The sequence below is a fragment of the Furipterus horrens genome, unplaced genomic scaffold, assembly GCF_987537825.1.
Source record: "Furipterus horrens unplaced genomic scaffold, mFurHor1.1.pri manual_scaffold_2, whole genome shotgun sequence".
Taxonomy (NCBI): Eukaryota; Metazoa; Chordata; class Mammalia; order Chiroptera; family Furipteridae; genus Furipterus; species Furipterus horrens.
The window spans coordinates 135,344,562-135,488,740 of record NW_028327172.1 but is presented as its reverse complement, the minus strand read 5'-3'; the positions used below and the strand labels follow the sequence as shown (position 1 = coordinate 135,488,740).

General features: G+C 37.0%; 1 long non-coding RNA gene and 1 pseudogene across 1 annotated transcript; one reads left to right on the top strand and one right to left on the bottom strand.

Annotated features, from left to right (window-relative positions):
- Nucleotides 1–21,856: 21,856 nt before the first annotated feature.
- LOC150019555 (large ribosomal subunit protein eL39 pseudogene) lies at nt 21,857–21,988 on the bottom strand (annotated as a pseudogene).
- A 29,345-nt stretch (nt 21,989–51,333) lies between these two features.
- LOC150019554 (uncharacterized) lies at nt 51,334–126,938 on the top strand. The gene is made up of 4 exons (XR_016509261.1): nt 51,334–51,466; nt 111,583–111,656; nt 125,616–125,720; nt 126,657–126,938. It is a non-coding gene; the product is annotated as an uncharacterized LOC150019554 (long non-coding RNA).
- The last annotated feature ends 17,241 nt before the right edge of the window (nt 126,939–144,179 follow it).

The following is a 144,179-nucleotide window of genomic DNA, read 5'->3' as shown; positions in this document are numbered from 1 at the left end:
TGTAGATTATAACAAAAGAAAAAGAATGAGTTGCCTTTTTGACTTACATACCTGATTTTTCTTTCCTTGTTTCTCTCCTCAAAACTCATTCAATTCCTGAGACTCTGTATCTTTGTAATAACAATAAACATTGAATTAGGGAATTTTAGGGATAGAAGGAAACTGCAATTAACATTTATTTATTCAGTACCTATTCTGGGCAAGGCACTAGTGCAGCCCCATTTTTACAAACATATGAAGTCAGTAGTAGACTAATGATTGTTCTGAGGTCACTCAGCCAATCAGTATCAGAGCCAGGCTTCCAGACATCCCGTACTTTTGAATCCAAGGTCATCTTTTTTTCTCTGGGCCACACTGATTCCTCTCCCACAGTCGCCTACCTATATTACACCCATACATAATGTGCCAACAAGATCAAAAATTGTCCTCATTTAATACACCATTAGATATTTATTTGGGGGAAGTTTGTAAATAAATGAACAAATTGCCTAATTGCTAACATGGACAAGGAACTGGACTAAGTTTTGGTTTTTTTTTTAAGTTATGAATCACAAATAATAAAACATTATTAAAATTTAAACCAAGAAATGTGACCCATTGAACTATTAATCAAAAAAATTATCAAATCAAATGACCAGATCTTTGTTTGCAGGCCAGGATGGGGAAAAGGCTGAGAGAAGAACTCTGATAAGTGTGTGGTCTTCATAAGGCAACTGATAACTAGGCCCTCAAGTGATGAAAATTCTCAAAACCTTTTTAAGGAAAATAAACTGCCCTTATACAAACCCTCTTTTACAGTCACAATGACCAATGCCTTCTGATGAAGAATTATATCACCAGTAATATATCAAATGCATATCCTCAAAATGAATGTGTTGGTAACTGTATTCTATCTTTTTAGGAAGAATATGAATTTTTATTAAACATTGTAAGCATTTCATATATTTTCTAATTATAAATTACTTTCCCAAATAATATATCTTTTCCTTATTACTTTTCAAAATTAAGCATAATCTTTTTTTATCATTTTCAGAAACTAAAGTTAAGAAAAGTTAATCAGCATTTTATGGCAACCCACACAGCAGTCAGCTAGCTAAAATGAACTGCTTCCTTTTAATCCTGGTGAGCAAGGCAAGAAAAATAGATTAAACGCCCACTTCCTAGCTTAAATAATTTATCAATTACCTAAAAACTAATTTTCAACCCTAACCTTATTTCCTAACATGCCAATATTTCTTCTATCTGCTATATCTATTCAGAAATGCAAGCTTATTTTTTTCTCTGCAGTAGATTTTTAATTTTTATTTATTTTTTTATTGTTCTATTACAGTTGTTCCAACAGAAATGCAAACCCATTTTTATATGTGCCTAATTATGAAAGGTAAATGAGTTACTAAAGTTGTCATAATACACTTAAAATCTAATTAGAAAGTCTTTTTTCAATTATCCACAAAGATATTTTATCAATAAGCAAAGCTATTGAAGAATTTATTGAAACATCAGAATACTCAGAAAAAGATCATTGAGCATACCACAAATTACAGCAGTTTGGGAAAAAACAGAGGGTCATAGCCAGATTTTGCCACTGTGGATTTATCATAGGTTCCACACCTTACATTCAGACAGGGAAATGTTTCATAGATAGGTTTGAGGCATTAAAATGGTGAGAGAGAGGGCGATAGTAATTAAATTATTTTTGTGACTCCTTTCAGTCTGACTGTCTTTAACTGATCTTCAAACCAAATTGGTGACCGGCACATCCAATCTGGACCCCAGGAACACTACTATTGATGATCCCTACAACCACGTCATGAATTATGCCACCTAGCCTCCCAGTTGTGTAGCATGATCCTTCCATCAGGCATAATAAAAATGTTATTCTACCTTTAACTTCAGTAAAGTTAATTAATTTATTTTAACAAAAATGCCTTGGCAAATCCAAATGAAAACTCTCTCATATTGATGCAATCAGCTACTTTTCTCCAGATAATTGCCACTTGGGCTGAGAAATTGAAAGTATGCCAACCCAAAATCCTTTTAAAGACTTTAATCAACGTCCTCTCCAAAAACTGAAGAAATAAAAAGCCAGAGGGCAAGTTCACGAATCTCACACTTCATTCTTAACATTGCCCAGCAACAGATATTTATACTACCGGAGCTTGTCCTCCAAATTTGACCTGGGGGTGGCCTCTGAATTTGTACAGAGAAGGGAAAGGACAGGGGCTATATAGTCCAGAAAAACTAGAAACAAACTGTCTTATTAAATTACCTGTATTTGCAACCACGCTTAAAATAACACAGATCTGCCACCCTTCAGACTTAAGGTCTGCAGCTTACTTTCAGATGTAATAAAACAACACAGTAGTTTTTGTCTCATTTATTTCTTTGACTCTTAATGAACTTCCAGAGAAACTGATAAAGGGTTTTAAAATATTGTTTTAAAGCAAATGTATACTTCCCAGAAAACAGATTTTCTTTTTAGAAGCAGTATTTTAATAGGTTCACCAATTCATAAAAATGTTTTGATTTTTAAAAAAGCCGAACATAATTTATTTAGGAAATTTTGAGTCATTAGCATTTTAAAATACAGAAGATATATGGAGAGGTGAAGATACTTGAAATGAGATTTAAGGATTCTCTACTTTCACCCTAAATAGCTTTAGTCTCTGTTTATATTACTGTATCACTCAAAACCTAACTATACCAGTAGTGTAGCTGAATTGGATCATTCAGTTAATCAACATAGAGAATAAACACAGCTTGGCTAATTTGGTCATTTCATATAAATATATCTTTAATATGACTATTTTGTTGAATCCATTGTATTGGGCTAGTTAATACCTCTTATTACAAGGAGAGGGAGTTTAAAGATACATACACAAGAGCTTTTATATTTATTTTTCTAGGGTGCAGAGCACCCTTCGGTAGTGAATAGTAAATTTAATGACATCATTTTTGTAGTCAAGAACTAAATTCCCTTGACTGAGATCCAAGGGAGATGAACCTTAAGACAAGTTCCACATATAAAAAGTATAATAAAAATATATTAGGAAAAAACTGGAGCTAAAATTGTTCTTAATAGATTCCATCTAATAAAATCTGTTTGAGTCACTTAATAGAAATCACAAATTATCTTAATTATCTTAATAATTGAATACTTAATAGAACTAAATATTTCAAATTGCGATTATGCTATTTAATTCATATGTATGAAGTTACCATTAAATTAAAAAATATCACCCTAAAACCATGTTATAACAAATTTTATGAAGGATTTTTTGGTTTCTAAAAGCATGATATCTTCATAAAAAGCCTATGAGGCAAAGATTTTTCCTGTTTTAAATGATTAAGATTAACTTTTTATCTTAAACATTTCTCATTTTCATCTTTACATACCCATACACTTTGGTGATAGACAGTCATTAGAAGCTTCATTAGCCCCCAGTTCCCCAGCTTGCTTCCTTGGAGAAATTACCTGATCTAACTGTATTTCAGATTCTTCTTCTGTAAATTGAAGATAATAAAACCTACCTTCTATGGTTGATGTGAAAATTAAATAAGATTATATGTCAAGAACACAGTAAATCAATAAGGATTTTCTCCATTAGCAATGAAGAAAAGAGCAAACCATAGTAGAAAGTTACTCTTAAATTCTTCAACTTATTCCATTTTTATTCTCAAGCTAGGTAGATTCCTCGCAGAATCTGCTATGCTTGCAGCACCTGCTGAGAAAAGTAACTCTAAATTGTCCTTGAACAAGGTGTGGCCATGAATTGATCTAGAAATAATAAACCATCCTCAATCCTAGAGTTTGGTTGGTATCCACTGAGATAGTTTTTCATAATCATAATGATGTAATCTTTAGAACAATTGATTTTGCAATTTTAATGATGAAATGGGAGTTGAATAAGACAGTTATAGAAGAAAAGGACCCCTGTGGACAAAAGCATGGATTTTCAAGTTGAAGAGACCTGATATCAAACCTGGTTCTGCCTAGTGTCCTTTGGGAAGTGCCTTCATCCAGCTGAGCCTCAGTTTCCTCTTGCATTTTCATGTCCCTTGCCCTAGTTCAAACCATTCATTGTCTACCCAAGTGGTTTCCATGCCTCCTGCCCCAAACCCATCATCCACTCTGTCACCAGAATGGGGTTACCAGATAAAATGGGAAGCCCAGTTAAATTTGAATTCCAGATAGATAACAAATAACGATTGAGAATAGGTATGTCCTATACCAAAACATCATTCTTTATTTAAAATTCAAATTTAACTGGGTTCCCTGTTCTTTTGTTTTATTCTAAATCTTGTGATCATAAACTGGTTACCTACCAAAAGCATAATCACATATATGTATATATGTATCTAAGGATAATAGAAATTTTCCAGGAAATATTTTAGCAACATTCAATGATTGGTCTCCCTGTATTAATGCACAAACTTCCTTCTGAACTTAGAGATCTCTGTGTTATTCATTTATTCATTCAAGAATCATTTATTCAGTGACTAGTAAAGTAATGCATTGTATAAAATGTGTAGGGAGACAAAGGGTAAATGCTATAGCAGCAAAGAATCCATTTCCATGGTCAACAGGGCCAATAGTTCGAGTAACCAATTACCCTTCTTCACCCAATTTCTTTTTCTTCCAGGACATAAGGTACTTTGGAGGAATTTCTCCTAGAAATACCACAGTGGTACACTGGTAGAAGATTGTGAGAGAACTGAATTTTATTATACCAACTTCTTATAGTTCATCATCAGAGAGTTATCAAAAAGAAGAACCATGAAGAAAGTTTTTATTGAATAGGAATTTATACTGTGGGAAAGACTGATGGAAAACCATCAGTAAAGAATTCTTCAAACTTTCAATCACATAAAGAACTGAGACCAAGATAAAAGATATACACAGACCTACATTGAAAAGGGTGGAGGCAGCAAGAATTATTGGTGGGCTCTTGATTCTGACTCTAGAAAGATTCCTGCATGTTCAAAGAAATAAGAGTTAAAGTCAATGATCCCCATCCTTGAGACATAATGCACTGGAAGAATTCATTACCCTCAGTACCCAGCGCCATTTGTTTTCAGAAAAATAAAGTAGTCTGTGCTTAAAGAGGGTCCCCTTTTTCAATCCCATTCTAAAGTACACTTGCCCACAGTGGTCTATTATGAAATTTCATAATAATGTCCCTAGACACTTTGCAAATTGACTGGAAGAGATTTCTCTTCCATGGAGGTTTGCATGATGACCTGGACATTTTGTGCAAATCAAGAGGACTGGTAATGGGACTGTTTGTATTTCTCAGTGAGTTTATAGTTAATAAACAGTATTTTTCAAATAGTTAACTGCCCATCTATGCCCCAGCCCATTTATGATATAATTAAAAATTCACTAAAGTCATTCATTCCACATGATTTCATTTTTGCTACCTCATCTTTCACTGCTGCTGCCTTTCTGCTGTCTTCACAGACACTCCTGTCACTAGACCAATTACCAACTTCTTTTTAGCTTTGCCTTCTGATCGAATGGACTCCTTGTTCTCCCACCGATGACAGTCTTAGAAAGCTACAGTCAAACTGGCCGTTAGCTTCTGACCTCTCTGGAGTCTATCTTATTATGGTAATTGCAAGCCTGGAAGGAGCAGACACTAGGCCAATTACACCTGTCCCTGTCCCAATTCAGCCTGGGCTTAAATTACTCCATGGGGTAGAAACCAGGATTTGACTCCATTGAACAACAACTTTTTTTCTATTCTTGTGAAATTTGGAGACAGACATTCCTAATTATGCTTGTCATGAGGACATAATGGCCCAGTATTCCTTTAAATGGCATCATTCTTTATTGAGAAAACCAATGCACTATATTAATAGATAATTTTACTGAGGTATTTTAAAGCAAACAGATCTTTAAAATGTACTACCTCAAAAAATAAATAAAATAAAATAAAATGCGCTGTCTCAAGTTATAACAAAGCACAAATTGAAAATATTCAATGTTAGTCTTCACATTTTAATATTAATGCTATACATAAAAGTATGTGAGTGTTTAATATTGTCATAATAAATATTATATTTGTATATGCATAAATCTGTAAAACTATGCATACTTAATTCTATAAATGAATAGCTGTGTGGTATATATGCATAATCATTTTAAAGAATATATATGGGCACATTATAGCTAAGTGAACTATTTTTTAATTATATTTTATAAAAAATTAGGAAAGGGAAGCTCTTACATTCATTTAAAAATTAAATGTTAGTCTTGTTCAGCATCTTAGAACACTAGTGTATAATATGCCCCTATTAATCTAAATTGACATTAGCTACACTCATTCTCTTCTTAGTTAATTCTTTTATTTTAAGTATATTTTATTGATTATGTTTTTATAGTAGTTCCATTTTTTTTTCCTTTGCTCCTGCCTGCCCAGTATCCCACTTCCTTCCAGCAATCTCACCCCCCTTAGTTCATGTCCATGAGTCATGCATATAAGTTCTTTGGCTTCATCTTTTCCTATATTATTCTTAACTTCCCCCTGCCTATTTTGTACCAATCAATTATGTGTCTTAATCCCTGAGCCATATCCCCATTTCTCCCCCTCCCCACTCCCAGCTGATAACCCTCCAAATGATCCCCATACCTATGATTCTGTTCCTATTCTGGTTTGCTTAGTTGGGTTTTGTTTTTATTTTTTATGTTCAGTTATTGATAGTTGTGAGTTTGTTGTTATTTTAGGGTTCATAGTTTTGATCTTCTTTTCCTTAAGTAAATGCCTTTGACATTTCTTATAATAATGGCTTGGTGATGATGAACTCCCTTAGCTTTACCTTGTCTGGGAAGCACTGCATCTGCCCTTCCATTCCAAATGATAGCCTTGCTGGATAGAGTAGTCCTGGTTGCAGGCTGCCTTTCATCACATTGAATACTTCTTGCCAGTCCCTTCCTGCCTACAAATTGTCCTCTAAGAAATCAGCTGATAGTCCAATAGACACCCCCTGGTAGGCAACTCTCTGCCTCTCTCTTGCTGCCCCCAGGACTCTCTCTTTACCTTTCACCTTTGGTATCTCAATCATGAAGGGTCCTGGTTTGGTCCTGTCTGGGTCCAGCTTGCCCGTGACCCTCCGTGCTTCCCAGACCTGTATGTCCATCTCCTTCACAAAATTTGGGAAGTTTTCCTCATTTTTTTCAATTCTTGCTTCCTCATTCTGCACTGGTTGACTGTTTTTTTCTTCCTTATTTTCCAAATAATTTATTTGAACCCTGGTTTTTTTTCCCTTGACCACTGGTTTTGTGTGAATTTTCCTTCGTTTCACTTAGCATAGCCTTCACTTCTTCTCTTATGCATCTGCCATACTCAAGCACATCTGTCAAGCCTGTGAGCATCTTTATCACCAGTGTTTTGAATTCTGCATCTGTTATGTTGTCTGTCTCCTCGTCTGTTAGGTTGGCTATCTCCTCGTCACTTAATTCTCCCACTGGAACCTTGATCCATTCCTCCTTTTGGGCCATACTTCTCTGTCTCCTCATCTTGACAGGCTCCTGCGTTTGTTTGCCTCTGTGTCTTAAGTAGACCTGTCACTCCTGTTACATTGTAAGGGGCAGAGCCTTAGGTATTCATCAGTACATCAGTACAAGGTGACTCGTTTCACCATGTTGTGCCACAGTATGTGGGAGAGGGGTCCAAGAGGGAACAATGCCGCCTGCTCAGCACTCACCCCTTTTCCAGGCACCTCTCCCACTTCCGCACCAGACTGGCGCCCCTCTAGCTGTTGCCCTGGCCATTCCCAGAGTGGGTGGGTCTGCAGGTATTCTAGGACCGTGGGGGCCCTTTAAACAAGCAGACTCTGCTGAGAGACTGGCAGTTTCTGCCTCCACCCCAACCCCCACTGGTCTGCACAGCCAGAAACAATGAGGCTTGATTTTCCTGGTGCTGGGACTGTGAACTGGTAGGTCTGGTGAGGAGCTGGGAATGCTCCCCTGGTGTCCCTCCTGACTTTAAAATGTATGACTGCACTTTCTGCCAGCCTGCCACTGTTGCTGCCGCTGCTGCTGCCACCACACCACGCCCTCTTTGCCCTGACTCTGCCCCTCTTACCTGTCTGGATGAGTATTTCTTCTTTACATCTTTGTTTGTTGGACTTCCATGCAGTTTGATTTTCTGGAACTTCTGGTTGTTTCTAGTTTTAAGGTAGTTGTATTCCCTCTTAATTGTGGAGGGAGATGCAGTGTGTCTGTCTACGCCTCCATCTTGGCCGGAAGTCTAGTTAATTCTTAATAGAATGTCCTGTTTATTTTCAAGACCTGTATTTCCAGTGCTTATCTATTCCTAAGAAATAACTCCTGAAAAATAATTTGAGAAGCAAAAATATCAGAACTCCCAGTTGTCTCTGTACTTTTTGAGTTCTTACAGAGGTCTCTGGGGATACTTCTTGTTTGAAGCAAGTCCTTCTAGGAATAGAAATTCTTGAGACACTAAATCATGAAGCCTATTCATCCTCAGTCCTAGTGTCATTGTCATGTCTCCCACCACTTTTTTCTTTAATGAAAGTAGCCACTTAAATGATTCTGGAGGGAGCAGGACCTGGCTCTGTAAATGCAAGAGCTTACTCTAGTTATTCTTTTCTCTATCATCCCCATGAGACATTCAAGGCAATGTCCTTCTCTAGATTCAGAAACCTAATCAGAATAATGTAAGATCTATCCCCACAAAGAAATTAGAGCACAGCCTGATACTTTTACCATAAAGTATCTTCTCTCACATCCTTGTGGTTCTCCTTTACTGAAATCCATGATTGCTTTACATCTACTGAGGTCTTGCTCCCCTAACAAGTCATAATTTAAGATATTAGCTACAGGGCTCTGTTTCAGTAACCACATTACTGCTAACAAAACTACTTCCTCTCTCCCAGCCTGTTTCCTACACTGGGGTTGAAAAACACTAACAAAAAGCAGGTCGTTGTGAGATTTAGTGAAATAAGCATTTATAATTCTCAGCTCCGTGCTTCTGGTATAGTAGAATACATGTTCAGATTTTACAAGACACACAGGTCCTGGCTCCCACGTTTACAAACTATAGGAACCTTGAACCAGTTGCTTAACTTCTCTAAGTGCAGGAAGATTAAATGAAATAATGTATGTAATAAGATAATGTATATAATGTTATTAGCACTTTCTTGACCTGGCCTCCAAATATCTAATTGACCCTTATACTTTTCTATCTTCCCTCTTCCCTTTCATTCTTTTCTTAGATAACCAAGTCATAAACCAATACATTATCTCATAGTCACATAATTATATTTTCATTTTTCTGGTGGAATATTAAGTTCTTCCTATTCCTCCTGATTGGTCTTGCTTATGTGCTTGCCTTCGTAGTTTCTTCTTTTTTTTTTTTCCCCTCTAAGGCTAGACTTCCAAGTTTGCAATCCCTGGCATCAGGTACTGGCAGGCAATCCTCTGCTCCATTTGAGATCATATTCCTCACAATGTCTTCACCGATGAATCAAAATGGTCAGTCATTGGGGATACTACTACTATGCCTTATGAAGTCCCTGATAGAACACAAAAAGACACTGAAGTAACAAATCAAGGCATTTGTCCCTATGTTTACTCTCAGACTTTTCAAAAGCAAATTGGAGCCCATCTAAAGAACAAGTACCTTCAGAAAGTCTGCTGGGCCTCCCTCTCCCTACCCCAATTTTTCCTGTCTTTCCTTATTGAAGGCTTAAGTTCATTTATCTAGAAATTATAGAGATGTCTTTTCATATCAAACAATAATCTAGGGGTGCCTCTGCTTTGGGGTTTTTATACCAGTTGGCAACAAATGTAGGTAACAAACAGAGTTGTCTCAAACCACTGTGATTGTTTGAACATGTATAGCAGAGATTCCACAACCATGTACGGCCTTAGTTACGTACAGGGCTAGTTACAGCCCAGGCTGTTGCATCCCACTGGAGGTCTGGGGTGATGATGATGTTGGTCAAGGAAGCCCCTTGGAGAACAATTGCTATAAAACATCAGGGTATTTGTTAATTCCTTTTCATCATTCTGTTTCTCAGCTGACCCTCCATACCATCTTGGTGACTCAAAGCATATGGAAGGCCTTGATCTTTATAGCCTTTAAAGAGGCTATTTGTTTGAAACAAATTGTTCCTGCTTTAAATGGAATTGATACCTGAGATCCGGGGTGTATAGAAAAAAAGGAGGGAGAAGACAAGAAAAAATATGAAGTGTGCCTCCCATGTTATCGTCCCTGGATAAGACTTCATTTCCTCATTGATAACAACATTAACCCAAATCAAAGTTATTTTCCTAAACTTAAATTGAGATAAACACAAAGAAGAGTTGGGGGCTATAATTTTTTTAAACCAATAAAGTGCACTCTTTTTTATCTCTTTCTCTTAGATGAACAATATGTGGTTGCCTGGCCAGAGCTTGTCATCTGTGTTGATCTCATCTGGTTGTCTATAATTAGATTGCGAGCCCCTATGGGCAGTAGCTGTATTTGTAATCCAATTTTGTACAGTGCCTGGCACAGTCTCTTAACCATAAAAAGAGTCCTCAATAGATATTTATTGGTGATGGTTATCTTTAATTCCTCAAGAAGCTTAGGCAATTTTAGGCCACTTTACTTAGTTGAATGATAATGAAATGGATAAACTATCATGAGGGAGAAAACATGTTTGGTAGATTTTTGAAAACCAACCCACCATCAAATATTCAAAATGGAGAAGAAAGACTTGGTGCCCTAGGGGTGTTAAAGGTTTAATGCATTAAGTGGTGCCAGACCTGTAGGAGTGACCTGACCACTAAAATAGACAAAACATCATAAACTAGTGAATCTTCTGGCACTTTCCTTAAATGATGCTGAAGTTTGAAATATTAGAGGTTTTCTCTTCACCTACCAAATATTGTAATATGCCAAATAAATTGGCCTATAAAGCCAATTTTATTTTAATTATTGGCAAGCATACTTATCAACCCCCTGATGTTAAAATCATGAAATGAATGTCACTCATAACATAATACACATTTGGCTGATAATACATATTTTTTTCCATCTACAAAACATTTCTAACCTTTAAGAACGAAGCTTGACACAAAAGCAAAATAATTGGAGATTTTTTCCTGAATTAAAAAAAAAAAAACTTAAACAGCTATGGAATGCTTCCAAAGTACATGACTAATGAAAATCATACATATAGACAGTAAAAGAGCAGGTTCTGTGTCACATGGGGAAGTGGGACAAGCAATTTCAAGACCTAGGCAAAGTGGAGGAGACTTTTTTCTAGGGATGCTTAGATACAAATAGAAGGCTGTGCCTGGATGGTACACTCAGAAAATAGAATAGCTGCATTGAGCAATGCACACTCAATGAGTAGCCCAGTCTATGAGGATATTTGGCCATTCTTCTCATATTCTATTAGCTAAAATTTTGATGAACCACAGATTTGGTGGGCCTTTCCCCTACTCTTCAATGCAAATATGAGGTTAAAGAAATATATTGTGTAAGAGGTAAAAGGGTAAGAGGCAGAGACAGAGAACAAGGAGTTTAAGAAGAAAGCTCAAGATTGCTCAACATAAGCTTGTCCATTCGGAACATTCTTTGGAGAAGTCATAATCCACTGTGTCTTGAACATGAGTCCTTTGAAATTCTTTTCTTGGCTTCTAAGACTCATTCACCTTGTGACTAAATATTTGCCTTATTGCCTGGTTCCTTTACCTTTGTGCCTTTCTCTGCTCTTCTTCACAGGGAGATTCTGTTGATTGAAAAATGAATAGAAAATAGAATTCTGAATGAAAACACTTCACCCAGATCTCTCTCACCAGTGCCAAGGTTAAAGTGTCTTTTACCTTTCATCTATTTAGCTCACACACACATACACAAAACTTCCCTCTCATGGTTATGAACATGGTCCTCAGGCTCTTTTCTTTTGTTTTTATCTGCTTCTGCACATAAGCATTATATTTTCAATTAAAACTGGAGAGTCAAAAGTCCATTTTATGACTTAAGTGGGATTGGAATTTTGGCTTCCAGACACTGCCTTTAGTTTCTCAGAATTGGAGTTGAACAACCTAGTGGTTTAACTGCACTTTTCCTGCGTAAATTCCTGCCATATGAGAAAAAAATAAACGAAGTATGAGAATCTGTGTGTGTCCCAGAGGATAACCAGAGACAATGACGTAAAAAATGATGTTTAGGGACTAGTCTGAAATTATTCCCCTGAACTGCCCAGTGGCCACAAACACCACTTTTCCCAACTGGTCCTGATTATGGCCACTCTCTGATTCTATATCCTTTTGCAAATTTCTTCATGTCTCAGATTCTTACTTGTCTTCTATAAAATAAGAAATTTGGAAAAGATGACCTCTGAGATCCTTTCCAGCCTGAATAGTTCAGGAAAGCGGTAACTGTTCATCATGGTGCCCAAAAGGAAAGATTCTAGTCAAAGGGCTCATTTTAATCTCAGCTTCCTGGCACACTCACTGTGTAAACTTGGTCTTGAGAAAGTGTATCACCTCTCTAGGCCCCAGGTTCTTTATCTAAAAAATGAAGATGATAATAGTATCTCCCTGAAAGAGAGGCATTTGGGTGCCTGGCACAGAGTAAGAGCAAATAAATAAAAACCGTCATTATAACTTTGTTGTTAGCACTACAATTATTCTAGGATCCTAGAGCCCATATATCAGAGAGTATTGTTGGTAACAAGGGATTAAGAGCACAGTTATGCAGACAGACTGCCCAAGTCACTGAGATGACCATCATAATGCCTGGCATTAGGTTGACAATTTCTATTATTATTTGTCTCTTACCACTAAAAGTTCTGTTCCTCTTGGCAAGGAGGATAAGAATTTGCAAATTTTTATTTTCACCTTTGTGCTTTTCTGTGCATTCCAAATTTTCTACAAGGAGTAGAAATACCTTTTAAAAGAGAAAAAAAAAGCGTTTTTGCTTGTTTTAAACACAATGTTGACTAGATCATAGAGCAAACATTTATGAATGCATGAACTGCTATTTGCTGGACAGGAATCCTTTGTTCAGAGCAAAAGTTTGCCTTGTCCTCATTTGAGTTATGGCAATGGAGGCTGAGTTTTTATGGATCAGGGCAGCTGGCATCTCTGTCTGGTGTTTTGGAAATGTTGAGGTCTTCAGGTTCAAGCTAATGCTTTCTCCGTGTTACCTGAAATTTCTCCCCAGAGATTAATTGCTGTGGGCTAAGACCTTGCTACACCTACAATGACAAATAAATTTCTAAGGGAGTGTATGGTGGGAAACTTAAAAACTGTGAGCTCAGCTAGGGACACAAGCAAATAGATTCAGGGAAGGGACAAAGTGGCCTACAGAGACAGTGAGTGTCCTGTGTCTTCTGCCTGAGGTGATTACCAATTCTATTTTTTACTAGTGAAGCTCATATTCCTGCTAACAGGGAAGGCAAAAGGCCCCAAATAACACTTTTCATCAATCCAAATTATTAACCGCACTGAAGGCTTTTTAGACAAGAAGTGGGGAAAATCCTAGGAAAAAAATCCAGAAAGAAAATATTTTCAAGGCAATGAGGCAAGGAGTGCCAATTAGTAGGAGTGTGGAGGAATATTTAACAGCAAAGAGGAAGAAAAATAATTTCCTGCAATTAATATGAATTTATATACATATAACTTTGGAGTTTATAAAACATTTTACATATGTTAATGCTTATCAATCTTCCCACCAGTGTGTGGCCAAGGGCAGAGCCTATAGAACACTCCAGAAAGCTTGAAATTTCTTCCAAGGCTCAGGTTTTTATCTTAAAATAATAGTGATTTCTCATTACACTACAATAAAAGAATGGGACCCAACCCTAGTTGTCAGATCCTTTCCCCATGATCTTTCTAATTTATCACACTGCCTCTTTTATGGATAACTGTAACACCCTGAAGAAATACTCATTTATGTTCCTGTGAACACTTAATTCCATAGGTGCCAGCAATTATGAAACAGGATATGAGTGGATGGGGAGATGAATATGTGTAGTTCTGATGAAGCAAATGGAGGTACGCCACCTTTCTGGAGCAGAGATGCGAGCTCTGATTGAAAAGCCGCCAGGAATAACAGACAATGATCACTACCCACTTCTGCTTACTCATGTAGGAACAAATGATATAGTCATTAAGGATCTACAGTATGCCACTTGAGACTTTGAAGTTCAAGTCAGAAAACAGACCTGAGGACACAGGTAGTATTTGCATTTCTCTTTCATCATAGAGCCTGACTTCAGAAAAGATGGGGTTTTTTGACTAATTAAGTCAGTGGTAGAGTAATAACCAACATTTTGTTTTTTAAATTGAGCCCTTCTAACTTATGTGTACTGAAAAAAAAATCCAATATAGATAGTAAGAGAGTCTCCATATTAAAGTTATGATTTAATGATAACATACTGACTGGCAAGAGGAGTTTATTTTACAAAGAACAGGTGGGAAATGCTGAGCCCAAGACTCAGAGACACCATCCCAAAACAGACCTAAAGTAAATTTGAGAAGCTGACAGTAAGAAACCCAGAAAGAACAAAACTGAAAAGAGATTTTAGGACAATATGACTGATTTAAATAAAGAACAACAACATGGAGAAGATGTTTCTAAAGATGGTGATTATTATAGAAGACTTGTCAGGAACAATAGATGAATATATGTAAAATCAGGAAATAAAATAAATACTAGTTTTATGTTTTTCAAACGGAAATCAAAAGTTATTTGTTTGCTTCAGCTTTCATTCTTTACTTTTTTCACCCTCTTCCTCTTCTTCTCCTCCTCCTTTCTCTCTTCCTCCTCCTTCTACTCCTACTTTTGGGGTAGGGGGTAAAGAAATTTACAAATGAAAGCAAATGCCCCACACCCACAACTACAACCCATCTATTACCACCCTCTCTCTAGGCAGAGATAACGAGGACAAAGGGTTATCTGTTTTATTCTTTTTATTTTTATCAAGGTATAAATTCACAAATGTACTAGATAGTTTACTAGGTTAAAAAACTTAAATGAGTCTTGGCCAGTGTGGCTTAGTTAGTTGGAACATTGTCCTGTATACCAAAACTTTGAAAGTTTGATTCCCATTTAGGGCACATACCTACCTGGGTTGTGATTCAGTCCCCAGTCGGGGCACATGTGGGAGGCAACTAATCAATCTCATGCTGATGTTTTCCCTTCTCTCCATTCCTCTCTTTACAATCAATAAGCATATTTTTAAAAACTTTTATGAAAGCATGATATCATACTTTTACAAAACTTTCTTTTTTTCCACTCGATATCATGTTTTTGACAGTTATCCCTATTATTTCATTTAGACTAGTGTATTTATTTTTACCGTATATAGTATTGCAAAATAAAACTTCCACTATTAATAGATGATCAAGTGTTCCTTTTTTTTGGCTATTGCTTGTAATTCTGTAATATACAAAAATTTACTTATCTCCTTCTGTACATTTTCTAGAATTTTTTTTTTGCAAAATAACTAGCAGTAAAATGTGAGGTAAAAAGAAAAAGTATATACATCTTTCACTTAACTAGGTATTGCAGAATTAATCTCCAAAGTGGTTTTGCTAACGCACAGCCCCTTCCAGCACTAAATGAAATCTTTTTCACCATGTGTACAGCAACACTTGAAGTTCTCAGACTTCTACAGGGCTGCCAGTGTGCTGTGTGTGAAAGAGCATCATGTTACATTCTTCTGGTTATTAATAGAGATTGAGCATCATTTCATATGTTTATTGGCCATTCAGTTTTACTCTTCTTTAAATTGTTGCTGACATATTTTTAAGTTTGTAGCATGCAGAAAGATTCAAACATTTTTATATTTTAAATATTTTTTTAGTGTTTGAGTCTTGCTTGAGAATTTTTCCCTCACATATCATAAACATGTTCTTGCCTAAGCTTTTTTCAAGCTTTGTTTTTCATATTTAAATCTCTATATGTGAGGTAGTGATGTTTCTGTATTTTGATAATCTGAGATCCACTTCTTAAATAATATATCTATTATTGAATGATGTGTAATGGTCTCTGGGTCATATACTAAACACTCATTTATGTGTTATATATGTACATGTTGCATGCATGTATAATATACACATGTACATATAAACATATGGTATGTGTTACATGTATTTGTATATATGTATGATGCACACATGTACACATTATGTGTGTACACATATGTAAATAATATATACATATAATCAGTATATAATATTTTACATATACACATCTGTGCATGTAAGCAGTATACAATATATAAATATTGTATATATATTAGTATATATCTTATAACTTTTCCTTTTACATTAGTCTATTTGTCTTTTTCTTATTTTCAACCCTCTGAAATCAGTCATGATTGTTATTGCTGTTGCTACTGTTGTTATCTCATGGTGTTATTAACATTACTGGTTTTATAGTTAATGTATTAAAGTTTACCCATATGACTACCAAGTTCTTTGATTAACATTACTTAGTGAATGTCAGCCCACAAGTCTTTTCTTAGTTAAATTTCTTCTCAAAATCATTCTTAACATTTCTTTTAGTTAGGACCTGCAAGTAGTCTCTCAGTCTGAGTAGGTCGTTTACCCTCACTCTCGAATAATAGAATAGCTGGATATAGAATTTTAAACTGACAGTAATTTTTCTGAACTCAAAGAAGAGGTCATTCTGCTGTTTTCTGGACTGTTGCTTTTGAGATGTCTGCTGTCAGTATAACTGTTCCTTTTCTTTTGATAGTTTTTTTTTCTTCAAATTGCTTTTAAGATTTATTTTTTGGTGTTTTGCAGCTTAACCCTTAGATGACCAGGGACATTTTATACAGTATATCCTTCTGGGATTTAATGTATTTCTTCATTCTAAAGATTTGTACCTCTCATCGCTTTGGAAAATTACCAGCTATTATCTTTTTCAATATTTCTTCTTTTCCATTCTCTAGTCTTTCCTTTTGAACTCTTTTTCCTACCAATTATGTCAGAGTTTCTTCAATTCTCATGTCTCTTAACTTCTCCAGAGTTTCTAACTCTGTACTACATTCTGGGTAATTTACTTATAGTTTGTTCTTTTCCAGTGAATTTCTTCTGTCAGCTGCATCTATAAGTATTTTATATTTATATATAAAAAATTCTGGTTGTTTTTTCAAATCTGCTTCTTTTCTTAGTTACCTGTTCTTTATTTGTGCTTTCTTGTCTTCTTATCTCTTATCTCCCTTACTTTGTGTGTTTTTGTAAAAAAAAAATTAGACTCTCAGTTTCAGAGAATTAAATTAAGCATATGTCTCATACATTAGTAACAGCTGCCACATATTGGACTCCCTAGAAAGCAGACCTGAGGCATAGATTAGACCTAAGGGAATTTATTAGGGAGAATTCAACATCTGTAGAAGGGAAGAGAAAGAAGCAGGAGTGAGCAGGGAGGGAAGCTGAGTTATGATGCCTCCCCATGGAAAGCGGAGTGAACCTGCTCCTTCTCAGTTGTCTCCAGCAAGAACTGGAGTCAGACCTTTGCAATCCCACGAATTGGATGGAGGCCAGCCCAGGAAGGAAAGCTAATTTTGGATGAGGCTGCCATCTTCAGAGGAGGCAATTTCTGAAAAGGGCTTCCTCTGAGGACTTCCTGTCTTCACCACTCCCAGCGGTGGGAGAAGAAGTCCTCCAATTCTGAGAGGAATGAGGGGAGTGCCTCACAGCAGCCACTGCAACCGCTAAAGGTATGTGGTAAGCACTATATTTTCTCCACACTCGTATGAGGTAGGTACTATGGTCAACTGTCATTTAGAAATGGGGTAACTGAGGCACAGAGTGATTAAGTAACTTGTTTAACCTAAGTGATCCTGGTAATTAGATGGCAGCATGGAAATCTAAACAGAGGCCACCTGGTTTTAAAGCCTGTGTACAAGAGGTGACCCAAAAGCTTCCCTCACCAAGTAAGTATTCTAGAAATCCATCTATATCAGCGTACCAGCTGGCATTGTTGTGAGAGGCTGTGTTCGGCTTCAGTGAATTTTTTTTGAAGACTCAACATGTTTGCCCATTTCATGTGATGGGTGATTTATGAGCACATCTGTCCACACCGCACTGAGTGGTCAGCAATTTTTAACCAAAACAGCATGGTTCCCAAGCCCCACATTCCCTATTCACCTGCTCTCACCCTGAGCAACTTTTTTGTTTGTTTCCCTGGATGAAAACAGACCTCAAAAGGAAATGTTTTGCCGATATGGAAGAGGTGAAAGCAAAAACAATGGAAGCACTAAAAGGCATCAAAACTGACAAGCTCAAAAACTGTTTGAGCAGTGGGAAAAGATGTCTTGATAGATGTATTGCTTCAGATGGAGAGTACTTTGAAGGTGACTGAAGTTTAAACATGTAAGAATAAATACACAATATTTTATAGATAAATTCCAGGGCATTTTGGGGGTCCTCCCTTGTACTTCCTATTAGGCAATAGTGCCTTAGGTTATGGCCTGATAACATCTCAAGTCCATACAGGAGCCTGTTACTATGTTTTTTTATCCCAACTTTTACTCCTATTCTTCTCTTCCATGCATAAATGGTATTGCGCAAGAGAAGTTACATTTATATATTTTTTAATTCAACCCTCTTTTTAAGATCTATCCATGTTGAGTTGTATGCCTCTATACATTCAACCTGCCTTATATTTCTTCACTTTGAAAATGTGTCTTATGGTTTCTTTCAGATGTGATTTTACTATGTCAAATTCTAGTAGTAAAGAATATTCTTGTTTGTTGAATGTATAGACTCTTGATTGGGAGGGATTTGTTCTTTGTGCCTGTTTCAGTGCTTGATTGTGAGATCACCTTCAGTGGGATTTTTTTCTGTGGTGAGTCCCAACTGCCTAGATTGAGGAAGGACCTTCTGGAGCTATTTGGGTTTTGGACCAATTTTATGTTACTTTCTCAGTGAGAAATTTGAAATACAATCCTACTAAAGGAACAAGCTTACAAGAGAACTTGGTTCTGCCTAAAAAACAAGAATAAAACTTTGGGGGGGGGGTTCATGTTAGGAAGCAGATTTTTTTCTAGTTCTTCAGAAATCTGGCTATAACTTGGGGTTCCATTACAACCCTCACTTCACAAGATCTTACCTGCCACCTGTGAAAGGGCAGTAAAACCCATCCCCATGCTGTTACTGGAACCAGCCTCTTCCGCACCCAGATTGCTCACTTGCTTAAAGAACACTAGTAGTTCTAACACCTGGCCCCTATGGAATTCTTGTATTTTCTGTACGTTCAGTTGACATCTTTAAAATCGTTTGTTATATTTATTCAGTGTTTTTAGACAATAGCTGGAAGATTTGCCTATTAGCTGAGACTGTTGGTTTGCCAAAATCAAGGGTCCTATTGCCTGAATCATGTGTTCTTACTGCCTGAGCTAAATAGAGTGGAAAAAGAATAGTTTACCTACCTGTATAGCAATGGTCTTCTCTTTTTAACAGCTCTATTGAGTTATAATTCATACTTTAAAACTCACACTTTAAATAATACAATTTTGTGAGTTTTAGTATATTCACAGAGTTGTGAAACCATTATCACAGTCAATTTTAGAGCATTTTCATCATCACAAAAAAACTAATACCCATTAGCAGTTACTCCTCATGTTCTCCAACCTCTTAGACTTAGCAACCACTAATCTACTTTCTGTCTCTTTGGATTTGCTTATTCTGGACATTTCATATAAATGGAACCATATAATGTGTGGCCTTTTATGACTGGCTTCTTTCACTTTACATAATGTTTCCAATGTCCATCTATGTTGTAGCATATATTTATTCTTTTTTATTGCTGAGTAATATTTCATTGTATTAGGTATACCACATTGGACATTTGTTTTTTATTTTTTAACTATTATCAATTATGCTGCCATAAAACATTTGTGTACAAGATTTTGCACGGATGTATGTTTTCATTTCTCTTAGAGATATGCATAGAAGAGAGAGTTCTGGGTCTTTGGCATCTCTAGGTTTAACATTTTGAGGAACAGGCAAACTGTTCTCCAGTATGGTTGTACCATTTTACCTTCCCACTGACAGTGTGTGAGGGTTCCAGGCCTTTTTATCATGCTAAAATGCAATTAATTCTATAGATCTTGAGTTGTAGGCTACTCAGCATACTGACACCTATATCAATGCTTCTACCAAACAATTTTCCTTGGATGTTCTACAAACACCTCAAACCCAACAAGGTCCAACCAGCAATCATTATCTCTCTCTTCCTATAAACAAGCTTCTCTTGTATTCACCAACTTGTCCACAGAGAAATCTAGGCTGCATTAGGTGCTCAAATTTCACTCATGCTCCCACTTCTAACCTTTTCTCCCCTGAAAAGAGCTTGCAAAGTCATCCTCCCCTGTGTGTCACAAATGTCATTGCCCCAATTCATGTTCTCACTGAAATCATCGCAATGACCAGTTTACTGATCTCCCTGCCTTTTTCGCACCTCTCTGTCACCTGCCAGCCCACTTGCTGGGCATGTGGTCATTGTAAATGACAAAAGGCAAACCAATTATATTCTCCCCCAGCTTGATTTTTTTATGCTTTTCTGTAACTGACAGGACAATACGTGAGGTATGTGAATTCTATAGCACAATATCCAGAGCTCTAGAAGATCTGGCCCACACCCTCTTTCCAATGTCTGTCTTCCCTTTTACCATTGTGCAACCTCTGCTCCTACAACACTGAGCTCCTTTCCATTCCCCTGACTATCTCTGCCACTTCGAACCACAGCCTTCAGAGTATATTTACTTATCACCTGATTCGATCACATTTGAAGTGGGCAGAGCAGACTTTTACTTTTTTTTTTTTTTAAAACCAATGATGAACTAAGGCTTGATGAAGAGATCTGCCCGAAGTTTTACAAAGTCTCAGGACAAAAGCCTGATCTCATATCCAGGTATTCTGATTCTAAGACACTCTGTGCTCCCTCATGCCACTCCCCATACTAAACATAGAGCCCAGATCTAACTTTTTTCAGTTTCTGAATCTCATCATAGTCCCTCTTACGTTGGTCCTTAAATGCTATTCTTACTTCCTCAGCCATTACACCCTCTCCATTTTTGTATCACATCATTTGACTTTACTATGCAAGTTTGTGTTTAATCATAAGCTCTTTTGTATTTTTTAATGGTCTTATGCCATGACTCCTGTCTAGATGAGAACTGTGCAGTTTTTGTACAATGCCAGGACATGGTAAGAATTCAATTATTATTGCTTGGTTGGCAACTAGATTCTTTGCCTAGTCATCTCTCAGCCTTTATCCATGGGTTCACTTTAAAGCACAAACATTATATAGTGTCATGTCAGAACATTTTTACAGTTTCTATCATTGCCATATTTACAATATACAAATATCTTGTATTACTGGATATATTGGGATTAGGAACTTGAAACATACTACTGATCATTATTATTTATACATTTATATTTAAAAATCAAGAACTATGTATTTGTCATTAATATAATAATTTAGGGGGAAAAGAAAAGATTTTCTCAACTAATTATTGACAATTAAAATAGACTTATCTACTCTGAGTTCACTGATAGTTCTTTCAACTCCAGAAAAGATGATTTTTTTTTTTTTTTTTTGCAGTTTAAATAGCCTCACATTTATTAATGAACCAACCTACTACTGCAGGAAAAAATCAACAGAGAAAAATCATTTTTCCAATAATTTCCCAATTAAAATGCCAAACTGTCCAGAAAGCTGTGATCTTTTCAGTGATTTTAAGAGGCAGACAACATGGATAGAGCACAAATACGTGAGCCATCTCTCATGTGCCCTTCCTTATAGAACCAGTTTGATTCTTCTCCGATGTCCTGTGCCATTCCTTATAGACCCAGCTTTGTTCTTCTTCAATGTCTCCTCTTGGAGTTGTACCTGATATTATTACCAGTTTTCATGTGAATCTATTGGGAAATGGGAAGATTCTGCTTTTGTTTCTTGGCCAGAAAGCTCTTGATCCTGAAAGTGTTGTGAGAAGACATAGCAAAGAAGAATCAGCCTCACAGACCACAATGGCAGAGAAAGAGAGAGGAGGGAGGAGAAGGATGTCCGGAAGACATAATTCCTGACTCTCTTTCATAAACTCCTCTGTCCAGGATCCTCTATCTTACATCTCACTGGAGCTTAAATCGGAAGTGAAAACCTTTCATTTCTTCAGTCATTGCTTTTCTTTTGGTTTATATAGAACTTTTATTTCTGTCAAATGCTTTAGTACTTTGGGGCTTTATTACTTCTCTTTCACAAAAGCTCCAATGAATTAGATATCAAAGTTTATCAACATTTTATAGATAAGAAAAATCATGAACTATTCATCTACCATCAAACTGCCATTAGAACTCACAGCTGCCAAAGCGTGTTCATTGCTCAGCCTATTATGCTTTTGTGCCATGTATATTTCTTTTTATTTTCTTTACTATCATTGCATGCTATTAAGGTTTCAGTCTCCTCCCAAACAGTAATTAAAACTTATGTTTCAGAAATGCAGGCAGTTCATGAAAAAAGATCACTTGTTACGTCTCTAAAACAGATACAAGTTAAAAGTTATATTGGAATGTCGATTCTTAAACTTTCTAAAATACTGTGGGATGTAATTCTGTATCACAATTTACTCATGGGCTTTTCAAATGATGTGAAACATAAGGTCTTGACTAGTTCATGTAATTGCCTAAAACTGTCATCATATCTGACACATTCTTGCTCATAGCGTTGGTCAAATATCATTTGAATGACATTCCAAATCTAGGTATTACATAATAATTGCATCCATGTTAATAAGATGATCCCAATTAATTGCTGAACTTCAGCTGAACTTTGACAATCAAATGTTAATTTAAAAATGATTTCAAGATAATGCAACCTAAGTTAAGCTGCCTGATGTTTGAATCTTAACTTTCGAGTGAGTCCTTAGTTATTCCACTTTGTGTCACTGTTGAAATGCCTTTCAGCACCGGACTTAATGAATAAATTCAAGTTTTTGATCTGTGGAAGATTTACAAGAAATGTCAGACACAACTGTGTACATACACACAGATACGCACATACCCAGAGACACACACACACACACCTCAATTTATCATTGTCTGATGATTGCCTCAAAGCAGTTCTCTTACTGTGAACTAATGGCATTCATTGTGTGTTGGGTAGAACTCACATCTTCACCAAACAGAATTATGTTGCCTCCAGAATTTTAATTTTAAAAAAGCAATCTTTCTGATGGTGTGCATATTCAACAGGTGACACTTGGAAAATGTGAAGCATGTTCACCAAGGAAGTCATTTGGAGTAAGTCACTTTGTTCCTTTCCAGGTGCAAGAATGCAGATGATGTTCTGACTTGTATTCATGTTGAAGTGTTCTTTGGTGCGTGTTCCAGCTAAGATTGTTAACTTGGAACTTTGAACCGCTGAATTAGATGATTTGATCTAGAGTACTGCTGTCCAATAGAAATATAATGCAAGTTACAAATGTGAATCACATGTGTAATTTTAAATATTTAGGTAATCACATTTAAGCAGTAAAAAAGAAATATGACTTTAGTTTTAAGAGTAAATTTTATTTAACATAATATATCCAAAATATTATCATTTTAACATGCTATATATGAAAAATAATTGAGATATATTTCATATTATGTCTATGAAAGTTTGTGTGTAATAAACACTTACAACATATGTCAATTCAGACTAGCCACATTTCAGTGCTCATTAGCCACCTGTACTCTATTAGAGAGTTCAGGTATAGAGCTTCTCATCATTCTTATGAATAGCAGCCACCAAAAGCATTCTCATATCAAGACTGGTCTTATATTTAACATGCCAACAATTCTCATCCCAAAAAGATGCACAACTATGAATCAATCAGTTAACAACTTTATTAACAAACCAAAAAAATTTTAGTCTCTCAGTCTGGTAAAAACATTTAATCTTCCACTTTAGCAAAATATTTGGCTAAAAGGATAACCATAAAATTATTAATTTTATTTTTTTCTCTCAAGCTAGCAAAAAGCAATAACAACAACAAAAACCTGTTATTCATTGTGTGTCAGTTATATTGTAACTGCAGACTGGGTATTTCCATGTTGTCATATTATCATGAAGATACATGTCAACAATTTAAATGATAGCTACACTGAGAAATGGGAGAGTGTTAGGTGTGATTCATCAGTCTCAGTGCCCAAGGGCAGAGATAGGGAACCCATGATATGAGCTAACACAGATATCATCATTGGCAGGTTGATTGAATTCATTGTAGTTTGTGTCTTCTACTTTCCATCCTTTCCTCCCATACAGAAGCATTGCTCCCAAAATACACCTAACTGGGCAATCTAATATTCTGTGGAGGGAGAAAAACTTCCTGATTTCTCATGCTCCACAGAATTAAGATCGATAGGTCTGTAATTCTACCCAAAGTAGAGGAACCGCAAAGGCTCTTCTCTTTCACATATTAATATTTAATCCCTGTTAGAAAAATGCTATGCTATGTGCCACAGTAATACTTTAGCACTGAGAGTTTCACAGGTTAACTCGTCGTCGGCAGCCGTCCGTCTCGAGAGACGATGGTGTAGCTTCTTAAGAGTCTATCTGCACCGCCGAGAATGGCTGTGCAGTCCGACTCGGGAGTGACACGGTATCTGTCTCCTCCCGTGTTGAATCGACATCTTGCAATGAAGCTACAGAGCCTGGGCAGGGTGATATGGAGGGTCTGCTGTTGCCCATGCAGCAGACCCCCCCTCTCTTCGCAGCTGAAGGGTCCAAGGGAAAGACAGAGTCAATACAGCTTGGTTTCAGGTGCGCCGCAGGAGTTGCCGGTGTTGACTACAGCGTCAAACCGCCTTAGGGACTCCGGCTCCGGATTTTCTGTCGGGGTTTACTCCCTTAGCCTTTCCCCTGAAGAGGTATGCCGCAAGGCAGCGGAGGTTTTTTGGAGTCAGAGTTTTCCTTCTCTGATGTGCCCTGACTGGAAGATCGAACCAGCGACACTTAGCTCGCAGGCCGACGCTCAATCCACTGAGCTAAACCAGCCAGGGTTTTTTGCTAAAAAGGCAGGACTGCAGTAGCCCAATTCACTAGGTTATCGCTATAAGACACTACCAAGGCAACCTGTTTTCTGAACTCCTCAGTAAGGAGAAAATGGAAAACTTAGGCGTAGAAATATTTGAGAAGTTGTGACTAGACACAAATTTGGGGTGTGGTACAGTTTTCAGACAAGTGGATAGTTTTATCTGATTTGAGTTAAAGTGTTAGGCAAGTAACTTATTTTTCCTCATCTCATCTCTCTAAATGTATAAGAAAGACAAGGGAAAGAGGCACAGAAGGAATAAATTGGAAGAGAAACTTGTGAGTTGAGGAAATCGGTTGTACTCATGTTGAGATCTAATAGAATTTGGTTTGCTTGTTTGCTTTAGAAAAAGCCGTATTAGCTACTCACCTGATGTCAGTTTCCTTGAGTGGCAATATATCTGTTTATTGCCTATTCTGATAAAATGGAGAAGCATGACCTCAGATATTTTTGTTATATTAAGAAATTATCATACTGTGTCCATGCTTTATTGAATAATACATACATTGCATAATGTTGGGGTAAAACTTTTAGTTATTTTAGTTATATCTAAGTTTTTATAAGATCTTTTTTCTCTTAATTCAAGAGATAAAAATAAAATAAAAATCGATAAAAATGTCCTGGTAAATCTGAACTTAGTCAAGATACTTGGTTTGACAAAAAATTAGCTTCTGATTAGAAAGGTATTTTGTGACAACAGAACTGAGATTAGAATTGTTCTAGAAATACTGAGAGCAAACACTTATGAAAGTATACCCATCGTGTACCTCTTATTATTCTAAGTGCTTTGCATTCTATTAGCTTTAATTCTTACAAAAACCCATTGATGTTGGTACTCCATTTAGAAATGAGACAATTTAGGCACCAAAATGATAAATAACTTGGTTAAATTCACTCAGCTTGTCAGCTGGAGCTAGGATACAAAAACCTGGCTGACTGGAACTAAGGGCTAACCCTTAACTCTCTGTGCAAGGTGTGGTCATCATGCCTGTGAGCGGTCAGAATAGTGTTTCTCCAGAGTCCTTAGGTTGAAAGTTATATTGGTCTTTAAAATAACATTTTCAGTGTGTCCCGAATTTCTATCGGTCCAGTTTCTCCTTCCAATAAAAATAATTTGCAAAAAGCCCTAATTAAGTGCAAATATTATCAAAAAGGCATAAAAACTATCATGGTTTACATAGTAGCAGAAAACTTTTAGCAGCATTGATAACAATTTTTTAAAATTACTGAGGTATAAGGAATAGAATTCTGAAGAAATTAAATTCAGGACAAATTAAATTTCTTAACTCAGGAGAAGAGATCTAGAAAAACATGAAATCAACACCTATTTAGCCAAAAGTTTCGTCGTCGGCAGCCGTCCGTCTCGAGAGACGATGGTGTAGCTTCTTAAGAGTCTATCTGCACCGCCGAGAATGGCTGTGCAGTCCAACTCGGGAGTGACACGGTATATGTCTCCTCCCGTGTTGAATCGACATCTTGCGATGACGCTGGAGTGTCCTCTCCAGTGAAGCTGAAGCTACAGAGCCTGGGCAGGGTGATATGGAGGATCTGCTGTTGCCCATGCAGCAGACCCCCCCTCTCTTCGCAGCTGAAGGATCCAAGGGAAAGACGGAGTCAATACAGCTTGGCTTCAGGTGCGCCGCAGGAGTTGCCGGTATTGACTACAACGTCAAACCACCTTAGGGACTCCGGCTCCGGATTTTCTGTCGGGGTTTACTCCCTTAGCCTTTCCCCTGAAGAGGTATGCCGCAAGGCAGCGGAGGTTTTTTTGGAATCAGAGTTTTCCTTCTCTGTAGCCAAAAGTTTACTCTGTCCAAAATTCAGCAAAGCAGTAAAAACTCAAACATAAGACAGAGTAATCAAAAAGTGAAAGAAAACTGTTAATTCAAGTATCCCATTGTTCCATTTCTCAATTTTTTAATTCAGTAAGTATTGTAATGTAATCATAGCAAATATACAGTATTTTGAACACATAAGGATCAGGCTCACTTCTAAATATTGCAATAAGATTATTTATTGAATTCCCACATAAATCCCAGGCAAAAGATAGTATTATTATCCCTGTTTTAGAAATGAGAAAAACTGAAGTGCTTGGTTTTATTGTGATCTAAATTCTATAGGGTATTCCAGATGACTTTCTTAAGGTCAAACTTAGTAGACTCAGCTAGTAAATAATAATGAAAAAATTTTAATGGATCATTAAAATTCCCTCTTTCTATTCAACATCCATCTGAAATTTGATGTCTTTACACAAAAGCCAATAACCTGCCTACTTGTCTATAATATTATTTTTAGAATAAAGAATTCTTGTATCAGAAAGCTTTATAGTAAAGTGGGAGGGAGGGTTATGTATTACATTTTTCTACTATCCACTTTCTCTTCCTCCATCCTTAAAAACTGATCAATAGTCAGAATGCACTTAAAAAAGTGATACTTTAAAATTGAGTGTGTGAGTTAATTACAATTAAGCTTCCTGCAGTTGGTTCATGTGGATGATCACAGACCACTTCACAGAATCTAATTCAGTGATAGATGGCCCCTTAAGCTCAAGGGGTGGGAAACATCTTACAATTCCTTCTAAAATAAGAGTTCTCCTGAAGAGGAAGAACTTTCCATTTTAAGTTGAGCTTCCTGTGGAAATTAACTCTGAGTTCCCTTGAGAAACACTGCTAACACAATATTGGATTAATTTTGTATAGGACGTGTTTGTCCATCACTTCAATGGTTCTTCATCATTTGCTATCATACACTCCACAGAGAAACCCATGCCATTTAAGAACTTCTCACACGAAGACACATATACAGATACACAAATATCAGAAATTTGATAGACCCAACAGAACCTGTACATGCTATGCTTTTTGTAAGATATATACCCAGATGAAGACCAATTGAGTTAAACCAAAGGCTAGGCTAGAGATACTAAATGTCAGCAATTAGGGATGGTTCTTTGAAACATCTAAATTCGTGGAACAAGAGCATTCCTAACTTTTAGTGGTTGCTGGATTGTATCACGGGAAACATTTATTTTAAAAACCTCCTAGAACAATAGAGAGAGATTATCTTTCAAGCACCTCACCACTGGCCTTCTCTTCACTTTGCAATGACGTGTCCTTTTTCAGTGAGTCTCTCTTAGGAATATATACCAGAGAATGAATCATGTTCACCTGTAATATAAGGGGATGATGCTAATTAAGAGCAGGGCAATTCAAACTTCTTCATAGCTCTAGGGAGGAATACCCAGGTGTGCTGAGACAGATATGCTCAAAGAAAGAAAAAGAGATGCTCTATAATCAAACATACAGCACTAGCTCTTCTTTCATGAATTGATTTTCCCACTGGGTAACATCTGCTACCCACTGGGTAATTTCTGCTACCCAACCAATGATATAACTAAGTAGATGGAGCTGAAAGCTGGGTCAGATAGAAAGAGAATGTTTAATCTAACAAGAGCATCCTCAGTCTTTGCTGTGAAGGGAAGCTGATTTAACAGGCAGTAGCAGATTAAACAGGAAACTAAAACAGGAAGAAAAATCATATTAAACCATTGAAAAATGAAGATAGTAGAATGTCACAATGCCAACTATTTGAAGAAATGGTAAAACATTACTACAGAACTTTCAACAATAAGATAAATAATATCTCCTTCAGATGTGCAAAAATAGGCCTTTTGTTCTCAGTACATATTTTAAATTAAATGTTATTGTTTAATTAATAGACTGTAACTGTGTGTTAAAGAAAAGCATAGGTCATATGACTATTTTAGAACACAAAATTACTTCTGAATATCAAAGACAGAGACAGCCAATGTGTTTCAAAGTTTAGAACATAAACCAGCTGTGTTTGAATTACCTGGGGTACTTTTTAAAATTCAGATTCTTAGGTCCCACTCCCCTGTTGAATCAAAAACATAAGTGTAAAGTCTAGAAATCTGCATTTTAAGAATGTTCTAGGTAATAAACCTACTAAAACACAAGTTATTCATCCCTACCCTTACTTGAAACTCTGCAGAAAATGCCATCATAAGAATTTGACTCTCCCTAGAAACACCCCCTTTGCCCCATTGTCATAGGGCAGGATTTTCTCCTTATTCACTCACCTTCTTCCTCACCACTAAAAACCCCTTTACCACTTGGGAGCTCCCACACTCACCGCATTCTTCACCCTATTCACTGCCCTCTTCTCTTCTCCCTCTTCACTTACTCTTCTGTGGAGTAAGGGTACAAGGATGGTGCCAGTGATGGGGAAGAAGGGAGAGAGCTCTTCATTCCCTAATCTCACTATTGCTACTTCTGCTTAATTACATGCCCTGTCCTGTCACCCCATCTGGGCTCTCACACTCTCAATTAGTGCTCCCTCCCATCCACAGTATTGATACACCTGGATAAGATAAATAAGCCCTGAGAATGTACAACATGGTGACTATAGTTAACAATACTCTATTGCATATTTGCAAGTTGATAAGACAATTGATCTTAAAAGTTCTCATCACAAGAAAAGAATTAGGAACTATGTGTGGCAGTGGATTTTCATTAAAATTATACTGGTAATCATTTCATATATATATGAAATCATTATGTTGTGCACCCAAAGTTAATACAATGTTCTATGTCAATTATATCTCTATAAAAAATAGAGCTACAGGAATACCTGGTAGGAAAATCTATATTATTCTTGGAGTAAGGAATGTGCAGAGCATTAGAAAAGAGGAATGAGCTGGGGGAAGAGCTAGCCAACACAGAGAGGACCTCAAGATTGAGCAAGGCCTGAAGGCAAGCCGGGGCAGGGCAGATAGGAGAAGGGAGGGTGAGGAGTAGGTTGGTGGCAAGCAATTAAACTCCAGATGGTGGAGAGATCAGAAGTAGTCAGATCCAGGCAGGCATTTCCTGTGCCGGACTGAGTTAGGGGCATGTCCAGAAGGCATGAGAAGCCATAAAATGGTGTCACACAAATGTTCAGTTCAGGGAGATCACTCTGGTTAAAGTGACAATGAATTGTCCTGTAAAGGATCTGGCACTTAGCAGGTTTTAATAGGTGATATCTGGCATTATTTATTAAATCATTTGCATCAGTTTTTAGCTTTTTATACTTTTTAGTTTTTCAATTTTAAAAAAACATTTAATTACAATTGACAGTGATCTATTTGTTTCAGGTGTACAACATAATAATTAGACATTTATATACCTTATCAAGTGATCCCCCTGATAAGTCTAGTACACATCTGACACCACATAGAGTTATTAGGATATTGTTGACTGTATTCCCTGTGTTGTATTTTACATCCCTGTGACTATTTTTATAACTGGGTATTTATATATCTTATTCCCGTCCCCTTTTCCACACATCCCCCAACACCCCTCCCATTTGGCAACCATCAAAATGTTCTCCGTGTCTATGAGTCCATTTCTCTTTTATTTGTTCGTTTCTGTTCTTTAGATTCCATATGTAAGTAAAATTATATGGTATTTGTCATTCTCTGTCTGACTTGTCTCACTTAGCATAATATCCTCCAGGTCCATCTATGTTGTTGCAAATGGCAAGATTTCATTCTTTTTTTGTCTGAGTGATGTTCCATTGCCTATATGTACTACATCTTTATCTATCCATCTATCTTCTTCCATATCTTGGCTAAAAAATTATAAATAATTCTGCAATGAACATAGGGATACTTATATCTTTTTGAATTAATGTTTTGGATTTCTTCAGATAAATACCCAGAAGTGGAATTGTTGGGTCCTTCTTATAGCCTTTGTTTTAAGGTCAATTTTATCTAACGACGTATTGCTACCCCAGCTTTTTGTTTGTTTGCTTGCATTTGCATGAAAGTTTTTTTCCATCCCTTCACTTTCAGTTTGTGTGTGTCTTTTGATCTGAAGTGGGTCTCTTGTAGGCAACATAGATATCATTTGCATCTTATTGATTATGTTCTGCTTAGGGGGAATTTTTTAGTGGAGTTTTCCATACTGAGGCACTGTGTGTGTTGCTTAACATATCATAAACTATGTTATTGGCCATCTACTCACCAGCAGGAATAGTGGAAGCAATTCTGAACACTATAACAGTTTCTCATGGGAAAGACAGCTCCATTACTAGTGGTGGAATTCAAACACATGCAGGATTTAATGCACAGTAGCTCTGGCTCCTTGTAAGTCTATCACTGTAAGAACCCCTGCAATTCAGATTGGTATTTTAAATACTTGACTGTGTTTAGTAATAGCCAAGACAGTTGATTGATCGCCCTCATTACTCAAGATTGTAACCTAAACTTGTCACCTTCCTTGTTCCATTCACAAAACCTCCAGCATAAGCCTCAAGCAGAATAAACCCACACAGACGAACTGCAGGTGGAAGCCCAGAGCCTAGAAATTCCAAAGCCATTTTCTTGTCTTCTTGGGATGCTGGGCAGCTTTGCTTTAGTGCCAATAAAACAAAATTGCTTTGCTTGTAACTTTTTTAAATTTTGAGGCTGAAACTGAATACCATCTACTTGGGCACCACTTAGTCTACACACAGGGGCTTAGTGTGTCCTCTAAGGTCATTTATTTTCTCCAGTAATATTAATAAGAGATGGGTTAGGCTTGTTGAGCATCTTCAGTCTTTGGGAAATATTTTAGAATCACTTATGAGCTTGGAAACATCAGTCACAAACAATAATCAGTCCAAGAGATGTATGTGAGTTACTGACAAACAAACAAGTAAGAAAGTCAGCTGAGTCCCACCTGTTTCCTTGTGAATCGCTCCACAGTGAACTGTTAGTTTGAAAAGACTAAAAAGGCCCACTTGTTATTACTAAGTTTATTTGCACACGTCTGCTTAAATTTTTTAATCCATCAGTGCTTCAATTCCAATTCTAATGTTATTTTGAAAGTTCTCATTTTCTGGAGTTTTTTTTTCTTTTCCCTTTGTTTCCCTTCTTACGTTGGTTAGTGTTTGAGAATGGTCACATTTACTCATGTGCATTTTTAAAATGTGTATCAAGTGCTTTCTAAATATTTAGTACTGTTAAGAAGTAAAATGGATGTAACATAAATGTTTCCTGTGCTTATTTTTGTTAATAAGAATACTATGACTAATGATAATATTTATAGGGTGTTTTCAGTGTCTCATAAATGTACCAATGCTTGCTTTATGTTTATGATGTCATTTAATTCTCCCAACAAATCTGTGAAGTTGTTAGTATTATTAGCCACAGCTTACAGATGAGGAAACTACAATTTGAGAAATTAAATAACTTGCTCAAGGCTATAGAGTCAAAAAGTGGTGAGGCCACTGACTTCCTGCCCACAGGTTCTGTTCTCTTAACCATCACGGTATGCCACAGGACATGCAAAACTCAGTGAAACACATATACCTGGCCTCAAGACGAGAAAAGTCCAGCTGAGAAGGAAGTCCCATATGCATCACGATATGAAAACATATAAGAGCTGCAAAAAAGCAAATGCCCAGTGAATAGTAGAATCAATAAAAATTCAAAGGTAGGCACAAATCCAGCAAATTGAGGAAGTCCAGGAATTTTTATGGTTTGGGACATCTTGCATTGGCTGTACAAGTATATAAGAGCATGAAGGGCCCTGCAGGCAATGTAGGAAGAGGGCTGAGTGTAGGCATGTATGAGCTGACGCTGGGGAGCCAGGGTCACCGGGCTGACTGAAGAGGAGGAGGAATAAGGTAAGACGATTAGCTGGGGTTAGGTGGTAAAAGGCCTCTAATGTCAAGGCATTTGCCTTTGGCCAATGGGAAGAATGAACGGACACAGGAAGGGGCTTTCTGATGTTTCTAAAAGACCGTGCAAGCTTCAAAGTGAAAAGGCCTGCACTCAGTCCTGCCCACTGTGTGTGACCTTGGGCAAGTCCCTTCATCTTTCTACACTTCAGTTTCTGCAACAGGGGAATTAAAGTTAAAATATTAACATTGAAGGATTTTTTTCTGGGTTAGAGACCATTTGCATGCAAAATAGAACAATGTTCTTAGCTTATAGTAGCTTTTCAATGAACAGCAGCTATCTTTATCTCAGTTTTAATTCATTGTCACAATGACGGTTCCATTGCTTAAAGCAGTTATAATTTCTTTCAGGCAGAATTTGTGTATTCATTGCAAAAGAAAACCTCTTTCATTATTTTTTCCAAACATTAATTATGGTATTTTTTTGCTATAAATGTATAATAAAAATCTCTCATAATCTTACCATTATAAAATAACATTTTAATGTGTTTTCTTTCATTTGGTTTTCTCCGGGTGTGACATTTTTTTTTTGTCATGATCATAGTATAGATATATAATACTTGCCATTGTTTTTATCTGTTGCTTTTGCTAAATAATATTAGAGAGATTGATTATTTACCAAATTCCATTTCAATTGGGTTTAGCTGTTTCCAAAAATAAAATTTTACTCAGAAGTTAGAGACTTTCCATGTTAATGAAAAATAATTTTTTTTAATTCTAACAAAGTGCAAGTCGTTGTTCTATTCCTGAAAGGAAGGGTTTAAACTAATACAGTAAAATCCCTGCTCTCATACTCACAGAGCTCCCTAGGGCTGATAAAATGACGTCACAGGTGGTATAAAATGACACACCACAAGGTCAGTATGTTTCCAACACTGTTTATACACCATGTTGCATATTGCTGAATGTCTTGCAGACAGCATCCTCCAGGTTTTCCAAACTGAGAGACTCATACTCCATTGAATGTATAAATCCATGTGGGTGCATTAAAAATCTGTTACATTATTTTATGGCTTTTCTTCACTCATGCCTAGTGAGAAAATATGGGGGCTTTCCCACTCATCCACTTTGCCTGTCATTTCTGGCCACTCGGTGAACATTTTGTAACTGTGGAAGAAAGCAAGGCTTTGAAAACAGAATCAAGTTCTTTTTTTAGTGGTACACAACGTTGACAGAAATACACTCCAGAGGACTTGCACGCAGCTTTCTTCGGGTTCCTGGCACAGCGTCCTTAGTGCATCAGTAAGTGAAAAATGAGCACGGGAAACTCCTGACAGTAGAACAGCAGCAGGGAGAGCCTTTGCCTCAAAGCCAATGATTAGATCCTACTGTACAAACAGGGAAATGTCTATGAACTCCTCACCTCTGAAAGGTAAACACTGAGAAGGAAATACTCCTCCCACGTGCTTTGAAGCATTCACCTTGTAAAAGGAAAAAGGACTTCTTTAAAGAGTTCTTCATGCAGAGAGAAGAGGAAGTTCTTTGAAGTCTAGGATAATTTTGGGTCACCATGAAACCAACTATGCTTCTAGCTACAAGCTATCCTGACCCTTTGGACCAAAAACAGTAGAACCACAACCAGGTTATTTCTTCATTGGTGGGAACAAAAGCAGAAAATGAAAACCTCCAAGACAGATACTAACACTATAACCATCCAAAAGGCAATTCTGTTTACACCCTCTCGCAGCCCCCTCTCATTCCTTAGCTAAAAGATAAACCATCCAGTAGTGGAGAGAGTAGTAAATATATTGAGATTTTTCTCTCATATTAAAATTATAATTGTATGTTAGAAAAGATATGCTTTTGTACTTTTAAGAGCTCCAGATGATGTAACATGTCTTTGCTCTTGATTAATGTAGTACTCAAAGCCCGGATCCAAGAGGTAAGTCCCCTCTGATTTAAATTTATATAGTAAATTAAACAGCCTATTGAAGGCTCTCAAGGAAGACCTCCACAAATACAGCTGGAAAAATCCCAGGAGGACAGGCAACTAGAGCATGTCCTATTGATTTTTTTATTTGTCCTAATGGTTGGCCAGACCAAAGCCCAGTAGCCTACATAGCTAATTTGATTCCTGATGTTATCTCTCCCTCAGAGATTCTGAGCCACAATTTAGGGACACCATTCTTTCTCACAGTCCCAGAGAGGAGAAAAAAGTGTCTTAAGCTATCTTGAAGACATATGTGTGAGTTTAAGATGATTTGCACCAGAAACTCTAAAACAGAAGTTTCAGAGAAATGGAAAAAGCTGAGTATTTTTTAATTTTATTACACAGGGTTATACATCTACTGCTCTTGCTGGAAAGGATACGTTTTATTTACAAACAAGTTATGTGTGTGGCTTCCAATCCTCTTCAGCTTCTAAATACCGATGGCACTGCCAGTTGGCCTGATTGGCATGGATCTAGCAAGGACAAAGTAGAGAAACAGGTTGGCCCATGGACCAGACAGCGTTTATTCGTGTGAAATGACTGTCAGCACAGAGTGCGCCCCTTATCGTGGCTACAAGTCTCACAATGTTACAGGGATGCCAATGAGTCTGGGCAGATTGAATCAAAAATTGACCTAACTGGTTTTTTTTTATTATTATTTCATACAGGCTATAAAGTCTATGATAAGTCAGCACAGCCATTTTTATTTTTAAAAATACCAAACACTATATGTAAATAAGTCAATAGATATATGTTGCCTCATGCCTGAGGACTTCAAAGGCAAATTCTCAAAACCTCCCTTAGTGTCTGCTATGGCTTCAAATGAAGTAGGTCACCTTTTTTATATCCTAAATCTCTGGAGAATATTCTAAATCCTGTGACATCATCATAAGAGAAATAAAAGTACACAGTAGCTGGCAGATAGGACATAAATCAATCATTTCATTTCAAGATGTGGTTCACATTGTAGATATACATGGATATTTGAGAATTTTTAAACAAATTCAACAAATATTTGTGGCTGTTTATATGCCGGGCACTCTCTCTTTCCTTGTAGAAATTTCAGATCAAGAATTCAGATACAAATATGAATGATAAACACAAAGGTTTTCAAAAGTTAAGTGAGAAGTATTCCATGTGCATTTTCTGAGCCTCTGAGAATGATAAAGAGGGATTCAATTGTGAGGCAGTTGCTCAAATACTAACAGTGTGAGACAGGGAATACCAGGTAAATGAAACAATGATTTCGTTCTACGTGACATTGTTATTAGTCTGTTTTATCTCTTACATCCAATTGTCTTCTTTCTGTTGTGGATTTAAATCTTTATTTCTTACAGTTATATTGTGTTTAATATCATTTGAGCCCCGTAACATCCTTTGAGGATACGTATTTTCACCCACATTTTATATATGAGTGAACTGAGTCTATCTAATAAAGTAAAAATTTTATCACAATAAAGTAGCTAATAATTAGTAGAACCAAAGCCCAGTAAACCCAGAGCTAAATCTTATCAATTTTAGCTTATACAATGCACATCACTGTACAGGCATTACCCAAATGCCAAATAGGTCAAAGTATAATACTTTATTTTGAAATTTAAATTTCTGAATTGAATCTCTACAGAAACAATATATAAATGGCAGTGAAGTTCCTGTCTAGTTCAGAAAAGACCATTTAACCTGTAAAATGAAAATGAATCATTGTAGACTTGATAGACACAATTCTGGGACCTGGAGGCCAGAGACTGGTGACGACAGCCCTTCAACCTACCAGAGGTATCTCCATTTTTACAAAAGATAGTTAGTATTCCAGAATGAAGCTATAATTGGTGAAAATACATGTACTGTTTCAGAAAGAAGTGGCAAGCAAAAGGCCAGGGTGGAAATCAGAGTTTAAGGCTTACTTTGAATTCTGCCACCAAGGTCACTTCCATTTAATATCCTCCTGATTTTTGTAGTTTCTTTTTTTTCTTCACAACATCATCTTCATCATCATCATCATCATCATAACTGCAAAACATAATACATATATCAAAAAGTTTATAAAATATAAATATACTATTCAATGAATTACCATAAACTGATAAAATCTATGTAAACTCTTTAATGTTCAAGAAAAACGATATTGCCAGCACTTTGGGAGCTTCCTTTGAGCTTTTCCCACTCAAACACTTGCTGCCCCACCCCACTTGTAGAAACAACATTCTGACGACATACTTTTATAGCTATCACTCCCTTGTTCTTACTTATAACTTTATCACCTAACCATACATTTCTAAATTCTTTATCAAAGTTTTTCTATTTGTTAAATTTCATGTAAATGTGATCACATATAAACACTTTTTAGAGTCTAGCTCTTTCTGCTTAACATATGTTTGTGACATTTAACTATGTGTTTGAGGGGAGGTTTAATTCTTTTATTGTTGTATAAATTCCACTGGACATGTTTACCTATCATAGTGTCAAGAGTTCTGAAGTTGTTTTCAGTTTTTAACAAGCAAAAATAATTCTGAAATGAGCATACTTGCTTATGGTATTCACATTTTTCATTGGCTATATACCAAGAAGTGGAATGGCAGGTTATAGCAAATGTAAATGCTTAATTGTAATAGATAATGCCAAAATGTTTTCCAATGTGGTTGTACCAATTTTCATTCACACAAGCAATGGGTTAGAGTTCTCATGTTTCTGTCTTTGCCAGCTCTTGGAAATGTCAGTCTTTTTAACTTTAGCCTTGCTGGTGAATGAATGATGTTGTATAATTGTAATATAAGAAATATTTCCCTCATTACTAATGAAGTTAAACACATTTATAAGTTTATAAGCCAATTATACAAGTATATCTTCTTTTAACAAATGCCATTTAAAGACTTTTACCCATTTTGCTATTAGGTTATATGCCTTTCACATGCTTAATTTGTTGAAGAACATTATATTTTGGATATTTGTTAGTTATATATGCTGAAAGATATTTTCCTGCTTTGTGGCTTGCAATTTATTTTCTTGTGTCTTTTGATAAGTAAACTTTTTAAAATTTTACGTAATCTAAATTCTCAATCTTTTATTGCTAGTAATTTTTTGTATATTATATATTTTTAGTTAAGAAATCATTATATATCATGAACATTTTTCCTGTATGATCTTTCAGAAATTATAGTTCAGTACAATCCATCTGGAATGCCATTGTTTATGGTGAGAGGTCAGGTAAATGTGATTTTTCTCATATGGCTAACCAATTGATCATTTATTGAAAAGACCACTTTTTCCAAATGTCCAAATAATCATAGATCTATTTCTTTCTCTGTTTAGTTCTATTCTTACATCCTTGTGACAACACTTGATTATCTTAGTGTGTCTTATACATATGTCTTGATATTTTTAGAGCAAAACCTCTCCTCTAGCTCTTTTTCAAATAGCTCTTCTATTCTTGAGCTTACTTTGAGTTTTATTTTCCCTTCCTTTTGTCATTTCGAAATTTAGAAGCTGGGGTCATTGATTTGTGACCTTTCTTCTTTTCTAATTTGTTGCTCAATACTATACGTTTTTCTCTAAGTTATACTTTGGCTGCATCCCACAAATTTTTATATCTTGTGTTCTTATTTTAATTCAATTCAGAATATTTGTTTTAGATTTCTCATTTGCCCCATGGGTTATTTAGAAGAATATTCTTTCATTTCCAAATACTAGAGATCTTTTCTTTCATTTCCAAAGATCTTTCTGTTGGTTTCTAATATAGTGTCCTTGTAGTTAAGAGAACATTTTTATGACTTAAATTTTTTTTGCTTTTTGAAATTTATTTTATTCTCATAACATGATCTAACAGGAAAAATGTTCTATACTCCATGGAAAAGAATGTGTGGTTTTTTGTTGACATTTTCTAAAAATAACAACTAAGTTGACTGAAAGGTGCTTGGAAGTACTAATACTCCAGGAAACTTTTAATCTAATATTATGGATTGACATGGTACTAAGCTGAGCTTCTCTGGTTGTAGAACCTAGCCCGAATGCACTTGTATTCCCAGGATGAAGCCTTTAGGGTCTCAACTAGAGTAACAGTGTCCACAAGTGTCCATAGCTTGAGTGAGTCCTGCTCATCAATACGTATTCCTTAGTCCTGCAAGGCTGCTGAAAGTGCCACTTGCCCTCTCCATATTTGAGAGAGAGGGAAACACAGTAGGGTTCAAAACAGCCCCTAGTTCTGGGGTTATTACCCTAAACCTCCATCCCAGATCTTAGCTCAGTAATTCATTTTTTACTTATCATCTTTCAGTACATTTAAGCAGCCTTTTAAAACTACTTTTTCCATATAGCCTACTTTTTCTAAAAAGGGGGGTTGGTTTGAACTGTTTGAGTTATTATCAGAAGAAGAGCAACCCTGTTTCCACTTTTATCTTTTTTCCAATCTTTACTATGACAGTGGGGACTAAGTACATGGGTGAGCTAAGTTTATAGCTGGTAGTGAACAACTGTAGGCATGTAAGTATTATTTATAATTTGAATGCATGATGTTTAGAATCTCCCCCAAATAGTTGAAGCCAGAGATGCTTCTTACTTCATCCTTACTTTAAATAAAATAGATAAATTCAGTTTCAAGATTGCTCTCTGAACTCCTACTTACTCTCCTCAGAGTCTTATTTGGCCCTTACCTAAATTACTTATATTGTAATTTAATTGCTTTGTGTCTGTAAGTCCTCACTCCTTTAGTACTTTGGAAGGTACTTAAGGAGTGAGATTATATCCTAATTTTTTTTCTATCTTCTTCTGATACTTAAGATCATTCATGTTATTAAAATAATAGCTACCTATAAAAAAATAGCTGAATAAGGTTTGAATATCCTCCATGGTACTCAAGAAGAATCCCAAGTTTATTTTGTTGCCATTCAAGAGCTTCATGGTCTGCTCTCCAGCTCTCTTATAATCCTGCTTCTCCAATGCTCAGGCTCAGAAAGTCTGTGCTCTAATCCTACTGAACTGCCATGCCATGAGTTCCCAAACTCACTGTATTGTAACAGGTGTATATTTGTAAATTCTATTCCTTCTGCCTGAAATTTCTTCTTCTATGTTCTTCTCTCTCTCTCTCTCTCTCTCTCTCTCTCTCTCTCTCTCTCTCTCTCTCTCTCTCTCTCTCTCTCTCTCTCTCTCTTCCCATCACTCTAACATCGACCTACTCCTGCTGAGCCATGAGAACTCAGTTCAGATATTACCTTCTCCTGGAACTTCCTTGATTTATTTGAATAAATGCCTATTAAAAGTGTTCCATCTTACCCCTATTACAGAGTTTTCAGCCCTGTACTATAATTACTTCTTTATTTGTATGTCTGCCACATGGACTATATATTTTTCAAAAGACTTATGAATTCATTGTTTATAAATGTATTGTTCTCTCAAACCCTAAATTATCAATACATGTTAAATAAGTGACTCAATAAATTGATAGAGGGAATGAATAAATATAGGCTGAAGTAATAATCAATTGTCAAAAATTACACAAATGATAGATTGTAACAATATGTGAATGAATGTTTTAAAGTATGTTGTAAGACCTCAATTAGCTATGATAAAAAATTACACATATAACAGAAAATCCTTAAAAAAGAGAAAAAGGTAAATGAAATCTCCATCTTTAAGAGAAGGAAAAAGAAATATTGGTCAGCCTAAAACACAGTGCCAGGGAAGTTACTGAGATAAATCATCAAAATGATCAATTTGCAATCACCTAGAAGAACATAATGAACTGGGTAGCAACCAGCATGGCTTTTAGAGGAACAAATCATGCCAGACCAATTTAATTTCCTTCTATGATAGAGTGACAGGCCTTGTAGATAAAAAGGATGCAATAGATGTAATCTCTCTAGACTTCTGTAAGCCTTTGATTCTGTCCTACCTGACATTCCCATCAACAAACTGGGGAGATCTAATCTAAACCACACAACTATTCAGTGGGTGCACAGCTGACTGGACAGAGGCATCTAGAAAGCAGTCGTCAGTGGCTTAACATTAACCCAAGAGAACAGTACTGGCAATAGCCTTGTTGTGGGGCCTTAAATCATTTAAATTTTTTACAGTAAAAAGAAAGGTAAAATTGTAGACATATAGGTAATTAGGTAATAAAGCATATGTTAACACAGGAGCTGCTGCAAATATATTTGGAGTTAAAGGAGTGTTTCTGCATTAGGATTACTTGGCATAAAACAAATGGGTCAGTGAGCAAATAAACACTTTGTGAGTGACTTATCTTTACAATAAAGGGATTGCTTTGGATATGAATTACAGTCCCAGGTCTATAAGAGTAACCCAGAAGTGTTATAATTCCACCACCACCACCACTGCCTATGTTGTTTTCATGCCTGAAATCACTGTTAACCAATAATACCCTGACTTCTGCTCCTAGCATATGTTTGTTCTGTGTTGCCATGGACTGCCAGTTCCATCTTCCACTGTTTTTATCCGGCTTCCTCAGCTGTAAAATTGATCATTTCAGCCCAACCTTCCCTCTTCTTGTTCTGTCTCATGACATCTATCTTCACTTATTCATGTGAGCATCTGTTTTTGCCCATGTTTTCTTCCTTTGCTTAATATCCAGAAGGTGCAGGTGAATGATATAAGTAATGGAAACTCAAGGTAATAAAGAAGTTTGGGGGGCAACATTCAGAGATGAGGTAATTATCAGGGTCAGCTAAAAATTTTTAAGTATATTTTATTGATTAGGTTGTTACGGTAGTCCCAATTTTTTCTCCTTTGCTCCCCTCTGCCCAGTACCCCACTTCCCTCTAGCAATTCCACCCCTCTTAGTTCATGTCCATGGGTTGTGCATATAAGTTCTTTGGCTTCACCCTTTCCTGTATTATTCTTAACTTCCCCTTGTCTATTTTGTACCAACCAATTATGCTTCTTAATCCCTGCACCATTTCCCCATTTCCCCCTTCCCCCTACCAGCTGATAACCCTCCAAATGATCCCCCTACCTATGATTCTGTTCCTATTATGGTTTGCTTAGTTGGATTTTGTTTGTATTTTTTAGATTTAATTGTTGATAGCTGTGAGTTTGTTGTTATTTTAGTGTTCATAGTTTTGATCTTCTTTTTCTTAAGTAAGTCCTTTGACATTTCATATACTAATGCCTTGATGATGATGAACTCCTTTAGTTTTACCTTGTCTGGGAAGCACTTTATCTGCCCTTCTATTCTAAGTGATAACTTTGCTGAATAGAGTAATCTTGGTTGCAGGTCATTGTTTTTCATCACATTGAATACTTCTTGCCAGTCCCTTCTTGCCTGGAAAGTTTCTTTTGATAAATCAGCTGACAGTCTTATAGGCACTTCTTTGTACATAGCTCTCTGCTTTTCTCTTGCTGCTTTTAAGATTCTCCCTTTAACTTGAACCTTTGGCTTTTTAATTATGATGTCTCTTGGTGTGGTCCTCCTTGACTCTAGCTTGTCTGGGACTCTGTGCTTCCTGGACTTATATGTCTATTTCCTTCACCTAATTTGGGAAGTTTTCCTTCATCATTTTTCACTTAAGCTTTCAAATTCTTGCTCTTCCTCTTCTCTTTCTGGGACCCCCATGATTCAGATGTTAGCATGTTTAAAGTTGTCCCAGAGGTTCCTAAATTTATCCTCATTTTTTTCAATTCTTACTTCCTCATTCTGTACTGCTTGACAGTTTTTTTCTTCCTCGTGTTCCAGATCATTAATTTGAACCTTGGTTTCCTTCCCTTCATCATTGGTTTTGGGTGGATTTTCCTTTGTTTCATTTAGCATAGCCTTCACTTCTTCCTTTATGCATCTGCCATGCTTAAGCATGTCTGTCAACCCTGTGACATCTTTATCATCAGTGTTTTAAACTCTACATCTGTTAAGTTGGCTCTCTCTTCATCACTTAGTTCTCCCACTGGAACATAGATCCATTCCCTCTTTTGGGCCATACTTCTCTGTCTCCTCATCTTTACAGGCTCCTGTGTTTGTTTGCTTCTGTGTCTTAGGTAGAGGTGTTGAACATGTTACATTGTAAAGGGCAGAGCCTTGGGTATTCATCAGTACAGAACGACCCATTTCACCACGTTGTGGCGCTGGGGGGGGGTGGGGTCTGAGGGAACAATGCCACTTGCTCAGCACTCACCCCTTTTCCAGGAACTTCTCCCACTTTCGTATGGGACGAAAACCCCTCTAGTTGTTGCCCTGGCTGTTGTTCCCAGGACGGGTGGGTCTGTGGACGTTCTAGGGCCATGGGGCCATTTAAACAGGCAGACTCTGCTGAGAGCGACAGTTTCTTCTTCTGCCCCAACCCCCACTGGTTTGTACAGTCAGAAACAATGAGGCTTTATTTTCCCCAGCTCTGAAACCATGAACTGTGTGGTCCAGTCTGGGGCTGGGAGCACTCCCCAGGTGTCCCTCCCCACTTTTTAAAATGTGTTACTGTGTTTTCTGCCAGCCTGCTGCTGCTGCCACCACACCGCATCCTCTCTGCCCTGGCTCCACCCCTCCTACCTATCTGGATGAGTATTTCTTCTTTATATCTTTGTTTGTTGGACTGTCCTACAGCTTGATTTTCTGGAACTTATGGTTGTCTCTACTTTTGAGGTAGTTGTATTCCTTCTTAGTTGTGGAGGGAGACACAGTATGTCTGTCTAAGCCTCCATCTTGGCTAGAGGTAAGATTTTTTTAAAGACAGTTTCAGTGGGTTGGGAGCTGGGTCCTGGAAAGTGAAGGATGGAAACGCAGGCTTGATTGAGTCAGCAACTGCAAAAACTAAGCAGAAAATAGTTTTGGTAGACATGTTTTGAGATTAGGACAATAACTGGTCATCAACCACCATCAAAAAGACAAAAGACAACAGATGCTTGCATTGATGTGGAGAGAAGGGAACCTTCGTGTACTGTCGGTGGGGATGTAAATTGTTGCAATCACTATGAAAAACAGTATGGAAATTGCCCCCAAAGTTAAAAATAAAACTACTCTTTGACCCAGCAATTCCATTTTAGGAATATATCCAAAGGAAATAAAAACACTAACTCAAAAAGATATATGTACCCCCATATTTATAGCAACATTATTTACAATATCTAAGACATGAAAACAATTTGTATCCATCGATGGTATATGAATGAATTAATAAAGAAGTTGTAATGTAATATAATGTACAACATAATGACTATATTTAACACTACAGTATAATATAGAGAAAAATTATTAAAAGAGTAGGCCCTAAGATTTCTCATCATAAGTAGAAATATTTCTTTATTGCATTTATATTAGATGATAGATATTAATTAAATTTAATGTGGTGGTCATTTCACAATACAAGTGGGTCAAAAGTAGGTTTACAGTTGTGAGTATGTGAAACAGTTTACTCTTGTATTATTTACTAATTATTGCATTATCATTTATATAAATAACGGTAAACCTACTTTTGCCCCACCCTGTATATGAAAATCAAACCATCATGCTATACACCTCAAACTTATACAGAATGTAGATCAAATATTTGTCAATAAAACAAGAAAAATATCCCTTCTAAGAATTAGTTTTTTAAAACTTAATGGGGAACATAGTTAAGATCCTTTCTGTCTTGGTATAAGACTCTCCAGAATAGACATTTTCAAAATCTTGTATATTAACCATTTCCATTAACCTCTTGTCCTGTGGCGGTCTTCCTATCCAGATGCGAGACTCTACACAACATTCAGAAAGAGAAGACTGGTCTTTAGGGGTGCATGAAAGGCCTCCCAGAAGCTATACTACCGCTCTTTTAATGCAAGCTCATGGACTAAAGATAAGGGGAGATCTGCTCTGCTCTCTGGGGAAAGAATCTTAACTCTAAAATGGTCAATTAGATTAAATACCCCTTCTGGAAAGAATAAACTAACAACTAAATAGAATTTTATTATGTAAAGAAGAGCAAGTTAGATTTTGTTAAAGATAACTTCAGAATTCATTTATGGGCCTCTTTCTTCAGAGAAGCAATTAAACGAGACTCTAGCAATAAATAAGTATCTCAAGTAGTGATGGAATATATAAAGTGAAATAAAAAACTGAGGTTTTACCAAGAAAGTATGGACCAAAATATATTTTAAAAACACTTTGTCCTAGACATCTGATCAATATGTCAGATGATAGAGTAGCAAAAGAAGTAGGGGTCTAATTTATTCAGATCATCAATTTGCTTTGTATATATAGATTACAGTAGGTTGTCCTAAAAATACTTGTCATAGGCTTAACTGTTTTGTGGAGTTGCAAAATTTCCTCCACATACTTTATATTCTTGCATTGTCACACTCTCTCTATAAAGTTACCAGAAACATTATTCTTCTCATTTCATGGATGAAGAGACTGGGATATGCAATCAACACAAGATCACAAAATAGAATATTGGTTGAACTGTAGCTAAACCAAAACCTTCACTTCCTAAGAAAAAACTCCATTATCTTATAAATTTTTTATGGCTGTTGATATATTTTGAATATAAATTCTTAGTACAAGTTGTAAATATCACTCTCATGAAGCAGCTTGTAAATTCTAAATGTTCATTTGTAATAAATTTTATATTCATATGCTCTTAAAAATAAAAATTTGAGGGTGTGGAAAAAGTAGCTCTCTGTCATTCAATTAGGTGACTCAGCAAGCCTATGGCTGGTGAAGGCTGAGCAAAGGAGGCCTTGGGATGGTGAAGAGATGCATCAGGGTGGGAGCCTGAGCAGTTATATAAATAAAATCAGTGATCTGGAATAACTAGCTCTAAACTAACCTGCTTGGGAGGAAAAAAATTACATTTCAAGTTGTAATATATGGTGATGGTTATACTCACAGGAGCTTTTAAGTAGTCCATTTAAATTGAATTTACATTATAGACCTAAATTAATTCATTCTAATCACATTTCACAATAAAGTGTTATTGTACCACTTTTCTCCAAAGTAAACTGAGTAAAAAAAAAATGTAAGTAATCTAAAGTAGAATTTAAAGGGTTGCATTTCAAAATTTATTGATTATGAGTTATTGATCAACAAAAGTATTCAAGAGACAGAAATAAACTTAGCTCTTGGCTTCAACCTCTGTTAAATGTGCAAAGAATTTCAATCTTAAATATACCTAAAGAAACTATCTAATGAGGTTTCTTTTTCTCCACTTAATAAAATAGGAAGAAAAAACTTGAAGAAAAAAGAACTAGCAGCCATGATTAAGGAGATGGTAAACCAATGTTAGTGATCACCACTGTATTTTGTACATCCCCAAGTGAGCAGAAAAGTTCACTTCAAAGCAGGACACTTAAAACCTACCATCTATGAGTGTACTTTGATATTTTAAATGTCTTCTTTAGGGTCCAGCTTCCATCCTTTGCATTCTCCTTAATGCTTTCTTAGAGTGCTGGCCATTCCCACTGGTAAAGTTCAGAGACACCTATTAATTACTCGAGCCATTGTTTGGAACCAAACAGAAAACAGCACTTGTGTGGTGTGAGGTGTGCTATAAAAATACAAGTAGAATTTAATGATGAGAAAGGGGAGAAAACAGTGAAAGGGAAAACAGGGAACGAAAGACCTGAACAGAGCTCAGGGTCTAGAGAGAAAGAAAATAAAAGTTAAGCCTGAGACTGCATGTAGAATGCTATGGATATGTTAATGATTCAAGAAAAATAAACATTAGGGTACAAACTTACAAATTAATAGATAAATATATTCTGGAAAGCTAATGTACTATAACACAATACTGTGTTATAAACTTCAAAGTTGATAAAAGAGTATACTGCAATTATTCTCAACACAAAAAGGAATGATAGATACGTGATGTAATAGAAGTGTTAGTTAATGCTACAGTGATAATCATATTGCAATATGTAAGTGTGTCAAATCAACATTGTAAACCTTAAACTTACACAATGCTATATGGGAATTAAATTTCAATTTAAGAAAAAGAGGAAACATCATCATTTCATCAAGAATTAATGAAGTGAGAATACTCAGGAGTTTCCTTAAAAAACATTCGTAATTATAGACAAGAATTTACCCCATGTTGAGCTTTGTGCTGAACTTTTCCATCCATTACCTCAATTAATCTTCACCAGAATACCATATTTCTTTAGCTTTGGCAATGAGGAAAAAAGAGGTCCAGAGAGATTAAATTGTTAACCCAAAGGCATACAGCCACTCAACAGAAAGCCCTCACTAGAAGAAATGGAGTAACAAGATAATAAGCATAGCTAGCAGTTACTGAATGTGACTATGTGCCAACCATTCTTATAGGCATTTTACACTTATGACCTTCTTTAGTGCAACAATTCTATGAGACAGCTACTATTTCATCAATGAGAAAACTGAGGCACAGAGTAATTGAGTTGCCCACAGCCTCCCAGCTAATAGTAGCTAAACCAGTCAGAACCATTGCCCTTACAATAGTTTTAACAATAACACCAACCTCAAAAAGTTATTGGGAGTATCAACATGAGTTAACATACATAAAATGCTTAGAACTGTGTCTGGCACACAATAAGTATCTAATAACAACTAACTAACTCTAGTATCACTAATAAGATCATATTCCTCCTCCTCTCAAAATGTAGATACAAACTGATGAAAAGATAAAATTTGGGTAGTCAATATTCTAGGGAAAATTTATTAAATTCAAATAAACAACATCTATAAATATGCGGGGTTTTTCTTCAAGGATAACTCATCTTAGATTTGAGCACCAGGGAGTTTCAATGCTCAGGGGAATAGATATAGTATACCGGGGCATGAAATTAAAGAGATTTATTGATCAGGAGGAAACTGAACAAAAAGTTGCTAGGGACACAGCTTGTAGTTGAAAATCTAGCACAGCAGAAAAATCAACTTATGCAAACATGCTGCTTTTGGAGGAAAGGAAAGCAGTGTGGCATATTCCTAGAATTCCCCTCTCCACTGTTTCCCAGGCTCTTCATCTTGTCCTCTGAGTTCTCAGAAGAGAGAGAAACAACCAGAGAACACTCATTCTTTCCTTACCCTATTATTACTATCAATGAGAAAAATTTGAGCTATCCAGTGCTGAGAACCTTCAGGATGGACATGAGGTCTCCAGTTCAAGTTCACCCTAATAAATTTGGGGCAATAATTTATCCTTCCTTCTGAATAATCAGTTTGTATTTCTGGTTTGAATTTTTGCAAGATGAAGGGTGACTGATGTCTCAGTCTATGAGTCAAAGAGCATAGAATTCAGTTTGATCTTTTGACCTCACTTTTTTGTCTGGGATGAAATTGTGTTGACAACAAGGCAAGTTTCATGGGCTTGTAACCTGTGTGATCACCCCAGACTCCATGCTCAGAAGGAACCTTGTGCTTTATTTAGTGCTCTGCTGTCACTTTTCAAAATCCTTAATAATTTTAGCTTTGAACAGATGTTTTGTAAGTGACATCCAGTGAGACAATGGAGAATATGTGTGAGCAGAGGGGACACACACATTACCTCCATCCTTTGTCACCCCATTCACATATAATATTTGTGATGCCCCATGACTCACAATGTACGGAATTCAGAGAGCCTAGGAGAGCGTATGATAAGCATGTTATATTGCTAGAATGTGCATGTATCCAAAACTGACATAAAAATAGTTGAGTTAGTTATCTGCAGCATTTTTACTGCCTGGTAAGAATAAATTACAAATGCATATATGAGCAACATAATATGCATCATGTAATTTCAGAGCATACAAGTTAAATGCTCTTATATTTGCACTGAAAACTGGCACTGCATAATATAAATGGTAAAATTCATGCAAATAATTTAAATTTTAAAGTGTTCTTTACCTAGAGTGACAAATGGCAAGTAACAGCATGACCAGTTGAGAAACAGAGTTTGTAGAATAAAGAAAAAGCTTTATATTTTAGTGCTTTAATGGCACTTTTCCTCTGCTTTTTTGAACAAGAGTTCCTACATTTTTATTTTGCACTAGGTCTGAAAATTTTGTATGTAGCCAGCCCTAGTTTACAAGTTCCATGTGCCTGAGATCAAGAATGTTTCTGAGGTATCTCTTTTATGTTTGAGTTCATCCTCCCATGCTAGGTCACTACTAAACCCAGGAAGCCCCTGACGTGTTTTGGGAAAGCAAGACCATTATACTCACACTGCTTTGGACTGACTGCATCTCTTACTCCTGTTTCATTCCCTATACGTCCTTTGCCTTGGCTGGACTAAATCACATCATGTTCCCAGAGGCCCTGGTGAGCTTTACTAGATCACTTCTTACCTTATGTTCGCATGATTCTTATGTTTTTTCTTCTTCTCTGAACCATTAAATAGCTCCTGGATGATGAAGACAAGGAACCACTATAATTCATCTTGCCACATCCAGACCCTGAGCGTAGGACTGGCAGATGGCAAGTCACTCACAAACACCATTGAACTAAATTATGTCTTCTCTCCCAAAGTCCACCTTCTCATCCTCCTTCACACACCTCCCCACACATATATAACAATACCCTTTCTTCCTTGTCGCTAATTGTAGAGAGAACTGTTTTTGTTGTCATTTTATTACCATTGAATTAAATACAAGAGCAAATAGTCTGATTTTACCTAAGAAACACTCCCTAGCAACCAACAAGAAACCCCTTCTTCCATCTCATGTCACCTGTCAGTCTGTCGTGCCACTTAATGACAGTATAAAGTTTTATAGACCAAAGTTTCAGTCCCAGACTGGCTTTTAGAATATGCCTTTAGCCAAACCTCTCAAGTTTTCTGAACCTCAGTTTCTTCATTTTATTAAGTAAACATGATAGTAGTGCCCCCAGATAGTATAGGTATGATATTACATGTTGTTTTTATAATATTTTCTGTATATTTTGTAGAGACATAGTACATAACTGCTTTTATTATCCCTGTCTTCAAGAAGTTTATATTATTAAGTTATAAGCTGCTGTTACATCCTCTGAAGGTTTAGTTAAGACAAAGACCAGAGCTTTGTCTTACATGTATTGACCATCTATTCCCTGAGGTGATTAATAGGTATAAGCACTATGACTAAGTACTTGCTTCTTTTATTGAGAAAAATTTTATGGGTGAGCTGGACCCCAACATAAATAGTTCTAGTCTATGATGAGAAGTAAAAGGTTAGGAGGGACGTGTAAGCAAAGTATGGGTGTGTTTTATTCATGGTCATACCAATCTATACACATAAAGTGAATGGTGGACAAAAGAATGAGTTACCCAAGAACATTTTGTGCTGAAGTCTGGGCTAGAATGCTCTGAGTTGTATGAACTAGTCACTACTAAGCCTTGGCTAGTAAATCTTGTTAAATGTTGCATTTGTGTCAATAGAGAATTTGGCATATATTTTCTTAGACTCTGTTTTCTGAATCTGAATATAAAATACTTTCAGGTAGAAACTATACTTCACTTATTCTATGTTTACCTTCTTCTAGTAGGCCAAGAGCTGTTTACTTGGTTATATCAAGTGTGGTAAGCAGCAATGTTCAGTGGCACCCTGATGGCCAAGTGTTCACGTTCTCTTAAAATTCTGCTTCCCAGAGGAAGCATTTTCAGGAAGAATCCTTTATTCTTCAATATTGAGTGAGCACTTACTTTGAGGACAGAGGGATAATAAGGCAATGTGTCTGCCCTTAAGTAAGTTCACAGTCTTTCATAGAATATCAGAATAAAGTACCAACTTATTCCTCCAAAGAGAGAGTGGGCTTCTTACTCTCAACATTTGAACTTGTGTTGCAAACTGTGTAAAATTAATGTTTAAACTGAAGGACTGTGTGTGTGTGTGTGTTGTCTGTGTGTGTAGATGAGAAGGAGTGAGTAGAGATTAGAAGGAGATAAGGTGACAGTGGCAGTTAATGAGTCAGCAGCTTGTGGCAGCAAGGACTTCAAGAACTAGACACAGAAGCAAAAACTCTCTTTCAGTTACATCTTCTTTTATTGTCAACCCTTTTTCAGAAAAGCATAGGTTTTTCTTATATATGTGGCACTCATTTTCTGGCTTTCTCTTCCTTATCTGTAAGTAATCTTAGAAGAACAAATATTTAAGAGCTATCTCAAAATTTTTTTAAGATCCAACTTTGACATGATTGGTCAGCTCCTTACAAACACTTATTTTATTAGTCATTTATTCTGTTTTCTTTCTTTGTCCTCCCCAGGTCAGCTTTAATAGTACAGAGTATTCCTGAAGGCCCTTTTTGGCCATATGAGAAGATACTTCTCTACAGACACTGTTCTGTGTACACTCACCATTCCTATAATGGAATGCCAGCAATGTTGCCTGAAGCTACCTGACACATGCAACAATATGTGTATTCATTGGAATATTAAACAGTGAAACAGTTCTACAGCACAGGCTTTGTGATCTGTTGATCACAAGCCTTTAGATTCTAGCTTCATCTTTCACCACACATCACCCCCAGAAAATGCATTTTATTGCACATTTTGTGGCAAGATTTATGACAATTATCACCCAAATCCATAATTAGCAAGTGGTAACAGATAGGCAGATAGATCCACTTATAGTGACATCTCTGACAGATTGACACCTCCCCCTTTAAAAATACCTACAAGACTACTCATTTAAATGTGACCATGCTCAAACACAGCGTTGGCAAGCCGAGTCTCGTGTTCGTAGAGGGGGAGGGGGCTATAAAAGCAACATGTTCTCACAAGCATGGCAGAGCCCATGCATAAACCATTTGGCTTTGCAATTAAAAACAGGTTTGGCTTCCCTCTGCATCAGTAAGACAACGTCAAAGCAACATTCATCCTGAAAATTTTCCTTTGTGAATTCAAATAAACTGTGAGTCTTGGATTTCTCTTTGTTTGCATGTGCATGCCTTGAGAGAGCCTTTTTGGAAGGTTTCTGTGTGTTTCTTTGGGGGGTAATGCCTTGATATGTATGTGTTGAATCATTGCTACCAGATTGGTCTCTGTGACACTTTCCATTCTGTGTTCCTTGGATATGTGGGTAGTATTTTGGATTTGTTCCGTCAGGCTTATTACTGCACATAAATTAGCTAAGTCCGACCCTCTTGCCCTAGGAAATGATTACTCACTCATTCTAAAGATCTTCCTTAGCAATTGACTCTCACGACTGCACCCGAGTTTCAAAGATACTGAAGACATAAATATATTTACTCCTAGGACATGTCATAAACTTGACTAAAACGATGGCTAATTATATCTTTATCGTTGTCATTCTTGAACAATGTATTGAATTATTAGATCCCATATGTTGGGAGAAATCACTACTTTACAGCTAAAATCCTCCCTCTCTCTGTACAATAGTATAAAAAGGTACTATGAAAGTCAATCCTAGTTCCAGTGAAATCAATTTGCTATAAGATAGTTTACTTCCATTTTCCTTTGTCTCATTCAGTTGCACAGAAAAAGAATATTGAATGTTTACTGTTAAAAGATAAGTTTGCCATAAAAGAAATTAAAAAGTAGTCATATTTAAATGATGAGTCGAAACCTTTTCAAGCCCAGACCACTCTGCCTCTGACAAGGTTTTTATGACAGAAGAGGTCACTAGCCCACCCACTGATATACAAGGAAAGTCCTGTAAAAAGACAATAAATTAAGAATGTCAATTTTTCAATAATAATAGTGATAATCAATATTAATTAAAACAGAAGGACAATGAAAAAGAATAATTCATCATAGTGCAGAACACTTGACCTAAAAATGATCATGCAATGATTCTGCCCCTACTTAGTTTATACGAGTTTCAACAAACTTGACTTCAATTTTAGTTTATTCATGTTTTTGGGTGAAATTATCTCATCTCAAACAATTACCCCAAAATTTTTTCAATAGAATAATTACTAAAATAGATTGACTTTTTAACTGCATCATTTTGAAATCCATAATTGAGATAAATATAAAGCATTTCTATAATACGTGAAATAAAAATATTATCAGGAAAATTAAATAATAATATACTAACATATATGGTAGTATGTGTAGTTGTGCTGAAAATATTTTTAAAATTTAACCTATTTTGTTATACATTTGCCTTTATGTTAACATATATATACATGCACATAATTTTATGTGTCTCAGAAATATGTTTTGCATCCTTCTGATCTATGGACTCAGTGAATAGGAAAAGAGAAAATACATTTCTCTAAATATAAATTTTTATTTTTGCTTTAATAAAAGAAGTAAATTCTCTAAATTAAGGGGTCATTAACTATAAATACATATTTTCTATTTTCATTAGTTCTTTATATTGGAGCTTTTTGTTGTTGTTGTTAACTTGAGCTACCATTTGCTAGACTGGGTGTTTTATTACTTTATACATAAAAGGTAAGTATAAGAAGCAACTTTAAATTCAGTCCAACAAAGGCAGAAATAAATTCAACTTTTAATGTCACAAAAACCACATTACAATTTTGTAAAAATAAATAAAATAAAATAAAGTAAAAATAAGTATGTATGAAAATAATTTAACAATCCTTCTGTAACTTAAGCCTTCCCCTCCATTTTCCAAAATATTGCTTTTCATTGAAAACATTTTTTAATGAGCAGAAATTGCTACCAATTAATTTAAATGTTGATTGGAGGAGGGAAGAGTCTATGCTTTTATAAGCTTATAAATTTTACTAGCCAAGCTACTTTATATAAGTATATATTTTTATTAATTTAGTGTTAATAATTTCATTTTCTCACAGTTATATATCTGAGGTGTGGTTTAAAAAAAATAAAGGGGGTTATTAGATCTTTAACTTTAAGTTTTCAAATGCCCAGTGAGCAATTAGAGAAGGTTTTGAGCTAGAGAAGGGTTACATAAAGAAATACATGGAACTCATGTGGAATTGTGATTATCAGTTTATGAGAGAGCTCCAAGAAGCCAGATGTAAAAGCTTGCTTCTAGGAGTGGGTTGAAGAATCAGAAAGGTATTAATGAAAATTCTTAGATTTTAATCATAAGCTTTCATTTCAGTGAGTTAAATATCCTCCGTGTAAAGAAAAATATGTACACAATTCATTATATCATTATACTAATTTGTCATATGCCTGAACTGAAAACTTCCATTGCCAAATTTATTCTCAACAACTAGAATTACATAGTAGTTTTTTAAAAAAAGATTGTCGTTATTTAGTTTTAAGTCATACCTTTATTCTTAATAAGCTGGAGGAATTGCTTTCCCAAACTTACCGTAAATCATATTTATGACGAGACTTTCTTTATGGAAACACAATGAAATTAAAGCACCTGCATATTGGAACCACATCACTTATACCACTTACATAATGCTAAACATGAACAAGCAGGCAAGTCCTCTCTTTTTCTCTCCATGCTTTAGAGCCAGGGACAGAGCTTAAAAGTAAAATTCTGCCTCTCTTCTTTGTATTTTGGTCACACGTGTCCTGTGAAAACATGGCTGAAAGCACAGACTTACCACACAGGTGTGTTTTAGAAGTCGCTAGTAAAAATGATTTTAAAACTTTAAGAAATCACCAAGCTTTGAGAAAATGCTTATTAAGAACTAATAAAATTGCGAAAATTGAGGAAAAAACATGCAGTAAACTTTCTGAATGTGCTTTAAGGAAGTCAGTTTAGTCTCTGTCCACGTGGGTCTGGCTGTGGTTAACTCGGGCAAGAAAAACAAGCTTGGCCATTATTTCACAATAGAGTGCTAAGAAGAGTGCAAAACAGCAGTTCAATATTCATGAGGTCACCCAGGAAGGCAGAGTCATTTCTGCCCCTTCGCCATTATAATTCTAAATTTTCACAAGTGGTAAAAAATTCTGTAAACTAACCTCCCAGATCATGTCCATGCTCTCAATGATAAACTAAGTACGAATGGTATCAGATGAAATTGAAAATGGTCAATGAACCTGTTTCTGCCAGGTATTTGGACCATGAGGCAAGTGACAGAAAGAATTTGGTCATTTTAACAAGTCTGGGATTGTTTCATCTTCAGTGACTGTAAGGAGAATCCTCGGTGTATGATCTTAAAGTTCCTGATACAGTTGTTGGTTATTGCTCTAAAAAGTTATGGTTTTGCAAAGGCCAAAAAGAAAAGCATTTTCCCCCAATTTTATGACATGAATAGAATGTTTAACTTTTTAATTTAAAAATTATTTAAAACTACTCAATCAGCTAAATCTTGTGTGACTACCTTACTTCTGAGAATGCCGTGACTTTAGTCTTTATTCAGTAGCAGTTTTCAAACCTGCTTAAGCCTAAGAATCTCCCAGGATGCTTGTTAAAAATAAACGCTCCTGAGCACAATCCTAGACCTAAGGTATCAAAATGTCTTAAGAGTCCTGAATATATGTATGCCCTTTTTAAAATCATCGCGGGTACTGCTTATGATCAAGCAAGTTTGGGGACTCTAACTCAATTGGAATAAATTGAATTGTTGAAAAAAACAAAGTTCCAAGAGTTGTAGTGAGAGGAATCTTTACTATATTGCCCCAAGAAGCACAAGGATCTCTTTTCTTAGAGATTTCCTGAAATCTGATGTATAGATTTAGATATAGCAGAATAATCAGTAGTCGGTGTCCAGTTTGAACATACACATGTAAACATTTTTAAAAGCTATCTCAAAAGCTTTAGGGAAGTAGCAGCATAAAAAAATTGTAACTAAATAACCTCAAACATAGCAGTCAAAAAATTGTTAAATGAAAAACAATTATTCGATCATATCATGACATCTAATTATCCAGTAGCTACTTGATATTTTATTAGAATCTATCCTGGTGCAGTGAATTTATTATGTCATATACATGTAAGCTTAGGCAAAATGAGTATTTATACAGATATTCATGTAGACAGCAGAGTGTAACTTCTAAAGATAAAAAATGCTTTGAGTAAGATGAAATAGTGCAGTCATAAAATATAGTGCTTTCTTTTCTGGATTATTACTTCTGTATTGAAAATAATATTCTTTATAAAGCCAAGACATGCCAATAAATATAAGAAAGTAGTTTTTGTTTTACTTTTTTTCTAAGAAAACTATACCAAACTACACTACACATCAGAATGATTAATAACTCTGATTTTTCTGTAGAAAATGCAAAAGTGCCTAGGCTGCCTATGCATTCGTTTATATAACAAACAAGAAAAAAAATGGGTTCAGTTAGAATGATTTATACAAATTTTATGTAATACAAGCTCCTCTTACATAATACTTTTTATAGGTCAAATGTTCCTTCCCATTCCCCATATCCACCAAATCCACAAAAGGTTGACGTATTGGGGTGTAGATGAACAAACTTTTATCACAGTATGCAATTAATATTCTAGATGTTTTTCCAGAGAATTCTCTTGAGTAAATCTCTGAGACCACTAACAGTAATACTTCTTTGATATGCCAAAATGACATTAATATCTAATAAACCAACAGTTTCACATCACCTTAGTACAGAGAAGCTGTGACATAATTGCCTGAGCTGCCCATACTCACAGGAGATGGAAGAGGCTTTCATTTCAGATCAGTGAGGCTGGTCACCATCCCAGAAAAATCAGTGGCAATCAGGGAGAGAAGAGTAATTACTATAATTATTTGTTTTATCGGTATAGCCAGTTAAATAATTGTCACTTACATAAAATTTCACAAAAAAATACTAGAATGAATAATTGTATACAAAAGTAAGAAAATGAAATTTCCACCTCTGGACATTTTAGTGACTTTGACTGCAGTGGCAATCTGTGCCTCAGATCATTGCTTGCCCTTTCACTTCATTTAAATGCCTCTAGGGGATCCTAATAGCTATATGACATGTTTACTTTGGAATCAGATACCTGGAACAGTTAGCAGATGACCTGAACACTCAGTGATAAATTCAGCCTTGCCTGTTTGCTTATTTGTTACCTGTATGTTGTGATTGAACATTCCACTCAAAGATTGGCTTTAAAATTAAAAAGCAAGAGTCTGGAAAATTGTTCAAATGATATGCATAGGTTGAAGTCAAAGGTAGTACCTTAATTCTATTTTTAATTGGAGATAAAAAGAAGCTGTAGCTGCGTCTTTTTCTTTTCCCCCCTCTCAACACAGACAATACTTAGAGACCTTCAGAGCACCTCATTCACCATGAAAATAAGGTTTAACCCTTAAGCTCTGTCTGCCTCTTTCCCACTTCCCCAGATCTGGCTTCAGGAGAGTGGGAAGGAGACCAGACAGCAACCCAAGGAGCTTATTCTTCAGCCATTCTCATGTCTTTGTCCCCACCAGTATAAGCAAGGCAAAATTGTAAATCCACTGAGAGTGTAATTTCTCCTGAACTCCTGAGTGAAGCAAACTTGTAACTGCTGCAACTGTGAATAGTTCTGTGCATGGAAACATCATATCTCTAGGACAGGGGGAAGGTTAAATCAGACAGGGGACCCAGCATCTTGTTATCCTTTTGCAGACAACAGAAAAGTCCAGTAAATGGCAACCACAGCTATCCTGGAGAAGACACATCTGTCCTGCTGTTGTTAAGTATGAACCCACTCAGACATCAAATACCTATCGAGAACCGTAGGAGACCGTCACATGGATAAAATCCGTATAAGATATGCTCTGGCCTTTGAGGAGTTGATAATTTCTGTGAGTAAGCAAGATTTAAATGCACGAATGTGTTCTCCAAAGAACTGACACATGAAAGGTATACAACTTAAGTCGTCGTCGTCGTCGGCAGCCGTCCGTCTCGAGAGACGATGGTGTAGCTTCTTAAGAGTATCTGCACCGCCGAGAATGGCTGTGCAGTCCGACTCGGGAGTGACACGGTATCTGTCTCCTCCCGTGTTGAATCGACATCTTCCGATGACACTGGAGTGTCCTCTCCACTGAAGCTGAAGCTACAGAGCCTGGGCAGGGTGATATGGAGGGTCTGCTGTTGCCCATGCAGCACACCCCCCCTCTCTTCGCAGCTGAAGGGTCCAAGGGAAAGACGGAGTCAATACAGCTTGGCTTCAGGTGCGCCGCAGGAGTTGCCGGTGTTGACTACAACGTCAAACCGCCTTAGGGACTCCGGCTCCGGATTTTCTGTCGGGGTTTACTCCCTTAGCCTTTCCCCTGAAGAGGTATGCCGCAAGGCAGCGGAGGTTTTTTGGAGTCAGAGTTTTCCTTCTCTGATGTACAACTTAAGTATAACTATAGTAATAAATACATCCTACAGGATTTCTGAGAAAAATAAGATCACAGGCTCCTAAGATGAGTGGGAAAGAAATAAATCATAGATTGTGAACTGCTGAAGATCTGAAGGAGTTTGGAAGTAGGACAATAATTATTTCTGATATGAAGAATTTACCCTGACATCTCATTGTTCCCAACTCTCCCTAATTCATTTAAAATACTCTCTAACCAATGAAAAGCTGAGAGGTGAGCTCATCGTCACAAGGGATGTGGCAATAGAAACAAATGTTAAGAGGTATTTTTCTTTTTTGTTGGGTTTTTAATTTGTTTGATTTGTTTTATTCCTTCCATAAAGAAATGTTTGGGGTTGAATTTGTTGACTTCTATCATAAGGATGAGGCAGGGGTGTTTAAGAAATCCCTGAGCACACTGAATAATTATGCTTTGTTTTTCTTTGTATACCATTCCAATATTACAGTAATGGGGGTTGTAACAAGTCAGTGCAGATTCACAAAAACAAAGTTAATGAAGAAGTGAAGACTACATTCAACTTGTCATTTTTTTAGAGTTCCTTTGTTATGTCTAGCTGTGTTAGCCCAAACTTTCTCCGCAATTCTATACTTGTTACCAAGGTCGATTTAAAGTGTTCATACAATTTATCCCCCATACATTGTTCACAATTCACCGCTGACAGGAATGTCTCTTTAACCCTGTGGCAGATAGAAACAAACCTATGCTTTTGCAACTGCTTATAACACATGGCTTCTAAGTCATGTCAATGGCTATCACAGATGCAGAAGAGCTGACTCCCCACAAGTAAGAAAAAAGGGTGGGGCCGGGGAGCAGGGAAAATAAGAGGAAAGGAAGGGAAGGGGGAGAAAGAAAGAGGAAAAAAAGAACAGTAAGCATATATTGTTTTAGGGCTCTGTCTTAGCTTGTCACAGAGGTATTTTTCCTGACTGAAATAATAGTGCAATAAAGTTATAACATCAGTTACTTCAACAAGCCTCCCACCCACACAACCTTGCCATTCATATGTCTTGCTCGTTTTTCTTGTTACATTATTATGATCTGTCTCTTAGTCAAGTCTCCGTTTGACTAACTTATTGCCTTCATCTCACTTAATAAAAGCAATGAAATTGCCCTGAACACTCCTGTTGCTTCCACTACTCTCACAAGCTCAACTAGATAACCTAGCTAACCAGATGTGTATGAGATCGAAGGGCCCTCCAGGACAACAAACTCTTTTTGTGTAGTCCTCCTTTACATAATGAAGGTGCTACTTGAGCTATGTTCTCAATATAGCATTCAGTTCACTGAGACATGTATTAAATTTTTTTCTTCTTACAGTTACATTTAAAGAAGGGACATTCCACTAACTTGTAAGGAAATGAGGAACCAAAATTGTAACTAAAAATAAAAATAAAAACTGACACTAAGCCATTGCCTACAATGTGCCAAGCACAGTTCTGAGAATCTTGCCCAGATCAACTCATCCAATCCTCATCACAATTCAGTGGGGTGGATGCTGTAATTACCTCCACTTTATAGACCTTAACATTAGGGAACAGCAAAGTTAAATGACTTGCCCAAGGTCACGCAGTAAGTAAGTGGCATAGTCAGAATTAAAAACCAGGCAGCTTGACTGCCGATACACATTCATTTTATTTTTGCTATTTTTGTGAACAATTTTTTTGTTCATTTATGCTATTACAGTTATTCCAATTTTCACTCCTTTGGTCCTTCTTATATGTTCCTTGACTAATCCCTTCACCTTCTTCCAATCAGTCCCCACCTCCTCATTTTCTTCTTACATCTGTCAGTTTATTCCATGTTTCCATGCCTCTGGTTCTATTTTGATCACTAGTTTACTTTGTTCATTAGATTCTACTTGTAAGTAACATCATATGGTGTTTGTCTTTCACTGACTGGCTTATTTCACTTAGCATGATACTCTCCAGTTCCATCCATGTTGTCACAAAAGGTAGGAATTCCTTTTTCTGCTGCACAGTATTCCCTTATGTAAATGTACAACAGTTTTTAAGTCCACTCATCTACTGATGGGCACTTAGGCTGTTTCCAACACTTGGCTATTGTAAATAGTACTGCTATGAACATAGGGGTGCATAAATTCTTTTGAATCGGTGTTTCAAGATTCTTAGGGTATGTTCCCAGCAGTGGAATTGCTGGTTCAAAGGGCAGCTCCATTTTTAGTTTTTGAGGAAATTCCATACTTTTTTTCCACAGTGGCTGGACCAGCCTGAATTCCCACCAGCAGTACGCAAGGGTTCCCTTTGCTCTGTATCCTTGCCAGCACTGTGATTGTTGATTTATTAATAATAGCCATTCTGACAGGTGTGAGGTGATATCTCATTGTGGTTTCAATTTGCATCTCTCTGATGGCTAGCGATGTTGAGCATTTTTCCATATGCCTGTGGGCCATCTGTATGTCCTCCATAGAGAAGTTTCTATTCAGGTTCTTTGCCCATTTTTAAATTGTATTGATTGTCTTTGTGGTGTTGAGTAGTATGAGTTCTTTATATATTTTAGAGATTAAACCCTTGTCTGATGTATTATTGGCAAGTATGTTCTCCCATATAGTCTGTTCCCTTTTCATTTTTATGATGGTTCCTTTAGCTGTGCAGAAGCTTTTTGATTTGATGTAGTACCATTTGTTTGTTTTTTCCTTTATCTCCCTTGCCCTAGGAGATACATCACCACAATTTTGCTATTTGAGATATCTGAAATCTTACTGTGTATTTTTTCCACTTGGATTTCATGATATCATGACTTACACTTAAATCTTTTATCCATTTTGAGTTTATTCTGGTGTATGATGTAAGCTGGTGGTCTGGTTTCATTTTTTTGTATGTACTAGTCCAGATCTCCCAGCACCATTTGTTGAGGAGACCATCTTTACTCCACTGTATGCACCTGCCCCCTTTATCAATTATTACACTCAACTTCTGTTGTTCCATTGAAAATAATGCAAGACCATTGCTTAGTAAAGTTCTATTGCAGTCAGCATATTTGTGAAACCTGATTCAGATAAAAATTCTAAATATGAGTCATATAAAAAATGGCAAACAGTGGAACAACTGTAATAAAAATAAATAAATTAATGTTTTAATGGCAAATGGGTTGAGGAGTGATTCCCCAGAATCCATCATTAAATTATGAAAATTTGAATCCATGTGTCAAATTTTGTACATCTAAAACCTCATACGAATAAATATGTTTCATATTCAAGAAGCACTGAACCCTAGTTTCCTCATCCATGTAATGTAAATAACACCTTCCTGCCTTGTAGGGTTGTAGTGAGGATTAAGATAATGTATGCAAAATCCCTTGTCATAAAGGCTGATATACAAAAGGTGATCAATAAGTGGTAGCTACTATATATATATATATATATATATATATATATATATATATATATATATATATATATATATATATATATATAACTGTTATTGGATTTTCCCGTCTTCCTCACTATCAGATCTATCTTGCATTTAGGTGTCTACTCTCACTTCAGGAAGCAAATAAATGTTCCCACTCACCCATCAAAACAAACTGCAATGCTAAGAAATGATATCTTGTACAAAACTCCAATTGGGAAATAGTGAGTACATGAGCTAGTACTCCCTAGTTTTAATAATCAGCTTTGAAAGAAAGCACTTATACATGATGATGAAAGTTGTTTTAGAAAGATCTGTTAGAGCAGATAGAGAGATGGAAACTCGGATAGGCATGCTGACTGAAAGAAGAGCATTACAGTCATGTAGTTGTAATTAGATAAAGTACATCCAAATACATTATGATTCAGAAACTTAACGCCACATGTTTGGGAAACCATCAGAGTCTATTTCTACTACATAGCCTTCTCTTAAGTCTGATCATCTTTGCCTGTCTTCCCTTCAGAGCAGGAGAGCAGGCAGTCCAAACATGTAAGGGAGTGTGGCCCCTAGATTTCACAAAACGAGGTGGGGCTGAGCCAACTACACACATTTGCAGGTGTTTGTCCCCTTCCTCTGGCTATGGCATCCTTACTCTGCTTCTGAAACACAGCTGGAATCTTGCTTTCAGTGGTTGCAGAGGCAACTGGGTTCCAGGAACCATTCAAGACTATGTTTCTCATACCATGACATGTAAAAATACAGTGCAAATGGTAAAAGGTTACACCTAACCTAACTCATATCTCCTAATTTTTGGCCACAATTACCATTTCCCACACTGAGAGTAATAAAAGTTTTATTAAAGTAGCTGTGACCAACAGAGATGTAATGGGGACGGGATATGCAGGTAGGTATGTCTTTGTGTATTTCTGTGTCTCTATTTCTGTGTGTCTGTCTCTGTATATGTCTATGTGTGTCTGAGGGTATGTTTGTCTATATGTTTGTATGCATTTCTCTGTATATCTTTGTAAGTTGTGTCTGTATACGTTTGTGTATATCTGCACAATGTGGCTCTACCAGTGTCTTTATGTTTGTATGCTTGTATGCATGTGCATATCTGTGTGTCTGTATGTGTGTGCCTGTGTATGGGAGCATGCATAGGACTTAGGCAGGAATACATGCAAATTTATTCTAAAGGACACTGTTCCTGTTTAAGGACTGGCCCCTAATGTACACTTACACTGTATATGAATACAAAATGTGGCCTGAGCAAGGTAGAAAAGAGGGAAAAGGAAAAAAAGGGAAAGAAGACTGGATGAGGACTGAAATAGCCAAGGACCTGTTCTCTGATGTCTTCATGGCTATGCCTGATCTACGCTACTCTCAGCCACAATGAATTGACTGCTTTCTTGCACTTTCAAAGTAATGGATGAGAGCACATCACTGGGGCCACAGGAGTTCCCACTTAAGAAAGACAGTCCTCAAGGAAGACAGAGAAAATCTTTCTGTCATCCTCCTATAACACATAACATGTGATAGCCCATAAACTCAAGAGAATAACTGTACTCATGAATTTACTAGTTGATTACTAGAGGTTTCATTGACTTCTTTCCAAAACGAGCATTATTCCTTTAACCACACCAGCACTTTCTAATATAAACAATATACACATTTATATTTGAGATCCAAAATACCAAACACATGAATCCTGTATAAATTCTAAACTTGACAAAACAAATGTTCTACTGGAAATCTTTTCAAAAGTGTAACACTATTAATGAGGGATAAAGAGATATGCACGAAATATTGATTTGACAGATTAAGAATAAAACCTTGTAGAGTTGGTAACTTAAGTGCAATTTTCATCGAAAGCAACAATTTTCCTGTGCAGTGGATACCTTCTGGGCTATTTATAAAAGCTACTGAAGAAATGTAAACAGTGGTTAACTGCCAGTAACTTTTACAAATAAGCTTTAACTTGACACAATAATCCTGAAGATACTTAGACCAACTGCTGGCAATCTCAGAAGAGGGAGACATTTGGATACAAATACTACCTTTACTTTTTGAACTTTGACAGAAGAAATAAGGTGAAACCATGGGAGACCTCCAGTCCAAAGCTTTGGAAAAGACTGGAATGGCTTAATTAGCTGCTAATTAACTTTTGGCTAGAAATCTCTTCTTAAAAAATAGTTGAACTTACTAGCTTCATGGAAACTTTTAAATGCTGATTTGGGTCTCTCATTAGGAAACTAACACTAAGGATGGTTTCTTCAGATTTTTTTTTCCTAAAACATAAAATGATTACTATGCTCAGGATAATTCTACATAAGAGCCCAAATCCCTGCCCCAGGCCAACACGTATATTGAAAATTATTATGAAGTAGTGCAAAGATAGGATGAGGGAACAAAGAACAGGTGAATTGAAATATAACTTTAGAAACATTTATAGGCCAGAATGACTCTTGTGCACGCGTGCGTGCATGCTTGTGTGTGTGAGTGTGTGTGTGTGTGTGTGTGTGTGCGTGTGTGTAATTACACTGGACTTAAGTATCAGGGCACAATTTAGAGCACCTTGGACTGGTAATCAAAAGACCTAAATTCTAATCTCTGCCCTTCACTGATTTCCTGGCTGACCTCAGACAAATCATTTCAAGTCACACCGTGTTGGTTAAAAGGGTCCCTCTTTGCCAAGTTGTGTTTATTTGAATCCTTTCTCAACCACTTAATAGCATAACTTCGGGCAAGTTACTCAACTGTTTGTATTATACCTCTGCATTCTTATCTGTTATAAGAGGATAATAATAGTATCTGGTTCATAAGGATGTGGCAAAGGGCAAATGAATAATACGTGTAAAATATTGTTTGAACCATCAAAAATCCTCAACAAATATTAGTCATTGTGACGAGCTCTGAGTCACAGTCTCCTCGTGGAGAAGGTCAGAGTAGGTGACCTCATGAATTTCTTCAGTCTTCAGGAAAGCCGTCTTATGGATGCAACCAATAAGTAACTCAGTCTCCTAAAATCTCTGTGGCCACAAGGGGCTCTCCTCGGGTCTTACTTACCAAAGCTCATCCACCCTACTGTTGGTCAGCCCCTAGGCCTTATTGATTCCTAATTTTCCAAGCAACTCTAACAAACGTGATTATCCTGTTTCTCAGACTACAGCAAATTAGATGTTCAAATTAGAAAGGAAAAAGAATGTTGGAAGAAAATTACCTTGTAAGAAAGAGTGATTGCAAAAATCTGACATTAAGTGAGTAAAAAACTGCGATCACAGAATGCCATCCATGATACCACCATAACGCCACATCATCAAAAATCTTTGAATTACATTTAGCAAACTGCTTGAGGCAGCTTCTAATTCTAGAACTACTTCTCTTAAAAATTATTAGCATTGTATAGTCTGGGTGATTATCAATTTTCTGATGATTTTTATTATGGGCAAAATGTCATGAGCTTTTGTTTGATTTGCTGGCCTGAGCTTGTCTCACCTGGCTTGCCAGCACTAACCCCACACTTTATCCAGAACTTTTTTTGTCTCCCAGTGGAGAGGTGGGCACAGGATGAGTATCGGGCCAGGCAAGCAGCACTGACTACAGCTATGCCCCCTATGCAAGCCTGACTTCAAGCTCTTACCCCATTTGCTTTACACCTCCTCACAGTCCCTTCTTCCTTTGGTCTTCACATTTGCTCCCTCTTTTTCAACTTAGAAGGCAATGGGCTCAAGAATTAGGATTCATGCAGACCTCAAATAAGGTTTCCATCCTGCCTCTGCCACTTGCCAGCTAGGCCACTTCTGGCAAAACATTTTCACTTCTCCGTGCATTATTGTCACATTTCTAAAATGTGAATAATAATGCCTTCCCTCCTGGGGCCATTGGAGAGTGAGATTGTGGAAGTGGAGCACAGTCCCTGGTATAAAGGGCATGCTCAAGATGCATTAGTGATTCCTAATGCCCATTCTAATTGTATCTAGGGTTTTTATGGGTGTCCCTAACCATAGTTTTCAGATCATATAGAAAGCATATTGTGTGAAACATAGGTTTGGAGTCAGTCAGACTTGGATTAGGATTTCCTTTCCATTTATGCCACATACATGATCTTGGATACATTATTTAGGCTTCCTGAGGCTCAGCTTCCCCACCTAATGTTGGGGATACCACCACTTCCCTGCAAGACTTTTTGATGAGGATTTAGTTAGACAACATATTTAATTAAACAACTCTCCTCTTGGAAATGGGTGATTGGCATTTAAAATATATTGTGTCGATCATCTTCAAAGTAGTCTCCCATACATTATCCATTTTTATTTTCACAGAAACATTGCAAGGCAGGTGAGGAAGGTATTGTTATGTCCATTTAAAAACAGAAAAAAGAAAGCTGGTGCTGTTAAGCAGTTCGTCCAATGCCACACAGCCAAAAAAATACATTAGGGCCAGAACAGGCATCAAAGCTCTGCCTTCTAAAACAACGCTTTGCCAATCTAATTCTTTGTTAATGTGTTTAGGATAATTTCTGAACTGTGCATTTGAATTAAAGACATAGGAGAGAAGGGACTACAAGTGAACACACCTTTCTTGTTCATCTTCTAGCACCCACAGAATATTTGTTAGGATGTTTTCAGCAGAATGTAATAGAAAGCCCATCACAAAGTGGCTTCCATAACAAAGATATTTATTGTTTCACATAGCTAGACGTCCAGAAAGTGAAAAGGAGATTCCAGGCACAGTACGGTCAGCAGCGCAAGAATGTAAACAAAGACTTTCTTTCTCCTCCCTGCTGTCCCCAGCACCATGCTTGGTCTAAAAGATGGTTGCTGCTATGATCATCAGATGGCAGTCGGTGGAAATTGGAGCTATAAGCCGTTTTGCAGAAGCAAGAGCGAAGGCTCTCCTTCCAACCGTAGATAACTATTCTTCTCTCAGCTAGCTGAGTCAATTCCAATCAGAGCTTACCCCTAGACCAATGAGAAGAAGTAGAGAAATGGTGGAACTTATTGCCTCTGATTAAGCAGTGGATCCTGCAATGGAGAATGAAGTCAGCTGCTCCTTTGTCCCCTGAAGGAAGGGAAAGCAAAAGTTAATTAAAGTCTTTATGAAGGAATAGTGGTGAATAGGTGTTGGGTGGGTAACAAACAGTATCCCCTCCACTGAGTAATAATAAAATTCACTGTTAAATTGTTAAATTGCCATTTCCTTTTTAGTCCACCTCTACTCTCCTTATTCAAAACATTGATCTCAGGTGACCTCAGGAATAAAAATTGTGAAGATAGTGAGCAAGGAGATTTTCCCATCAATTTTTAAAATTTCTTTTATGACTCCATTATTGTAACTTAAAATCAAGTGCCAAGATATTTCAGCTTTTATACAAAACCTAAGAAAAATGATGGGGGTTTATAAAACTAAGATTTATTAAGGAAAATCAATTTGGAAGATGGACAAATTTTATCTTCCTAAAAAGAAAATAAAAATACAATGTAGTAGAGTCACTTGATAGAAATGATATATACAGAATAAAACTAAGAACGTGATAATGGTGGGAAAATATAAGGGTAGAAATTAGAGGGCCTCTGTTTTTGATCAACTTCTGCCTTAACACATTATGTGTCCATGGGTAAATCATTTAAGAACAGAACTTAATTGGAGGTTGCAAGCAGGCTTCACACAGATCTGGCCCTAGATATGAGTTTTTTCTTTCTTTCTTTATTTTTTTGGCAGCCTCTAAGTAAGGTCCAACTACTATTGGAAGCTTAGTAATAGAGCTTTTGAGGATAAATACATTTAACCACCAAAACCTTAGAATTCAGATACCAAAAATTCAGAGTCATATGCAATGAAAATATGCTTAAAAGTTATCCCCAGAGCCAATAAAGAGCCATCATATCATCAATATATCAAGAAATATGTGTATGTCTTGATACAGAATTACTGCTGCCAGTTATACTCTCAAAACCACTTATGTAACAGAAGTGAAAAATCACTTTATTACCCTATATTATATGACCTAGAACTGTTTTTTTAAGTAGTGTAATGTCTTAAGGGAACAAGCCCAAGCTGATTATTCTACAGGTTTTCATTTCACCCCATATTGGAGTAGAATGAAGTTCATCCTTCTTAAGAGTTCACATGTGTTCTGGAAATGGAAATTACCTCTTCTGTGGAATCAGAAGGATTGGCTCTTTATACATATGGATACCCCTTTGACTCAGTTCACTTGCAGAAAGCACCTGACTCAGTTTTAAGTAATAGTGAAACCTTTGTCTAGCTGGGAAGTATTCTCCCTTCACAGAAGTGCTATGAACCATAGAGGTACTACGGGCCCTTCAGACATGTCTCCCAGTGCATGTCTCAGAGCCTATGCTAGTGCCGATAATGCATTTTCCTTTTCACTGCTCAGAACTCATTCTTCAGGATTAGCAGTTTGGATACATCTTGAACATTGCATAATCATATGTCAGTACGGAAAATTTTAGCTTCCTGTCACTGGTCATACTAAGCCATCCTCAATGTTGTAATATCACTGATGTCTCCAAGAGATAACCAAAGGTGTCTACTGGTTATATAATTTATCGGACATTATTAGAGACTGGAGCTATCAGTGAACATATAATTTTTGTCATATTTTTCCTGATAGTAGTTTTGATAAGATTTATCTCTTTCTCTCTCTTTTTTTAAGAAACCATGGGTTTAGCTTCCTTAAATACTAGTGTTTGTTTGTTTGTTTGCTTGTTTGTTTACTTGAAACAGGTGACTTACAATGCCAAAGATGCTAATCTTCTGCAACTATATGCCAAAGGATTGTCGAATTTTCTCACTTTGTGTTCAACATTGACAATTGCTTTCTCTTGCTGAAAAAGATGGCTATTTTCAATGGGTTAGTCCTTGATCCCAATTAGTCTAACAAAAGCTAACCTCAAGCAAATTCTCGGGTTAAGTCCCAAGAAAAGTTTAAGGGGTATACCTCCCTTAGCAGATGAACCAGTTTACAAAGATCCTCAATAAATTCCTTCCTGAAAACTTAGAAACTTAATAGAAAATAGCATATAGATTATGCATAAAATTCTGATTACTTAAATGCAGTTGATTGCTGCCAGAACCTGAAGATTTTTCCAAACTGTGATTAGGAAAATGAACAAAATCAATCAATTTAACCAACTTAACCAATCAGTGCAGTGGAATTTCTGAAATCTTTCACTGAATTAATAACATAACTTTTAAACTAATTTTATAAAATTATTCAGTAAAAAAAACCAATAACTTTACAGACTCTCTTGATCGATATTTCAAGGTTCTCCAACATCTGGCCCACTTCATCTTTATATGACTTTCAACAAGATGGCATTGCATGAACCATCTATTCCAGCCAGCCTGGCCTCCTGACTGCCAAACATGTCTCCACCTTCCCTTCTCTTTGCCTCTTTCTGTCGTGTCTTGGCCGGAAGTGCTTTCATTTTTCTCTCTGTTCATCTCCTAAGCTAAATTGTCATACTGCCTCCATAAAATTTTTGCAAATGATTTTCTGAACCTATGTAGTACTGATTACATCCCACATATTGTAAGATGTCTTGGATTATTGCTATCATTTTGTATTGTTACTATTCTTTAATTGACAGACATTTTTATTTTATATGCCTCATGTAAATTATCGGTCCCCAAGATGTTGTATATTGTCTTATGTCTGTCCATTGCTTTACACAATCCCCTGCATATGTCTGATATTGAATATACTCACTAATCTGAATAAATTAACTGATTGAGTTCAATCATTTAATTGAAATACAAAGATAGAGCACTTGACTTTTAGGGAGTAATTATAAAAATTGTAATGATATCTGTGGCCCAGATATCTGAAATAAATTTCCAAAACTTCCATTTTCTAGAGACTTAACTTGGACAAATCCATTCACCTCCACAGCTTCAGTTTTCTCATCTATAAAAATGAAACAATAATAATGACTCTCTTACCTGTTTAACAAGATTACTGAGAGTTGAATGATGTACTGTCTTTGAAAGTATAAAAACTAAAGTATCTTTCAAATATGAATGTTCATTATGCAAAAGAAACACTATCTTTAGAGCTTCCAAATCAAATAGTGAAGAGATCCTGAAATTATCAAGATTCATGTTAGTTTTAAGATATATTTGATCAATTTTACACAGTGCTGTATATAAGGTTATTATTATTTTTCATTTACAGATGAAAGTTTCAAGTTACCTAGAAGCTAATGATTGAAGTGAAATTAATGATGGCACCACAATGAGATTCTTCATTGTTCTAGTTAATAGCTTTAAGCTTAATAAACACTCCTACTTCTTTCTAAATTTTTATTTAAACATCATTAAAGTTCTGATTCTTGGGGATTAATATAAAGCAGCACACTGAAAATATCACTCTGTCCTCTCTGTAGTTGCTTGCACCTACATTAGCATTAATTATATCCTTGAATTTATAATTTAACTCTCCAAAAATTTTCCTGTATTCTTCTAAAAGTCTTCAAATTCATGCCCCCTTTTCCTAAATCTAGATCTTTACCATTGCTTCATTACAAAATTCATTTGAGACATTTTAAATTAGATGACTCACAAGAATTTCAAAATTAAGAAAACCAAAAGTACTCCTGGCTGGTGTCCCAATGGTTAGAGCATCATCTCATACAAGTTCTATCCCCAGGTGGGGCATGTACAGGAAGCAACCAGTCGATGTCTCTCTCACATTGGTCTCTCTCTCTCTCTCTCTCTCTCTCTCTCTCTCTCTCTCTCTCTCTCTCCCACTTTCTCTCTAAAATTAATAAATACATTGGATGAAGATTTTTTTAAAAAGAAAGAAAATCAAAACTATACTTGTCATCTATTTTTCTCTCATCTCCCCACCATCCTGAAACCTGTAATTTTTCATGCATTGTCTGTCTTAGAATATGCAGGACCATCCACACAGTAGCCAAAAACAAAAATCTGGAATTCATCCTTGACCATACCCTTCCTCAAAACTTACTAATTTTTGTTAATTCTATCTATTTTCCATCTCACCAATTCATACACTCCCATAAATCTCCATGTTCAAGAGCTGGAGTTGAGCCATCCACTGTGTAAATTATTGCCATAGTCTTCTAACTATGCTCGCTATGCTCACTTCGCCTCACTCCAGTCCATGGCTTATTCTGTAACCAGAGTAATCCCTTTAAGAAGCAAAATTAATCCTACTAGTCCTTGGCATTCAACATTTCATTGGCTCCCCATTTCCATCTGCAAAGGAGATGTAACATATAAGATGAATCACGCACCCAAACTCCTTCAGAGGCAGCCAGGGCCCCTCACCCAGACCATCCCCTCTTCCCCTCTTCTTCCTTCAAACTTAAACTTAGATGTAAAGGTGTCCTGGAATATTTCCTTACTAATTCTCTTCCAAAATAGACTTGTTAGTTCTTATACTTAGCTTGATTGAGTGTTCTCCCACTCTCTTGTAATTATTTTCTGCTTGCCTATGCACCCCAGTAGCCTGAAACATCCTTCAGCACAGGACCAGTTTTTCACCAATTTGTTAGCAGCTACTCTTGCTGCCTGAGCACTGTCCATGGTGTCTGGTATATAATGTACTCTCAGTAAATAAATACCATACTCCCCTTCCTCTTCACAAAGTTCTTTTTAATTGATTATGCTATTACACTTGTCTCCATTTTTTCCCTTTGCACCCTCCACCCAATAGCCCTCCATTCCTTCAAGTGATTCCCCCTCCTCTCTTTATGTCCATGAGTCATGCATATAAGTTCCTTGGCAACTTCATTTCCTATACTCTCTTAACATCTCCCTGCCTCTTCTGTAACTACCAATTTGTACTTTTTAATCCTTTCACCTTTTTCCTCACTCCCCCAGACCCCTCTCCCCATTGACCACCATTCCAATGTTCTCCATATCTATTATTCTATTTCTGTTCTGCTTATTTGCTTAGTTTGTTTTTTAGATTCAATTGTTGATAGTTACATATCTATTGCATTTTAATGTTCATAGTTTTGATCTTCTTTTTCTTTAATAAGTCACTTTAACATTTCATATAATAAAGGCTTGATGATGATGAACTCCTTTAGCTATACCTTGTCTGGGAAGCACTTTATCTGCCCTTCCATTCTAAATGATAGCTTTTCTGGTTAGAGTACTCTGGGCTGTAAGTCCTAGTTTTTCATCACTTTCGATACTTATTGCCAGTCTCTTCTTGCCTGCAAAGTTTCTTTTGAGAAATTAGCCGACAGTCTTATGGGAACTTCTTTATAGGTAACTCTCTGCTTTTCTCATACTGCCTTTAAGATTCTCTTTATCTTTCACTTTTGGCATTTTAATTATGATGTGCCTTGGTGTGGTTCTTTTTGGGTCCATCTTGTTTGGGACTCTCTATGCTTCCTGGATTTGTTTGTCTATTTCCTTTGCCAAATTAGGGAAATTTTTTCATTATTTTTCCAAATAAGTTTCCAATTCTTGCTCTTTCTCTTCTTTTTCTAGCACCCCTATCATGTGAACTTTGGAATGTTTGAAGTTATCCCAGAGTATCTTTACACTATCCTGCACTTTTTTAATTCTTTTTTCTTCTTGATATACTGATTGGATGTTTTTTTCTTCCTTATGTTCCAAATCATTGATTTGACTCTTGGCTTCATCCACCCAACTGTTATTTTTCTCTAAATTGTTCTTTATTTCAATTAGTGTCTCTTTCATTTCTGACTGGATCATTTTTATGTTGTTGAAGTATTCACTGAGTTCCTTGAGCATCCCTATAACCAGTGTTTGGAACTCTACATCTGATAGATTGCTTATCTCCATTTTGTTTAATTCTTTTTCTGGAGTTTTGTGCTGTTCTTTAATTTAGGCCATATTTCTTTATCTCCTAATTTTGACAGCCTTCCTATGTTTGTTTCTTTATATTAGGTAAAGCTGCTTTGACCCTGTGTTTTGGTAGCATGGCCTAATATAGTAGGTGTCCTTTAGGATTCAGTGGCACAACCTCTCCTACCTCCCAAGTTGGGTACTCAAGATGCACCCTCCATGTGCACTGAGTACTCCCTCTTCTTGTAGATGAGTCTTGATTGCTATCTGCAGGTTAATGGGAGGGATTTACCTGGTCCAGACAGCTAGTAGAACTAGCTATGACCCCTGACCAGCAACCACCTCTCTCCATGGCTTGTGGAGGTGGTTAGGTGGTACTCCAGCATGGTCTGTAACTGTCCAATGGGTACACAGGCTCTCATATTTCCCAGGTGGTGCAGGCCAAGGTCAGCCACCACCTATGTTCTGTCTGGGACCCCTTGGCGTAAGCTATAAAGTGATTTGCAGATGGCTGCTGCTAGTACTGGACCTAGCACTACTCAATGAGAGGTATGGGGGCTGGGCTTAGCTGTTGCTTATTGAAGTAGATTTAGGAAGGTCTAAAGCCTGTGCCTAGCCAAGTCCTTTATATGGAAAAGCCACTGTTACTAGCTTGGGTGAGCCTGCAATATGGATTCAGAAGACTCTTCGATAACTGTCAGAGTGGGGCTTAATGTGTGAGCCAGGTTGAAGGAGATTCAGATATGGTGCCTCCGCACTGTGGCTCTGGGTGAGAGAGGGCTCAGAAAAGGTACAATGGCCATTATCTGCAATTCTGTCTGGGAGAAAGCTGTCCCCCAACTCTTGCCCTGATGCCAGATACTTCAGTTCTTCCCCATATGCTATTGGTGCCCTTCAAGGTGCTGCCCCAGTGCTGGAGCCCAGAGGGACTGAGTTTGAGTAAATTGTATGTGGTACAAGGTCCTTTAAAAGGATAGGCCTGAGAATCCCACATTTTCTTCCACTAACCCAATCTCTACTGGTTTTTACAGTCAGAAGTTATGTGGACTTACCTTCCTGGTACTGGAAGATACCCTGGGCTTGATGCTCTGGTTGAGGCTCAGATCCCTCACTCTTAATATATCTCTCCATTTCACAGCCACCACATGTGGGTTTGGGACCAGCCTGTTCTGCATCTCTGCATCTCAGCCCCTCAGTCCTTCCTACCTGCCTGGATGAATGTGGTTTCTTTCATTCCTTAGTTGTCAGACTTCCATACAGGTCGATTTTCTGATGGTTCTTAGTGATATTTGTTCTGTAGTTCAGCTACAATTTTGCCGTGGTTGTATGAGGAGGTGAGCCACATTTACCTATGCCTCCATCTGTGCACATAGTTTTCTTCATCTTGAAATATTCTGTCTTCCATTCCATTGCATATTAAAAATCATGTTTAGTTCATAAAATCTTCCCAAATTAATATGATAGTCAGTTCTTACTTTGCATTAAGGACTTCTCAATGTATTTTTTTTAACAATGTGCATCATTTTTACATTTTGGAATGTTGCCAAAAATATTGCGACATTGAGGCGTGTGTTTATGGTGTCTCCCAACGTCAGCTTTGAACTGCTTGGGAAAGCACCACTTCCCTTAATCTTCACTTACCCCTGACCTCATACATTCACTAGCAGTCAGATGAGGATCATAGAAGTCTATTTAAGATGTACCATTATCACTTTCACTGTTCACATCAAAAGCTCCTGTGAATTATGGTTCATCAGGCATCTTTCTCCCTTCACTCTCACATATCACTGACAGACTGTTCATTATATTTCCATCTAGCAAGGAGTGGTTATTAACAAGAAGGCAGAGTAGAATGTGCTCTGTGGAGAGACAACCAAGAGACTTTAAGACCAAAGATGTATTACCATAATCTAGGGCTGAGTCTTTTATGTTGAACAAGTCATGTCTAACTCTTTAGTTTTCTCATCTATTAGGAAGAGAACTTTTCAGATTCCTACTAGCTCTGTAAGAAGTATATTATGAAAACCAGAATTATCTTCTAGAAGGTTGGTCCCTTGTAGTACAGGCTTCCCCTATTAGGTAAGTGTTCTAGAAACCCATTTGTATCAGTGTATTAGCTGGCATTGTTATGAGAGGCTACATTCAGCTTCAGCGAATTTTTTTGAAGATTCTTTCAATGTGTTTGCCCATTTCATGATGGGTGATTTACGAGCACACCTGCCCACACCGCACTGAGTGTTCAGCAGTTTTTGACCAAAAACAGTATGACCCCTGTGCCCCACCTTCCCTATTTAACTGATCTCACCACGAGCAACTGTTCATTTTGTTTGTTTGTTTTCCTGGAATGAAAAAATACTCAAAAGGAAATATTTTCTCTGTGTGGAAGAGGTGAAAGAAAAAAATGGCAGAAGCACTAAAAGGCATCAAAATCGGCAAGTTCAGAAACTGTTTTGAGCAGTGGAAAAAAATCACAATAAGTGTATTGCATCACATGGAGAGTGCTTTGAAGGTGACTGAAGTTTAAACATGTAAGAATAAATATGCAATCTTTATATATAAATTCCTAGGATTTGAGGACTCTCCCCTTGTAATAACCCAAACAAATCTGACTGGCAATCCATGAGAGTCAAAATTTACTGCACCATAATAAACAAAAATCTCTAATATGTCTGAAACATGTTTAAAAAGAAAGACATTACAAAGGATAGAGCTAGCTAAAGCATCAAAGATTTTACAGTATAATGTAACTGTTTTTAAATTCATACAGCTTGAACCCTTAGCATGAATGTTCTTAGGAAATGCCATTTCATTGCTTCTTAGGTAGAAGAAACTTGAATGGCTCTTACCAAACTAGCAGTCTTCTAAGGAGGAAGGACCAAGAAGTAAATAAAAAACAAATATTCAAGCAAGCATGAAATCTTTCCAAGAAAGTATACTACACTAATCTTCATTGTCCTGTTTGTTTATTTTTGGATTAAAATACATGCTTAATCAATTTGTTTAAATTATTTTACACAAAATGTTTGGTAATGAAGGTAAACATATATATGAGTAAAGAGGTAAATAAGGAAGTTGACCCAAAAGATCTCTAAAGTTAACATCATTTTCTTTGATTTGATACAGATAGTCACTGCCAGAGCCACAGTATCAGGTGATGTGATTTGTGTTTCAAATGTTCTTTTGTTCCAACATAGCTATCTACATTAACATCAGAATTACCACTGCCACAAAGAATTTTTTTTTATTTTACTTTAGTAATAATATTTCAGTAATAATGCAGGTGATAAAAATGTATGTGCATATACATATACTATAAATATGATTTGAGGAAACAACTTTTCAAGATCTATTTTTTAAGTAACAAGCTGAAGTATTTATAAATTTTAAAAATTAGTAAACTCTTACTAATCCTAAATCACTTTGACCTTCCTTATTTTTATTTATTTTTATGTAACAATGATCATATTATTTTTAATACACACAATTTTCAGTTATGGTGTAATAATGTAGTGAACTTACATATTTTCTAATCTGGAGGTGTTTGAATAGCTTAAAATAAGCTTAAGAGCCTTGCAGATAGTTTTGCTCTGAATACCTTCACTCAAATTTCTCTTTTGTATACCTTTATACAACCAGTTTATAATTGTCACCATGGCAGTTACATATGAACATGCAGGCCCCTATAGTCCAACCTTCAATGATTTTTAAAATTTTTGACCCTTTTTTTTTTTGCTAGGTTAACTTACATATGAGGATACCTAAAATTTGTTTAATTTTCATGAGGAGACTGCATATCATTCACCATGATCCTTTACCACTTCATCCATACAATGGAAATCTACCGACCATAGCTGTGTGCCAAGTGCTGTGTCAAGACTGAAGATCAAAAAGACAAATAGGATATCATCTATACTCTCCAAGAGCACACAATTTAATGAGAGGTACAAATATAAAAATAAAGCCACGCCCTGGCCAGGTGGCTCAGTTGGGTAGAGCATCATCCCATACGCCAAAAAGGTTTGGGGTTCTATCCCCGGTCAGGACACTTACATAGGTTGTTATTGTGATTTTATCCCCAGTCAGGGCACATGCTGGAAACAACTGATTGATGTTTCTCTCTTACATAGATCTCTCTCTTTCTCTTTCTCTTCCTCTCTCTCTCTCCCTCTCCCTTTTTCTCTCTCTAAAATCAATAAACATATCATTGGGTGAGGATTAAAATAATAATAATAATAAAACCACAGCAAAACATAAATTATATCTATCCAATGGAATATGATACAGCAATAAAAAGGAATGAACTAGTGATACATTGAACAACATGGAAGAATTTCAAAAGCATGATGCTAAGAAACAGAAGGCAGATCCAAAAAGCTCTTCACTGTATAATTTATATTATATTATATTATATTATATTATATTATATTATAAAAAGGCAAAACTATATTAACAGACAATAGATCAATGATTACCAAGGAGTGGGGGAGAGGAAGAGGACTGACTACAAAGTGTTAGGTGATAAAAGTATTCTGTATCTTGACTAAGGTGACGATTGTATGACTACATATGTTGTCAAAATGCATCAAGCTTCACACCTAAAAAGAATCAATTTTATTAAATATAAATGCTATCTCAGCATGCTTGACTTTAAAAAGTGCTATGTGAAACAGGTTAGGAAATTTGATAAGACTAAAGGTTCTCAGGTCAGGCTGTTAGAATGTATGTTTATTACACGTCCCTTACTGACTGTGTCAGCATAAGCAATTATTTCACTGCTCTGTGCCTCAACTTGCTGATGTCTAAAGTGGGTGTAAGTGATAGTGCATACTTCATAAGTTTATTAGAGAATATGATCAACAAAAAGTATCTGAAATAGCATAAGATCTCAACAGATTTCCTTTTCTTGGTTGAGTGCTAAAATAGAGTAATACGCTATCCAATAGGAAAAGGACAAATGACCATAAAAAGCCACTCATAAAAAAGGAATACAGATGCTCATTAGTCATAGAAAAATAACTTTGGCCTAACTACTAATCAAAGAAATATATATAATGTAAACATCACTTTTGTTTACAGCATAAACAAATTCTTTCTCTTTCATTTTTTATTTTTTTAAGAATGAGACCCAGAGTTGAGGCGGATCTGTTAAAACAAGTACTGTGGTGTTACTGGTAGACATGTAAATGGATCTACCTCCATAGGAAGCAAGTTGGCATATGTACCAAGGATATGAAAGTATGAAAACTCTTTAATGTAGTTAGTTTCCTTTTAAAATATTTTCAATATATCAGTAAAGCTCAAAGTGATTTATGTGCAAGATTATTTATTCTGAAATGTTTATAAGTGAAAAAATAGCACTCTACATATGAGGGAAAATTTTAAATAAATTTTGATATAAGCATACTGTTTTATAACCACAGCAAAAAAAAAAAATGTTTTTGGATATCACTAAGTGGGCATATGAAGAAATGCATCTAATATACAAACTTTTTGGAAAAGTCAAGATATGTATTCTAAAGTAAAATAGAAACTCCTCACGTGGGAAAAATTGGGAATTACATTCCAGGCAGGAGTGTTGGATGGAGAGAGGCCAAAAGCTTAAAAACACTTGCCTGGGGAGGTCATATACCTCAGAGTGATTAACGTATAGGATTCTCAGGAAGAAACAATAAGATACAAGGCAAAAAAATAGCCATCATCAGTTTTTAAAAGATTGAAATGTCATACTAATAAGCCTGAACTCTATTTTTCAAATGTAAATCATTAGAGCTTCTGAAGAAAAGTTTTAACAGAGTTGTTTTATTTTAAATGACACCTCTGGTGCATAGGACCATCTCACTCTCCCCTTTTGGACATTTACTAAATGGAATTAGATATAACAAAGATTATCTGAAAAATTAATATCAGGGATATCACCCAAGTATTGTATACTAAAAAGGTGACTACAAGTACAGCAAGAGGTATAATGATTTAAAACATCTTATAAAAGACTCACAGTGCTTGTTGAATCCATTCTTTTCAATGGAAGGTAAATCTTTTATTTTCATCACATTTTTGTTGTTTGGGTTGGATGCTTTTCCAACTAAGGCATATTTCCTCTACTTTGATCTGTCTTTCTACCTTCTGGGTTGTTTTTCTCCACTTTAAAAACATAGTTTAGCTCCTAGGTATTTTTAAGTCATGTATATATGCTTTTATTCTTGGTAGGTTAATCAGCTAAAGCTTGTGCTTTTTGGAATCCTCAATAAGCGATCCAGTTAAAACGAGCCATTCCTCTTTGCTTTCCAGTCTTTGAATCATCATTTTGTAAAATGGCAGTGACTGCTTCTGAATAGTAATCGAGGTTTGAAGTGGTTACACCCTGAACAAAATATCATCTCTTGGCCAAACTTTTATCAGAAGGCGTTGCAGAAACTCATTAAGTCCCTTGAGTCAAAGATCCAGGTGAATCATTCTGAACCTCCACCCAGTTCAACATTTTCCTCTGGTAGCAATTACTTACATTTTTCTCTTTTCCCACTCCCACCTCCACCAACATTCAATCATATGTTCCATGTGGCCACACATACTAACTCTGAGTTTACAAGCTCATATAAGGTTCACTTGCTTGGCACTCACAGGAGAGAAATAGGAAATAAAATGTCTATTGCTTTCCTGATGAGTGTCTGGCAGTAGGGAAAGAAAAGCATAAAAACTTAGTCCTATAAATATTGTAGCTTAATTTTAAACATCATTCACTATTTGACTTCACATTTTAACTTCTTAATAAACAGAATGTAAGAAAAACACATTACATGAAAATATTCACGTGACAGGGTACCCCTTTATTAATTATTCAAGTAATTAATATAGCTTACATTATTAGAGTCAATCTGAGTAGAGAATCAATGAATCTTAGAACTGTAACAGTATGCACAGAAAGTGCCTGGGCTCTCCAATTAATCAGGCTAGGTTTCAATACCAGCTCTCTCACTTTACCATCTGTGTGACTTTAAGCAAATATTCAAACTCACAAAGCCATGATTTCATCTAATATCTATCTCAGATGACCGTTGTGGGGATTTATTGTAATAATATATTCAGAGCTAAGCAGAATGACTGTTCTTTGAGAGGTAATAATGCAATAATAACAAATAGCCTTATAACACTTACCATTAAGCATTCTACCTAAATTAGTTCACTTATCTTCTCAACAACCTTATAAGAGAGACAGCCTCACGATCCTATTTTAGATATAGGGAAACTGAGACACAGAAAGGTGACTTTCTTTATTCAAGATCATTAAGATATGAATTGGGTAAGCTGGATTTGAATCCAGAATCTGTACATTTATTTAACCACAATGCTTCTGTATGCATTCCCTTCTTTCCTTAAAGATTAAAGAGAAGGTTAACTGGCAATATGAAAAATTCAAAGTCATCTTGAAGGTTAGTAATTTAGTTGTAGCTAGGACCTATAAACTTAGGTATCCCAATTCCATTCTAGTTAATAAAGCAAAGCAGAGATCAGCAAAAGACAGAATAAAGCATCGAATACATGTAGATGGTAGATTTTCAATAAGAAACTAGAATATTTCACTATTGTTTTGTGATAATGAAAAGTCCAGTTATAGTGACTAATTAGTTGGTAAGGACCTATTTTGAAATAGTCATGTCAGGTCTTTACCTTGCTTAAGAGTCAGACTCATAGTGTTCCAGAAAGATTCTATCTTTGGAGTTCTAAGGAGGAAATCATTTCTGCTCTTAACACTTTGGTCCACAACACTCTAACATGGACAAAGCTGCAACCTGGGGCTTCATGCCTATCTTTCTTCCAGGTGTTCCTTCCCCTTCCCATTAATGAATCCTTGAAGGGAGAATGAGAGTCAATATCCTTATAGGTCCTAGCTTCCAACTCAATTACTAACCTTCAAGATGACTTTGAATTTTTTTGAGATTGTCAGTTAACCCTCTTCTTAATCTTTAAGAATTTGATACGGCCCCTAAAACATACTTCACAGAAGCAGCCCTTTAGTATTATTATTAGATCCAAGAAAAACCTTCTAAGTCTTCTGGACTCATATACACTCACCAAGTCATGCTTTAGCCTCCAAATCCTCAGGGATTTTCCCACACCCACCCAAAGAGCTATACTGACCATAGAGCTTAAGGCCAAAAACAGTGAGGCTAGAGCCAGCTGTAACTGAAGAGACTGGAGGTGTGAACTTGTTCTCTGTGCCTCACCAGTTCCTGACCTGAGGCAAGAAGAGCCAAGGAAACCAAACATTCCAACACTCATACTGTAGGTAGATGAGATGTGGTGAGGAGAGACTCTGCTTTCCTTAACTGAACTAATCAGTCTTGAGGCTACGTGGTGTTAAGAATGATTCACATTGAATATAGGGAAAACTTGCTAGCATAATAAGAACAATAATAGTTGATATTTATTTGTGCACTTACCACGTGCATTTTTCTAAAGCTCTCCATGGAGTACCTCACTTCATATCCTTACAAAATCCCTTTGAGGTTGATGCCATTTGCCCCATTGTACAGATGTGAAAACAGTGGCAGAAAAATGTTAAACAATCTTTTCCCAGCTGACATAGCAAGTGAGAGACACAAGCTATAAACCCAGCAATGAAAAGTCAAAGCCCTTGTTCATAAATAATCAAAATAATCAAAAGCGGGGTTGACAAGCTTTTCCTGCAAGGATCCAGATAGTGACTGTTTCAGGCTCCACAGGTCAAAGAGCTTTGCTGTCTGCCAATAAAATTGTACTTATGGACATTGAAATTTGAATTTCATACTATTTTTATGAGCAGTGAGTTATTTTTTTGTGATATTTTTCGCTATTCATTTAAAAATGTCCAAATCATTTTTAGCTCACAGGCCCTGTGAAAACAGGCATCAGGCCAGCTTGGCCCACAGACCATAGTTTATTGACCCTACATCAAAAGGATTGAAAGAAAACTAAAACAAAGACATTTGGGAAGAAATGAGAATCACAATGTTCTTTTTCTGCCATATTTACATTGTTTTTATTTTAATTTAAAAATTATTGTCCATCATTCTTGTTTATATATCATTTGAACACACATTCAACTTCAGAATCTAGTTTGAATCTCCATATTTAACAAGCTATGTGGCCTTGGGCAGTTTACTTAACCCTCAACCACAGCTTCCTCATTGTAATAACAGTAATTTCACGGGGGTGGTTGTTGTAGGCATTAAATTAAATAATACATGCTAAGCAATTACCATAGCTCCCCAACACATTGTAAACTCTCAATAAATTTTAACTCTTATTACTACTACTATTATTGTTATTACTGCTACTGTTATCAACATTATTATCACCCCAGGTAAGAACATTAAAATAACACCTCTCCCGAAGCTTACCGCTGCAATTCTCTATTGACTGAGCACCTAGGAGTTATATATATATATATATATATATATATATATATATATATATATATATATATATATATATATATATATTTTAAATATCCTCCCCACTCTCCTCATTATATGCTATCCCTTTATCACATCCCAAGTATACTCCCCGTCAAAAAAAATTCCACTTGCTCCATATTCTCACCATTCTAGAAAAATAAAATCTCCCTTGCACAGCACCTAATAGAATCCAGCACACTGTCCTGAAGGAACGGGCTACCTTCTAATCTACAAGTTACCAACATTTCACTTGCCTGTCTTTAGTTTTCGATGCTGTTGGCAATTCTCACAAGTCAGTGTAAGAACAAGGAGATACAAAAACCTTCATGATGAACCTCTGTGAATGAGAACAACCACATTTTATCTTAAAGATTTTAGTTATCAAGCCCTGTGTGTGGAATGCTACTTTACTTAAACCACATAGAACAGCTCTCATCACCACTGTGAGCTCTTTTCTCTACTATTTATTGAATATTTACTGTGTCTGTGGCACTGTGATGTTCTCCAATCATGTCAGTTATAGCAGCATTTGCTGAGACGGGGAAATGCACGAATAGGATGCTGATGAATATGCGGAAATTACCGCTATCGCTCTGTGGGCCATGGAAAACCATGACGCTGTTTTAAGTCCTGTTGCTTTATTATCTCAGACTCTGGCCGTTTTCTTCTCAAAAGACTTGTGGGCAGGTAGTGTTGGTAGTCATTTATCGGCTGGCAAATCAGCTGAGCCTGACTGAGTTATCTGATTCTCTATTTCAGAGCACTGATGGGTTATATTCTCAGAAGGGCATGACAATTCATCAGGAAAAGGAGTGAGCCATGGTTCCCAGAAAGTGCCTTACTTGTCATCTCGAGGTTTCCATTTCAGTGGAGCCAAATTTTAGCCCCCGTCGGCTTGAATAGCAAGAAGGATCCTGGCCCTTTGGAGGAAAGAAAGAAGCTCTTTGCCATTTCTCAAGTGTATTGATATGAAAACAAATAATCATAGCCCAGATAATTATGGACAATTAAATATCTCAATAGGACATATTTGCACCAAGTGTGGATCTTCACTGTTCATTAGCAGAAAAATAAATGCCCAACTTTCATGGTGGGGCTGCCCCCATAATTTCAAATGTCTTTTCTATATTTTGTTTAATGGTTCATTAGGTTAAGAGATTTTCCTGTTTCCCAAACCAGTGACTATAAATGGAACAACACTTTGATGAAATATTTTATATAAATTTTTTCTAGAACCACAAAATTATTCAATGAATTGAAGGCCTGACAATGAACCTACTGGCCCAGTTAATTTCTTGATTTGACTATAAAATTAAGCACTCTGAGGACTTAATAGACAGATCACTGGACACAGAATTCTGTCTTTCCCTCCAGCCCCCACCACAGGAAACCAATCATAGGCAAAAATGTGAAACAGAAAGATTTATCTAAATACACCCCCAGCTCTAAGCTCTCAATACATTGTTCTCACTTTTCCCCTCCTCATAGCTACTTCCTTGGAAGTATTTTCATGACTTCAGATTTCTCTTAGTTAACACAAATAAAATAATGCTAGTGTATATACCCCCTCTTCCAGTACAATGGGATATTTTATTTTAATAAATTATAATAATGCTTAACACAAGACAATAAGTACCTAATAGTAACATCTCACACATTTATGACAAGGGAGTAGGGATGAGATTTCTTAGTAGAACCCTCCCAAGGATCTTTCCTCCTACTAGCAGGCAGCCACCTCCTCACTTACTCCAATGGTATTCGTATCACCAGTTGGCTACAGGTTTACAATCTATCACCCAATTTTGAGGGGAGGGACATAATAAGAGAGATTAGTGCCTGCTATAAACAAAATTTTCTGAACTCTTCCAAGGAATTAACTGATAGTAGAAATGCAATTCACTGTTTCCTGCCACAAGATGCAGGGGATCTGTGAGAAAATCTCTCTCTCTCTCTCTCTCTCACACACACACACACACACGTGCACACACATACACACACACACACACAGAGGGAGAGAGAATTTATAAAAGATTAATGGGAATAGAGAATACTGGTATATAAAGACATAAAATGTGCATCTTTATTTGTTCAGACACATCCTTGTCTCTTCATTGTCAAGAACAGTGCCTGAAAATGGCTGGCACATAGTAGTCACTCAGTCAATATTTGTTAAGTGACTGGAAAAGTGACTAAGTTATCAACTATTTGGAAGCGATCTGAAGACACAATTTTTGTTGTTGTTGTTGTTGTTCTGAGTGCCTTATAGTTAAGGTCTAAAGAAATTCTATTTGAAGAGTTTAATTATCAGGTGTCAATAACAATTTCTCCTGTACATTGCTTCAAGTGCCATATTCAGCCTCATTTTTCCATCTGAAATAATATTTTTAAGTACAACCCTACCCCAAGAGAAATTAAAACTTACATCCACACAAAATCCTAAACATGACTGTTTATAGTGACTTTATTTGTTCTCACCCAAAACTAGAAACAATCTAAATGTCCCTCAGATGTAGAATGGACAGACTAACTATGGTACATCTATACAATGGCACACTGTTCAGCAATAAAAAGGAACATACTCCTAACACACACAACAACTCAGATGAATTCATAAGCATTACGCTAAGTGAAAGGACTCAGGGTTGAAAGGCTGCATACTAAATGACTGCATTTACATGACAGTCTTGCCAAAACAGAACTATAGGGACAGCACTGCCTGTGGTTGGGGGTAAGAAAAAGAGATTGGCAGGGCAATTGATATGGGTGATGGACTTGTTTTTATATCTTGATTGCTAGTCCTTTCTTGCCTGAGATTCAGCACCAGGGCAACAGCTGGAAGGCCTCTAGTAGCACAGGATGAGTGCCGGACAAATCTCCAGAAGCCGGGAGGTGGCATTGTCCCCTCTCCAAGCTCTCTCCCCACACAGAACCACAAAGCAGTGAAGTCGGTTGCCCCGCTTTCATACGTGTGAAAACTAACACAGAGACATGCACTACAAAGAGTGAATTATACTGTGTGTAAATTATAACTTAATTTTTTAATGAAAGGAAAAGTATAACAATATTTAGCAGCTCAGTAAGGTAGATAGATATTTTATAGGTAATCAGCTTTTGGTCCTGCAAAATACATACTTTTATTTTTGAGGCTTAAATCTGGAACAAGCAAAGACAGCATCTGCTATGGAAGAGGAATGCTGTAGAGACATGGTTACCACTGAAGGGACTTCTGTTTGGTGGTATTATTATTGAGGGTACTAGGGAACTAATACTGTGGGGACCTCTGGATCCCCTACTATTCTAATCCACCATGAGTGTACCTTTTACCTGACAAGCATGTAATAAAGATAAGTTAGTTAAAGTATGCAAATAACCTTGAAGATGAAAAGCACCAGGCAAATTCTAGAATGCCATTATTAACACAGAGACTGGACCGAAGGCAAAGCATTTTCAAAGCCTGTGCCAGGTCAGGTTTTTCTATTACTCTGTGTCAATTTTTCAACTCATTCCTATACAGCAATTACACAGGTCTGTATATCTGTACTAAAGCATGGACCACTGGAAGAAGAAAGGCACTGTGCAAATGCCACAAAAAAAAAAAAAAAAAAAGCAGTGATGAGATGGGAGTTTGGCTGATGGATATTTCAAAGCCAAGAACAAAGATCTAAAAATAAATACCTTAGAAGTAAATAGAATAAAATATATTACTGATTACAGAACATCTCACCTTATAGAACAGATGTATGTTGCAAAGTACACATATGCTGCACACAAAGAATTATTCTACTAAGAGTTTATTTTTGGAGAAATAAAGAATCTTTTTATAATATAAATCATTACCTCTGAAATAATGTGATGGTTAAAGTCAGAATTTTATAGATTACATATTCTTTTTTCTTTTTTAAAATATATTTTTTGATTATGCTATTACAGTTGTACCAATTTTTTCCCTTTGCCCCCCTCCACGCAGTACCCCCATTCCCTCCAGCGAACACCCCTTAGTTCATGTCCATGGGTCATGAATATAAGTCCTTTGGCTTCTCTATTTCCTATACTGTTCTTAGCATCCCCCTATCTATTTTGTAGCTGCCAATTATGCTTCTTAATCCCTACACAATTTCCTCCTTTCTCTCCCTTCCATTCCATTAGCTTCCAAATGATTTCCATATCGATGATTCTGTTCCTGTTTTGGTTGTTTGCTTAGTTTGTTTGTTTTTTTAGACTCAAATGTTGATAGTTGTGAATTTTTGCCAGTTTAGTGGTCATAGTTTTGATCTTCTTCTTTTTCTTAAATGTGTCCCTTTAGCATTTCATGTAATAAGGGCTTGGTGATGATGAACTCCTTTAGCTTTACCTTGTCTGGGAAACACTTTCTCTGCCCTTCCATTCTAAATGATATCTTTGCTGGATAGAGTAATCTTGGTTGTAAGTCCTTGCTTTTCATCATTTCCAATACTTCTTGCCAGTCCCTTCTTGCCTGAAAAGTTTCTTTTGAGAAATCATCTGATAGTCTTATAGATACCCCTTTATAGGTAACTCTCTGCTTCTTTTAATATTATCTCTTTATATTTAACTTTTGTTATTTTAATTATGATGTGTCTTGGCGTGGTCCTCTTTGGGTGCAACTTGTTTGAGACTCTGTGCTTCCAGGACTTATATGTCTATTTCCTTCACCAAATTAGGGAAGTTTTCTTTCATTAATTTTTCAAATAAGTTTTCAATTTCTTGTTCTTCCTCTTCTCCTTCTGGCACCCCTATGATTTGGGTGTTGGCATGTTTGGAGACATCCCAGAGGCTCCTTATGCTATCCTTGCTCTGTTTTGCTTTTTTAATTCTTTTTTTCTTCTTGCTGTTCTGGTTCAATGCTTATTTCTTCCTCATGTTCCAAATCATTGATTTGAATCCTGGCTTCATTCCCTCCACTGTTGGTTCCCTGTAGATTTTTCTTTATTTCACTTAGTGTAACCTTCATTTATTCCTGGGTCTTTTTTATTTTGTTGCCATACTCAATGAGTTCTTCGAGCATCCTGATAACCAGTGTTTTTAATTCTGCATCTGATAGGTTGGTCATCTCCATTTCATCTAGTTCTTTTTCTAGAATTTTGATCTGTTCTTTCACTTGGGCCATATTTCTTTGTCACCTCAATTTGGCAGCCTCCCTGTGTTTGTTTTTCTGTATTACATGGAGCTGCTTTGACTCCTTGTCTTAGTAGCATGGTCTTTTGTATAAAAGGCACCTGTAAATCATGCAGGGTGGAACCTTAAATAACCACCAAGGTGGGGCAACTCACTTCATTACTTTGTGGCTCTGTATGGGGAGAGAGCTTGGAGAGCAGACAATGCCACTGCCTGGTTTCTAGAAGTTTGCCCAGCACTCATCCTGTGCTACTGGCAACCTTCCAGCTGTTGCCTTGTGCTGAATCTCAGAGGGGAGTGGGTCAGAGTACGTGTTAAGTCTGTGTGGCCCTTTAAGTGGAGTTTCCTGAAAATCCAGCAGTTTCTCCCGCTGCCCCAACCCCCACTGGTTTTTACAGTAAGAGGTTATGGGGATTTATCTTCCTGGAACCCTAAGCTGTGGGGTCTGGCATGGGGCTGGGACCACTCGTTCCCAAGGTATTCTTTCCAATATTTACCCACCACATGTGAATGTGGGACCACCCATTCCACCATCTTCTTCTCTCCGTGCCACACTCTGTCTTCACACCTCTCTGCCCAGCTCCTCATCTCCACCTCTCTTACCTGTCAGGATGAATGTGGCTTCTTTAAATTCTTAGTTGTTGGACTTCCACACAATTCAATTTCTTGATGGTTCCGGGTGTCATTTTGAGGTCTAGTTGTAATCTTTTCTGTGGTTGCATGAGGACATGAAGTATAAAGTAGTCCCTCTCTGTATTGCGGGTCACTTATTGTGGCCTCACTGTATCGCAGGATTTTTTAAAATATTATGTTTAATTACTTATTGCGAATTTTTCGCTATATTGTGGGATTTTGAGGTACTATATACGTATGTTGTTAAAGTTACATAGGATTAAGAGTATAGAATAAATGTAAGGTTCCTACTTTGCGGGGGGTCTAGAATGTAATACCCACAATAAGTGAGGGAATACTGTATTTACCTATGCCTCCATCTTGGCCAGAAGTCTCTTGATTACATTTTCTTACAAAAAGTCACGGTATTCACTGGTGAGGTCTGCAGCTAAATACTGGTGAATTCAGAACTCAGCATTCATATCTCTTCCTTCATAATCACAGCAAATACAGCTGAAGACTTTACCCAAATCTTCACACCAGGCTTGTCCTCCAATAGAGCTGCACTTATTGTTTTGCTTTTTAATTTCTTTTTATTTCCCCTGCCTCTTCTCTTGTTGAAATACAAAGCAATAGTGAAGACCTGGCCAAAACCCAGTGAGTCTGAAGGAGAGAGAAGAGAAAGAAGACGTTGGGTAAGCATCCAGTGAAATATCCTGGCCTTGAGTCTTTAGGAGACTTTCCACTTTAAGAATGCTACAAATCAACCTGCAGGTACACCTGCTTAATTGAAAAGTGGAACATAGGAACAAGCCTCATTTTTTCTACCTAAATGTTAAATAAAATCCTTAGAAAAATGGGAGCATACACAATTCTGATGGGCAACATGACATAGTAAAAATTTTTGTTGGACCAAGTATTAGGGTTCCTGAATTCTGGACCCAATCCTGCCATAATATAGCTGGTGGACACTGTGCAAAGCATGTGGTCTCTCTGGACCTCAGTTTTCTCATTTGTAAAATTAGAGTGTTTCATGAGATAATCTCTAAGATTCCTCTTAGTTCTAATGTCCAGATTCTATTTATTTTCTTTTAAACTAAAATAGGTATTTATTTGTGAAATTAGAAATAATTCCAAGATTTGTCTCTCTCCATTACCCAATATTTGGAGCAAGCTAACTATAAATTGTTCCATTATTACTGCAATTATTAATTTCTTCATTCTTATATAGAGTGGGAAAAAATATCATACTGAACTTTAACTGATCCAACATTAAAGACATGCCTATGTGTACTTACAGAAATAATGAAATGGAAAAAAGTTATTTGCATGAAGACTTAGGAAACTCCTACTAAAAAGTTATTCTATGGAGTAGAGAGAATTGTGCAAACAAGTTTGGCACAATTAGAAAGCCTTAGTTTTAGAGGATCGAACAATTCTGACTGCATAGTGTATGGTACATGGACCTGCCTACAAGTCTAGCCCCCGTAAGGCACTTTGTCAACCTAGGGAAGGTGAAATGTTAAGTGGAAAGTGGCATTCTTTATCATTGAGTGTGCAGTTCAAGTCCTTTTAGAATACAGGTAGATCTGCAAGAGTACTATTTCCTGGTTGAATGTGGTGCCTGGAATTCATAACCATGTAGCCAATTAACATGTCAGAACTCAGTCCCAGTAGTGCATGAGCAGAGTGTCAGGGACCCCAGCAGGCAAGATGTGGCCAGTCAGGAACAGAATGAAGATGAATGAAAGTTAGGCATTCCCCAACTCTGAGGTGAGGCACACAGATGGGGTTTTTGTAAGTAAATGTGAAATGTCCCTAGAAACTTCCAGTTATAAGGCAGGGAAGGAGAGGAAGTAATTGGTCCAGGGAATTAAAAAGGAGATGGGAGGGGGACCCAACAAACTTCAGGTTTTAAGCTGGGATTTTTTTTTAAATTTACCACAGTGCTGTAATGCTATTATTTTGAAAAAGGAAATCATAGGAAATGAGCTACAATTATTAATAAAATTCAGTGTATGAGTATTGGAGAGGAGATATACTCCATGTAAGTTAATAATGAAGGAAAATCACAGAGTACCTTCCCTACTTCTCAGTTGAGGATACAACAGTGAATGCTGTGGCATCCTTTGTCTTTTCTTAGAACCTGGAGACCCTTCTCACCTTCACCTCTTCCCTTTCCTCCACTCTTCATTCCCTGCTTTTGCCTCTGTCCATCTATATCATTAGCTATTACAATATTGCCTTAAAAATCTTTAAATGTGCATAGTAAAAAGAGCCATCCCATTCAATTAGATGCTTTGGGATTGAGGGTTTGGGATAAATTCAGTCCCAGACCTCAAAAATACTTTGTCAAAATTTATATCTTAGAGAAAATTATCAAGAATAAATTTGATAACTGCAAAATATAATTATAGGCCAACTTATTTTGATAACATAGTAAAGACTCATAAAAAATGTAATGCACTTGTTTAGAAGAAAAATTAAATAGTGAAATTAGGATTATCTTTCATAAAGTTGGTGTTATATTTTATTTTTATTTTTTTATTTTTTAATTATAATCTACTTTCAATAATATTTTGCATTGGTTTCAGGTGTACAGCACAGTGGTTAGACAATCATATACTTTACACAGTGGTCCCCTGGATATGTCCAGTATCCACCTAGGTGTTATTTTATATTTTAGAACTCTAGTCTCTCTCTCTCTCTCTCTCTCTCTCTCTCTCTCTCTCTCTCTCTCTCTCTCTCTCTCTTTCTCTCTCTCTCTCTTTCTCTCTCTCTCCTCTTCTAACCCTTCCATAATTTCCTTTCTTCCTCTAGGACAATCTTTTCATAATATCACCTGACACTTTGCAGGGACTTTAGGTCTTATACACACTGAAGGTGACTCCCATAGATTTTGAGGAATCTAAGTAGTCCAGGGTACATATGTCATACTTCTTATTAAGGTTAACTGGTCGCAGAAGACACTCCATCTATACTCAGGAGCTGGAATTAAAGTGTAGCTCAAATGTTCTCACTCCTATGAAACCCTCTCTGATCCCCCAGCCAGAGGTTGCCAATCCCTTCTCTCATTTATTCAGTTTTTAATTCTTTCATTCAATTTTTAAACAAATATTTTCTAAGTCCAACTCTTCTTAATATGAAGTATGAAGCATCTTGTGACTTTCTTCTAACTTTTCTCATATCTGACTTTATTGTCCTAACTGTCCTTTCTTCAGGCCCTATTATGTGTCAGGAACCAACCTAGGTGCTTCATATGCATTAGTTCATTTAATCTTCACTGCATATCTGGGAAGCCTGGGTACTTTCCACATTTGATAGATAAGGAAATGGGCTCAGAGGAATTCAGTGACACCATAGTAAGTAGGAGAGATGTGTCTTTTGACTCCAATGATTGTTATTTTTCTGGTATATAAAATAGCATCAGAGCTTCTCTGATTGAAGCAGGGTTGAGAGATCCAGAGATCACCAATTTGAAAACCACTACTCAAATGTACTTCTTTAACCTCTGTATAATTTAAATCTTCTCAGAGATGAGAAGAGCATCTTATTAATTACACTAATTTCCGTAGCACCTTGTTTGTGCCGTGAACATGAAGGGTTCTCAGAGATGACACAGAACATCATACAAGAGAAGGACTGTTATACTTCACAAATTTTCACAGCCATTGGATTTGATCATTGCTCTCCATGAGGATGAGCAAATTCCCTTTAAGCTAAGACTTTAAGATACATTCTCAGAATAAGACCTCACAGCATCAGAGATTTCCAGAAGGCTATTCATTCTGATCTTTTCATGACATTTCTAATAAGTAGTTTAGAAAGAATTAGAATAAAGTTAAACAACTATTTCCTACTTCTATTTTGCAACTATCAGTTAGGTCAGTGGAGCATATGACTAAATACCAATCAGAGAAGGGCAAACTGGTCTAAGAAAAAAGAGCCATCAGGATAGGACACAGGAAAAGTTTTACTCCATTAGCTTCCAGAGGTTGAGGGAACGGTCCAGGGCAGATGATAGAGCTGACATCTGGCTTCCTACAGCAACAATCTAGTTGTTGTCTTGTGGCAGAGAAGACAGAAAAATCTCAGAGACTCTAACCTCCCTGGAGAATCCACCTGGGCAGGGTTACCTAAAAATGTGCCCCAAGGAATCTTAGAGTCCCAAAGATCGTAATGGGCATGAGCACAAAAAGGTACAATGGCAAACAGGTTTAGGAAATATTGCCTTCTTCTTCCTTTAGACAGTCTCAATGCATTTGAAAAAGTAAAATTCCCAAGAATACTTGCCCACAGTTACCAAACTAACTTAGTCGGAAACATTCTTTTAGTAATACCAATTACCATCTTGTATCTTGTTGAACTCATTTTTGCTGCTCCTATATAGCAAAATGCTACTCCTCAGTTATTACTTCCCTTCAGTCATTGGTCTCTGACTGGGAACATGGAAACAGGCTCAGGCTTTTTTGAAGTTTGATGATAAACTAGAGCAGTTTAGGACAAATATTGGTAAACTACAGCCAGCAGATCAAACCCAGGTTGCCTCATGTCATTATAAATAAAGTTTTATTGGAGAACAGACGCAAACAAAATGTTTTCTGCTTTCAAGATACAATGGTATAGTTGAGTAGTAGTGTCAGAGATCACATGGCCTACAAAAATACTATCTGGCCCTTCACAGAAAATGTTTGCTTACCTCAGTTGGGAACATTGCATTTCTACTTAAACTTTGCCTCACAAAAATTTAAATTTTAAGAGCCATTATATCAGAGACTTCTGACCAAGATGGAGGCCTAGACTGACACACTCCATCTCCCTCCACAACTAAGAAGGAATACAACTACCGCAAAACCAGAAATAACCAGAAGTTCCAGAAAATAAATGGAAGTCCAACATATGAAGTTATAAAAATGTGGTGCTTGTCCAGACGAGTAAGAGGGGCAAAGCCAGGGTGGAGAGGTCAAGTTGTGCTGGCAGTGGCAGCAGCAGCGATGGCAGCAGGATGGCAATAAGCACAGACACCCATATTTAAGGGGAGGTGAGAAGCGCTTGGGGAGCACCCCTGGCTGCAGACCAGACCCTTCAGCTTGCGATTCCAACTCCAGGGAAGGCAGGCTCCCATTGCCTTGGACTGTGAGGTCCAGATGGGGTGGGGATGGAGAAGGGGGCTCCCGATCTCAGTAGAGAGTGAACAGCAGAAATCCATCTTGGACCCCCGCCCTCATAGAAAATGCCATAGCATGGTGAGAAGGGTCACCCAGTTGTGACAAATGCATGTGACAGCCCTGTCCAGGCAGCAAAGGTAAACACAAAACTGTCCAGATGGCACAGATCATGATAGAGATCCTGGTGACACAGCTGACCAGACAACAAATTTCTAATCTAATGACGCAGCAGATAGGAAATATTTCTGAGGCACAGTTCAGAGCTTTGGTTATAAAAATGCTTACAGACCTAACAACAGATCTTAAACAAGACAGGGGAGGAATGAAGGCTAGTTTTGCTGAAATGAATGAAAACACATATGAAACTAGTGGTGAGGGAAAGAAAACCAGGGATCAAATCAACAAATTGGAACATAGGGAAGGAACAAACAGTCAATCAGGCAGAAAGAGGAAACAAAAAGTGAGGGAAATAAGGAGAGGTTCAGAAACCTATGGGACAGCTATAAGCAAGCCAACATCTAAATTATAGGGTTGCCAGAAGGTGAAGAAGAAGAAATAGAAATTGAAAAATTATGTGAAAAAATAATGAAGCAGAACTTCCCTAACTTGAGGAAGGAAATAGACTTACAGGTCCAGGAAGCACAGAGTTACAAAAAAACTAGAGCCAGGGAGAACCACAGCAAGACACATTATAATCAAAATGTCAAAAATTAAGGATAAAGAGAGAATCTTAAAAGAAGCAAGAGAGAAGAAAAAAATTACATACAAAAGGATCCCAATAAGACTATCAGCTGATTTCTCAAAAGAAACTCTGCAGGTAAGAAGGGACTGGCAAGAAATATTCAAAGTAATAAAAAGCAAAAACCTACAACTACAATTACTCTATCCAGCAAAGCTATCATTCAGAACAGAAGGGCAGAGAAAGTGCTTCCAGGACAAAGTAAAACTGAAGGAGTTCATCAGATCCAAACCACTGTTATATGAAATGTTATAGGGACTTGTTTAGGAGAAAGAGGATCAAAACTATGAACATTAAAATGAAAACTGTATCACAACAACCAACAACAGAAGCTAGGGAATCAAAACAAAGGCAAACTAAGTAGGCAACGAGAGTGGGAAAAGAATTATAGGTATTGGTAACATTGTGCGGGGAGGTCAGCAGGGAGGGGGGACGGGGGAAAGGGGGGAAAGGGAGGGAGATGGTACAGGAATTAAGAGGCATAGTAAGAGGGAGTGGAGTAGACAAGAAGATGTTGAGAACTATATGCACAACTAATGGGCATGGACTAAGGGGGTGGGGGACAACTGGAGGGAGGGCAGTCACTGGGTGGAGGGGAACAAAGGGAAAAGAAATTGGTACAAGTGTAACAGCATAATCAACAAAGCATATAAAAAAAAGAAATTGTTAAAATAGAAATTGGCCAGCTAAAAGATTTTTAATTATATGAGTATTGAGTTATTCTATTTATAACTTAGAATGGGGCTTTTTAAAACAGTACTTACTAGTTTGATAACAATTTCATCTCAGCATTTGAAATAAACATTATATTGATGGAAATATATTTAGTCCCACTTCTCAATTGGAAAAACTAAAGAAAAAGAAAATAAATGAACTTCTTAAAGTCTCAAAGTGGAAAAGAAAAAAAGACATTATATCAACATTTTCTATCTTTTCTCTCTCTTAACTCCAAGGTCCCTTACATACTTACTTCCTAGGGGACCCTGCCATAATCCAATGGGAGACCCCATTCCTGATATCTGTAAAAATAATCCTGGCTCTTACAGCCCATGGATTCAACCTGAATGGGTAAACCAACTCATTGTCTTCTCTCTTTTCCTATTTTCACTTTTTATTTGATCTTTATTACTTTCAGTCATTCCTTTATTTCTAACTTTCTAAGGCTTTTCAGTTCAAAGAAATATTCTAAAGGAACCTAGCAATTCCCATTAGTCCTGATTCAAATAACACCCTCTGCACTGCCTATACAAAATGGAACACCACGTGCAGAGTCTCCTTCTGCATATAGATGGTGGCATGTGCATGTCACCACCCACGCTAGCGTTATTGTTCAAGTTCAATCATTTCTCTATTAAAATGTGCTACCTGTAGCAATACTTTAGCAACATAAATAAAAGTTGAATCCCGGCAAAGCTTTTTCAATAGAATCCCTTTGGCGCATCTGTCTGCAGAAGATGCTCCCAGGACTGTTCCTTTAAGGAAATGCATGCGCACCTTCCTTCTTCCAATATTCAAACTTAAGCCCCTCCAAATGGCTCACACACTAAAGTTTATAACCTCAGCCTGCACAAGTCCAGTGCAAAAAGATCTACAGCCTGCAGGCAGAGCGAGGAAGCTCTTTAAAGATGAATCATTTTCATAAATGAGTGCAGAGGGAGGTCAGGCCAGGGGACAAGGAAGGTTACATGTGTGCCTGAGATAAGGCCCCATCCATCCTCCTCTTACTGTCAAGTCTTGATGGGTGAACATTGCCTTGAGCTCCCATAAAACATGTTGTTTGCAGAAAACTTGCAGGTGGTTCATAAAAAAGTCCAAACTGTTACCATGAAATTTATCTCCCACTGCGGGATCTGTTTATAATAGAAACGAAGGATCTCAAATAGAAATTAAGTATCACAGACAGACTTATATTGGCTGGGAGGATTGAAAAATTCAACCTGCTTCCCAGTCGTTGCATTAAAAATGTCATTGTCTTTGTATTGATGACATCTCGACAAGATACAAGTATGTTCAAAAGAAAAATAAAGTCCATTATGTGCACAGCACTTTATCCCTGGAGTAACAATAGGTAAGGTGAGATTTTATTGGGCGAATTTAATCAGACGACTGAACTCTTCATCACTTTTTATTTCTGAAGCATGTCAAGAATCTGTTATTTATAATTTTCCCATCTGTATGGTCAAAGTGAAAGGGGCAGCTCAATTTTTTTTAAGTTGTTAGAAGATGTTTATTATCTTGAAGCCAGAAAAAAAATGAGGTATTAGCAATATTGACCATAATTTGAGTTATCTCCACAGAGAAATTGAAGGGAAATGCTGAGACAATTATGTAGATAATTCAGACCCTACAACCTCTGGTGCTTGTAATAGAGAAGTAAATGAAGAAGTGCTAAACTCTCTTGATGCTGGTTTTTCCAGTGTTGGTTTGTAATTGGCTCAATTTACGACATCATGTGCATACACACCTGTATAGTAGTTTTAAGTTGCTGAAAATAGTTCTGGTCATAAGTTTCAATTAAATTCATGTACTTTAGTACATCAATGTGGCAGAATATTGTGCTGAAGACAGTTTACAAAATCCAAGCATTTTATAGCTGGAGAGGATCTTCAACCCCTCAGCACAGACATGGAAGGCAGGCATCTGCAGAAACAAGGGCCCATGTTCACCCTCCAGGTCTTCATCCCCCCCACATGCATTTCTTCATGTCTTCATCGGGGTGAAGGTAGAGGGTCAGAGTATAAAACAGACTGGGAAGTACTGTTTCTAATTCAACATTTTTACTTGAAATAGGAGTGGCATGCAATCTGGCTTTAAGCAATAGTGAGAAGCCAGGGATTTTCACTTCAATGCCTTCTCGATCCTCTTGTCTCTACTTTTATCTGCCTTCACTTGAACTCTTCCTGTCAAGGCCATACTGAATCGCTGTGGCCTTCCTGCATAAGAAGTCCTGTGTTCTCGATGCAAATAGTACCTTATTCCTCCTTATTTCATGGAAGATTAGTATTTTCTCCATGCCCTGTTTTCATCTCTCACTGCTGAGACAGCATCTCTAAGGTCTTAACACTTCTAGGACTAAAGTTTACCTTCTTTGTACTAATAACAAATTTAAAAGGGCTAGACAATTCTGGTCAAATGAGTTACACCAAAAGAATAGATTTATAACTATGGAGTTTCAGGCATTGTAGCAACCATAAGAGAAATATATTTGGAAATAAAGGAGACTCTCAGCACTTTAAGTGACTGCCTTTATGTTTTTTACATATTATTTTTTGCCAGTTCTTGTCTTATATTTCAATACTGAAGGGAATAGGAGCCTGCTGTTTGGAATGTTAGGTTATAGAAGTCTACCAAGTGACATGCCCCAAAGGTGTTTCATCCATATTCTTCCAAGCAGATAACTTAAGTACAAGTAATGTGGTGAGAGACAGAATATTTTTCTAAAATATTTTCAAAATTTCTCATCTCCATGACCTTAAAGGCACCTGTTAATAACATTTATTTAAAAAATAAATAAATTTACATTACATGTGCCAAGCAAATGTCTTCATTTTTATCAAGCCATCTAAGTCTTAGCTCAACTTCTGACATAATAGTTCTCAAAAGATAAGGTTATAAAGAACCCAAAATACTGCTACATCAATTATTTTGATGTTTTGCCAATTGAGGCTTAGTGTTGAATTGCTGATATAGTCACATGCATTTATCCAAAAGGTAACCATTAAAAAATCTCACAGATCCTATTCTCCCCTCCTCAGCCCAATGGGCTATGAGTTATATTTTTTCTCATAGTCACAGGAAGGCACCAGATAAAACATTCCTGAATTTTTTTAGTTAATTTAAAATTGTTTTGACGAGTGATTTAAGTGGCCCATTGCCCTAACTTATGTACCTATTCTCAAACCTTTTATTGAACACTCATGATTAAGTGCAAAACATATCACAAAATAGGAAGATGAGTCCAATACCAACCCTGTCCTCATACTGTCTTATAATCAATGGAGAAAATACTATATGAACAAAAACAATACATGGTAAAAGGTGGAAGAGCCCATGAGAAAATAAAACCCCCTATTTGGGGGTGGTCAAATTCAGCTTTGTAGTAAACAGGCTTTTGAGTTAGACCATGAAAGAAGGGATAAATAAGGCACATGATATCAAAGTCTAGTAAAGCAAAAAGAATATTTGATGTATAAGGATAACAAAAAATTTTGTTTGACAAATAGTTTGATGGTATAAGACTTTATGACTGTCATGCAATAAAATTTGAATTTAATTCTCTTACAAGAAAGAATTCATTAAGGGTTTTAGACAAGGAAGAAGCAGACATTAAAGTTTTGCTTTAGTGCTATTGGTCCATCCAAAGTAAGCTCTTAACATTTTCTAGAACATAGAATATACTCAATATATGTTTGACGACTTGTTGGGTTTGCACAGGAAATTGGGAAGAGAAATCATTAGAGTGTCAAGGAATATTTTATTAGAGCCTAAAGTAGGAAGCAGAAATACACAGAGAAACGCAAATAAAAAATTTTCTAGAAATACAGTTGACATAATTGGACATCAGATATCAGGTGACTACAAGAAATAAGAAAGAATCAAATATAAATCCACCATTACAGGTAGGATAGTAGTAACATTACCCAATAGTACAAAATATTAGAAATATGATTTCTACTTACCACAACTTACACGAATATTCTACCTGCAGTAAGACATCTTATGATGCAAGGAGACATAATAGAGGCAAACATGTCAGTACAAGGGTTGTCAAGGACATTTGCAGGTCAGTGTTAAAGCTCTATAATAATGAAAGGCAATAATTTCTGGAATGAAAAAGAGTAAAACTTGCAGAACAATTGGTTCATCATTCAAGACTCACTTCGCTCTAACAAGTTGCAGTCACTCTCTTGGAAAAAACAAGAGTGAAAAAGATAAAAACATTAAAAAGAGATTGGAAAATAAGATAATTCTATTTTAACAATTATATATTTGAGGAGAAATGTGAAAATACAATTTCAAATAAAGCTAATCCAGCCAAGATGGAATAATTGCTACCAAATTTCCCTCCCACCTGAAACAATCAAAAAGTGAACAACAACAACAAAAACGTGAAAGAATAGTCTGTAAGACTATGTATATCAGATAATAAAGGACAGTGACCCTTTAAAGGTGAAAAGCAAACAAAGTGAGCCTTGTAATATCCACAGTTTACGGCCTTGAGAGAGTTTCCAGGTCACAGTACAAGGAGGGGTAACTCAGGAGGGGTTTAACATATTGCATGAGTCACGGCTATGGAGTGGAGGCTCTAAGCAGACCAAGGCAGACCTGTTCAAAAGACTAAGTATCAGGGGAGAGAGAGCTAGTCACAGAGAGAATGCCAGTTATCTGCAGGGAACACCCCTTCCAGAACCCAACTCAGCACTGACCAGCTCATGCATGTGAGAGAACTATTCAAGACCAAGAAAAGAACAATCTAAAAGGATTTAGAGGTAACAATGCCTGGCAATTGCACAGATTGAGAATAATTCCCAAAAGCCAGATTAGACAGCCTCAAGATTCACAGTGCATTGGGTAGAGTACTTAAATGGGTCTTTTCTCAGTAGAGAATAGTTAGCCCTAGAATGAGCACTGCTGCAATCTACCTGACACATTTTAACAACAAGATCCAGGAAGAAAAACTGTTTATAAGTAGCTGGACTGCATCCTAGAACAAAGTTCAAGAACACTTAGAGAAAAAAAAAAAAATCCAGCATCCAGTAATGCAAATTTTACAATGTCTAATATCTGATCAAAAAGTACCAGACAAGCAAAAAAGAGAGAAAATATGATCCATAAGAAAAAGAAGAATCTATCAATCAAAACATATCCAGACAGACCTAAATATTAGAATTAGCAAACAAGGACATTAAAACCATTATTATAAATATATTTAATCTATTCAAAAAGTTAAGTAGAAAAATGAAAGATATTTTAAAAGACCCATATCCAATTTCTAGAAATGAAAACTTCAATGTGTGAAATGGAAAACTAACTGGATGGGATTAATGGCAGAGTAGATATTATAGGAGAAAAAATTAATTAATTTGAAGACAAAACGATAGGAACTATCCAAATGAAACACAGAAACAAGAATTAAAAAAAAAATGTCACTGAGCTCTGAGAAAATTGCAAGCATCCAAATATACATGTGATTGGAATCTCCAAAGGAGAGAAAGGGGGAAGAAAATTATTTGAAGAAGTAATGACTGAAATTATTGAAAATTTGATAAAACTATAAACTCATAAATTATAATAGCTCCTCCTCTTTCATCTACCCAAATTTCCTCTTCTTGTGACATGATTTTAAATAGAAGGGTAACAAGTGATTATATTAGCATTTTAAATATATCACTATATTAACAATCTGTGTGGATGTTTGGAAGATAGGAGATAAGAAATATCATTTGCAATATTACAGAAAATAAATAATCCCCTAAACTAAAGCAATGGCAGGGAAGGTGAAAAGAAAACTCCAAATTTGAGACAAACTTAGAATTGTAACATTGAGAGAGTCCATGATTGCAACAGGATTAAATCAATTAGGGCATATAAGGCCTATCTCAGGTAAGTCCTTTGGGGGAAATCAAAGAAGACATTTTTATATCAGAAATGTCATTCAAGAAAGGCTCAAATATTCAGATGGGTGGACGAGTATTTTGGTTGAAAGACCTAGCAAAAGAAGTGGTACAGAAGAAGGAAGGTACTATGTCATATCTCAAAATCAGCAAGCACTCTGGTGGGAGTTATAGGGCCCTGAACAGGGCATAATGAGGAAAAGCTGGAAACAGAAATAGAAGGAAGTTTGCAGAAAGCCTGGAACAACCAACTGGGCTCTAAGAAATCACTGACCATGTCTGAACAGGACTTAGGACGTGTGGTTTAAGATGCTAGATCTGGGGAGGCAGGGAGCCTGTTTGTGATATTGTCATAATATTCCAGTTGATGGTTAGTAAAAAAACTCAGCTGGCATAGATGCAGTCGGAGCAGACAGACACAAGAGACATCACAGAAGCAACGTGTTGGGGAGAAAAAATGTTGCAGGATTTCTGGAAAGCCAGAAAGCCTCAGGCTCTACACTGTGTAGGCCCTTTTCGAGTTTCCTCTTGTTATCCATGAACTCCAGGCTGGAGTTAGTAATCTGGGCCTATTCATGCCAGCATGTCCCATAAAGATATAAAAGGAGATATGTAAGTTCACAAATAAACATATACATAGATATAAAGATACCCAGATAGACTGATATGAAGGTACATCAACTCATAGATCCAGGTACAATGTATAATTGGAAAGATACTTGTTTGTTATTCTACAACTCAAAGGTTCATTGCAAAGAGGGAGAAAATGTTCCAAAACTTTGGCTCCAGATACTTCTAAAAAAATGGGTGATAGGTCAGAGTGAGTGGGATAAACAGGATTTCTTACTTTTCTAAACCAGTTTTTCTATCTCTCCACTACATAACACTACTAGTATAGTAGGCTTGCCTGTTGATTGCCTATAAAGATACTCCTACTCCGTCTCCATATGCCCCAAGTCCATATGTGCATACAAAAATCCAGTGTTAAGCTCTCTTCCTAAATACACACAAATGTTACAGAGAGTGACATTACATTGTTGAGTCAGCCACACTCAGGCTTCAAGCCTATTTGATTTTCCAGGTGTTTCAAAACCAGGCTCAGGACACTACACTGCCCCTAAGGCTTTTATGAGAGCTATAACCCCCAGCTGAATGTGAGCAGCAACTATTTGATGGGTTACAATAGTGGTGATGGCAGTTCACACATTTCATAAATGCTGATCGTGCTTTAAGTCTCCAGGTTCTTTGTTATGCAGTGACTCTGGAATTACTAGGTAGCTTAGTTGGGTTTATTAGTTAATAACAATTGACTCTATCACATTAAAAGGAAGTAGCATAAAGATCCTACACTGTGGTTTAGAAAGCAGAGGTAATTATAGCTCTACCCCATAATTGTATGGTTTATCTATCTGTATAAGCACGCCACTTGACGGTAACAAAAGAGATGCTATGCAACTTTCATTGAGAAACCTGGGAGCCGTGTGAAACATTAAAGGGATTTACCCACAAAAATCTGAACTTCTTCTGGAAACACAAAGTAAAGATCTTGTCCAGTGTGCTTTTAACTAGAGAGATAAAAAGATTTAAAAGGATGATTAACACAACAGGTATTGGGAACTCATCTAAGAATAAAATTATTTGTTCTTCTCATTTGATTTTGAATTGAGTGAGTAACATCTTGTTTAAGGCTTCCTTTATAAGTTCTGGTGGTTTGTGGCCCATTGTGTCTGCCTATCTGCCTAAATAACTACCTCCCTGTCCTGCTATCCTCACACAATAATGAAAGAGCTTGATGTTAGAGTCACAGACTGGGTTTACATTTTGCCTACTTGCCAGCTGCATGATTTTAGGTAAAGTACTTGCTCCATCAACCTCAGGTTTCTCAATGTAAATTGGCACTAATAATTAATTTCAATTATTATAAAGATAGCATGTTAAAATGCTTTGCAAACTCTAAATGCTAAAAATCTATTCTGTTATATATTTGTTACATGGTATACTATGTTCATAGGAATGCAAAATATTACATAAGAAAAATAAAAATATTTTAATTAGATGCTTTTGAAATGAAAACTATTATGTATAACTTTCTAAACCATCATATTTTATTTTTTTCCATCATCCTTGCTTATAGGAACACCATATTAGCTGGATATACAATGCAGATGCTACTTTACAAGGCCACGTGAAGAAACAGTTGCATAGCTATGTACGAAAATATTATGTAGCCAACCATGGTTACTGCCTAGATGATGAAATAAAATATGCCTGAACTAAAATGAAAACATCTCCAGTATTGTGTTCTATAATCACCTTTCATGTCCCAGGAGAAGAGGTTAAATGGGATTCTCTCCCTAGTTTTAAAATTATTTTTCTATCAGATTAGAATATTTGCAATAATGTGTGAAATACTAATGTCATTTCCAGCCATAAAGAAACAATACTAGCTAAATCGTGATGTTCATTTCTTCCAAATATCTGAACCGCCTCCCCCAAAAAAGGTACTTTTAAGTTTATTAAAGGAAACATGAAATGAAAACTGACAATAAAGGAAATAATAAGAGGTATCTGGGGTTAAGACTCTTTAGAAATTTTCTTAGTCCTTTAGAAATAGTACCAGTGTCTGAACAAACCTGACACCAAACTTAACTTCTCCCACCCCCCCCCAAGCCAATCTGGATGAAAACCAGTTCCACTTCAGGCTTAACTATATAAAACCTACATTGTCATTCTGGAACCTGTTTAAACCCTTTAACAGATGAAGTCAGGATGGTATCCTCATAATTTAGCGTCATGAATAGTACAAATAAGGCCTTCAATGACATCTAATCAGAACACTTTCTTTTCTCTTCCCTAAAACCATTATTCCATAAAGGTCCAGATTACCCCAGCCTGTCAGTCATTACAACGGCAAGCTGCCCAAGCATATTCGAAAACCATCAAGTAGCTAATTCACTGAGATAGATTTAAAGGACATGAGACAGCTTATGGTAGTGGTCTCTCTGGCTCCAACCACACAAAGCAGAATTCTGAAGTGTTTGAGGATTTCTTTTGCCAATGGTGGGCTATTATTTAAACATTTATTGCTTTTTTCTATGATTCACTTTTTCTCCCTCCTTGCACACTGCCACCATGAGTCAAAGACTTCATTCACAGCCCATCAGCTGAAAGTTCTGTGCTCGACACTGTGACAATATGAGCCATTTGCAGGTCAGATCTAGGTGAGAAAAAAAATAACACTCATAGATATTAACTAAGCCATCAGTGAGTTTTTCTTATCTACTCAAAAGACTTCCATGCTTTTTATGTCAAAGAACTCTTGGATAAACAACAGAAAATTCATGTTAAAGTAATTTTATAATGCAAAAAGGACTATACAAATTCAAGATATTTGAGAAATATATGGCATATCTCATTAGAGACTGAAGGGACCCTGAAAATTTTCCCCAGCTTACTTTGCACAGAGCAAGTACAGTATTCCCTCATTTATTGCGGGTATTACGTTCTAGACCCCCCTGTGATAGGTGAAAATCTGCAAAGTAGGAACCTTACATTTATTTTAGTATTTATATATACTTTAAGGCTTTATAAACCCTTCCCACACACTTATAAACCATTCCCAGTCCCTTATTAACCTTTTCCACACTTTTATAAACACTACTTATGTTCTTAAACATAGTCTACACTCTTAAACCTATGTAACTTTAACAACATATGTATAAACTACTGCAAAATCCTGTGATATAGCAAAAAATTCATGATAAATAATTAAATATGATATTTTTTAAAATCCTGCGATACAGTGAGTCCATGATAAGTGAACTGTGATACAGAGAGGGACTACTGTACATGTGATTTGTGGTCCAGGAAAGAAACCATAAATTTTAGAATCAGACCTAAATGTGAATCCTGAGTTGATCTCTTATTGATGATCATGGACTAATTAATTCCTTATTTGAAAAAAAGGGGATATAATTATGTATCTCACAGGTTTTGGGGAGTCATAAAAATTAACTTACATAAAGTGAACTATCAATACATAGTGGCTATTATAGTTATTTTATAATTACTATTTCTTTTGACTCTGTGAAGATGAGAAGCAGAGGCTATTTTACTCATAGAAGCAACAGAGAAAGAGTAATAATAATATTAAACATATATTTAATGTTAACTATATGCCATGCATATTTAATGCATTACTTTATAAAGAAATTGAGGAATAGAGAGCTAAAGTACTTTGCACAAGGCCACTCAGCTAGTAAGTGGTGAAGCTGGATTTTTACCCAAGCAGCCTGGCTGCAGAGTCATTGTTGCCAACTCTTACACTCTAAATAAATGTTCTAAATGCATGTCAGTTATACTTGTGGTCCTTAAGATCGTAAAAAACAGAAACACACCTCAATGAATTTGAATACAAAGAGTTCACTGTAAACATAACAGAGACTCCCGAGATCATGAAACTCAGGTTCTCAGTCATGACTCACAGAGGCTAGAATCAGAGAATAGATCTGAGTTCAAGGCAGTACTAGTGACCTCAGCAAGGGAGCTGTACACACCCTGTACAATTTCTCCTGTTTCCACCTTCAGATGGAAGTTCATACTCACACCACTAAATCTTTCAATTCTGTTCCCCACAGTTCAATTCCTCCATAATCTAATTGGATAGTCCAAGGAAAGGAAGCATCATGAGGCAGTTGAAGGGGAGGTGTCTGTATCTGAGCCAGCAAGTTCTGCCTAAAGAGTCAGGGTTCATGCCACAAATGTGGCTGCCAACACTTGCTCTCAGTAGAAACTTTAGAGAGGGAACTATGTATAGGTACCTCACAATAGATCTTTCTCATTATTACCTTGATGTCCTTTAATCCTCCCCCTTATGAGATGTGAGGGACATAGCTGTTGAACTCAAACTTTGGAATCAATGAACCTAAAAAATGAACTTTGCTTCCATCATTACTGGCCATTGAAATTAGACATGTTATAAAATCTCTCTAGGACTATCTCCCCAGGTGTAAAACAGGGGTGATGATAATAATGACTACCTCATAGATCTACTTTGAGTATTAAGTGAGATGGTATATGTACAATATTTAGGCATAAATCTTGGCATGTAGTAAGTATTCAGTAAATGTTACCTATTTTTAATCATCATTCCCAACTCAAAAGTCTTCATAAATGAACTTCAACCTTTGACTTTTGGGGCATCTATTCTTCTTTGTCCTTTTTCCTCCCAAATCTTTGCTTTTTCTTAAACAGCGAATAGTCAAAGCATTCAAGGGATCAGAAATAGCCAGGATTAGATATATGATGAAGGGGAGGAAGGCAGAAAGTAGACAAGTGTGTGTGATAGATACTGCTCATTTCCACCTATTTGGTATTTTTTCTTTTTTTTTTTTCTTTAATGTGTTTTATTGATTATAATGTTACATTTGTCCCAATTTCCCTTCCCTCTTCTCCCCTCCACCCGGTGGCCCCCCTCCCTCCAGTTGTCCCCCCCTTTTAGACCATGTCCATTAGTTGTGCATATAGTTCTTCTCAACCTCTCTCTGTCTATTCCATTCCCTCCTACCATGATCCTTAATTCCTATATCATCTCCCTCCCTCTCCCCCTTCCCCCTCCCTGCTGACCTCCCCCCAATATGTTCCCCGTACCTATAGTTCTTTTTCCACTCTCGTTGCCTGTTTACTTTGCCTTTCTTTCAATTCCCTAGCTTCTGTTGTTGTTTCTTGTGATGCAGTTTTCATTTTAGATTTCATAGTTTTGATCCTCCTTTTTCTAAACCAGTCCCTTTAACATCTCATATAACAGTGGTTTGGATCTAATGAACTCTTTCAGTTTTGTTTTGTCCTGGAAACACTTTCTCTGCCCTTCTATTCTGAATGACAATTTCGCTGGATAGAGTATTTGTGGTTGTAGGTTTTGGATTTTCATTACTTTAAATATTTCTTGCCAGTCCCTTCTTGCCTGCAGGGTCTCCCTTGAGAAGTCAGCTGATAGTCTAATTGGAACCCCTTTGTACATGATTCTCTTCTTCTCTCTTGCTGCTTTTAAGATTCTCTCTTTATCTTTAACTTTTGACATTTTGATTATAATATGTCTTGGAGTGGTTCTCCCTGGGTCCAGTTTCTTTGGAACTCTCTGTGCTTCCTGGACCTGTAAGTCTATTTCCTTCCCCAAGTTTGGGAAGTTCTGCTTTATTATATTTTCACTTAATTTTTCAATTTCTAGTTCATCTTCTTCGCCCTCTGGCAAACCAATGATTCTTATGTTGGGCCTTTTATAGCTGTCCCAGATGTTTCTGATCCTCTCATCATTTTCCTTGCTTCCCGTTTTTTCTCTCTGCACTGGTTGACTGTTCCTTCTCTGTGTTCTGGTTTGTTGATTTGAACTCTGAATTTTATTTCCTCACCATCTGTCTCGTATGTGGTTTTGTTCCTTTCATTATGAGTGTTTTTCGATTCTTTCTCATCTTTTTCCAGATCTTTTGTTAATTCTGTAAGCCACCTGATAACAATGGCCCTGAACTGAGCCTCTGACAGGTTTCTTATTTGTTCATCTGTCAGATTCTTCATCTGTTGCCTGGTGAGCTGCGCCACCGGGATTTCTATAGTTGTTTGCCTCATTTTGACAGATGCGGTTTGTTTTCTTGGGCCGGCTATAGGGGGCAGTGCCTGTGTACTTGTCACAACCCAGCGACCCGCGGTGATCCGCAGCCTATTTCGCAGCCCTGTGGCGCTTTGTGTGGGGGCGGGGGTCCAAGATGGATTCACACAGTTATTCCACTAGGAGACTGGGATCCATCCTCCCACCCTCTGGGCCTCACTGTTCAAGGCGATGTGGTGGCTGCTTTCCCCAGCGTTGGGGTTGCAAGCTGCCGGGGTTCGACTGCAGCCGGGATTGTTCTCCCTGCCACTGGGATTGTTCTCCCTGCTGCTGTCCCTGGTGCGACCGCAAACAGCATCGCCCCCTTTCGCTCTTCCTACCTGCCCAAAGGGCACCGCTGGTTTATAACTTCATACGTTGGGCTTCCGTGTAGTTTTATTTTCTGGAATTTCTAGTTATCTTTTGTTCTGAAGTAGTTGTATTCCTCTCTAGTTGTAGAGGGAGACCGAGCGTGTCCATCTCAGCCTCCATCTTGGCCGGAAGTTGGTATTTTTTCTTTGGTAACAGAATCTCAATTTTATTTAGGTTGGTATTACATACAGCTAACATATTATATTTTTCAGCCTCCCTTGCAGCTAGATGTGGCTTTTTGACTAAAGTCTGATCAATGAGATGTAAGGCAGAATTTTATGGGTCTCCAAAAAAATACTCCGCAATGCTTCTGTTTCATGAAACAGAAATAACCTCTATCTCATTTAAGCCACTCTTATTTTAGGTCATTTGTATCAGAATATAATAGAATATAAACCTAACATATGCAGTGAATCTGGAAATAATGAATTAATGTCTAATAATGAAAATGTTCAATGTAAGTGCATTAAGTGGAAAGAAAAAGAATAGAAGATGGATGGGATACTTGCAACTGAAAATTATCTTTCCCCAAAGAAAAACCACATACTATAGCAGGGTTTTAGTTAGTTTGTCTGTGATTAACCTAAAGGAAAATTATTATGATCTGGTACTTCACATCTAAATACACACTTAGATAATTGATACCTACCTGATCCACTAAACTGATGAACACAATGAGTAAATATCTTGAAATTTCTCATCTTGCTTCCTCTTTTTTTGGATGAACAGCAGAAACCTTACCTTACAGATATTATTTGAGAAGTACTTAGGATATCACCAAAAATATTTTACCAACATCCTTATACACTTTTTTGCCTCCCTTTCAACCAAGTTCTTTTCAGCCCAAACTGTCACCTCTCATGTCCTAACTCTGATGTGAAACATAGAATTCAGCTACCACATGAATTCCCATAAAAACACGAAGCAGAATAACTCAAAGGCTCCATAATGTCTGAAAGGTCCAGGCTGCCATGTCTTGTGACCCATGCTTGTTTGACTAATGGAAGAAAGTTATGGCTTTAAAATCCTTGCTCAGTTCCAAAATTATTTTGTTTCTTTGAACCCCTGTTTTCTCATTGGTAAGATGTTGCATTTTTTCTCAAAGTATCTTTCAAAATTTTAAAGATAATTATTAATTCATTCAATATATACTTATCCTAATGCATTCCAGGTTCTCTTCAGGCTTTGGAATCCAGAAGTAAACAAAACAAAATTCCTGCCCTCATGGGGCTTATGCTATCGTTGGGTAGACAAAGAGAAAGAATAGGAAGGGGAGGGGGGAGAGGAGAGGAGAGGAGAAGCGAGGAGAAGAGAGGAGAGGAGAAAGAGAAGAGGGAAAGAGAGAGGGAGAGAGAAGAGAAAGAAAGAGAGAGGAACAGAAAGAGTGTGAGGAACCTTTATTAAGCTTCTCTCTTTGAGATTCTCTGTTTCACTTTGCCTTGATGGAGCTGGGGCCGAACAGTCTCCATATCCACTGGGCCAGCTGCTCAGCTAGATTCTGCCAACAGAGGATACGAGGGAGAGACTAGAGTGGTTGGGAAGAAGGAACCTGCTCCTTCCCATTTGCTTCTAGTCTCCTGCCAACAGCTCCTCAAAAATGGCTCTTCATCCTGGCAGCAACAGTTGATTCCAGAAGCAGCAAGTGGTTCCAATTAGCAGTCTTTCCACACTTCAAGAACCAGTCTCACCATTGCCCCTGAAAGACTCCCACCCCAGACAAGAAGTGCCGCCTCCTCAGAGTTGAGAATTTCAGCTCAGGAGCCCTTCCTCCATGTTTCTAAATTGTAATCATCCCAATTCTTCCTGCTGTTCTTTCAACCTGCATTAGTCCACTTGGGCTTCCATAACCAAGTACCACAGGTTGAGGGACTTAAACAAGAGAAATTTATTTTCTCACAGTTCTGGAGGCTGTAAGTCCAAGATTAATGTGTGGACAGAGTTGTTTCTCCTGGGGCCAATTTTCTTGGCCTGTGGATGGCTGTCTTCTCCCTGTGTCCTCACATGGTCTTCTCTCTGTCTCTGTGTACAAATCTCCTCTTCTTAAATGGACAGCTTCATATTGGTTTTTGGCCCACCTTAGTAACCTCATTTAACTTAATCACCTTTTTAAAAAGCCTGTCACCAAATACAGCCACATTCTGAAGTCCTGAGGACTCAGACTTTAACATACGAATTTTGAGGAAGATACAATTCAGCCCAAACACAGCCCTAGCTGCTTCTTACAGTTACCACCTCCATGAAAGTTCAGCTGCCTTTTTCTTTTTTTTTTTTTTTTTTTTTTTTTTTGTCTTTTCACTTCTCTAATACTTGGTTAATACTCTTATATTAAATTCTCTGTTATTTTAGTTATGTGGTTTCTGCCTTTTGAATGGATCCCAACTGATACAGTATGTCTCATGGTGATAGTACCATGGAGAAAAAATAAAGCAGAGAAAGGAAGTAGGAAGTGCTGAATTGAGGTTGGGTTTCAACTAACATAGGAGGGATAGGAAAGACTCCCCAGCAGGTAATATTTGAACAAAAATTCACAGGAGGTGAAACAATAAGCCATGAGGCTTTCTTGGGGCAAAACATCTCCTAACAGAAGAGGTATCCTAGTGATAAAAGGTACTAAAATTCTAATTGAATATTGTGCAATATTCATTGAGACAAGTCACTGTGGAGCAAAGAGCTATTCAATAATACTTGCTCTGATGAACTGTTTTCCATTGCAAGTATAGTTGTAATTGTCAGTAGGGAGCTGGGAAGTACTGAGCAAGTCTTACATTAAAATAATAATAATCAAAAAATTTAGGGCTGGCAAGAATCTTGTAGTTCATCTAATTCACCTTTCATGGTTCACAGTTTGTGGGCCCAGACCCAGAGAGATGAATTCACTTGACTAGTTTCACCCACCTGATTAGTCAACTGAACTCTAGTTGGGTAACTTGAATTCTAGGCTCCAGATTCTCACAGTCCAGGAGTCTTTCTACAGCTCCACTGTGTGCTTTCCACATCCATAATTGCAACAAGTATTAAGCTGACTAGAGGCAGATGATCAGAAATATACTTCCACCAAGAATGCCCAATTCTCATGTTAGAATAAAATTTATCATTCAATCATATCTTGGTGGGTGGGGAGGGAATGCTAACAACATTTTTACACCTATGCATAAAGGCATGGGCAATCATCCACACAGCCTTAATGAAGAAGTAACGATAATACTAATGTATAGTCTTTATTATGGTTTTCCTTGGCCCTTATTGCAGGTATAAGCGCTTGAATTCTCTTCTGTCTTCTCCAGATGTGCATGAGAGTAAGATCTTCCGTGTTACTTCATTTTTGTTAGCCCACAATGCCCAAGTTAGCATTATTAGCTTGGCTTGCAGAAGCCAAGATCCTGGCACTGACCAAACTCTGATGACAAGGATAATAGCATGAAGAAAGGCCCTGGCGTAAACCATTTTGTGAGCAGTGTTCAGATCCTCATCTTACAAGGCTCTCAGTAGGATGTAGATGTTTTTAAGCCACAAAGACAAAGGCTTTTTTTTTCTTTCTAGAGAAAATTGTAATATCTTGCTATGCTGTTGGCTCTGCTTTGGACCCCAGAGCACAGTATAGCCACTGCACATTAACTCCTGACACTGGCCCAGAGAAGCAATATGATTGCCTCCAGAAACAGCAGTGCCTCTGAATATGTTATACATGCTGTTTGCCTTCATAAGCCATAGGTTTCCATGGTGTGTTTGGCTTAAATGGGAACCTCATATATATCATATTTTTCCATATTTACTAAGTATTCACTTTATCGCAATATCATTAGCATCGTTAACAAATATTTATTAATGCTGACATACATACAAAGCACTGGAAGAGGTAAAGGAGGTTACACACAAAATTCTTTGTTATTGCCTCTAGGATAGTTACCATAAGCTAACAATAACAGAGAATGAAAACACACACGTGGGGAGAGATGTGGGTTAAAAGAAATAAAAATATTATTTAAAAAAAGACAAACCATGAGATTGTTATTGCATTGGGAAACTAGTAGTGACACATTGTAATTTCAGTGAAATAAATGTAAAATTGCATAAAATATTATTCCTGTAGAAACACGTTGTCATGTGTATTACATACTTTAGTTTTAAATTTGGCTTCCATTATAAATGTAGTTTGATATACATTTAATGCCCCTGGGAAGTGGAATTTTGGCTGGCTAGGGAAAGGCGTCTTACTTTTTAGTTTATGGATGTGACTGTGTACTATATGGTAACTTTTCTATCATAAGGGTTTCTGAATTTTATAATAATTCCTTTTAAATAGATGAACTCAAGGTGACTATCAAAAAAGCTCAGCATGCAGAGGTGTCTAAGCATAACCAGTGAAAGAGGGAGGCTGGACAGGCCGACAAAGCCCTATACTGTATAGCACTCCACTGAGACGTGCTCCTGAGGAACAAACAGAACACCAAACAAATACCAGGGTCTTGAGTTCACTGTATATTCAGGAAAACAGCACAGAAGAAAGACCTGGAAATAAATAAGGCCTTATGCCAACATTGATGGTACAATAGTAGAGCAGAACCAAAAAAGAGAGTTTTCAAGAAGACTCCACAAGAAAAACAAAACTATACCAGGCATTAGCCTTCCACTTCCAAGGGAATTTGATCACTTCTGATTAAACAATGATAAGAACAGTAAAGATGATCTCAGAATTATTATACCTAACTATTGGCATATGTGTGACTACAACATTTAAACTTGCAGTGTCTGTTGCTAACTTATCCGAATCAGCTTCTCTAAAATCAATTTCTAATATTTACTTTCAGTCATTAGCATTTTTCTTTTTTTTTTCCCACTTGTTTTACTCAGTATGTTTTATTGTTTTTGTTTGGTTTGGTTTTTGTGTTTGATTCTGATAATATTCTCATCATCAAGGGGATGACTTAGGCCATAATCCAGGAAGACAAGCTGTGGAGGGCTGGAGCTTTTGGAAATTCTGCAGGAAGGAGGTGAGATGATATTGTTGCTTTTATTATTTTAGTTCCCTAAATAGTAAATGTAGACAGTAAACGTAGTTCTACAGACTGAGCTTTATAAGAAACAGAAAATTCACCACTTTTGTATAAATATGGTGTCCTGTAGGCATGGGAAAGCTTCCAGTGCAAGCTTCCAATGTCTCACACAGTTCAGTTCATGTTATTCTCTTTCCCTCTGATCTGACACCGATCTCAAACCAACCCACAAAAAGAGCCAACGTGGCAGTCGGTCATGCTTCACATACCAGTGAGTTGAAATAGACATCATTGAATAGACAGAGAAGAGGTGTACTTTCCGCAGCTTGGAAAACTCCAGTAGGGTCCCTGCTCTTTCTGTTTGCTCAGTGGTTGTCCTCAGTCTGGTCTCTCCCTACAGTCAGTGTTGTAACAAGTCTCCCCTATGCTCACAGCTGCCATTTGGAGGACGCCATTGGTCACCCGGGCTTTATCTGCCCACTGTTTCATTTGGGGTCTTCCCTCCCAGTGTGCTCTATGCCCTGCACTAAACAGTTACCATCACCATTATTCTTCTCACCTCGCTCTGTAGAATCCAAGTCCCTAGCCTGACTTGCACCTGCAAAGCTGAAGCTGCAGGTGTTTATCTGTACAGAAGTCACCAGCAGTCAGTGCAAGTCAGGGCAGTTCCCTAGCAGCAAAAATTAATATGTAGGAGAGTTCCAGGCTCAGGCAGTGTTTCTTTCCAATTATATTTACTCATTTTCATGAGGTGTTATTTAATTTCTGAGGTTTTGTGATAAATTGTACCAACACCATTCGGTTCCCTAATGCAATTTGTGATTTCGTTAGGTGAAAAGACACTATATTAAATAAAAATTAGTCTTCATATTAGCTCCCTCTGTTCTCTAAGTAGGAAACTCATTGCAAAGTCATTCTCATTTACAGTAATATATCTCTGCTTTGAAAACTGTGATAGCAGAAAAGTGCGCAAAGGAGAAGGAAACTGTGCTTCAAAATGTCAAACAACATCTGTTTCCCATTTCTGAGAATTACAGAGCTTTCTCCAGCCCTTTAACCCTTTAGCCCACATTGTATCTGTCCTTCCATAGTTTATGAGCTTTATCTTCAGAAGCCTTTCAGTAACATGAAACCTGATATAGAAAGTGAATCTCTGCCTTAAGTTCTCTCCAAGGATTAAGGACGAGATTTATTAGAACAACACCACTCACGCTGTGATACTTTAAGGTTGTGTCAACATTTCAATTATAAACCTGTGCTTCCAGAGGCATTTACACAGCCTGTTGAAAATAATAATAATTAAGCTTCAAATTTGGAAAGTGGGATAGTCACTTGAGGAGCTATATTTGGTTTATTCAAATTTTAAAAAGCTATATGTGATTGACCTTTCCTAGTGTAGAAAATTATACCCATGGACTTTTTATATTCAAGACTGTATCCCACAAAGCAAAAATGTAATGGTGAGATGATAACTATATAATTAGAGAAAAAATCTAAAGGTGATCATTATGGGAAATTGTAAAATGAGTCGGTATTTCAGCAGTTATTGTGAGAACAAGGCAGGAGCTATTTTGTCACCTGCAGTAATAGGTCTGTGACAGTCTTCTTCCAGCTATAGCTTTAGGTCACCCAGGCCACTGTGGTTTCTTCTAAGTGTCTGCAGCAAATGCCCCTTCCATGTAGATGAACAATGGTTTGGAGGAGTCACAGAAGGCATGGGGGGAGATCAAGGTCGACCTGAAACACAGCAGTGAATGGATGAGTTTATCTTTGGTGCCCTCCTCCTTGCACTTCACTGCTCTTCTCTGATGCTCTATGCGCTCTGTCTGCCCCTCCTCGAACCATCCCCTTAGCCTGGCTCTGGCTCTGAGACTTTCTCCTTTCACCTTTCTTGTCACATGACACCATCCCCTGGTCAAAACTCACCTGCTACCCATTTGATCGATCAAGAGCCGCCTGTAAGGTTAGAAAGGATCTTCTGGGTTTTTCCTTACTTACTGGCAGCCACTAAGTCTTCAATGGTTGTCTGTCTCAAAGAGTTTTGTATTTTTTAAAGGAACAAAGCTGGTGGAATTTAAGATATCTCTACAGGTACAATGAGAAAGTATTTTTAAGAAAGGCACTGAAAAGCACTCTTCAAATAACATCATGTAAGCAACTGTATACTTCTATAATTAAGAGATTTAATTAAGTTTTCTATTATTCTACACCATGTAGAGAATTGGTCACAAAATAGGAGTTCCATGAGGTCAGGGCTTTACTATTTTTTCTCCTACTAAACACCTAGCACCTAAAACATTGACAATAATAATAAATAATTGGTAAATGAAGGAATAAAGAAGTTAGTGAACATATCAACTACTTTTTATCAGTTATGAAAGCCTCAGTAATAAATAACTTGAAAAACATTTCCTCAATGCAGGAAAAATCTATTACAGTAAAACAATGATATCTATACCTACATCTGCAGTGGGGTAATGCAGAAAAGCATTATATAGGAAATCTGTGAGTAATTAAGAGAAATACCCAGGAACAATGTTAGTCCTTTTTTTCTGACTTTTAAATGCCACGCAAACCTTTACTTTGTAGAATTTGAAACTGAAAGAAAGGTTAATTTCTCTGTCTCATCCCTGCATCTCCTGTTTCTCAAATATGAAAAATATCTCAAAAGAAATTACTATTGTATTTTAAAAATATATCGTGCTTTGCCAGTGTAGCCAACCTGATGGTAAGTGCCTTGAAGGTAAGTAGGTACAAATACACATTCACTTTTATACCTAAAAAGGTCCAGAATGGCGGGTGACAGAGCCCATGTTTAATAAAAATGAATGATGTTGCATAGCTCTTCACCCCCCCTCTGCAGCAAACACCACGTCTAGACTGTGAATGAGCATCAGAGTCAGCTTGCATTTTCATCTACTCTCTGCCAACAATGCTCAGATAGAGTGAGAAAAGAAAAAGGAAGCGAGGCAAAAAGGGAAACAGTCTGACAGTAAGATGTCGGTATTTAGTTGATATGAGTGTCTGAAGAAACTTCATGTATTGCTTATCTATAGCGAATAGTTTTTCTACAATAGAGAACTATTACCTCTTTGAAGAAAATGGTGTGTTCTTTTTTTAATAAAGTCTCACGCCACTGTTAGCTGAGCAACTCGACCACTTCATCACTCTTGTCCCATTCCTTCCTTCATACCTATAGAACAGCTCACGAGATGGTCTCAAAACTATTCCCAGAGCTGATATTTTGTGTTACTGAAAATATCTTCTGTTATTTCTATGTGGCCTTCTGAGAGCACTAAAATTGCACTCAATTCCCTGTTAATCTAATTCTACTTCAATTAGCCTACAGAGTTCTGGTGTTTGCCATGGCAAGTAGGAGCACTCATTGCTTAGAAGGTGCCCTCTTCCGGCCTGTTGCAATGAGGGAGACCCTCCATTTAAAAAAAAAAAAAAGAAAGAAAGAAAAAAAGAGTATCGTGCTCCTCAGTGTTTATGTCCTTAGTCTTAATAGCAATTTCTTCATGAGAATAAGAAAAGCAAAATCTCCACGTGCTGGCACAATCAGTCTGATTTCATTCCAGCAAAGAACGACAACAAAAGCAGAGCCTTTTTTTTTTTTTTCTTCAGTTTAATTAAATTCTTTCAAGCCATGTGGAGCAATACTGCTGGGTAGATCTTGTAAGAAGAGATAATTAAAACACAGACAAACTAGTTCTTTCATTTGGAATGGCAACCACTGCACATGCTCAGGACAGCTAGCCCTACACACTCCCAAAAGATCCTTAGCACACAGACTGAGTCGACTTTAGAAATAGGTTCAGCAGAATGTTAGTGAGCTATAAACCCCTTCACACTGGGAATCAGGCAGGATGTCTCTGGAAAGTGAGACTTTTCTGAGATATTGCCTTTGGAGCTGGGCAAATGAAATGATGCCTTTGGCCAAAGGCTCACAACAGATTGATGGGTCTCAATCAAAGAGCTTTCTCATTAGGCAGTCTTGGGCTGAGGTGAGGCAATCAGGTGTCTCTAGGCCTCTCAAAAGGGAATTAAAGTAGAAAAAGTAGAGGAAAATCTTTTCATACTTATACATGTATTTTCCTAAAAATGGAGGTAGGTTCTATTTGCAGATTCCACATTACATGATCTCATTTGGAGTGATTATAAATCCCACCACACTACCTATGACGTTTTAGGGGACAGTCAGGATAGTTATCAGTCTCATGATGTGCAGTAGGTTATATTGACCTGGATGGATTCTGTGCGATAGCCTTTAAAAAATATAGCATTTGATGGGAGATAAGTCTAAATTTGAATCCTACCTTCCTGTGTGATTTTGATGAAATCATATCCTTTCTGAATGTCAATCTCCTCACTAAGTTTACACAGAAAACATTAAAATTATCATTTTATGTATTACAAACATGTCATATCTGTTAGGATTATAATCAACATGTTCAGGGCACCAGACATATGTGCAATACTCGGAAAAAATAAGTAAGTGAGCAGCTTTGGTGGGTGGAACCACCACGTCCTAGCATGTATCTGTAACGTTACCCTGGTGTGTTCTTTCCCAAGAAAGCGTTTCCTAATCTCATTCTCCCATCTCATCCTTCCTTAGCCTTCAATACTCAGCTCATTCATTCACTCACCAGTGTTTATTGAGTATTGCTATGTGCCATGTGTAAGTATACTCTCATATATTTCACTCCTAAAATAAAATTTAAAAATAAAATAAAATAAAACCCTGACCTCATCTGCTTCTCAAGCAATGGCCCCAGCTCTCTTTTTTCCTTCATAGCCAACCTTCTCAAAACAGTTGTCCCTGTAAACTTTCTTAACTTTCTCATCTTCCACAGGTACTGCTTAACTAAAACTTTTCTTACTAAGGTCATGAGTTACTACCACATTAATAAATCCCAGTGGACAACAGTCTTCATTTTATTTCACTTCTCAGTGGCATTTCACACTTTTGTTCCCTCACTCTTTATCTGGTTTGTGTGATTCCTTCTTTGAAGGTTTTCTTCCTCTTCTATTACTAGCCACTTCTTTTCAGGGTCTAACAATGACTTCTCCTCATAATTAGTTAGGGATCTGCAAGGCATTGTAACCAGAGATGAACGACAAATAACTGAAAGTAATTATTAGGAGTAAGTCACAGAATTAATGGGAGGCTTGTAACTACCCACTAATTACCCAAAATCATCCCAAAGGACTGGTAACCTCTGGTAGGAAGCCAAGCACTGGGCACTGATTGGTAGGTACCACCATATCTGCTGCTCCAGGAACTCAATGTGGATACAACCACATAACTTCTGACCCTGGTGCACACAAAAGGTGGAAGCCAGTTTTATTGCCACCACTAAAAATGCCAAGAAAAACCTCAACATTCTCAACTAGCTCTTGAATCTAAACCCAGTGGCAACTGCAACTGGTTGGTGAATCTACACTATACACCCTACCTGCAAGAGAGTCTGCAAAGCCAAAATATGTTTATGACACCTGTCACATGAGGCATTCTGTCCCCAGCCAAGTACATAATGAGAGGAATTCCACAAACATAGGAAGATAGTTTATGGACCAGGCAACAACAACAAAAAAAAAGGCAATTAGCCACTACCTCTCCAAACCAAACCAAGTCTTAAGCTTTCTCTAAATTGACATCATCTCTTGGGAAGATTCATATTCCCATATCAAAGCACATGCTTGACAGCTCAATTTGGATGTCTCGTAGCTATTTTGACCTTAAGAAGTCCAAATCTGAAACCCTTGCTCTTCATGCCTATCTGCCTGTCTTCTTCTTCTAAGTAAATAGCAATTCCACCCATCCATTTCCTTTTGCCAAAAACCTGTAAGTCTTCCTGACAACTACTTCTTTTTAATGTCCTCATCCAATTCACTGCCAACTTCCATCAATTCTGCTTCTAAAATATATTTCTAATCTGTTCTCCATCTCCACTTTTACCATCTTACACCAAGTCTACCATCATTTCATCACCTTCTTCTTGAACTATTGCAATAGCTTCATAATTGCCTTCTTACCTTCCTTCTTGACTATATCTAAATCATTGTCCAAGCAGCAAGCACAGGAGTCTTATAAAGCATAAATTGTATGATGTCGCCTCCTCGATCAGAATGCTAGAATAGGCTTCCATTTGGAAATTTTTTTAAAAAAGATTATATTTTCAACATGGCCCTTGTGATCTGATGCCTACTGACTGCTCCAAGCTCACACTGAGCCATTATTCTTCTATCATCATTATTGTGAACTAATCTAAACACACTTTGGTGTACTACCTTTAAAGTTTATGTGGTAAATAGCAAAATCCACTAAAAAACTTTGAGATGGGTAAGTTTAGCTACTACTCACAACTTCATGACTAGACTGAAACGAAAGTAAATATGAGGTCAAAATCTGTGATATATATTTATTAAATACATTTTTATTAGCAAATATATTCATTTGCATGACAAAGTACCATAGACTGGAAGTCTCAAAGAACAAAAGCTTACTTTTTCAGAGTTCTGGAACTGAAAAGTCCAACGTCAAGATGCTGGCAAGTTTGGTTTCATTCCAAGGCCTCTCGCCTCGGCTTGCAGATGGCCATCTTCTTGTTGTGTCCTCCTACAATACTCCTTTGGTCTGTGTGTCTTCTGTGTCCTCATTTCTTCTGGAAGGAACTAGCCATATTGCATTAGATCCCACCCTCATGACCTCATTTTACCTTAATTACCCCTTTAGAGGTCCTGTCCCCAAATACAGCCACATTCTGAGGTACTTAGGGTTAGAACTTCAGTATATGAATGTGAGCGCACACATTTAGCCCATAACAGCAAGTGAGCAGAAGAATAACGTATGCACTCTGTTGTGTAAGCTTGCTGAATTCCTAGCTCTGTGCCCTTTTAGATACTTTGACTTCTCGGTGTTTGAAAGGCCCACTGAGGTAGATGCGATAACACCACAGAGGCAGCAGTCTGTTAGCCATACTGGCACCAGACAACCAGCCTTTTTTTAAATGAATGAGTGCACACAGAATAATTTAGGGACTCAAGTCAGGGATCCCACTTTGGAACCCCCACTAAATCACTTTTCCCATTAGCTTCTTTCATATTATCATATACTTTTTCTCAGAGGGCATATGAAAATGTTCACCAATCATTTGTCTGTTAAATGTTGGTCACCCATTAAAGTCTATGAGTACAGAGGCTGTGTCAGTTTTGCTCACCACTATAATCCCTGTGCCTGACATCTGTTTATTGACTTAGTCACCAAATTTTTATTTAGCCAGTCAGTTAATTGATGTGATTTGAGTATCCACAATATGCCAGAAATGAAAAGACATGGCCCAGCCCTCATTGAAGCTTACTCCCTCATAGAGAAGGTGATTCTCAAAGGTATAATGATAACTATCTCTGACCCCAGCCCAGGAAAGATCTAGTTTCTTTCCCGTGGATTTCTGTACCTATAGTCATATTGGTCCCACTACAATGCTTATTATTTATTTGCCTCTCTGCTCAACTGAACTGTAAGTTTGAGAGCAGAGACATTTCTCCTTTTGTTTCTTTATCCCCAGGATTTGGCTTGAATGCTTGACACATAGTAGGTCTTCAGTCAATGATTGTCTCATAAAATCCAAAGTCATACTTGTATAATGCCAAGATATCTGATCAATAAAATGCTGGCCTTGGCCATGTGGTTCAGTTGGTTAAAGTGTCGTCCCCTATACCAAAAGGTTGCAGGTTCAATTCCCAGTCTGGGCACATACTTAGGGTTGCAAAGTTGACCCATAGTTGGGGCATGTACTGGAGGCACCAACTGATGTTTCTCTCTCACATCTCTCTCTCCCTACCTCTCTTTCTTTTTATGACAAGTGAAGATTAAAAATAAAATACCATTTAAAAATAAATAAATAAATAGCTGAATTTAGGACCAACATGAGTCTTGTAATACGTTTTTTCCTTTTTATTGACTTTTTTTTTTTTACATTTCCACCATGTGTGTCCATCACAAATACAAACAGTGTGAGCAAAAAGAGTGCACTTAAAGTGAACCGTGACACTAACATTTGTAAAAGGCTTCCAAAGTATCTGTTTCCATTGCCAAATGGATCCTGACAGACCAAAATGAAAAACATGGACTGGAACATACCTAACTTCCACTAGAAAGAATGTCCCCTTTTAATAAGAATATGGATTTCAAACTAACATTTGTGGACTTCTTGGAAAAACTGGCACCAGGCCTTGAAGAGATAACCTGTTAGTAGCTTCAATCTAACATAAAGATAAATTTTCAAATAATTAGAAAGACATGAATCTTGATAACTGTATTTTCTATCTCCCTAGTTGGAAAACATAATCTGACAGAGGACTTTAGTTTCTTAAGTGTAGTTTTATTATAAAGCTTTGTAATTTATTAATTTGATTATGATTTTTTTAATTGAGATTTCCTGGACTTTGAGACCCTCTCAGAGAGAAAATAAGATGGAACATTGAAAGGAAAATCTGAGCTAGAAAATAATGGCTCTATACTCACTGCAGTTGTGAACTACTGTAATTTTTTAGCCAGCTGACCCAAGTGCCCAAACTTACCTTTCAGTTCATTTGGTAACTCCTAAATTATGCCATCAAAATTTCATTTCTTTGGCTTAATTAAGACTTGATGTCCTAGCAAAATACCCCTGGGAAAAACCATACTTAAAATATTGGCAGTCATTTACCCCTAACTCTTGTGTCAATGTTTAAATATGGGTAGAAAGAGAGAAAAGGAAGGATATGATATTTAGGCCCACATTCAGGAAATAGTTTAGAACAGAGAATGTGCAGATTCTAAGTCAACGTAAAAACATCTTTGCCTAAAACTCTGCCCTGAAAAAAACTGGAACACTGGAAATTGAGCTGTGCAGAGTAGCCTTATGAGATCTGCATATAGAAGAGAAAAAGAAAATCTTCCCTGAGACATTTCTTAACGTTTCTCTCATTATTTACTCAATTATAATAAACAGCTGATAATCTCAAAGTAAACTGCTTCTGATGTCTGTCACTTAATACTAAGCTGCTATATTTAGCATTCCTAGATAAATAAATTCAATTCCTGCCCAACACAGGAATTAAAGAATCTGAAAGGGCTTTAGGAAATTCCCCTGGGTAATTGACACTTTTAACTGAGCCAGTCCTGACTAAATACCTGAAATGAAGTGTGATGATGAGATGTAACACCTAGGAGCCAGTCACCTATGACCAAAAGAGAACCATCTGGACGTCTTAGTGCTTCAGAAAAGCAACGTATCAAATATCCTATTAAAATTGTATCTGGCGGCCCGAAGAAGAAAACTGAGTATAAACTCACTAAGATGATTTGGAAAGGAGTTACCATGATGTCATTAGAGAACTTGACCTTAATTCCATTTCTTCCTCCAGTTATATAATGGGAAGATCCCTTGCCTGCTCTTTTGAAGAATGTGTGTTTTCTTTCTGTTGCAGAACAGAGGGTCATGTTGATCACTCTACGCTCTTCTGAGAAGGCGTAGCACCCTGTCATCTCCAGCTGAGGCCACCTCTCAGCTTGGGCTTCCCTGGGCACAACATGCTGCCTCACAGTGTCCAACAGGGTTGATGGTCGGACCAAATGTGGACATTCTCCAAAGATCAGAAATGTGAAATGTGATCACTCACTAGTTACCCCTATACCACCAGTCTCTCTTAATTATTAAATGCTTATTCTGGTGATGCCAAAGAGTCAAATTTTACATTTTCTGTTATCTAGAAAGATGGATTATTTATGTAAAACATCCAGACTTTGAGAAACCCATATTCACACAAATCTGTTCTGTTTAAAGTTAAGGAATCAGGCTCAAAAATTATACTTCTGCATCATGAAAACTTTGATTAAGTCTTACATTTTTGTTACTTAAACAAGTAGCACGGCCTTTAGAATAAAAAAGCTAATATATACATTAATTTATTGATATACAGCAGTCTGAGACTGAGCTTTCACAATTGTGGATGAATTAGATAAGATCAAGGTGATCCAATTTGCCAATTTACTATGTTTTGCAATGAATGTTCATATTGTCCCAAACTTCATATGTTGAAATCCTAACTCAGAATGTGATGGTTAGGAGGTGCTTAGTGCCTTTATAAAAGAGATCTTAGAGAGCTCCCTCCCAATCTTCTGGCCGTGTATGGAGACAACAAGAAGACGGCTATCTATTGACCACGGAGTAGGTCCACACCAGACACAGACTCTTATAGCAACTCGATCTTAGACTTCCACTTTTTCTCATAGTTCTGGAGGTAAGAAAGAAATGCTTGTTGTTTAAGCTACGCGGTATATGATATTTTTGTTACAGCGATCCATACAGACTACTACACAATCTTCATGCTTCTAGCTCCTAACCTTCTAGGTATTTAGTATGCATTTTGAACATTTATTTAAATCAGTCACAAATTAGACCATGTTACTTTTCAGTCAAGTTTGATTTGACTATAGTTAAATGGGAATAATCTTAATTTTTTATTTACTAAAATTATCAGGTCTAATAAAATTCATAATTTCACTTCTGTCTATACTTTATTTTAAAAATTAAGGCAACAATTTGCTTAAAAATGACATATAAGATTTTAAGTAATAACACCATTCTGTTTCCCCCAAAAGTACACATAAATGTAGCTCTTCTCCAGGTCTCAAGATCCTTTCCTTACGTCTTTTTATCTAAAGGAGTCCTACTTTCTAATACCAAAGGGATTCTCTTCCCACCTTCCCACCCCTGTCCCAACCTTACCCTCTGATGTTGTCATATTGTTCCAGCCCTTTCCACTCAGAAGGAAAACAATTTAACATTCAGGATTATTTGAGATCAAGACTAATATATCTGTGTCTTTATATATCACTCTCTCTAGAGTGTTTATAGTTCAAAACATTCTGGAATCTACTGACCACCTCTTGGTGGGGAGTGGAGAAGATATACAGATACACAAATATCCCACTGTGTGATAGACACAACTTACGGTGTTTTCACAGAGATTGTTTCATCTAATCCTCACAACATCCTTTTTCTGTTAGCCAAAATGTTCCTCTTTAGAGGTTAAATAAATTCCCCAAGATCACATAACTAATAAATGCCAGTTTCAGGATTCCAACCCAAGTCTGTCTGACTCTTTGCTGCTTACGAACTCTTCGCTATGCCAAACCTAACCCAAAAGAATCTCTAATGGAGCATTTTAACACTGGGGAATTCTAACATGGTCCATGAAGGTGAGTGATATTGTTGATCAATGAAGCCCTCGGGTTGCAGTAAGTAACCACATACTCCATCGCTGCGTGAGGCTTTCTTTCCCAACCTGTGTTTTTTCTTGGCCCCATTCTAGCTTCAATGCCTTTTCCATTCCGGACTAGATTCACATTTTTTAAATCAATTATTATTCAGTCAGTCTTTAGACTGGAAATCCTCTAAAGACCTCAAGGCACCGTATGGAAAAATATTGCATAATGAACAATAAACATTCGAATTACCAGGAGGGTACAACTGAGAATGCTACATTCTTTCTTTCTTCCAGTCCTCGGGGAAAGGGGGAGATTTCATAAAATTGAAATGGACTCTTTTCCCCATAGCTCTAGTCAGTCTTCCTCTTACTCTTATTGAATATGAGTGAGATTTTCTAGCTTGGTACTCACTACCACCCTCCCCAGATATGAATATATTGCTTTACCAATATCCAGCAGATGCTCCCCAAACCATCAGTCTTCATTGCTTCTTCAAAATTAGTTAAATCATCAAAGAAATAATAACTAATACCTCCAAGGAGCAATTAATGTGTCATTTGAGGGTAAGCTGTTTGAGCTGTCCACCTGGTCATGAGTGCTGGCCCTCTAGCTCCACTGAGGGCCAAGCAATGGGGAGATTAATGGACACTGTATCACATGGAGGCACGGGCAAAAGTGAGGAGATCCTCAGGGACTGTTCTTCTAAGTCTTCTTCAGTAACCAGGTGTCATAATTAAACTTTGTCCCTCCATTCTCAGGAGGAAAAAAAGATATCTTCAAGTCCTAACCCTGGTACCTCAGAATATGACCTTATATGAGAATAGGGGATTTACAGGAGTAATCGAGTTAAAGTGAGGACATTAGGGTGAGTCCTAATGCAATGAGACTGGTGTCCTTAAAAAAGGAGGGAAGTTGGACAGTGGCAAGCCAATGTGGAGACACACAGGAAGAAAACAGTTATCTACAAGCCAAAGAGAAGTACCTGAAAGAGATCTTTCCTTTGCAGCCCTCAGAAGAAGCCAACCCTGCTAACACCGTGATTTTGGACTTTCAGCCTTTAGAATTCTGAGAAAATCAATACATGTCTGTTGTTTAAGCCACTCAGTGGTACTCTGTTACAGCAGCTAGAAAACTAATAAGTCAGAAGGCTAGTTAATATACTTGAGCAGTTGCTGATTGACCTGCAAAGCCCAGAATACATTATCTTCTGAACACCGAGAGAATGATAAAGAATGAATCCCCCATCTCAGTCAGTTGTGTCCCCATCCCACTTTCCTGGGATGTTTCCTTAAATGGTGGCTCTCTTTAGTCTCACAACTTAGACCAAAGCTGCTTAATCTAATTGTGCCTCAGCCTTACTATCCACCCAATAGAGATGATGCTATTAAGATGTATGTTAAGAACATTGGATGGTCTTATGTTAGTGGAAAGTAATTGACAAACACACACCAGAAACTTATTCTCCCACAGCTCTGAAAAACAGAAGCAGAAAATTCAGTTGATTATAGGGCTACACCGCTCCAGGAGCTCTAGGAGAGAATTGATTCTTTGCCTCTTCCGGCTTCCGATGTCTGCAGGAGTTCTTTGGCTTGTGGCCGTATCACTCCAATCTCTGTGTCCCTCTCCACGTTGCTTTCTTCTCTGTGTGGGTCTCTATCTCATCTTCTCCTACCTCTCTCAAAAAGAAACACAATATTACACACAGGGCCCACCTGGATAAACCAGTAGAAGCTCTTCCTCTCAATATCTTTAACCTAGTCAACATCTTTTGCAATATAATGTGATAGTCACTCTTTAGCTATATTCATAGGTTCCAGGAATTAGGAAGAAAATGTATCCTTTTGGGGGGTGGGGTGTCATAATTTGGGTGGGACCCAAATTATCGATCCTCTTGGGTTAATTGGAAGCATTTCTGTGTTGACCACTGCTCCCTAATGAGGAATGTTCATTTGAATGTTAGTCCCAGTCTAAGACTGTCAAAGCCGAGATGTTGACATGAACCATAACCTTCCCTTTCTCACCTCTATTTATAATATCTAGCCAGCAAGTTATCAAAAAGTGAAAATATTGACTTTCAGTCATAATAAGCTCTGGTAAGAATAATAAAAGAGCTCTGGATGGGTGGCTCAGTTGGTTGGAGCATCAACCCATGCACCAAAATTTGTAGGTTCAATCCCTGGTCAGGACACATACCTAGGTTGTGGGTTTGATCCCCAGTCAGGACAAGTACAGGAAACAACCAATCAATGTTTCTCTCTCACACTGATTTTTCTCTCTTCCTTTCTCTCTCTCTAAAATCAATAAACATATCCTCAGGTGAGGATTTCTTTAAAAAGTAATAAGAGAATCCAAGTTTTCAATCTTCATTCATACTTTCTTCTTGGTTATTGAGGGTCCTAGTTGATACAGGAAAGAAGATACAAAAGTGCACTTATAAAATACCTCAGCTTCACCCCCCCCCACCCTTTCTATCTAGCAATTAAAAAATGTATGCAAAGCTTGATGCTTTTCTCCTCAGTTTCCAGAACCACAATAAAGTTTTACATGTAAGTGTACACTTTTTACATCTCCACATGCTGGAGAGCTTTAATGTTCAAATATTATTTTTCCCTAAGAACTTATAAGAGTACAAATGTTTTTCTCTTCTACTATTTCTTTATTGGCCTTAATCACTCAAATCCTTTTCTTTTTTCTAGGATCATGTAACACAGAGGGATAAACAGAAGGAAAATAAGAACCCCTAAAAGCACTCTGGAAAAAATTTGAATTAACTATAAATTTATCTTACAATTTTGCAAAAGGTGATATTTTGGGAAGTACTGGTTACTTGTTCAAATAATTACATGAGGAAAATATCTGGAATTGAGTATTATTTAGAATTTGTTACCAAGAACTGAATGTATAATGTTATTGGTAATTCAGGCAGTGTTTTAACTATTAAATAAATATATAGATGTATTTAGAAGTGTGGTTTGAGATGCAGAATCATTTGCTACACTTCAAGTAGCAAGGCTTTAGAAATTCAGTGGTGCTTGACCCTAGCTGTATATTAAAATCCTCTAAGAGCTTTTTAAAAAATACCAGTGCCTGCCCCTCCCCCAAAAACAATCAAATTGGAATTTCCTCAGATGGTTCTAAATGTTGAGCCAATATCAAGACTCACAAACTCAATGCTCATTTTACTGATAAAGAAATCAAAGCAAAAAAAAGTGAGGTGGCCTGACTGTTAACTGTCTATGTTTGTGAGCAAGAATACAAGAGGAAAAAGCTGTAAATAAGCAGTGAGAAATAGTAAATAATTTAAAATAAAATGGTTGTGGAAAGAAGCCAGGGGGCTGCCAGCAGCTGAAGAAACGAGGTGATGGCTGCCAGGGTGAAGACTGTGAAACGATTGGCAGTCCCCCCCATGAAAATGTAAATCCTGGCTAAATCCTTTATCACCCAACTGTGTATATACCAGAGAGCTGGCTTGGGAAAAATATATCTATGGAACTTCTTACTACAAGTTTGAAGCTTGGGGGAAACAGGAGAACAAACTCTGAAAATCCAGAACCAAATGGTTAAGATAATCCTTCAGAGATAAAAGTAAGGGAAACTCCCCAGAAAGCAATTTCACCAGTTTAACCACATTTGTATAAAATTTTGTCATTTGTACATATTCTTGTGAGAGTCGGTGAGTTGGAATAGTTATAATCTGTTGACAATTACTACCAATTTTCTATTTTCATTTTCTGTAGATTTCCTGTCATCAATCCTGCAAATAAAAGAAAGAAGCTAAAAATATTTTAAACTGATTAATGGCAATTTGGTTACATAAAGTCTTTATCTTGGATTTAGCAAATCACTTGGCTATTACCTGATTAACGCAAAATAAACTGAAAGCAAGTGTCTGTTTCTTTTCCTGGGTTCCTCCCTGGGCCCTGGATACTCATGAACCCTTATCCAAGGTTTTGTTATGCTCATTTGCTCATCAACACACACTAGGCTTTCTGGGCTTAATTAATAAATATTTAGTTTTGACAAAGGAAAAGAAAATGGAGTCTAATTCATGAATTCGATCATTGTTTATCTCCCCACTGTGACCCTCACTTGAAGTTGGTCTTGAGTCTTATCAGTCTGCTTCATTTTATGCCTTTCATTTGCATATCAAATATATCATTGTGAGCAGGCTGCTTACAGCCATTGCTCACAGGCTGTTGCAGAACCAGTCACCCACTGGAGCTGCAGGGAAACATCTGTAAACCCACTGCGATTACAGAAGAAGAATGGGGACAGGGGATTAACCTCTTCGCCCATTCAGATTCTCTCCTCCAGAAATCATGATCTTTCATGTGTCCTGTTTTCATAGGTTTAATTAATTGATTGACAATTTTTAATGTACTGACCCCCCCTAAAATTAGAATGATAACACAGGATTCTCCAACATTTAAACTTCAAGTTTCTTGTCACCAAAACCTCACCTGATCACTCAGAATTCCTCAGCAGATTCAAAGGGTCATTTAGCTGAAATTCATTATCATTACAGAAAATTGGGGTACATGGGAAAATTAGTTGACTTCAATATATTGTCCCTTGAAAGATCTTTTTCCTTAATAATGAACAGGCTACTGATTCATATCAGGTCCCATTGTTTCTTAGTGCTCAGAAATTTGGACTTACAGAATTAAGAGCACTACCATAATTCTATCCATATCATTCAGATTTGACCCACCCTTGTTTATCAATCCACTTCTTACCCAGGGAATTCACCATTTATGGTTATGTGACACCCTGTTTTTATTATACTACTCAAATATAATACTCAAATCTCTGTTAGATTTTTAAATATTTCAAAGATTTTAGAATAGTGTTTCAAAACTATTTGTGTGACCCACTTCTCTACAGAGTAGTTTAGAGATGTGATCTTTAGAAACTTGAAAGCAGAATAACCATGCAAGATCCAACCCTAAGGCTGATAACTGTCTTTTAAGAACTCTATACACAGAGCCCCGGAAGCAAGAAAAACAGGAAATTAATACCATTTTGGACTACATTAATTATGCACTTAAAAGTAACATTGTCTCCTTTTTTAAAAGTATGTTTTATTGATTATATTGTTACAATAGTTCCAATTTTTCCCCTTTGCTCCCCTCTGCCCAGCGCCCCCCCAGCAACCCCCCCTCCAAGTCCATGCCTATGGGTCGTACATACAAGCTCTCGTGCTTCACCTTTTCATATATTCTTCTTCTTCTTTTTTAAATAATTAATTACATTGTCTCCTTCTTAACAAACTAAAATATTGCAACATAATTTCACATGTGAGTTGTATTCAGTGTACTAAATTAATTAGGCTGGATCACCAGAAAATAATAATGCGGTCCTTTGTCTAGGGCATTATTACCTGGTGTTAGCATAGGCAAGAGTGTAAGATTTGGGGACAGAAGGCCTGAGTCTTATCTCAACTCTACTACCAACTTTATGCCATTTGAACAAGTTCCATGCTGTCTCTGAACATCAGTTTCTCACTCCATAAGGGGAGACAGTTGGATTACACTCCCATGTCTTCAGCTGTGGAGTTCAGAAATGTTATTAAGTTTCCCCATGAAAATATTTATGTGGTCAGCTAATTTTTGAGTATCATTGTATTTCACACACAAACACACACACACATGCACACGCATGCACACACTCTTGATGATTTGCAATATGCATTAGTATACCAAATGCCTCCTTAAGACATTCTAATAACACTTCACAACAAATCAATTGTTTTAATTGTGTGTTCCAAACACATTTTACCAAGAATCCTATGTGCATTTAAAACAGTTTGAGTGGCACTGGACAAGATTTTTCAGAGGACCTCTCAGCTATAATCGGCCCAGCCCACGTTCAGACAGGCCAGGCTTGTTAATGGTGTCATAGAGCATAGTAATTGAAAGCGAGGACCTCAGAAACTAGACAGCCTGAAGTCTAGAGCTTCTCTACTTCTTAGCTTTATGATCTCATTTAACGTCTCTGTACTTTGTTCCTTCATCTGCAAAACTGAGATAATAATATCATCTATTTCATAGGGTCAATATGAGAATTGAATGAGCTAATAAGATATGCCAAATGCTGAGCAGATGACCTAACACCTAGCAAGTGCCGAAGAACTGTAAATGTTATCATTGTAATATCATAAACCCTTGTCAGATGCAACAAGAGTAGATGAAGGAAATTGACATTTGCTGTGTGCATACTGTATACCAGATATCATCTCATTAACTCCCCATAATAAAACTAAGATCAAAATATGATTATTTCATTTTATAAGCAAGTAAAATAAAACTGAGGTTTTAAGGAATTTGCCAAATATTAAGCAGATATGAAGGTGACAAATGAACGTCCAATTCAAGCATTCCTGACTTCAAAAGTCAAGTTCTTTCTGCTACATTACACTGCCTTAAAGGGTGAAAAGTAATAACCTTTCTTAATTTTATAGATGAAGAAATAAGACAGACTAAAATATGTCCTACGATTACACAATAAGATTCAAATTAGAAAATAACCTATATTCTGTGATACAACCTTGTAATATATTCATTACTAGATTCTAAATGCAGGAGGACAGATGAAAAGGGGAAAAAATCTGTAATTTTGATCTGGTAACAATTTTTAAAATTATGGTTATTTTGTCTCTTAATTAAGTACCTACTGTATGGGTTATGCCCCATTTTAGCAGAGATTTTGCTCTCTCCTACCTCAGATTACATTTTTAGAGAATCATAGGTCTAAAGCAGACATTTAAAGGTCAAATTAATTCTACTGCCTCCAGAAAGGATTGGATCAAAATAATTCTCAAACGATAATCCTTTACCCTAGTCTACTTTTAAATATTCAGAGAAGAAAATTCTGTGACTTTGGTAAAAAAAAAAAAAAAATTTCAAGTATTAATAATATATTTAAACTTTCATAATATGCAAGGACCTTTGAGACATTTGTGAAAAATAAAAACTCATTAATTAAAAAAAGAATAGAGAGAGAAATGGAATTGGAAGATGAATTGATTTTCCATGTCGGAGCACAGGATTGTGCATTAAGAACCAAAATTCAGAACTATGAACTTGGGAAGTAATTTATTGGATATTAATCTTCCCTTTTAGCAGGCAAGGACCAACTTTATTTAGATATGTCTGCTGCATGCAAAGTTTTAAAATATGGAGTCAAAAATATATCTCTACCCCATATCCCATACCGCCATTCTGCTTAGTTCGCCTTATCACTAAAACTGTTTTTTTATAGCAATGTCAAAGATGATAGAGCTTAGAGAGATTTCCATTTTGCAAGCAAAAAAGGTCAGACAGGTGGTGCACAGCCTGCAGTGTACTTAGATGGAGCAGCCAGCTGCTTAATTCCCATCATCAGAGCCTGTTCTGGGACCACAGGGCATCTGATTGACCAGGCAACTTGGGGAGAGAGGGAGGGGTGCATGGAAGGTTTCTCAGCACCTGAAAGTCTCCATTTAGGAGGGCCAGTGAGTGAAAGAAGGGATGGTGATAGGTACTCTGATTTGGATGAAAGAAAACAATCTTTCTTTGGGAGTTAATGAGGTTGACAGTAAGACTTATTTTAACCTGTGTGGTAAGTAAACAGGAATCTCTCTGCATAACAGCTAGTACCTCCAACACTTTGAATTTGGAGGAGGGGTGCATATTTAAGAGGGTGTCCTGTCAAGTCCTAGTTTATCCCTTTGTTTTCAGATATATATTCAGTGGAACAAGAGTGCTGTCCCTTGCAATTACTGAATGCAGTGACTGTCTCAAAAATAAAAATATTTTTGGCCAAGTTTGTGCTTTGGACACTACATCCCCATTCTCAGAAAACTAGTACATGTTAAGGCTTTTTTCTTCAAGACTCAAAGAGATAAATGTTAATTCATTCCCTGGGGGTACGGCAGAAGCTACCTTACCAGAATGTAAAAAAAGAAAAGAAAAGAAAATTCCTAAAATCCTAAGATTTTTGTGATGCAAATACAAAAGAATTCTAGGCTCATAATTCCTACACTTTTACTAAGGTTATAATTAAAGGTAAATGTAAAGCACAGTGGTAGTTGCTGGGAGAACAATTTACTAAGACTTTCTGTAATCTTGTTTACTTTAAGGTCCAGAAACTTTCCAAAAACTGACCTTAAAAAGTACAGTTGAATGAGTGAAGGGAACTGGAGTTCTGCTGAAATTTCTCTTAGTGCTTATTCATACCAGTCTTATCTAGAGTGTAAAATGGCTAAATCAATCATTGAAGAGAAATATATGCCACTTGTCTGAGCAAGGAATAACTCATATTTATAAATGGCCAAATAGAAATGACCATTATGAATCTTTCACAACCACTGAAGAGGAAGATGAGTCAAGAGTATTTATTTCCTAGGCTCTAATTCTTTAACAAAATCTAGTGTTTTTGTTTTGTTTGTTGTCACAGCCTTTACTTCCTTAAAATTGTCCACTTTATCTTTTTTCAACTTCTAGCCCTCTATTAAGATTCCTAAGTATAAATTCTCCACTCTAAGGTACAGTGACTACACATAGGGGGAACGCTTCTTGACTCCTTCTATTAAAATGAAATTTACCAATGCAGATACCATTTAAAGAGTGACCATCTCAAAGGAAGCCTTATGTGCCAATACTATATTTGTGCATGTAAGGACCAAACTTTTGAGAGACGTAGTTAAATTGTGCCATTTCACAAACACACACACACACACACACACACACACACACACACACACAATCTACTGCCCCCAAATGTCTTTCTCTCCAGCTTCCCAAACATTTATACAATGGAAAAGTCATGGAAAAGCCCCTTCAACAAACAAATATGCTTTTATCAGATTAGCAGAGCATGGCCCTGAAGAAATACAGTACAGGTAAAATTCCCTACATCCATTCAGGCCAAGTGTGGAAGAGCAAAGATAAACTCCATCTACTACCCAGTTTTACCAAGTCAATTAAATGAGCACATTAAAAATGAGAGTATCTAATGGAATCTTTTTCCTACTCTTAGAATTTCTGTGGACATTACAGAGTAAAAACAGAAAAAAAGAAATAGGAGTAACATCATTTAATAAGAAAGGGAAGTAAGACTAGTTGAAGTAAAGACAGTGAGTAACTCCAGCCAAGCTGGTCCTTGCGAGGATTATGGTGGCCATGGCAGGGTGGTGGCAGGATCAAGCTAACTTCCCTTTGACACTCCTTCCATCCTCCCCTTACAACCTAATGAATGTGTACATATTAAAATATTCAGAACAGAATTGTTAATTTACCAAGAGAGATCAACGTTTTTTTTAAATAATGCTGAGTTGAACATAAAATCTTAACTACATGAAGTAAATTGTCAATGACAGCATCCTAAGAATAGGAGATAGAATGGGCTGAAGTAACTGTCCTAAGCTTCTTCAAATCAGGGAACATATCTGTCACTTCAGGTGTGCCTTGGGATTAATATCAGTCAATCTTCTATTTTAAGACTATCTCTTGATGTTAAGCTGTGTGTGTGTGTGTGGGTGTGTGTGTGTGTGTGTGTGTGTTACCTGTTCTTTAAAATGCAAAGGGATGCAAGACTGCAATATGGTAAAAGGAAAGACAAGGCACCGGGTAGACCTGGGCTAGTGCCTAGGTGCCTCCCTTTGCTTCCAGGGTCACTTTGAGCATGTTGCTAGCATCCCTCCATCACAGCTACATCATCTGTACAGGAGTTATAAACCTACCTCACAATGCTCTTACGTGATTCTAGACATTGGATGTAAAGCGTGCCCAACACAGGGTTTAGTACAGAGTAAGCACCTTGTCCTTATAATTAGGAATAAAAATAATAAAGTAATAGCACAGGTGTTTTTCTTGGAGTCCTACAACTTATCTCAGTTTGGGTCTTGTTCCGGGAGTTCCCTGGTTGAACTAAGCATTTGGAATGGAAGGGGAACACCTACATTTAGTGTCCTCCAGCCTCCTGAGCAAACAGTCACCTCCGCAAGAAACCTTCTATAGCCCAGAATCAACAGGGGGTAGGGGTGGGCAGAGGGGGTACCAATACCCCCTCTAAGAAAAATTTGAATCACATAGAAGATGGTTACATATTTGAAAATAAAAGTTGCCTTAGGAAACAAAATACAGAAAATACTTATTTCATCTTTAGTATTTCAGTTGCTTTGAGAAACACTGTCCTGGAGTAATTTTCCCCAACACTTTAAAGTATAATATATTTAATCCAGGAATCCAAATAAATATTAATGTTCCAATTAAACAGATGGTCCCAAATTCAAATACTGTAAGCACAGTGTTAGACTTGGCACCAACTTGATAGACCTCCCTTTGGAGAACTGATTTTTGTGAGTAGCCATTGTTTTCATTCATATTTTACTACTCTGTGTCTTAAATATCAATATCTCCTTCATCCTGTAAATCCAAACACTCCATCCTGCCACTTTTAACACCCACAGAAACTGCAAAAGAATTTCTCAAAGTAACAGAAGGCCACAGCTTTGCAAACTTCCTTGTTTCACAGCACTAAGTGTGGGGGGGGGGGGGCCTACACTGAGTTCCTATGAAGCCCCCTCCTGACATTTCCAAACTTATTAGCCAGTTTTCACACTGACTTCAATCAACCTCTTTAATCCTCCAAGGAAAGAGCATTTTTAATTCACCGATTGGCTGATAAGCTTGAAGCCAAAAAAATGATTTACACGTAGATGAATTGTGCTTACAAGATGGAACTTCGAGCATTAGAAGCGGATCTGAATTTCCTATCTGTCATTTTATTTGCCACATTCATTTTTTCTCTGCCATTACCCTTGCTGATTGTGATCTTTCAGCGCTATTGGGCCCCTGCTTCCACAGTTTTTAATCTGCCTTTAATCCCATAGATTTTAAATATTCCCGGCACCGAGAGACTGGAGGCAATTAACTGCCCTTCTGATGCTCTCCTTATCAGTTTCCTCCTTGTATCTCCCAGAAGCAGCCTCAAGACACTTCCAGGCTGACAAATACTACCAGCATTTCAGAAGAAGCATCCCCTGCAAATGGGGATGTGAAGTCCAACTGTGCACGCTGACTCTAAGCAATCAAATCAGGGTTTTTTGGAGGGGGGCGTTGCAGACACTATATGCTCGAAGCTCCCAGTGACCCTGCTCTAAAACAACGTCCTTATAATGTGTTTTGGGGCTTTTAAAATATGTGAATCATCTAATCTGTTTAATCTGATTGTCTTGTTTAACTAGAAAACCATTTCCAGCTCTCTGGCTTTAATGAGGGATTCAGATGTCAAAAGGAGACATCAGGTAGAATAGCTGCTTGAATCTGGCTCCCACCTCCTTTCTGGGTCTTGTCTAACTTTGTTCTCATTTTTAATGTTACTGTTAAAATCTGCCCACCGGATTTCCCGACCACTAGTTGATATATTTCCAACACATTTAACTGATGTCTGTTCAAACTTGAACTAATTCGGATTTGCTAACTTTAGACATCATCCTGCTATATCAAAGGCTCATGAACTCTGAGTATACCTGAGGGATCCAATCGGGGTGACACGACTCAGCCACCATGAAAGAAAGGAGAATCTAATTCATTCATTTAAACCCACATGCTCATCCACTGATAGACGTGCATTGAAATACACTCTAAAAAATACTAAATCTCTAGTTACAGCCTGCCCAGTATCCTCATAGGAGTCCAGAAGTTCTATCCTTTGCCCTCTTGAGAATAAATTGGCTTGACTCTATCATTGCCTCTGTCACTGATTCCTAATAAAAAGTTTGAGCCTTTTGCTTTTTCATAGTTTAATGTTCAAATGAAACACCTCTGAACTCAAAGCTATAACCCAAAAGATGGAGAGAAGATACTCCTCCATCCTGTGTGGCACCTCCATGTCCCAGAACACTTCGCGGTTCTTTCCTCAGACACCCAGTCTCCTAAGCAGACATAACATTAGACAACAGTTTGCTGACCAAGTCATTCGGTTTTTTTATAAGAAAGATGTGTGTATTGTTTTGCATGTGGACATCAACACATAGAAACTTCTTGTAACTTCTTACAGATCTGCCAGATTGCCATTAGTTCACACAAAGTCAATGGCCTTCGCTAGTCAATCCTCCCACCAAGCATTCATTCAATTGCATTCATCGAAGCTTAGGCTGACATCTGAGAGGTGGGGACGGGTGGTGTAGTCGTGAGATGCTGTCACCATCTCTCTGGGGAAAAATGTGGTGATAAGTTTCTGGCTTGACTCAGTCTAAGGTTTGGGCCCCAAACAATATTTTCTTGAGGTGAAAAATAGGCATTCTATAAACAGGCCATTTGTGTTCCCAACAAGGGTTCTCTATCTTTTGGAAGCTGTTGTACTTTTTCAAGTACAAAAATTGCAGAGGGCATGTCAGACAGGGAAAAGGATATGGTAGGGGAGACAAACAATGCATTAAGTGCATGTGGTTAATTGATTGGCTCCACTTTCTGAACTAAAAGAAATACGCAAGCTCTTTCAATCAACCTCCACGGAGAACCCAGCACATGGTAAATGGATGTATTTTAAAGCACGGAAATGCTACGTTGAGAGGTTGTTTATAAGCAACTCCCAGCAACATAAACAAGGGAGGCATCCAGAAAAGTCAGGGATGAGAAAAAGGCCCAAACTTGGTTATATAACAGGAGAAACACCGGGTAACAGCTCTTACTGTGTTGTTTTGCTGTGACTTGCAGCTTTGCTTAAGCATTTTAAAGATTCTTGCAGGTCTTTTTCAAGCTGCCAGCTCTAGCCTACGAATTATGGTAATGTGCCACTTCTGAGCCCTCGGCAGGATTTGCAACAGAGAAATCACATCAGCCTATGCTGATTAACAATTCCATTCCATCCAGAGATTTATATAAAAAAACTATCTTACATTTTGCTTTTTAATAAGAATGATCGCTATCTCAAATTGAGTCCCAGCAAATTTTAATAAAGGCCCAAGGTTGAGTGGCATTTTGCATGCTGATTTAGCTGTGATTGCTGGCTTTTGATGAGCACTAGCCTGGCATGTATAGCTCTCCTCAGAGCAGGTTTAAAGACCAGGAGTAAGGAAAAGGATAAAAATAAAAACTTCCAACTAAAATTCGAGGTCTTTTCTTTCTATGATTGATTACTGAATAAATACCAACATGTATTTTTGGATTCAGCCTCAGAGTGAAATTCCCTACAGCTAAACAGCTGTTTTTTTTAATAAGGCTTTTAATATACTAACCTGTCAAAATATCTTAACTCTGATGATGGCAATTATTATTTTAAAAGATGTTATCAATCTATTTATCTATCTTCTGCCTTGATATTTCTTCTCAAATCAAATGCAGAGCCACAAACAAGCAGCGGTTTTGTTTCTTGATAAGTAAATTGGCAATAAATAAATATCTCTTGGAGAAAGTATTCTTCTTTGTTGAAATAAAAGATACATTAATTATTCTGAGCAATGAAACTACAGGTAAGCTAAGATTTTCAGCCTATGTCAATGGTTGACAAAAGACATCTCCAAGAAGGCAAAGAGCATATGAGCATAACACATAAGGATTTTTGCAGAGGGAGTAATGTATCTTAAAAAACTAATAAATCAGTGGTTGTAGTTTTGGGGATGGCCTGGTTGGTTTTCATTGTCATTTATCTGTATTGTTATTGATTTCATAATCATATAGATCTGCATATATAAATTTATGCTACCATGAAGGCCACCCAACAGTTAAGTGGATATTCAGCTCTCCTGCTTCCCAAAGAAAGGTTTGCTTGAACCACAAAAAGCAGAATTTTTTTTTTGAAAACTAAAGAATATAAATGTGATCCAGTTCATTGGCTAAAAATCACCAAATTTCACCAATTAGGTAGGCCATGTGTTGCCAAAATAGAGATCTTGACCTAGAAAAACATTGCAGCAAAATCACAGAAATCACTAAACTTCAAAATGCCTAAAACAGTTTTCAGTATAATTTAGCAGTAAGAAGATATCTTTCCAATAGCCAAGCACTGTTGGCTAAAGCATTTCTCCCTACAGAAATCCTTGTTTGCTTTCCTTGTTTTTTAGGGGACAATGGAGAAATGAGCCAATATAACATTCATTACAAAAGTAATCACATGAGTTATTATGTAACAACTTAGCCAGACAATATTATCAAGGAATTTTCCTGATAATTGAAGTTTATCCTTTTATACTATTTTAGCTACTTGCATTAGAAATATTATTTATAACTATTTTATCTTTACATTTTCTTTTTAAAATTTTGTATAAGTTAACTTTCCTGTTTCAGTTATTTATAATGAACATTTTGGTGCTGTAGTGAATATAATTATAGTTATATTTAATATGATATCGTTATAATATAATATTTAAATAGTATCAGTGATAATATAATAAATGTTATATATTACAACTTGTTTTTTAAGTAAGTTGTGTTGAGCATCTATGATAAGCCAAAAGCATTGCCACGTCCTGGGGACACAATGATAAATAAGACATGCATCCTCTCCTCATGTAGCTTAATGTCTACCACAGGAATCAGTAAAAACTAGACATAAAATAGGGTGGTCAATGTTATGACAACTGACTGCTATGGAAACCTACTGACTGAGGACAAGAGAATCAGGAAAAGGTTTCTAGTGTTACAACCTCAAACACAAGTCCTAACAAATAGATAACAGCTCAGTTAAAAGAGTTGAGATCTTGGAGTTAGAAAAGGCAGAACTACAAAAAGTAGGAATACCTGTAAGTAGCCTGCACTGTTTAGTGTTTCCAGAGCATTTAACAGATATTCACATGCATCTGCTTACTTTGCGCCAGCACCTTTCCCTGTGCTGGAGTGTACTACTGTAGCTATGAACAGGAAAGCTGGTCCCTTCTCTCATGAACTTTACATTTTAGCAAAGAGAGCCAAAACTCATATTTTTTAAAAAGTGAACAAGTCAACTACACCATGCAAAGTGGAGTAAATACTAAGAGGAAGATGAACTACAGAGGTAGGATTTCGACTGATCAGAGGGCTATCTTAGATTGGATGACCATAAAAGATGTCAGGGATTTTTATCCTAAGGGGAATTGGTAACAACTAGAGAACTGTAAAACATACTAAGGTTTCCATTTTAGAAATTCACTACAGCTGCTCTGAGAAGTATGACTTGGAAGGGAACGATACCACAGGCAGGGAGACCTGGTAGGGAACAGTTGCCTAAATCTGGGTGGAAGAGGAAAGTAAGCTCTGTTAAGGTAAATGTCCTCAGCTGAGGTGGTGGCACCAGGGGGACAACTGGGCATGTCCAGAAACTATTGAGAAAGGGGGGCTGACAGGATCTCCTAATGTGGCTCGGCAGGTGAGAGTCAGGACAGCACTGGGACTCGCCTCAGGCAATCATTGAGGAGCACTGCTACTGACATAGGAAGTACGGGCTTGGCGAGGTGATTACAGGTTTCCAGTTTTGATCATGTTGAGGATGAGGATGAATGTAAGTCTGGATATAAGTACAAGTGTGAATGTAATAAGTAGAATGTGTGGCATCCAAGTGGATATAACAGATACATAGCTGAATACATAGATAGAAAGCTCTCTAGAAAGAACTTCTCTTGTGCTAAGTGGCTGTGGATCACTTTCTTTTCTATTTACCTCTCCTTCCTCAATATCAGCTGTTACATAAATATACAATTTAGCCTATTTTTATTTTCTCCGATAACAGACATCTCCACACATGTTGTCTTTTATTTCTGTTCTTTCTTCGTCGGGAAAATTCTTTCATCATTTCATCCTATTCACCTATCAATACTCTACATCCTCAATTAAAAAATTAAAAAACAAAAACATAAAAGAATGAGGACAAAATAGGAGGTAATGAGGGGCTTTTATGTGGGATGGAGAGAAAAAACTTACAAAAAAATGAAACCAAAAGTAAAAGCCAAGAATATAAATAGGCAATGTTGAAAAAGAATATTTTAAATATGAAAGAATAATTACTCTCAAAAAATGAAAATAGGGATAAAGAAAACAATAGTGAGAAACTACTTTCATTTATTAAATTCCAAAAAAATTATAGAAATAATTTTTTTTATAACTTTCATGTTGAAAAAGATGAAGAGAATCAAATATCTTTATGTGGTACCAGTAGAGATTCGAATTTATAGCATTCTGTATCTAGTCAGCCTTAAATGATTTACACTTTTTTCCCCTAGTAAAATCATTCTGAGAACTTGTCCTAAGGAAAGAATCAGCAATGTGCATAAATCTTGAGGTACACGAATGTTCATTGCAACTTTATATTAGAAAAAACAGACTAAATATTCCATAATAGACAATTAATTAAATAAATTATGATAAATATACAAGATGGAATCACTTAAATAATACCCAATAACCCAAGAAATGCTTGTATTATATTTTCATTTTTAACATAATACATATTATGTAAAAATTTAAAATGAAAATAGAAAAATCAACCCAAAAATATCACTCAGATAACCAATTTATATGTTATTCTGTGCTCTGATTTTCTTCACATAATGTTCTATTATAAATAAATGTCAAAATGACATGTGGTCAAAATTAATATCTATTTCTAATTTATGCATAAATAGAAGAAAATTTCTTTAACACAATGAAATATTGGAGGACTTCTCATTGAATTTACTTTTACTTCATTATTTTCTGAAAAGTTGAGATAAGTAAATGATACACAAATAATAAATGACATATGTATGAAAAGATAAAATTATTATTAAGATATGTATATTTCTCTACTCAGAATCAAATTGAAAACTATTACACAAAATAAAATGCTCAATAAGGTCAGTGGTTAAAAAGATATACCATAAGGCCAAACTGTGCAAACAGTAAGATCCATAGTCACTGGGTTTAGTTGGGTATGTTTCAGAGGGGAATAAGCAGAGCACAGAGAGTTTTTAGGGCAGTGAAAATACTCTGTATGATATTATAATAATAAACTTATTTCATTATACATTTGTCCAAACCCATAAAATGTACACCACCAAGAATGATCATTAAGATAAACCATGGACTTTGGGTGATGATGATGTGTCAATGAAGGTTCATCCTTGGTAAAAAATTAACCATTCTGATAAGTGATGTTAATAGTGAGGGAGGCTGTTCATGTGTGGGGACTATAAACATGTACACATTTTACACTAATGGTGTGGATTTGGAGACAGAGAAGCCTAGTCAAGAAAAAAGAATTGAAAGGGAACAAGAAAGAGAAGAAGCAAAAAAGACAAGTGAGTGGGTAGAGGAAAGTGAAAGAAATGGTTAAGTAAAGAGGGTGTGGTTGGAGATGAGAAACATCAAATGTGAGATTTTAGGTAGTACCTATGACAATAAGGCAAAGTGTCTGTGCTGGTGGGAGCCAATGATTCCGCATGATGAGGGTAAGGGACTGTAAGGTGTCGAAGGAAGCCCTAGCTAAACAAGGAAACCAGAGGGTCTCAAAGCTTGGGGGCCCCAAATCAACTATTTCCCAATGAGCCTCTCACACTGCTGTGGCAAAATTAGGTTCTTGTGCAGTAACAGGAAGAATATAGAACTTGATGAATTAGGTAATTTAGTTCCAGGTTCACTTTAGCACTTAGCAGGTGTGAGTTAGACAGATAAACTCTCTGATATGTGTCATGTCTAGAAATGATTCTATTATTACTACCTTTGCTGAGAGCAAAAGGTTGAATATTTTGGATCCCTTGATGTATCTCTAAACTCTCATTTTTGTTTTTTCATAGTTTTATCCAGGGTGTGATAGTGTTGGCATTATAGGACCTGTTTTGCACCATAGTTACGAGTCCAAAGGGTTAAGAGGGGAACACAGCTTATAAATGGATATAAACACACAGGTACAAGAGGAATGGATATTTCTTCTTTTGTTCAGGAAGAGAAATCTTTTTGTTATCATTACATCACTTCTCCCTTTTCAGTAATAAGCCATGAAAGAATATGCCTCCGCTTTTCCATTTCTTGCCTTTTGAAGTTAATTTCCAATCCTAACTGTAAATCAGAAATGGTGTAATCTTTTGATATGTTACAGAGCAATGAAAATTTAATTTATATAATATCTTCCCCTTTTTAAGTGCTTTGTTCAATTGCAGCAGAAGCAGCTGTAAATGATGGCTAAGTTAAGAATAAAAAGTAACATCAAAGTAATGTCTGTCATTATGATTTCAAACAGCATGTGCCGCTTGGAAAGGTTTGGGTAAAATATAAAAATGCGGTTGACTAAATGAAATAGAATATAGGCATATAGAAAGTGAGATATCCTGTACATTTCTGAATTTCATATAAAATCTAAAGAACAATTTTGAAAATGAGAAGCCCATTGGACATGAGATTCTTGCATGTGTGTGTGCGCGCGCGCTCGCATGTGCACGTGTTGAACTGTAGGGGGAGGGGCATCATTGTTCAATTATAAGTGTTTTATATAGGTTGTTAGCTTCAAAAATAAGTGTGCTTTTTTTGGAAGCACCAAGCTGAGGAAGGATTCCCGCCCCCATAACTTGCCGAGTTATATACTGGTATCGAGGTGTGAGTGGGGATGGGCTGCAGAAAACGGAAGGGGAGCCATGGAGTAGCTAGGGAGGGACAATCCACCCCTCACATGTCATGTCTTCATACTCTGCAGAGCATCTGAAACCAATTTCACTATTGACAATGGATCTATAAATTCCTAGAGTTCATGTTAATTTGAAGAACACTGCAAGCCACTTGATGGAAGTAAGATTTTTATATGAACAGCGCACTTTTACCGGAAGTGAAACTGGACTATTCTGACAACAGTTCTCAACACCAGGAAGCTCTACGTGTGCATATTAATAGACTTCTGAAGAGAAGAGGGGTCTATTTTGCTGCTTGAAAAGTATTTTTTTTTTTTTTTAACTTCAAAGGCCTTCCAGGGCACATACAATGAAATTCCTAACAACACTGGCTTAAGTGGTAAGCCGAGCCTACTCTGCTTCGGTGAACCCTGAAAGCCTCAGAAGGAGAAAGGACAGCCACCCTCACCTCAGAGAGCAGGGAGCAAAGACAGAGCCTTTGGAAAAACCCCTGGCAAATGCAATCTAGTCTCTGTGACACCCTAGGACCCCTTGTCACATCAAACTTTCAGGGAACCAGCCCCAGCTCCTGGGTGCTCCCTGACTCCGCTGCTCAGAGTCCTGATAAGATATTTATCAGCAGACCCTTCTAAGTACTTTAAGCACTTTAAGCAGTTCAGTGGGACAATTACCATAAAGAGTGAAAGATATGGGCCTTTATTGATGGGAGATTAATATTGACCACAAGGCTATTGATTTTTCTCTGCATCTTATTTCTGATGGTAAATCTGTTTTCCAGCCCCCTGAGGTTGGTTGGTTGATTGGTTGGTTGGTTGGTTGGTTTGTCATTGTGTTTGAGAGTGAGAATACATTCAGAAAAAAATATTTCAATGCATAATTCTACTTTTCAGTTTACATATGGTTTTGTGTTTTTTTGTTTTTGGTTTTGTCATGGAAGTATTAAGAAACAGTGTGAGTATAAATGGTTTTAGCCAAAGTTTATTACACTACCATTTATTAAGTGTCTACCATATTCCAGGCACCGCACTAGGCATTTGATAGATAGTATAACTTAACTCCCACAAAATTATATCCAAGGTCAGTATGCTAACTCACACATCCAATGAGCAATCCGATGTCCAGAATGATTGGGAAACTTGCACTAAGTCATCAGTGATAAAGTGAGATTGGAACCCAATATATATTAGTCTGTTCTATATAATTCTATAAGTAATTTTACACCTATTCCATTAATTATTTAACAATTTTTCATTGCAAAGATATTGGAGAAGTAGAATTCAAGGTATTCAAAGATTATTTGTATTGAAAGACTATTAAAAAAAGGACAGAATGATGACTGAACTGTCCAGGTTAGATCACTAAGAGGATGATAATGACTTTAAATGAGATGGAAAAGAATGAAAACAAACAAAAATAGCAGGAGGTATGAAATGACAAGTTGAGTTTGGAGCAGTTTGATTTTGAGTTTTAAAAACACATGTTTAGGTTATTAAAATAGTGTAATAAGAGAAAGAAAACTTGAGAGAAGAAGAAAGGAAGAATAATAATGTCCATAATGTGATCTTTTCCAACATAATTATCCTCAACATTTTTTCTTTCAATATTTTTTGTGTGTATGTTTTTGCTTTTAATTATTATGGAAGTGGAAAACACAAGATGCTTTTTTCTTTGCCTATGTGATATTTCAATTACATTGCTATATAATCTTCATATTTACTATTTTTCATGGATATCTTCCATTTCATCCAGTGGATATATTACAGCTGACTTCACAATTTCTTTTAGTGTTGAGCATTTTACTTATGACTTTTTGGTATTTTAAATCATCTTATGTTAAATAAATTTATGTACTCTTCTTCTTAGGGTAGATGCTACAAAATATAATTCTGGGTGGGTCCATTTCTGTTTGTTGTTTCGGTGCTGGTGAATTCAAGTAAAATATTTATTAGACATGTGAATTGTGAGTCTAGCTTTCAGGAGAAAAGTCAAGGCTGGAGATACAGATCTTGGGAGGGATGCAGATATGGGAGAAGGGTTTGGTCACGACCACTGTAGAAATTTTCACACATGACCCCTAATTCTTCGATGCTTCTCCCAATGAGAAATGAGATCTATGTTCCTAACCCATGAGTCTGGAAGAACTTGTAACTGCTTTCAAAAAAACACTTTAATAGCTGGTGGGAGGAGGGAATGGCTCAACTGGCAGAGGGCAGAGGATGCTATACAATAATGCAAAGCTGAGTCATAAGAGGTTATGCAGCTTCTCTTAGCATGCTCGCTCACTGGATGTTCCCAGTGGCCATGCTTTGAGAAGCCCTAGCCACATGGAGAGGCACAGCTAAGGGCTCTGGTTGCAGCTCAGATGAAACTAGCTTTCAAGTCTTCCCAGCCGAAGACCCAGATATGTGAGTGAAAAAGCCTTCAGAGGCCCCCCACCTCCTGTTGTCAAAATGTTTCTGATAAGATAATATGAAACAGGGGCAAGCCATACTCACCATGCCTGTTTGAATTCCTGACCCACAGAATACATGTGTATAATAAAACTTCCAGTTCAGGGCAGTCTGATATACAGAAATAAATGGAAGAGGATTTGATATGTCAAGTGGGTTCTGCTGTAACAAAATTTAAAACTTGTGACATTGGTTTTGGAGTCCAGTGTTGAACAAAATCCTCTGTGTCTTGCAGAGGCTATCACTAGAGGCTTGAA